The sequence below is a fragment of the Brachionichthys hirsutus genome, chromosome 3, assembly GCF_040956055.1.
Source record: "Brachionichthys hirsutus isolate HB-005 chromosome 3, CSIRO-AGI_Bhir_v1, whole genome shotgun sequence".
NCBI classification, from domain to species: domain Eukaryota; kingdom Metazoa; phylum Chordata; class Actinopteri; order Lophiiformes; family Brachionichthyidae; genus Brachionichthys; species Brachionichthys hirsutus.
The window spans coordinates 8,202,446-8,327,442 of NC_090899.1; the positions used below are offsets into that span (position 1 = coordinate 8,202,446).

Here is a 124,997-nt window from a genome sequence, read left to right on the forward strand (position 1 = left end):
TTTAACTCCCGTTCTATGAGTCTAGACATTTATGTAGTGAAGAGATGGTGGCCTGTTGGAATATTTTATTATTTCATTTTGGCCACCATCCACTTTACCCCCCTCTTGTTTTCTATTATGTGTACTTACATATTACCATTTACTGTAAGGTAATCAATGGTACACAATAGCTCTCCTCCAGAAATGTTTATCTGACTCAAAGGCAACCAAGTGCCACCTGGAGGCCAAAGTAGGCGTAGCAGTGACGTACGCTGCAGCCACGAGCCTCAGCGGACTGTAATAAGATTACAGTAGTGAATCTGTGATTGCTTTTACACAAATTCCTCCCTTCGTTTTCCTTTTTTTGCCATTTGTAATGAAAGCATTCAGATTCTGGCCAAGCAACATTTCTCTCTCTAACCGACCGTATTAAGTGTTTGTGAATTATTGGCCTAGACTTTAAATTAAGATAAAGATAGAGAGAACTTTATTCATCCCTTTAGAAGGCTCCCTCGAGGAAATTAACTTAGTCAGATATGAAACGTTCATTGAAGTGAATGAAAGCGCTTGTCACGCGTGGCTTCAGAAAAAGGTCTTGTACGTATTTGTTTCCATAGTCAGAGAATATATTGCATGACTCTTTCCCTTGTTAGTCTCCTCCAGCCTCTTCTTCCCTGGTCTTGCTCCTTTTATTCTACTCCTCCCAATTAATCACTGCATCTCTTTTCTGATCAAATCTGCCCTGTCCTCTGCTCCTCTCGTCTTTAATCCTCTTTGTTCTATCCATGCATCTATCTGTTTTCTGTGTTTCCCTCATTTCTGCATGAACTTGTACGTCCAGATGTACCCAACACTTCAGATCTCCCATATAGAGGAGTCAAAAACCCCCGTCACCATCTACGCTTGGTGTAAGAAAGGCTGGGGCCGCTGCCAGACACACCCCTTCATAGTCCTGCCCTACCGCTGTCTAGGTAAGAACAAACCATCCATCCATTTTCTTGCCACTTTTCCACTTTGCAGGTCACGAGATTCGCTGGAGCCCGAGTCAGCGTGCATGCTGAATGCGTCGCCAGCGCATGCGCGCACACTCACATACTACGGACAAATTTGAGTGATCAATTAACCTAAGTTGCGTGTTTTTGGAGATGGGAGGAAACCCACGCAGACACGGGGAGAATATACCGAATCAGAATTCAGGATCAGTTTATTCACCATTTTCAGTGAAAAGATTCACAAACTTTCTTGGTTAAAATTAATAAGTTAAGAAAGCACAAAACAGCAGCATCAAGATGAATCAGTAGCAGCAAAAACTAACTCCACACAGATAAGATTCAAGCCCAGTACCTTCTGGCTGTGAGGCGACAGCGCTACCCACTACACCTCTTGTGTTGGCTTCATGAGGTCATTAGTGTCATGAGATAATTACACTACCAAGTTTACCTGGGCTTATAATTCTTGCATGGAAAGTACCTCATAATACTGTTTTGTTTGGCGGGTTTTAGATTTACTGCACATTCATTTTAGGAAATGCGGGTGGAGCGATAAGGGATGATATTTATATAATCCTATTCACTTTCTTGCTGTGAGATTGATTCAGCTCCCGGTGTTTTCCTTTAAACACTCGGCTTTAGGAGCGAGCAGGCCGTTAGCTTTTAGAGAAGCAGCTAGGCAACCGCTCTTCAAAAGGTAAGAAAATCAGCCAACGAGCATTATTCATTAAAAACAAATAAAATAAAAAGAATAAATCACTACTGTTGCATTCAGTGTTAGGGGAAAATAAGCAAATAATAAAATGAAATATCCCGTCTGTGTCGGTGTATCAATCTTTTACGCGACTCTCGAGAAAAATCCAACAAGTATATTTCCCAAGATGGTGGAATATTAATTTTCCTTTTATTGCATGAGGCGCATTCATCTTTCAAAAGTTGACATTGCGGTAAGATTTCATGACTTTTAATTGATAGTCATTCTTTGTAACCACAAACACTTCCTTTAGGAATATGTTTCCTAATTGAATCGGAGGCACTGAAACGCAGCAGGATGTGTCGTTGAACAGAAACATTAAGCGCCTCGACGTTGGCTTTAAAGCGAGGCCATGTGTGCTCCGTGCCACCAGAGGGTACTGCCTATTGCCGGGTTGGACCCCCTCCTTTATGCATTAACAACGTGATGTCGCTGGTTCCGGATGAACAGGCTTAAACTTAATATAAAATGTTGCGTATGACACAATTTTAATTAATTCTGTTGTGTAAAGCAAAACAGTCTCCTTTTTTTTTCTACCTCTGCAATCAATGTTTTATTCTTACTTTGAACGAAGAACCTTTTTACTTAATACCTTTGACTGCTGTTGAAGTGCTTACACAGTTCTCCTACCTGTGTGCCCCCCGGTCTGACTGGTCTGTTGAAATACTGTGTCGTGTTCTCTGTGTCGTGTGCAGATTTAATTCACAGGTTTTACATTTACAATTGAGGCTGCAGGTTTAAATACAGCACTGACTTTCTGAGTTCTAGATCTCCATTTTTTTTGTCCATTGGAAGTTATTTCACGTTGACTTTTCTTCGTTCGTGCTGCAGAGGGCGAGTACGTGAGCGAGGCCCTGCTGGTGCCCGATCGATGCCGTTTCCTCCACCAAGAGCAGATGGATGCTTGCAAGAGTTACGTGTACTGGCACAACATTGCTAAGAAGGTGAGGGGGGGGGGCAGATATATTTTGGTGTTTAAAAGGGTAGAACACAGACACGGAACCTTCCAGCGCATATTTAAAACATTGTTTGTAGTCGGCCTGTATTCATAGGCCTTCTTGAGGTGTATTTTACAGAGGAATTCAGAATTATGTCTGATTATAAGACAAATTGACTGCATTTCTTCCAAATTGTTAAATAGAAATATGAAATTAGGCATTTTCTTAACTGTCTTCCTTTCTTTTATCTCTGTTAGAAGTGCGTGCAATAAAGAGAACATTTGAGAGGTTTAAACATTTCATAAAAACAGTTCAGGTACAAGTTGGTGAGGAAGTCGGCGCTGAGTTCCGGAAGCCATCTCTTGTGTTCGATCCAACATCCGAACAAGGAAAATTCCACAAGGCTTCCCTCGAGTAGTTCCGCTGTGCCCCTCCCTTGATCGCTATTGTGATTTAACGTTAATCAATAAAGATGAGTGTCGTGCACTCCCTTTGTTGTGTAAGCGTAACCTTTGTGGCTCTAATTCCCTCTCAGGAATGTGCTGCAGATAACCTGGAGCTCCACAGCTACGGGATGCTGTTGCCGTGTGGGGACCACTTCCGGGGGGTTGAGTATGTTTGCTGCCCAGGCCGAGTGAGCTCTAACGGTAAAGGAGAGATGGAGGAAAGAGACCCTCAGATACTCGCATCAGAAACCAGTGGGAAGCTCGACTCTCTGTAAGACGATTCGGCTTGGAAACATGCAGATGGTGGAGGGTGACAGATGAAGAGTACCGGTAACGAGCGTTTCCTCTCCTTCAGCACCAAAGCGACAGCCCCCACGCCAAGCCCCACACCTGACACCGACGTGGATGAGGCTGATATGGAAGAGGAGGAGGAAGAAGTGGCGGAGGAAGAAGAGGATGACGATGAAGAAGAGGAAGTTGACGAAGAGGAGGTGGAAGAAGAGGAGGAAGAGGAGGAAGAGGAGGCAATAGCTGTGAAAGATCCAGATGAGTATGAATACCCCATCAACTCGGGTCCCTACCAGACATCAGACTATCTGGACTCCTTCTACTATGAGAAAAGCCACAAGCCAACCACCTCTACTCCTCTGGTTAAGGGAGACAGCTGTGAGTGTCTCTCCTCCTTTCTGCTTGTCCTTTCGTTCAGTGTCAGAAGTCTTAGTCTGTAGTGTTCCGTGCCCAGCTCCTGAAGTTTCGCACTTTTTTCTATCTATCTATCTCAACGCAAATGAGGTAAAACTGGTTTGCATTCACCCAAGCATGTGTGTGTTATTTGAAAGTCTCTGACATGCACACACACGTTTCTTTCTAAATATAGAAAAGCATTGTGTTCTCTGGTGAATTCCTCCACACCCACAGGGAGGTCCAGGCCGCAGCAGAATTTAAGGCACAAATATAAAATATATATGTATGATCTGAAATGTGTCATTAATGTTTTAATACCCGTCACAAGAAAGTACCGTAGTTTGAACTTGAAACTCAAGTCTTTCTGGAAAGAGAAGCTACTATTAAAATGAGAATTGATAGCACCACCACCTTGAAATAATTTTTAATTGAATGTCTGTTTATATTCTTTATTAATTCTTTATTTTGCACAAAATGGTAAAGCTTTGCCTGGTCAAGAGAATGGTCATGAATAATTATCATTTTCCACCCTCGATGACAAAGACTTCATTTTTCATTGTTGCTTGTTTGATTCCTTCCGTTCTCACAAGTGTAGTATAAAATTAGCTTCTTTCTTTCTTGCTACGACTTCATGCCTCACCCTGAGATGTTTTTGTGCCAGGGCCAGGGCTTTTACATTTCAAGAAGATTGTTCTCTTGCTATTACCATCTCTGTGACCATAATAACGTCTGCTCTCTGCCTGGCTCATTTAGTGGCCACCGCTCGGCCCACAGACGGGGTTGATGTATATTTTGAAAAGCCAGTGGACGACACAGAGCATGCAAACTTCCTCCGTGCCAAAACGGATCTGGAGGAGCGCAGAATGAAGCGCATCAATGAGGTAATTTTTAACCGACTGCAGACAAGTTGATTTCGGTTCAGGTGGGTCAGACTTTGCACAGTTAATTTATTAGCCTGAGATTAAACTCCTTCATTTAATTCTCAGAACTACCAGAGCTGCTTTGCTTGTTTTTGAATTATATCAAGCATTCTTGCTCAACAGTTTCAACGGGGATCATTTCTATGTGCACAGTTACAGTCTGCTTTTCTGTAATAAGTATCTAAAGGAAAAGAAACTACAGTATACACAAAGTTGGCAAACATTCCCAGTATGAAATCCTCATTTTACATTTTATGCAGTTATAATGTGTTAATTAGTGACATTTAGAGGGGCTGTATGTACATTTAGTTTCAGAGTCAGATACTACTACTGTACTTTCGGCTTGTCCCGTGAGGAGTCCCCACAGCAAATCAACCTTCTCCACTTCACCCTGTCCTTTGCATCGCCCTCCCCAACACCAGCCACTCTCATGTCCTCCCTCACTACGTCCATGTATCTCCTCCTGGGTCGACCTCTAGCCCTGTTCCCTGGCAGCTCCATCCTCAGCATCCTTCTACCGATATAGTCCCTGTCTCTCCTCTGGACATGTCCAAACTATCGGAGTCTGGTCTCTGACATTATCTCCAAAACGTCTAACCTTCACTGTCCCTCTTATTGTCTCATTTCTAATCCTATCCAACCTGGTCACTCCCAAGGAGAACCTCAGCATCTTCATCTCCTCCACTTCTAGCTCCGCCTCCTGTCTTTTCCTCACATTGAACTATTTTCACAGTCTCCAGCTATACGAATTGAACATTGTGGACGCCCCTTTTTGAGCGCTGTCATTGCTTGTTGTGCCATCACACTATCATATATCCCTCAGATCATGAAGGAATGGGCAGAGGCAGACAACCAATCCCAGAATCTGCCTAAGTCAGAGCGACAGGCCTTAAATGAGGTGAGCAGACATTAGTCACCCTGCTCTATTACCTTGATTCATCTATTGATTCAACTCTCTTCTGCTTTGTAGCACCAGATTTACTCACACGTTTCCTCTTCCTCACCCTTCCAGCACTTCCAGTCTGTGCTTCAAACACTGGAGGAGCAGGTCGCTGGAGAAAGGCAGAGGCTGGTGGAGACTCATCTTGCCAGGGTGGAAGCCATACTGAACAACAACCGCCGTCTGGCCCTGGAGAACTACCTGACCGCTGTGCAGTCCGATCCCCCTCAGGCAAGTCCATCCATTTTGTGCAGAAGAGAGGAGAAACACAGTATTAAAAAGTCGGGTCTACCTCGCAACTTACACAGCTGGGCTTGAGAGTCTTCCTCTGTGATTGGCTGAGACTTTCATCTGTGTGTCTTCCAGCCTGAGCGTGTGCTGCAGGCTCTGAAGCGGTACATGGCAGCAGAGCAGAAGGACCGCAGACACACACTCAGACACTATCAGCATATTGTCGCTGTCGACCCCCAGAAGGCTGAGCAGATGAAATTCCAGGTGTGTGTCTGAAATAGTCTGAGATACTTGCCTCTGAAACGCGTTTTGCACACGCTGACGCATTCGAGATGCTGCCGACCAAAGAAACAGATGGAACAGAGTTAATGCGCACCACATGTAAATGAACTCATGCAGAACAGAGTTTATCCAACTAACAGCTTTGTTTTCATTATACTTCTAAGGCATCTTTGGACATGTGAATGAATTACAATGTGATGAAATGTGCAGGTCTACACGCATCTTCACGTCATTGAGGAGCGGATGAACCAGAGCCTCGCGCTGCTGTACAAAGATCCCTCTTTGGCCGAGGAGCTGCACGATGACATCCGTAAGCCAAGCTGCTATTACCTATCCTTTAATCCGTTCTTCACAGACAACTGATTTGTATTTATTTTTATTTTATCCTGCTTTCCATCACCTGTAGAGGAGCTAGTCAAAGCAGAAAGAGGAGATATCAGTGAGCTCATGACCACCTCCTTCTCTGAGACCCGCACCACCGAGGAGCTCCTGCCAGCGGAGAGCGAGGAGGAAAAGGATGATGAAGAGGAAGAGGAAAGAGAATTTCAGAACAGGCCCTATCCTCCCCGTATTGGTACGTAACTCAAGTCCGTCCTAGACGCTGTGCGTGATGGAGAACATGACGCATCGCTGCTCTCTGCTGTCGTTAATGAAACCTGTCTGCTCCTTTTCCGCCTGAAGAGCTGCAGCCCAATAAGAAAGGTGAGCTTGCACGTCAGCGTTCACAATGATTGTTATATTGCTTACATTTGCTTCCAGTCCAGTACTTGATTCCGTTTCATTATTCGTCTTCAGTTGACGACTATGATTATACTACATCTGAGAGAGGTCCCACTTACGAATATGAGGAGAAGGTAAAACATTTCAGACTCCTAGTTCAATCCTCAGTGGGCTTACAAACAGGAACATGAGCTCCGCGTGTGTATATTGTCTGTTTCATTTCTCTGGGTGTTCTTTCTGGCTCCCCGTACCTCTCTAGATCAACACCTCCGTGGAGCTCAAGCAGGTGGTTAACAAGCCTCCGGAGATTGAGAGAGATGAATTGGTAAACGATGTAGCATTAATTCCAATTCCTCTGATCTTTTCTTCGCTTGTTTGTTTTCTCATTTTCACTGCTCCTTTCTGCCCATAGCAACCTGATGCCCTGGAGACGTTTAACCGAGGCGCCATGGTGGGTTTGCTGGTGGTGGCCGTGGCAATTGCCATGGTGATGGTCATCAGCCTGCTGCTGGTGCGCAGGAAGCCGTACGGCACCATCAGTCACGGCATCGTAGAGGTGCGATCCCAGACGGGCCTTTATCTCACGTGCTATATTAACGTTCCACTTTTAAAATACTGCCGCTTTCTACCACCATAGTAATATCTGTATTTCTTAAAATGTCATACTCCGCATTCCATATCTAATAGACAAACGTTTTGTTTTTTGTTTTTTTTGGGGGGGGGTGTCATTATGGCTTCATCTTTTGTCGTTAATAATTGAAACTGTCGTTTCTCATAGCAGGTCGACCCCATGTTGACGCCAGAAGAACGACAGCTCAACAAAATGCAAAACCATGGCTATGAAAACCCAACCTACAAATTCTTTGAGCAGATGAACTGAGGTTTCGGGGCCATCGACAAGTCATGCCTGACCACTTGTTTTGTGTGTCCCCCCCCCCCCCATTCTTCCTTACAGTTGTGTCCCAGCTACACTTTTTCTTTTGACAGATTTGTGGCATGACTTGACCTATTGCCCTTTACTAAAAGCTCAAACTGAATGGTGAATAATGCTTTATAGTATTTATTTTTCAGTGGTAGTCTCCTTGTTGAAAATGTACCACAGTTAGATATAATGTATCTGTGTAGATGAATGTAACAGCCTATAGTTCAATTATGGTGTAAATTCTCACTTTAAACCCCATTCAGTGGTTCAAATACTAAATACCTAAATTTACCTCTAACAGCCACTGTAATATTGGACAACACCTGTAATATAAAGAGTAAAGGAGGCAGAGTTTGCATCGAATGTGTGACACATCTAAGCTCAAAGGCTGAGCTACTGGGTGCAGGCGGTGCAAGAAAGAAATCACGTTTTTGACTCCGAGAAACAAATTGTTTGCCCAAATATACCAAATATTCCACTTTGCTACTTCGTCAGTGAATTTATTTATTTGATTTCTACTGCTACCTAATGAGCTGTATAACAGAATAATCAGACGTTCATTATTTTTCAATGAAAGCATGACAACTTGGTGTGCGATGACGCTGCTGTGACTATTTGTGTTGTTCCTGTCATTGCTTTTGAAAAGTCCGAAACGACGCCGTTCAAAATGGGCACTGTAAATAAGGTAAGGAAGACATATACGACTATACGTAGACATTTCTATGATTCATTTGCATCGGTGTAATGGAATATTACATGAGATAGTACATTGTGCTGTTAATGAGAATGAGAAACATTTTCCTAACATGGCTGATTGAAAACGGACTGTTGTAAAAACCAGCACAAGACGACGACACAGTAACTTCTTTCTGAATGTATTTAAGGTAAGACGCTGAGGTTCCATCCTCCTTTCAGTAAGGCAGCATCCCACTAGTAGAGCGAGTAGTGAATACATCCAACAGACACACTACATGCCTGATGCCCTTTTCATCATGTCCTGTGCCGCCATTTTCATTTTCACATTTAGCGGGTGCAGAGGAGCTTAAAGCTGAGACGTGGCACGCTGTCATATTAGCATCAAAACATGCTGTATGTCTTTAAATCTGCCAGTCGGACAAATTTGGACTCAAGAACATGGAATAATAGAACATTAAAGATGCTGGAGTTGAGTTACTCTCTTCCTGAATAGTTTTTCACTGAATGACTCGTGGTTTGTCATATTTAAGATCAACATATTACCACGTGTAGGGAAACAAAAAAAAGGGATTGCCCCTTTTTATGGCTCTCAGTTGCTTTGTGTGTCAAGGTTGATTTCCATTCCCCCATTTAAATCTATCAGACCATTGTCACGATGCGGGGCGTTGCTTTTTTCATTGGCTATACTATAAATAATCCATACAAAAATCTGTTCATATTTTATTCATTTCTTACTGGTGGAAATTTCCTCTTAAAACCTTTTTTTATTTGATATTTTTCGCTTTGTAATAAGCCGAACCTTTGATTTGCATTAATCTTCAGTTCCTCTTGATAGGCAGGTTCATTGCAGGTTGCGGTCGTGTTATGACGGGTGAAGAGAAGTCATAGCCATTGTATACTTTGTACAGCTTAGTTAGTGAATGAAAAATGTTGTATGTTCACAATTTAAGTCAGTTGATCTTGTTATGATACTACTGAAACCATAGATGAGAATAAGCTTGCCTGTGTTTCCCAAACCACTGAAGGTTTCCTACCAGCATTTAGCAGACTTAGAGCGGTGTACACTGTAGTTACTCCAATCACATTTGTACGTATGTCCTCTGTCAAATTCTAGACTTCTCTGTTGGTCTGTCCCTTAATTCCTGACAAAATATAGACAATGTTATTGAGATTTTAATTGCTGCATTATTGCCTTTTACAATGCTGTGTTTTGGATGTAATTATTCTGTATTTTTTATTTCTATGTAATAATCAGACAGCAGCACAGTGACAAGTGCACTGTGCTGCTCGGGTCATGTGTTCACCTAAAATGTTAATTCTAGAGGCTCTTGTGAGAAAACAAGTTTGTCCCGTTCAGAAATGTAAAATCGTTTTTGGACATATGGCCACAGTCTAATTGACAAGGAGTCTCACTAAGCACAAGTAGAAGGAAATGACTCAATTTGTGTACAGGTTGCTAAAGCTTGAGCATCGATACTAAATGGCAGATTTCAGTTACGCTGCACAGATTGTAGGAGCGTTGATTGAATCGTTGAGCGATCTGCTATCCATTTTCATTCAGACCTTTAACCAAAGACATGCTCCAGAAATAACTAAAAAGATGTTACAATTTGGCAAAAGAAAAAAGTTTGAATCTGTATGTGCAATCTGAGAAACTGAACCTGGTCGAGCTGATAAATAAAGTAAATGGCCCATGAGCTGCTGTGTCTGTGCTCATTGACTCACTTCTATGCAGATAGACTGACGGGTTAGAGAGCAACACAAGCGGCTTAGATCTGACCGTAACACATAACCTGTGGATGGAACCAATGATGTAAAAGAGACATTCAAGAGGGGGAAAATCATCTTGTAAATAAGTAAAGAAACTCACAGCAACTTCAGCTACAACGTTTGTGGCTTACACCTCTGAGCAAAGGAAAAACGGTTGAGCAATTTAAAGCATTAAACATATTTAGAGCATATGCACAAACTGATCAGATGTGTTGACACATTTTCCAAGCACCGATTTAGCTGACAGTCACCGGCGTGGGAAGGCCTCACACTTCCTTCACCCACAATTTACAAAGAAGTGGCCCTGCAGAGGTTCTCTTCTTCCCAACCACAACACTGACGGGTAGGACCTTCCCCAGATTACTCTGAAAAGGCTCTGTGGCTGTACAGTGACAGTTTGTCATTGGTGCCTCGTCACATTACTCATCATCACACTAGTGGTACGTGAAGACGACTCCTCGCGTCTCGCCTCTGTGGTAAAGACGAGTCATATTAACCCAGACCTTAATCTGGTTGTAGTTTGAGTGTGTATTTAGTTCAGTAACACTTTGATTCATTGAACAAAGCAACAATATGAAACCTCTTAGAACGAAGAGATTAAAATCTTATATAGGAAGATCTAAGGTGTGATCACATGAATGCAAACATCCCCGTGAAAATGCCACGTGTTTGCTGAAGGTCACGAATGCAAAATGTGTTTCTGTGAGAGTTTCATTCAAAGACCCACAGAGTCAGACGCCTCAGTGAGTCAGCACTGATGCAGCGGACAGTGGATGGTGATTGGTAAACCGACTGAGGCTTGAAGTCTTGGTATTACTGGCGTGTGAAGCCTTGTGCATCAGGCTCCTTTCCATATAACACAAGATGACGTTTAAGTGCCAGAGAGGGAGAGATGAGCTCAGACCAGTGGTCCAGTGGTTTGAGCTCGGCTTTACAACAACTGCTCACGGTCAAAAGTACACACAGTGGCCACAAAGGTCAGCAAGGAGCTGCGGACTAACTGAAGCACAAGGATGAAGTTGGCATGAATTAAAAGACGGTTGTATAGGTGGAAAAAAAAACCTGAAACAATCAAAGACAATAACGAGAAGGACATTTTACAAATCAATGTCACTGATGCTCATTTGCAAAGGCGCAGTGGTAAGCGCTGTTGCCTCACAGCAAGAAGGTCACAGGTTCAAATCCAGCCTTTCTCTGAGGAGATTGCATGTTCTCTCCTCGTCTGCGTGTGAGTTCTCTCCGGGATCCCCCTACCACCCAAAAACATGCAAATGATTGGTTAACTAAATTACCCATAAGTGTGAGTGTGTGAATGATTGTCTGTCTGTCCTGCGATGAGCTGGCGGCTTGTCCAGGGAGTGTGTGTGTGTGTGTGTGTGTGTGTGTGTGTGTGTGTGTGTGTGTGTGTGTGTGTGTGTGTCCCCCCGCCGCCTCTCGGCCGTTGACTGCTGGGATAGGCTCCAGCACGACCCGCCACCCGGTTACAGATAAAGCGGTTCAAAAAATGAATGAATAATAGAGCAATAACACAGTGCTTTATAGTCCTCAACATTCACGCAGGGAAAAGTGGAAACGGTGAAGAATCAAACACACATTAGATACCAGCATGCAGGATTATATATAATGTGTAACATTACTGGATTATAATTAAACACACCATCCGTCAGCGACAGGCAACATGCAGACATGAGCTTCAACATGTTCTGAGTATATATTTAAGGCTCTTCTTTTCGTTATTTTTCTACTTTAATGGTTTATTTCTAGTTTGTATTTATTTATTTATTATCTTTCATGTAACTAGTACGTAAAGTTAGAAAATTAATGTCATGGAGTTAATACCCTCTCGAGTACGGTGGAGAAGAGACAAGTTCCTGTTTCCGTGTTCTGTTTCATGTAAATGACCAGAGACTAATTCTCTGCTGTACTCAAATAAATACAAAAAGCAAGCCCACCATACTAGTTAATGATTCAGAGAAGGATCTTTAACGATCGATCACTTTTCATCAATTCAGCATTAATATTGTGACCTTGTTATTGAGCATGATGCTGGCATGACACATGCACAATTTATCAAACGAGAACAAGAAATCTTCTTCTTTCGGCTTGCTCCGTCAGGGGTCGCCGCAGCAAATCAACCTTCTAGTCGATTGCATGCTTAATTCTGGCAAAGTTTTAAGCCGGCTGCTTAATGAAATATATATAATTAATTATTTCTGTGAACTGTGGAGATGGCTTTAATGGTTGAACCAGATGTTGATGTGAACGGCTGCATCTGCATCAGGAGCTGCATGAAAACTGCAGAAATCTATTTCCAGCAGAGTAGAAAATATCTGATAACATCAAGATTCTTTTATCTGGGGTTTATATGTTTCCATTTTTAAACAACTGCTCTCTCTTTTTACTCACACTAGCAGCTCGGCCAACCTGAGTCCAACTTATGGCTTTATATTCTCCTAAGCTACACAGATTCACAGTATCACCCTGTTAAATTTGCTGCTGAATGCCACAAATTAAACACTATCAAGACTGTGAAGAGTATCACCATTAGAGAAACATTGCTTTTCTTGAATAAATAACAACAAAAATCACAAACAGCTCTAACAATGTGATTCCAAATGGATCATGGAGGCATGTTTTCAGGATTAATCTATCATGGATGTTTTTGCTTTAGGCACGATGAGGAAGGTTGTCTTGTTTTTCATATCAAGGTGAAATTTATTTATATTTTCTTAATATGGGACCTTTAAAACATTACAGTATAATGTAAGTACTGTAACCAGACCTAAAACCTAATGTAGTAAAAAGTTACTGCAACAGCAATAACCTCAATAGGGATGACGCAGATGGTTTAAGTCAAACCTTATCAGTCTCTGTCATGTGTACATGTTTCCTGCCATAGATCAATGTATTTGATGCTGGTTCTGTCTCATTGCACAACAGCTTTGTAATGTAAGGATCAGCAAGAGATGGCGGAGGGGAGGAAATCTTGTACAGCATGTTCAGGTATAGCATTTAAAAAAAGGCACAAATGATGAAATTCTTGGAGGATGTTCATTTATTTTGCAGTTAAAAAAAATTAAATTAAATTGGGTAACAGATAAAAAAGGAAGATAGATATGTTTTTTTTTAAGTCAGTCACAACTGTTTTTTTAGATCAAGCAAATGGAAAAAAATATATAGTATCAATACATTTTGAGAAAAGATATGACAGAATCACTCCATAATTTGAACACCTGCATCAGATTAAATCTGCTAATTAGCTTGCAGTTTAAAAAGTGAGTGCTCACAGCTTGAAGACCTGCTGCACCGAGCGGGTTGACATGAATCATGGCTCCAGTATGAGAAATATCAGTTGAATTTAAGCTGTGATAAAAGCCAGACATGATGCAACAAAGTACTGCTGGTATGTTTTTCTCACGATTTCCTAATATTCTCCTCAGTATTGCGTGATTCCATTTTATTTTTTTCCCTCTGCTTGATCTAGAAAAGGAATTGTAACAGACGACAGCAGCTTTCTTAGGTACACGATTGGAGAACATGAAATGGTAAAAATAGCATTAAGGTGCAAAAGAAAAGTAAGTGATAACAGAACTGATTCGGTTTATGTTTGTATTTTATCACAGATATATACAAAATTATTTGCAAACCGTTTAGCCCCGTTATCACTGAGCCAATGACAGATAAGATGAAGAGGAGGGACTGTGAACACAAAAGAGGAAATTACCCTGGCTTTGCCTAAACCTGTACCCAGACAGGCATGTCACTTTACGAGTCCCTCCACAGGATGGCAGGAGGTGCATCATTCACCGGGGAGACTGTTCACTGAACGCGGGGTAAGTGTCTCATGTGTACAGAATGATCGCTGTTTCTTAGTTTGCCGACACCTGAAACTACAAACAGATTCTATGTCGCTCACCTCTGGTCTCTCCAGCACTGTTCTGTGATCATTTATAGTCACAATCTGGTGTGGCACTATTGATTCTCTGTTGCCCGTGGAGGTTTTAGTTCAGGCTTGCTTGCTCTTGTGATTCCACTCTCTTATACGTGACTTGTGGGGAGGCTGATTCTGAGTTCATGTCCTGTCAAAGGATGTGCAGAGCTGACAGATGCATGGTTTTTCCCCTCCTGTGTAAGCAGTGAGGCAGTACCGTGACTGCAAGGAGCTCAGACACTAACTGTGTCACCAGAGTGCCTTCTGAGATCGCATGCTGGATTTGAGCAGCTTCAGAGGAAATGTGATTATTGCACAAGCCGATTATTACAACATCAAGTGCATCCTGGAGAAACAAGCAATTGAGACAAAGCCGAAAAGGACATGAAGTGCTAGTGCAATATACGATACAATAAAATTATTGATTAATAGGCCAGCAGTCTGGCAAACCATAACCACACAATATGAATTACCTCAAGGCAAAATTCAAAATTGAGGAGTATACAGTATTTCAGTTGCATGATATTAATTAAAAATAGAACCCAACAAACAATTTGTTTCTTAAAAATAAGGGTAGTTGAGAAAAGTTAAGAATAAATTTGTGCTCCATTCACTACAGACATTTGTGATAAAACACAAACATAACACACGTCACCATGTTGAAAGTCTCTTCTTTGGATGGCAATAAAAATCCCCAAAAAATAATTTTAGTTTAAGCCTGTGTAATAATTATTTCTTATCTCACAGTATTGAATTGTCCACAAATTCTATGTACCACCACTTCACACATTTGTCTTGGCGTGTGATAGCGATTATGGAGACGTTTTCATGTCATTTTTGTTCAGGCTTTGTTGCCGTTTTCAATAAAGTTTGTAGCAGAAACTTTGTAAATGTAAATATCCTGCAGTAGTAAAGAATCTGGATCTCAGATTGTAATCAGGATTACCACAAAATCTAACTATAAACTTAACTCGTAAAATTTTAGTAACTTACTGGCAACATTTTGAGAAATCCTGCAAACAGCTAGACAAATAGCTGCATAATGCCATATATATTATTCTAATGATTATAATTACAATTTCTATGTAAAAGGAAATGCATTTGCCTTAAGGAAGATGAATGATTAACAATGAAAGATTATGTATTGATCATGTTTGTTTGGAGGCCATTTCAATTGGCAATGAATTATTATTCATTGCCAATTGACTCTGGCTTATGTTGTGTGATACTGTATATTAACTAGGCACGCAACCATTTGGATCAGGCAAAGCATGACCTTTGACAGTTGTAAATGTTGCAGTAACAAAAATAGTTGACCGCTTTAAATTCACACATGCCGAAATTACACCCGGTAACTGATGCATGTTTGATCAGGATCATTTCCCTACACACTCTCCATTCTTTATACTCATTACACGTTTTGTGACTTTAATGATTTATCTTAAATAAAATGATTTGGAATTTTTGAGAATGATTTTTCATATTTGGAAAAAAAAGAACCTCAAATAAATAATTTCCTTTACATCACGCACAGAGATTTTCTGCAGTATATAATTATATATTCACATAAACATGCATGTAAAACAAATTCCATTGAAGAAACAAACATATTTTATTTCTGTTTCAGTTTTACTATGAGATCAAGACTTTAGAAGAGCTATGGTCATGCTAAAACAAATAAACAAAAAAAGCAAAAAAGCAGTCAGGAAAGTGTAGCCACACACACACACACACACACACACACACACACACTGTATCATCATTAAAATCCATTATAAACTTTAAACTGTGAATAATATGAAAGTTTCAACATACAGTTAAAGCATTTTAGCCCATGCATTCTCATTCTGAGATTTAAAACTTAATGTCTCGCTGACATACTTACATATTTATATATTCAACCAAAGAGAACTCGCTATTTGATGTTTACACTTGTATTGTTGTTGTTGAAACTATTTTCATGTTTACTTCTGTGTACAGCCATTAGTCATGGTTTCATACTGTATACAGTGGAGCTTCCTGACTTTAGTTAGAGTGTGTTTGCAAGGGATGAACATCAAAGCTTTCAAATTTACACACAGGAGCCAAACATGCATGCAGAATACCAGACAAGGTTGTGATTGCGTAAAATGTTGTTGTTTTTTGCATATTCCAGACACCGTGCAGGAATCCCTCAGGTTTTAGGAGCAGTACTTGCTCTAAATACCACACAATCTACAAAAATTTCTTCTCTGCAGGGATGGATCAAATGCAGGAAGCAAAGTTTGCTACATTGTACTGTTTGCATAATTGTATGAAACCAATAAGGCTGCTTCTTCTTAACCATTAAAAAAATAAAATCAACCTATTTTGTCACCTCGCCACAATATAAACAAATAAAAAAAAGAATGATATCACTTCGGCTTGTTCTATAATTTCTAGCAGAAATGTCCCGCATCTCTAACTGATGAAAATAATAAGAACAGTGTGGGTTTAATCAAATGGGGTCACCTCATTGATTTATTTGAATTCTTTTGATTGTCTCTTCTCAGATGTAGATTTTATTTCTGCAAACTTCAGAAATGATCCGAATCAACAACCCCCAGTACTTCCACTTCCTGCAGCAGGCGGACGCCCTACGTCACTCAGGAACGCTTTGTGATGCTATAATCTCTGTAAAGAGTCAAACCTTCAGGGCTCATCGGCTAGTACTGTCTTGTGCCAGCAGAAGGCTAGCACAGAGGCTAGCTCTGGGAGACATAGGCAACCCGGTTCACTGCAAGTTGGATTATTTTTCACCACACACCTTCCAGCAGGTTCTGGACTTCACCTACACACAGACTCTGGAGGTGCCGGTGGATGACCTGCATCTGCTACTGAGAGCTGCTCAGCTGTTGGAGATGCAGCCGCTAGAGGACCAGTGCCGGAAGCATCTCGACAATATCCATTGCAAAGTCAGACAGGAGAGCAAAATTAGAGAAATCATAAATATCAAAAAAGAGACAGAAAGTAAAAATCAGAAGACAGAAGAAAAGCAAAAAGAGAGTCGAGCACTGGAGTGGGAGAATTCTCTCACATCGGATGAGGCATGCGACGGCATTGTCATGGAAAGCATTTCACCCACTGGTCCATTGAAGAACCATTTCACCAGTCCACCATCCACAAAAAATAAATCCAGACCCCCTCCTGTTTCAGCAACAGTGTACAACAGAGAAAGTGTTATTACCAGGCCTGTTAGCAGCGGATCGTCCTCTTCTCCCTGGGCTTTCCCCAACATGTGGAACTCTGTGAGCACCCTGAGGCGGATAGCAGAGAACTATTCAAGCTTAGTTGCAGCTCAGCCCGTTCAGCCCCTTCCCCAGTCTGTAGCATACCCATTCCCCCTCGCGTCCTCCCACATGCTGCCCCTACTTGGCTCGCATTTTCAGAGCTCTGTAATAGCCTACTCCGGCTTTCATCCAGGTCATGAACAAAACCTTTATGTTGGATCCACCAGGATGGGGAGTATAATAAATCAAGGCCTGCTAAAAAGAAAAAGAAAAAGTCAGACGCCCTTTAATGAGACTGTTCAGACCAGTGAGCGGAGGTAAGTCAGTCAGACATGAATTTGGAAATGTGCATCTTATTTTCAGTCATTGTCTCCTTATTTTTCCTCACAGACTCATTTAGAGCACTCTAATTCGCTCAGTTGTTCCCTTGCGACAGCTACAGCCACCTGACTCATTGCTGTTGGGGTAAAAGTGTGCGATCAAGCCTCCTGCACTTTCCAATTAGAACATCTATTAACCCTTGCCTGTCAGCGAGAGTCAATCAAACATTCTTTGTTGTTTATAATTAAACTCTTGTTTTCACACCAGATAAAGTATTACTACTAATATACATTTTGCACAAACCACTCGCCTTTGATTTTTGGGTGATTTTCCTCATTTTGTCTTACCTATGCATATTGTAACGTGTTGCTCGTAATGTAGCCTCACAGTGTGTTGAGGGGAGGCCCCTAAATTTATCCCCACCTCCATACAAGTTGTTCAACCCACTGAAATCAAGTTTCAGTCTTTAGAAATCCGTACCACAAACAATTGGGAAAACATGCTGTCAAAATGGAAAGAATTAGCTATTCTTTAGCGTCACTTCAGTATACTGCACCTTCCTTTTTATTTGAAAATGTGCTCAAAAGAAAATCTAAAAAGCACAATAAATGTCTTGTGTTGATAATGGAGAGGAATGAAAGGATGAATGACTGAGATATATATGGGAGCCTTGTTTATTCTATATTTCTCCAGTGAAGTGTAATAATAATCATCATCATCATCATCATCATAAATAGTATTTTCTGCATCAGCCATAACGGACCTGCAGCCAGCATAGCACAACACACCAGTACAAGGCTCCTCGATGATCCAGTGCTGCAGGACTCGGCCTCCACGCCTTCAGGTAATATAATACAACAGACCATGCCTCGCTCCTGTTACTGTTGCTTTACACATTCGACAATAATCATATTACAAGTATACAGTAAGATCAAGGTAGAAGCAGACCCAACATGATGTGACGTGACAGGAAGAAAGTTCTTTGCATGACCTCTAATCTCACCTGACTCTCTGCAGCTATGCAATGGAAAGTGATTAAAAAAAAAGAGTTGTGGTTTTGTGAAAATGGTGCAGCAGGATTAGTACTGTGGTTACTAGATATAGCTATACATGCAGTACAGTATGTACTGTGACATGAATGCAAATTATTGTGTGTGTGTGTGTTAGTTTGCCTTGTAAAAGTTTAGACATATTTTTCTGCTTAGTGGAAGATAAGAGGGTAAATCCACACTGATAACTGTCTGAAAGATGCAGAATACCTTTAATTTGTGAGAATATAGATTTTTTTTAGAACTTAAATGAGTATAAGAGCATTTGGGCATTCATTTAAGGATTTTTTTTTCTGTATAATAAGGAAATGGATATAAAAGCGTTTTGCATTCAGTGTTTTAAAGGAAGACCTGATGATAATTAATGGACAGGAAACATATACAATACCAAGTCTCAGTGGGTAGTATTTGGAGGGGTGAGCACGCAAAAGCTGTGGTTGATTTTTCTTTTCTTTTTTTTCCTGAACAACCAACACCTCTTATTTCAGCATCCTGTCTATACAAAGAAGTTCAAGTTTTCACTGCTGAAAACCTAAAAATGATGAGGTTTTAGACGAGCTGCCTAAACCTCACACATTTGTAAACATGAGGTGAAGTTAAAGACGTGTGACGAGTTTGTAAAACATAAAAACCAGTGCAGACCAAAACATATACTGAAAGGTAATAAGAAGTATGTGTATTTGACTTAGTACAGGTATTCTAAAGCCTGTCAAACAGGTTGTTTGCTTTTATTTACCGGTGAGATGTCAAAAACTGTTAGTGAGTCTCATAATCGGAACGAATACCTTGGTGTTATTATTAATTCCGAATAGTTTCCCAATTCATTTAATATAATACTTTTGTCGATAAAGTGAATTACTGAACTCCATCAAATGTTGTTTTATCCTCACCAAACCAGTGAAAATCCCCAAAATACAATAATATAAAACAGAAAAGCACTAGAAAAGCCAGAACTATGGTCTTCACTGATCAATCTGTCACCAAATAATTTGATGAACACATTTGGTTGGTTTGATTTGATTACCCAGTTAATTAATCACAGCAGCTCAAACGTGATTTTAAGACCCACATTCTGAAAAATTCAAGATTTAACTCATACTTTGCAAATAGCCGAGATCACGATTGAACATGTTTCATATCTTTCTCTGTAACACATTGCCTGTTCCAGGAATTGGACCATGATGTCTTTGAAATGTAAAATGGTATATATTTTTTCTGAACAGTCAGGCCACTCGGCCCACCGCAAGTTCACACCTTCACCTGTTTTTGCATGCATGTTGTTTTGCGCAGGTGAGGCCTGTGCAGGGTGTCAGTTCAGTGGAAGCGATGGCGCACAGCGTAAACCAAAAAGCTATCAGCAAGAACACAGGGGGGGTAAACCCTACCAGTGTCAACACTGTCCAAAGAGGTTCAGTCTGAAACACCAACTGGACACACACCTTCGGGTTCACACAGGTAAGCACGCTACGTCCTGTGAGTCTGCTCCATCGGAGTATTTATGGATTGACAGAAAGAATTCTGAATAGAAATTATTGGTATGTTTTTAAGAACTCTTAGTCGGTAAAGCCACTCACGCCTTGACTCTTCCTGAATCCGTGACTCTAAATAATCCCAAATGGAATTCCAATATTCAATTAAATCAATCTCATTGAAGTCTAAAGTCTGAGACTGCCTCTCAGGTAAGAACAGCTCTTGTGCCCCTCAAATGTCTTCCTTCCTATCTACCCCATCCTCTGTTTCAAGGAGAGAAACCCTTCGAGTGTCGTTTGTGTGGTCAGCGCTCACGGGACTATTCAGCCATGATCAAGCACCTGCGGACTCACGGTGGGGCCTCTCCCTACCAGTGCACACTTTGTCTGGAGTTCTGCAGCAGCCTGGTCGCCATGCAGAGGCACGTCAAGAGCCACGCGTTGCAGGACTTCCCCCAGAACTGGAGCATCAACAGCACCTACTTGTACAAGTCACACGTCTGAGTCAGCCAGAGAGACAGACAGAAAGACACCTCTTTCTTCAATAGAAAAGTTATAAAGTACCTTTTAGCTTGTGTATCTCTTCCTGGATCATGTTTGAAAAGCAGAGATCTTTTACCAACACGTACAACTGTTTTGAAGTTCAGTAATCAGAGGCACATTTTTAAGGGTATATGCTGCAATCATTTCATATTAAAAACTACAGAACAGCACTAATGTCCAATGAAACATGATAGAGATAATATGATATAGATCTATAGCACCATCATGAGGAGAAACACTGTAAAAATGGGATTTGCAGATTGCATAACCCTTTTTTTTTTTTTACAAATATTAATAATGGTATTTATAGTACTAGAACAGCCAATTTTCAGAATCTGTATGGAAATTTTGGATCTATAAATATTGTGATACCTTAATTAACCTTGGTTAAAATGTAAGTGAGTGGCTGGTGTTGGCGAGGACGAAGCAAAGGACACGAGTAGTAGTAGTAAAATCTACATGTCAATTTTATCCTTATAAAGTGACATTTTTGTGGATCACTCTCACCAAGCAAAAGCAGACAGAGGAGTGTGGGAGTTTCACCATCATTAGCTGTCGCAGCCGACCTTGAGCCTCGGCGATGCTTGTAAAATTAATTGCAAAATCCCATGTATTGTATAAATAAAAAGTTAATAAAAGACTGAATTTAGAACTTAACGACATTAAGGAATGATTTTGATCAATGGACATGTTTGTGCACAGGTTATGAATCTTACATTCATTCATTCAAATCCTTCATTACATTTGAATAACACATGAGAATCTATATACTTAAAAGTGGCAAAACAAACATATACGATCATATAAAAAAATAACAAGCACAGAGATACTATAATATAAAATATTCAGAATATACAAATACAATATAGAATAAATATTCTGAATATCACATGTAAAAGCACACTAAAGACAATCTACACTACCGCACTAAGAACAGAAAACACAAGCTAAAACTATGAAACCTAACCTTTCTGGCTTTACTTGATGCAAAATCATCAATAATGTCATCATACAAAATCTGTACCCCTATTTAGTGATTTATTCTGGCGGCATACAGTGGATCACCCCCCCCCCACCCTTGTCTGTTCCATTTTTGGAAACCCAGAGATGAACTGTCCCCCGTGCCCTCCTATGGAGAAAAATGTGTTTATTTTTATGCAATCAAACAAAAAATTGATTCAATAAAAGAAAGACGCAACTGTTCAAACATCTTAACATCTTTATTAAGCAAATAACATTATAAATAAAAAAAAGTGCATAGAAAAATTAAACAGGTTTAGAAATATGTATACAAATATTTACAAACTCAAGGTTTATTTATACATGGTAACAAAGACGTAAATTTAAAGATCACTTATTTCCTCATCTGTATGTCTTTTACACTTACTTTAAAATACCCCTACTATATATATCTATATATATATAAATATATATTTATATATATTTATATATATATATTCATACATGTGTGTATATATAACATACAGCTTTCTTAACAGATTCTGGGAGAGATGGTCTTGATAACTTAAGGTTTTAACTAGTGCTTTGCGTCCTTCATTGCAAACAGACACACACACACACGCGATGACAGAAGCATCCACAAACGCACATACACACCAGCACTGCAGGACATTAAAACCAATCGACACTTAAATTATCATCCTCTCTTTTTGCATCAGTATTCCCAAACATCTGTGTTAACAGCTGAGGTAGAATCCTTGCAAGGAGTTGGGAGTGACTCTGCGCTTGTTGTCAGCTAGTTGGATTGACACAAGTTAACCTGGGCTCCATCCCAGTGATTGGACATGCAAGAAAAAAAAATGTGGATTAAGATCACTGCAAAAAATGAAGAGATTTGCTCTAGCAAATTTGAAGAGAAAGAGGGTTTGGGGAGGCAAACAGTGCTCACGTAACTGCTGTGGCTGATTTTAAGATCGACAGTAATCTGTCATCACAAACAAAACAAAAAGAAAAGTAAAAATTATTCTTTAAAAATATCTACATTGGAGCAATTTTTGTCAAAAATAATTGAATACGAGACCCAAATGCCCCCGAAAGATGATTCAAGTAAATTAGTGAAACAAAGGACATCTGTAAACAAAAATAAAAACAAAGATAAAGTGGGTGGGTGGGGTGGGGGGGGCTTCTACAACGCTATACTGGCCCTATTAATCCACAGCATGATCTTTTACCAATAAAAATATAAATCTCAACAAGAATAAATACAACTACAAATTTGAACAGTGTGTGAATTAGATTAGCCTCGTGAACGACAGCGCTGAACAACGAGCAAGAACGTTAACATTATTTAAAGGTGCTGAATACTCTAGCTGCAATTGAGACTGAATGCTTCCTGCTCTGTTCTCACAAGCCGGAGGCAGGAGCCAAATCTAAAGACAGTCAGTGGCGATGCTTCACGCCAAGAAGTAAGCTCTAGAAGGTTTCACAAAGATTAAGATAATTTGAATGCTTGATGGTTGCTTGTGTAAAACTGTACAGCAGCAAAGTCTTATTGCATTTGGTAATGAGCATCTGCCATTAGTAATAAAATATATATTGTTTAAACTGATATTCACCACATTTCACTTTTGGCTTGGGTAGTGTTTGCTACGTAGGCAGGACAGAAAAAACAAAAAAAAAGTGTCATAAAGACAAATTTCTGTCTTTATAAAAATGATATTGTTATTGACTGAAACGGTTACGTTACAATAACCTATTTTAATGACAAGATGAAAGATGAAAGATGAAAGATGAAAAATTGCGGACCAATGGTTTAAAGGATGAAGAATTTAGCAGACACCTTACAATGAAAATTAGAGTAGAGCTAGAGTGCATAAATTAAAGATAAATGGTCTCAGAATGGCGAATATACAGTTAAACAATTCCTGATTTGCAGGACAACTTAGGTCCAACTAAACTTTGCAGACCTCTGAAAGCTTAGCACCATGTGTGTTCTACTAGTCATGATAACAAATGAGTCTTAAAATATCAATTATTAAAGTAAGAAGTGTAAATGGAAAATAAAAGACAAGTAAAAGTTTGGGTGAATGTATGGCTCAAGGACAGATTTGACCTCTACATGAACGGGGCTGTTCTAATCACGGGGGGGGGGGGGGGGGGGGGGGAGCGCTCATGAATACAAGTGCACTTTTGAGCACATTCCTCCCCACTAAAGAAAAATAATTCAAACAGAAAACAGATAAGGCTTGGTGTGTGTGAATTAAAGACATGTCATCCATACTAACTCAGGAACGCCCTATGTTTCAAAAATCTGGTTAAACTTTATGTTGTCAGGAAAAGCAAAACCACCTCCTCCACAGACAGAAGTACTTTTTGTACATGTATCAGGAGAAAACCTTTTAAACGTTAATTCACTTTCTGAGAGGGCTTTCTCTCAAACGCCAAATATTGTGGAACGGTCTCATAGTGGCTAATTCCCCTGTTGTGCACAGCGGCCCTGGCCTCCCCAAACCCAATCCAGTGCCGTCTCGATTTAAGGCTTGCTACCAAAGCGCGTCCCCTCTCCTGTTTGGATGACGGATGCCTCAGTTGAGGAAACGACGGCAGCGTCGGGCCCCACAGTTGCAGCCAAGTTTGTTCCTGGCGTCTTCAATGGGGAACTTGTAGTCATAGGTGAGTTCCTCTCCTCGGTAGATCTTCCGAAGTGCGAAGATGACAATGTGCTTCCGGCCTTCGACATTGATTACTCTCGAGTAGCAGTTGGGCTCGCAGGAATGGTTGATGAATCTCGCAGCGTTACCATGCATTGTTGCATCCACCACATCGAAGTCATCTATGCGGAACATGTAACAGCCAATGCCCTGCAAAGAAAAAGAGCAAAATGCAAGCTACTGATAAATCACCAAATCACTGGTGATAATTGATTATTATGAAACCAATCAGACGGCAGCCTCACCTTGCCATCATAGAACTTCTCCCTTTTGTCGGTGAGCACTGAGCGAATGACAATGCCTGCGTATTCTACAACCATCTCCCCCGATTCAATGTTCCTCTTACAGAAAAGGCCACGTCCATGGATGGCAGACCTGCAGCAGATAAGACGAGCGTCAGAACTGGTCATTTGGGAGCTCGGATGCCGTGTCAACCCCATCACGGAGTACGAAAGAGCGCAGGCTTGAATCAGATGTGAATTTACAGTGGGCTCCTTTATGTCTCGTAATAACTTCAGACATATTGTCAAACAATGGTAGGAAAAAGGAGAAACTACTATCGGTACTAATAATAATGATCTACCAGTCCAACAAACACAATACCACTGATATGGTAACGAGCGGGTTTAATTTTTGATATACCTGTAAAAAATAAAAAATAAAAAGAATTAGCTCTGGGTCATCTGTTGTTGCCATGCTAAAATGCTCACCTGTGAGAATGCCCGTAGTAAATACATCCAATTAGCATCACCTCGTTTATCTGTAACAGTACTGACTCATTGTACCGATTAGTTGGATTGGTTGCAAACAAGGATGATGAGATAGTGATACAGTGGCAAGGTCTGCTCTCCCTACAGTTAAGAGTCATGTTATTTGATCCTCGGTCACTGCACAGCCTACTTAGACATTCTTTGTTTACATGTATTTATTAAGCAATTTTTGTCACCTAACAATCTTCTGAGCTATTATTGTGACACATTTCTGGATGGTACCCAGAAAGTCAATTATCAATTCTTGCAGGAGTTTGCAGATTTGAAATAAACTGCCACCAATCTTAATATAATCGAAGAGTGAATCTGCTAAATTTAACCGGACTATACCTCCAGATGGCGGTACAGCTACACAGGTCCATTTCAACAGATGCTACTCAGAGGTCACGAGTAATGACTCACTAGAAACGTCAACAGCATGACTAATGTCACGTGTCATCGGCTGCCAACATAGACTCGGGTTTAAACTCGCCTAGTGCTTAAATAAAAAGGGTTTACTCAAAACGTCTTTTACTGAGTTTCTTTTCTATTCAGTTTACTGAGAATTGATACAAATATTCCTTTCCTTTTGTAAGTGATTTTGAAAAATTAGTATCCAAATATGTGGCATGAATATCAACAGGAAAACATTTTGATGTAACCATGGAGATTCAGAAAGACAAAGCTTAAAACTCCTTGTTTGGGTCATTTTGAGCAAAACCGTCATAAAGTGTTTGTTCAAAATTCAGCATTCTTGATCCGCAGTTGTTTTTCCAATAAATGTTTTAAATATGTTTGAAGTAAGAATAGATTTTGCGAATGTAGGCTGACCTGTACACGCCGACAGCCTCCTTGGATGTCCGTTCCAAATGTCTGAAGCGCATGGCCATGGGCAGCTCCAAACTGGTGGCCCGCCTAAGAGGAAGACAACACAATTATTCCAGAAAACATGCAGCCATTTTTAAACAAACATCTTCTACTTTCTGCTTGTCCCATGAGTGGTCCCCAAAGCAAATTAACATTCTCCACTTCACCCTGTCCTTTGCATCGTCCTCCCCAACACCAGACACTCTCATGTCCTCCCTCACTACGTCCATGTATCTCCTCCTGGGTCGTCCTCTAGCTCTGTTCCCTGGCAGCTCCATCCTCAGCATCCTTCTCCCGATATAGTCCCTGTCTCTCCTCTGGACATGTCCAAACCATCTAAGTCTGTCCTCTCTGACATTATCTCCAAAACGTCTGACCTTCACTGTCCCTCTTATTGTCTCATTTCTAATCCTACCCAACCTGTTCACTCCCAAGGAGAACCTCAGCATCTTCATCTCTGCCACTATTTTTTTCTAATGAAACAAAAAGCCATTTCTGAAAGATTGTATCACTAGAAAAATGACTGACCTTGTGGACTTCAAAAGAACCTCATCTTCCTCATCATCATAAGGCCCAATGTCAGGAAGCTGTCTGTGCTGAGAGGCCAGGAAATTGAAGATGTCAAATGTGGACTTTCTGTAAAGAGGAAAAGACAAATCACATTAGGTCTAGACATGTATGGATGCGTCAATCAACTTACCCAACACTACAAATGTCAATTCAGCTATTCTTATCCCTCGACCTAACTCGCTCAACAGTTTGGTTAAAATTGATTGATTTATGTTTGATGATTTTATCTATTGAAAATATTGTGAAAATAAATATACAATCTTGCAATATTTAGGGAAATTATTTAAAAAACTTGGATGCTCCAATTTATTTGGCTGTAATTCCACGATTTAATGGGTTATATCTCCTCGCCCATCCCCCTTTACTCCCACCAAATATTATAAAAATGAGTAATAGATTAGTAAGGTATGAATGATGTGACTAAACAGACTGTCCCGAGCAGAGACAAGTTAACTATTAATCACCAGCAAAACTGAAATGTTAGCCACATTCTGAAGTTAAAGTTTTGTTGCTGTGAGATAATAAAGACACAGTAACAGCCCTACATACCTGAGGTACAGTTCAGAGCGGGCACAGCCGCTGGGATTCACGGGAAGGTCGTCCTCCTGGCTGTACTGTTTGAAGAAACGGAAGATATGCCGTTGACAGCGATGGGCTCCTAGAAGTTGCTCGAGCAAGAACATCACTGTATCATGGACCAGGCCCAGCATTTTGGTTCCAGTCATTCGCTGAAAGGACAGAGGTCTCAGCCTTGCAATAGCTCGTGCCTCCTGCACCCCATCTATTACTGCCTTCCAAGCCACTGAAGGAGTAGTTGAGAATCACATAACAGACAGTCAATACAACTTGTCAGAAACGGCTACAGAATAAGCATCATGAAAATTGTAATTTTCCCTCAGCGGCATGCCGTACCCTCAATGTTGTCTGCCTCGACACTGAAACCATCATCGCTGGTTATTTGAAACGTTAGGTGTGGCTGATCTTTGTTGGTTGGATAATCCTCATCCTTATCTGAAGGCGATGGTTCGTCGTCAGAGGTAGAAGCAGCACCTAATACAACACAATCCATGCTTTCAGTCTTTTGCACTATTATTTAAGGTTGTGGCCACAACAAAGTGAGGAAGCAAAGTCAAAGAGCACAGAGGACAAAAGTTTAATTTCACAGAAAGAAACATTTCTTTTAGGCAGTAAAACTCAAAATTACCCGAGTACTTATTCCAGTCAGTCAGGTTGCTGTGGCCCACTGGCTCCCAAGCATGTTGTTCGCAACGAGACATTAAATCCCCGGGCTCTGGTCTGAGGAAGAGAAGACAGTTTGTCAAACACTCCCTTGTAATGAAAAGCCCTCAATGTGTAGCAGGCGCTGCTGAAATACTTTTTCCAGATCAATAAGTTTACCCATACATTACCCTGACACTAATATTACAGATCTAATGACTAATCGACTGACATATTAGTAATTTCTAAGTTTATAATAACAGGATAATTGTTTATGTTTTTCAGGCTTCTCCGATCAACAGACTGTTGCTTTATTTTGACAGTTTATTGATATAGAAAATTGTTAGCTGCAGCTAATTTAAGATGCGCAAAATCTTACCCAGAGCTGTAAGAATCGTCTATGTGCTCCTCCTTTAACTCGTCCAGATTCAGTACTCCTTTTACTGTTGGTGTCTTGATGCGGACACCCGAAGCCCGGCTGGGGACACTTGGAAGGGTAGGTCTGTGCCACTCCTCGTCCTTGATGATGGGCTCTGGTTGTAGGAAGTCAACTTTGGATTTCTTTGTGACATTGCGGTCAGAAAGAGAAGATACTCTCTTCATGCGGACATGGGTGCGTGGGCGGGGCGGGGGAACTGGTGTTGGGGTTGGCGATGGAGAGCGAGGCACCGCGGAAGCGTCTGGTTCAATCAGAAGGCCCGGTGGCAAAACCAGTGATGTAGGACTTAGTGTTTGAAGGCCGCTCCATTTGGGCGTGTAGTTACTCGCCATTGCTTGATTGATAATTGCTTGAGCACTTTCTGCAGGGGTCATTGGAGGATTCTCAGCTGGCAAAGGAGGCTGCGCTGAGGGCTTCGATTTTTTGGATGCGCTCGACTCCTTTTTCTTGGACTTTTTGGACTCTGGAATACTTTCATCTTTGGACGTTTTTGTACTCTTTCTTGGCTTCTTGTTTACAGAAGCCACTGCGCCGTTGTTATTGTGAGTCAGCAGCTGCGTAATTGTGGTTGGATTCGGAACATTGGGTGGAGCTGATGGAGCTGCTGTTGCTATGTTGGCTACAGCTGGTGGAGCAGTCAAATTACCAGCTGCTGCTAGCGTAGCTGAGAGCGCGTTGCTTTGCAACAGGCTGGCAATCTGAGTGACGCAGTTGTAAGAGGGAGAGTTAGGAGTGGGCAACTGGAAAGTGTTACTTTCTGGGTTCTTTACAAAGATCTGGCCGAGGCGGTTCACCAGCAGGACGTGTGGAGTTGGATCCACATTTGGACCTCCCACCTCCTTCACAGTTAGAATGGCATGTCCAGGTAAAGCCTGGGCAGCCACTGGCTGCTGCGGTTCTAGAGCTTGCCTGGGTGCAGAATAGTTGATGGAAATTGTGTGACCCAATGTCGCGTCCTTCTGAGCAGATGGAGAGCTGTAACCATTTAAGATCAGCGGGGTCGAGGTGGTTTGGGCAGGCGTTTGAGCAACTGAGCACTGAGTCGACAGTCCAGAAAGAGATAATACCGATGCAGAGGAAGAAATGATGGTAACAGCTGTTGAGACTATTGGCTGTGTTTGTGTTGAGAACATGGGTAAAGGAACAGTTCCACAAGTTCCTGCTGGGGAACAAGTACCCAATGTCGCTGATAAGGCATCAATTTGTGGGGAAACATTGATCTGCACTTGTGTCCCGTCTTTGACGGCACCGAGGGCAGTCAATTTAGAGGACAAAGGCTCCATGCCAGGGATGGCCGACGACTCTGGTGAGGATGTCACTGGCTGAAATGTGATACTTGTTAGAGGGAGATGACTGAAACCTCGTAAAGACGAACACATCTGCAGGGGATCGCCAAGGCCTTGAGAAGGGTTTTGTAGCATGGTAGACATCAAAGGGGAGGGCTGAAGGAGATCCAGCAGACTACCTTGACTGCGAGCATCAGAATTAGCAGCGGAGGCCTCCTTTGATTTGGCCATCACGTCGCTCAGTGACACAGTAGAACCCTCATTTGACGATACAAGGTTGTTGCCATTAGGCTCTGAGCTCATGGGTTTACAAGCTTCAGGCTGCTGGGTCTCAAGCAGTGTGCCTCCTTCAAAATGAACCAAGTCAGGTAAGTGTTGACTGATGTTACACGTTTCAAGAACCAGAGGTGCTCCAGCTGTAAATCCTACAGTAGAACCGTGGAATAAGTCCTCTGAATATGAGGCCTCAGGCACGTTTGTGAGTAAGGAAGGGACAGCATCACGAACTGGGGCAGGAAGCACCATTTCCTGATTTACTACAAGAGAGGCAGGACTTTGCTCTTTGAGTACAGATTTTCTGGAATAGTTTGGAGAAGCAAATCCTACATTGTCTTCACTTGAATGACTTGCGTCACAGGATTTAGGTGGATCAAGAGGCGCCTCTGTAGGTCTTTTGCTGGCAACTGAGACGGCACCCGTCGATGGATCAATGAGCTTATCATTGGATGACACTTCAGAGCAAAGATATTGAACAGTCTGTGTGCCCTTCACGATTTCTAATTCATGGATATTTGTATTTAACTTTTTGGGTTGTACTTGAGCCTGACCAGAACCCGCAGGTTTTTGCACATCATTTTTGGTCACTATACTTGCATCACTCTCCGCACCGTCATCTACACCATCCAGCTGAGCCACAGGCCTGGAAGAAGGCGAGGAGGGAGATCTAGAATGATCTTTTGATCCAGGACAACTGACTATTGTACGTGAGAAGTCGAAATAGTGCTCCATGTCATCATCGGAGGACGTGTTATCTAAATCATCCCTGGCTGAGGCTGCAGACCGGGGCAAGTTGGCAACAAGAGGCTTCCTCTTGTGCACCTCTTGGGCTCGTCCCCAAAATTCCTCCTGATCGTCGCCTTCCACTACTATTTGGCCCTCACAGTTCATGGCCACACCTTCATTCAGGAGCGTCTCCTCAATCTCCAACTCCGCCCTCATCTCTTGGCCGACAACAACGCTGGGATCCTTGTGGAATGAGCTGTAGGAAAATTCTTTCTCATCCTTCTGCTGGTCCAAGTCTCCCTGAGGTGATGTGCCATTTGTCGGTGAGATATCTTCAGGCTCTGGCGAAGCTAAGAAGTTGTGAGGCACCTCGACCGAGTCCGATTGGTTCAGATCGAATGACAGGCGAGTTCTCGGTAAATGCGGTAGCGGTGAAGACAAAGACAGATTTTGAGAGGAAAAGCCGCCTGCGCTGTCCTGCCAACTGGACTGAGGAAAGAAGGATGAGGCGCAGTGGGGTACTGATTTCCCAGGGCATCGGACTAAGGAAGCACCTCTACCTCCAGTTGAGCGGGATGATTGAGAATTGATCAGGTTGTCCGCAGCACCTTGTGGGAATAGTGGCGAGGTTGGAAGGGAAGACTTTGCAGCACGAAGAGTGATTGGTCCAGTCAGAGGGCCAAGAGGAGGGGGGGACACATGATTGCGGGGGCCTGTTGTCTGTGAGTGTGGTGTGTGGCGACGAACCCGGCGCGTCTCGTCCAGATCACCGATTGTTAGTATGTGGCGCGGTTTTATTTGGGTCAGTCCTAAGAAAAAACAAAAAAGTTATATTTTTAAAATTGTTCTTTTAAATATATAAATGTGTTTTGTTACTGAAGTTAAATACAATAAAAAGACATTATGAATTTATCCGGACTTAAATTTGTTTGAAGATGTTTCACCTCGCATCCAAGAGGCTTCTTTTTGCACTTTTTGGTTTACCTCAAACCTGCACAGACATGTTATGAATTTATATTTTACCTGGGGATGGAAGAGGTCGAGACAATCCTCCAGCTGGTCTTCTAGTTAAAGAGTAGCTGGGAATCTTTGGCCTTGCCCCATGATCTGACTTAAGCGGCGGTCCTGGGACAACGAGTTCCTCTGTTAGGAGTTGGGGCTCTGTTACGTCAGTCTCTGGTTCAGATGCTAAAGATTCACCAGAACAATTTATGAAAGTTACTTACAGTAACTTGTTTTGTTAGGCACTGTAGTTTTAGAGCAATTAAATACACACCAAGTAGACGACAGGGGCTGTGAGCAATGGTGTGATTGTCTCCGTTGTCGGGCATATCCTCAACAGGCTTCTCGGTGACAACAGGACGCACCTCCCGGACTGTACATCTGTACTTGCACAGACGTAATGGATCAACTGTACTCCAGTACCAACGAGAACACCTGAGGAAGGGAAATAAAAGTTTTAACAGCGGTAGTTCCATTTGCCGTTTTTTTTTTTTTGAAAAGATTAAAGACAACTTACTGAAAACCCACAGGACACAGTTTTCCTTTGATAGATGAAAGTTCCGTCAGCACACCTAGACTTTCTATCAGTAACGAACCTGTATTAGTGACAGTGATGATACCAATAATTAGTTCCATATTAGAAAATGCAAGAGAGGAAATGAAGTCCAGCTACAAGAGAGATGTTTACCAATCATCACATTGATTAATTCTGGTTCCAGTCCAGTCAAGAACTTTCTACGGAGGCTGATTCCTTCGAAATCCACATAAACCCTTCGGCTTACTTCGAATTGTTGACCGCTTATCATCTGTCCAACAAAGTAAAAGAAAAGATAGTAACTCCAAGAATCAAATTCCAAACCTTTGAACTGATATTGCAAGCGATAAGCTGAAGAGCAGAATTTACCGTGCCACTGATGAGATGTCGGTGTTTGTAGCAATAGACCTTCTTATCGTCCTGGAACACGCAGTGACGGAAGCGGGCACACATGAAGTGATAGTTGCTTTGACAAGATGTCAAGCAGCAGCCCACCGTGGCACCTGACCTGTTGCAGCGCTCACACCGCTAACGCAGGGACGGGGGAGACGGAAGCAGCGCATGAAATAAAGAAATCGCTTTTTAAAAGCTTTATTGTCGCACTTGCAAATATCAAGGTATTTAGGCTTCAGGCAGCAATCGTGTATAGGAATATACATTATTAAACAACTACGAAGATCAATTTGTAAGATAGATTAATCCACTAACCATCAAACGGCCCCTTGTGACAGCACTGTGTACATGAAGCAAAGAACCATTGTCTTCTTCAAACACCTCAGCTGACCACAGACAGCAGTTAACATGCGCCCATTCATTCTGGCCCAAGTACAGCAACCTGCCCGCTTCCTACGTGACGACAACACAAAGGAATTTGTGAATCATGTCGAGTCTTCAGCTAATGATTTATGCCCAGTAGTATCAAGCAGTATCCTCGGGTAGATAGTTCTTTACCATGTTCAGTGAATGTTAAATGCATTACTTACATTCGGCTTGAGGTCTCCATATTTTTGGCACAAAGAGCACTGTCTCAAATCATCGTTTGACCATCCTGTGTCTAAATCTGCTTTTGAAAGCCAGTCCCTTTTCCCTAAATAGATGCACACAAAAAAACATTACACAGTGCAGAAATAAAAAACAGACAGTCTCACTATCTTTGTCACGATCTTTTTAAAACTATTACCTTTGGGCCCAATAGACCTGCTAGCTTTAAAGTGATTCAGACTTGTTGGCTCCCCGGACATCAGAGCAACTGTCTCTTCTTCCTTTATGTTGAAGGCTTGTCCATTGTCCTCCTGCAGGAGTCCAAGTGGCACCATGGCCGAGAGCCCCTCCCTCTTCTGCCACTGGGCATAAACATGCTCCGTCGTAGGAGGTTGCACAGCATTGGACAACATCCCCCTAATTAAGAAAGAATTCAGTAGTAAGAAAGTCAACAAATTAAGGTTTATTTTCATGCTATGGAAAAATATAACAGCGTTTGTATCTTGTGTGCATGTGAGCAAGCACAGTACACTAGTAGAGTAACAGAACTGTTGATTGGTAATTCAAAGTAAGACTCTTATTTATTGACCTCTAATTATTTTATATTGACCTGAAGAATGACTCAAGACAAGATACAAAATGAACCGTGAATATTGTGATCCACTGCTCATCCAGTACAATCGTGATGATTGGCCATCTGTAGAGTTTATTGCGTTTACAACATTAAAGTGCATGCAAAGCATTTTTAAAAGCAATGTCCACTTCCATGCAGACAAGTAAAGAGACGCATTCACTCACCTCGGCAAATCTTTGGTACAAGGGCTCCACACTTTTGGATCTTGGCTGTTAAACCAATTAAATACCTCCTCGAGGAGCTAGACAGAAGATAGCATTTCATTAAATGCTCACTCAGCTCAACTACTATGAAACTTGATAAACAATACTCTCTAATGCTGGAAAAATTCAATACAGACCATAACCTCTATCACACCAGAATAACATGAAGATCACACAAGTTTAAATGTTATCGCAGGCATCATGAAGAAAACGATGCCATGCACATCTTTAGATAACCAAGAAAGCCTTTGCTAAATTTGACTGAATTCGAGTCATTGGATTTTGAGGAGAGGTCCGAGCTCCCCTTCCAACCTGTTTCATGAGAGGGCACAAAACTAAAGTGTTCACAGACGATTGTAAAGAATTCTTGCACTGCCGTGTTGGTCATCACCTTTAAATAGTAAGAGCGTGCCAGGGCAGTGGGTCTCTGCTCCTCTGGAAGATCCTCCTCGTGCTCAAGCCTCTTTCTTATCACCTGAACGACGTCTTCATGGAACATTTTCTATCAAGAAAAAAAAAGCAAAAGTGAAATGTTAAATCCCTTATAGCCCCCCCTCCTACTCCATACCGGTAACCATGATGAGACATTCCAAACATTAACCACAATCAACACCACGTTACAATGGCAGAAGGGATTATGCATATTCTTAAAAGTCCTTTTAATAATTAATGAGTGACATGATTGAGTGGATATTATTCTTACAAATCTGTAGTTACCGGTACTAAGATTTGAAACACTGTTCCCATAATGCCATTCCCCCCCTCCATAATCACACAATGGTTATTTCGATAAAGAACAAGAGGCTGACAGCTCACCAATGTGGTATAAAGGCCTTTGTCAAACTTCTTGCCAACAGCTCGGAGGTCACAGGCCGGCCGCCCTTCAACTCCACTGTCAGCATCAACAATCTTCTCACACTGCAGGAGAAAGAGCGTATTAAATACACTGAGAAAAGTGAAACGTAACACATTCGACTAACGGCAGCAAATAAAATATTTTTCAACCACGCTAACAGAAAAACTAAAACACTTCACATGGAGTCTTATTTTTTCACAGTACATTTGATTAAATCAAAAAAAGGTTGAGTGTCTACCTGTGAGCAGGCAACAAGGTGCTGGGTGAGAGTGGAAGAGAGCAAGCAAGCCAGCACCTTTTCCACCCCAGCCCTGAGCTCAATATAGAGCAGCTCTCTCCAGGCGCTGGGCTGGGTCACGCTGCATGGCCGGCATGAATACACCACACTCTCAGGTAAACTGGACAGGATCTCATACAGTTCATCTGAAACAGCAGCATAGAAATTCAGTTTAATGAAATGCACTGCTTTTATCAAAGTTTTCTGCAATTTAAAGAAAATAGCACCAATCAACAAAAGCATTTACACCACTGTGTGTCAGAGAGAAGAAGGGTATTTAGCAACAAGAAAAAAGGTTAGTACTTCCATGCGTTTTCCACCTTCGATCGCATTATTCTTTTCTTTCGTGTAGTTTTAGGCCATGCAAATAAACTGAAGTTCAAATCACGAAGAGCAAAAAAACGAAGAATCAACGGGATGCAGTTGATGCTTTGTTTTTTGCTCTTCGTGATTTACCATGACCTGGATGACTGAGAACTGACACAGGCACGAAGCTCAAATCTTCCACTGTCATCACAGGAAACAGTGATGGCATCACTTCCTACTTTCAGCATCAAAACAATGTAATAAAACACATCACCTGTCAGATCCTCACACTTGGCATGAACCCAGTGGTTGCAGGTGCCACACTGCATCATCTGACTGTCGTAGTCATTATCCTCATAGCACTTGAAGCAGATTGGACAGTAGTTACCTTAAGAGAGAAAGATTTGTTAAGGAGAGATTAGCCAACATTTGATTAAATGGGAGCGGACACCAAAAGCACGGAGAAAAGCTCTGAGGATTTGATCTTCACCCAGTTCAGAGAGTTTTGAACAGTCCGGACAGAGTCCTTTGTCGTGGTTCCAGTCAGTGTCCAAACTCTTCCCTGGTGTGACACCACAACTTTTACACCTGATGCACGCCACACAAACCTGGACAGACAGCATGAAATCAAGGCGGGTAAACACTCCATTCCAGCCTCCTGCTTACAATAATCATGTTTCACAGCTTTTTGAGAACATTGAGCCTACCCATGCTTTCCTCTTCTTGTTTTGTTTTGGGTAGTTGGGTCCAAGACATGAAGCATGATAACAGTTCTGGCATCGTTCACACTCCAACAACGGCTGAGGTAGATATGAAAATTGTTTACTAAACTACATTTATACTGAGGAGAAAAATTGATTAAAAAAAAAAAAACCATTGAGGAAGCTATACCTTTGAGAGCTTGTTTTTCCTACCACACACATGGCAAAACTTGCAACGACGACAGCACCAGTTTTCCTTGTTTTCCTCAGAGGGGCGTTCAGCTGGTTGAAGGCAAAACAGGTGGAAAGGCTCACAGCATACTTGGCAATACATCAGCTGTGAACACAAATTATAAAGATTATTATTTAGATTAGTTCCATTTTAAAACAATACAACAGCAAGTACATTGTCAGTCAAATGATCAACTCTGACCATTTAAATCAGGAAAAATATTTTTTTAGTACTTACCTCATGTTGCCCTTTACTGGCACAAAGGAAGCATACATATGGTGGCATGAGTGGTGCAGATGTTAATACACTTAAACCACCCATATTCCAGACAGTCTCCAAAGTGCAGTCCTCCTAACAGAAAAGACAGGGGGGATATTTAAGATTATTAAACTGATTAGGATATCACCTGAACCAAATCTTACTCAGTGAGGAAAAGTATAAAAATCACTGCTAAGGGGACGTGCACAGCAAAAACAATTCAAAAAAGTATCTTCAGGGCAGAGCTGGAGTTATATAAAGCTAGGGGGGAAAAAAGCTCTTCAAAAGTTACAAATTTACACCACTGAACATCATATCATCAGTTTCAGTGTGATTATTACATATAGTATGTGAGATGCTATAAAAAGTGTCCAACCTTAAAGTCAACCCTGATTTTGTGAGTCGGTTTAGAACATTCCAGATCTCTCTGTTCAAATCCGTGAGCCAGGGCAGCCAGGACACTGGGAGGAGTCTGTTCCAAAGGACCCTGGGAAAAAAACATTCAATGAATATAGCCAGTAATGTGTGATTGCTGTCACCTACAAATGATCAGAGATACCGTGGATACTCTTGTACATGAGTATGTGTGTTACAAGAGAGCTGCATTGGTGTCAGAGTCAGGGAAAAGCAAATGTGAGTAAATATTCACATGCAATTATTCTTTCTGCTCGATGGAGACAAAGATTTGGCATTTTCTGGATTTTGTCAAATAGCAAATAAACATTTTAAATGAATCGGAAATTGCACAGCCCATGGTACAGCATTACGGTTAAGTCATATTTAACATGGAAGATACGTTTCACAACTGTCACTCTGAATCTCCCACCTTCTCAGGTTTACGTCGACCAGGTGTTCCACGATGCGAACTGGACTTTCGCTGCCTTACTTCACCATCTGAAAAATCTCCAAGGAATCCATCCAATGGCACAAAGTCTGAAGACAAGAAAGCAAATAAATCTGAACTTAAGCGGCACAGCTCAAGGCTAGATACATTCCTAATGAAGGACCCTCAAGTTTAAAGACATTTGTGGTCCTAATAAACGTATTAATACCAATACTAAATCACAAGAGTATGGATTGACCTTGACTGAAGCGGGATCCAGCACCCTTCCTCCTGGATGGTGAGAAAGAGCTTTGGAAATCTTTTTCATCTAGATCAGAGTCATAATCCACCAGGTCGAAGTAGACGCGAGGTTTCACGACACGCTTCGGCTGCTTCCTGAGCGAGGGACTGTGGCCGGATGGTGAATCCCCTGGACCGTCATTCCCCTCATCATTACTGGAATGACCCCCACTAAAAGAGGATCGCCGTCGTTTAAAAGAACCTTTTAATAAAGAAAAGGCATGTCAACTGAGGTTCTGAATGTTTGCAAGAGAGCAACATGAACAGTCAATGTAAAAATTACTTTTGGGTGCTGCTCTTCCACTTAGTCTGCGCGCTTTTCTCTCTTCAATTTGGTCACATCTCTTATATCTAAAAAAACATAATAGATTCATTTCCTTCATCATTTCTCAACATTGTGACACATGTAACAAAGAATTACAACAAGCGTGAGCTAACTTACACGCAACACTGCCGTTTGGTATTGGGACCCCCAAACTTTGGTTTGTCAAGGCAGTTGATGCACCTGCCGCAATCGTCCTCGTGGTTGCAGCCTTTGCAAACTCCACACCTGCGGGACCGATAGCCAAATGGCCCGAGACCTTTCCGCTTCATGAAATTGGATGGCTTCTTGACCTTGGTGATCTTCGGATCTGACAGCCCTGGACTGTCTGACTCAGAAAGCGAGCCAACATCTGGAACATCAACAAACATTTATCCAGTAGTCAAGTTCTCATTCAAATATTTTTAAATCAATGTGAAGACTTTTGTAAAATGGTTGAATTTATAATATTGGGTTTAAAAAAATCTCAATAATAAAATCTAAATAAAAGCCTGATGAACGCGTTTTACTGAAGCGTCAGTGTGTAAAGATTCAAATGCTATACAAATTCATTCATCATCCTTTTCATTTTATCCTATTATTCGTATTCGATGCATTTGTTCTGAAAATAAATGATTACATTTCTCTACAATTGTAACCTCTGCCAGCATTAAGAAGATGAAATTAGTATGATCACCACTTCTACTGAAAAATTCTACAAGCATGTCAGTAGTTACAACCAAAAAGCTTTCTTGACGCTTACCTTTAGTGACGTCTGATGGGGAAATTCCAGTTCTTTCATGAAGAGGCAGGGCACTAAGCCGAGGAATATCATCTAGCACCAAGGCTCGAGGCTTCCCCAGCACCACCGATGCAGCGCGACATACGTGCTTGATACGTGGACCTCCTGCTCTGCGGAACTCCTGGCACAGTGGGGAGATGAGCTGTGGCTAAGAAAAATTACAATTATAAAATCCGATCAGGAAACATGCACTGAAGGAAGGGGGCTGGAATCACGGTGAATTGTATTATTAATGGTCACAAATTTCATTCCAATACTCCAAGCACAGGTTTTCTTCTGCTTTGTTTTGACTTGCAAAAGGTTGAGGAAAGCAATTAACGCTGATTAAACCAGTGACAGAAACAGGGTTTACAGGTGGATCAATATTCATCATGGAGGTATTGATTTCTAGCCTTACATGGCCCTGAGCGGATTCGGTCTTGTCTGGAACGTCAGCATCAAGCTGACGCCTCCGCTTTCTCCTTTGTCTCTTGGTCACATCTCGAGACCTGGCGCCAGAAGGGCCAGATAACAGCTACAGAAGAAACAGACATCAGAATAAACGTGACAATAACATCCCCTAAAATCATTTCTATCAGCCAGAACTGTGTGTTTTTATGGCAGCTGCTATTACACCGTTACATCTGACGAACTATTACAATATTAAATGGCAGCATATGTCAATGCGGTGATGGTGCCCATACCCCAGATGACTTGAGATGCTTCTGCTGGTCAATCTTAATGAGCTGAACTTTGGCTTTCCTGAGGAGATTCAACATTCTTTTATTTGCACCAGTGAGACGTCCTCTTTGTGAAGCTCCCCTCTCTCCAGATCCCAGATCACCTGCACGCAAGTTCTGCTCTGAGTGAAGCTCTCCTGGGAATACAGAGTCATACATTCCCATGTTAGCTTAGCATTGACAAATTTGGTGAGCCTTAATAATTAATAGTTACCCGAGTGAAGCCGGACGTCTTCCCCAGCTAAATGCTCCCCTTTATCGAGCTGAAACGCAGGCGACTTGGAGTTCATAGTCGGAACGCACACGGAAACTTTTCTCACCACTCCAGGAGAATCAAGGTCTTCAATCTTCAGCTTGGATTTGTACTTCTCCGTCTTTGTGTTCCTCTGCCTTAGGCTGATGCTCATGGCCTCGTCATCGAGTCCCTCCGCTAAATCAACGGGAGGCTGAGGCGGTTTACTCATACCATCCAGCTCCGTTATGATTCTGCTTTTGGGAAGATTCGAGTGCGCCTTCTTTAGCCTTTGAAATATCTTCAGATGTGCCGTGTGCTTTTTAAACGTAGGGGAAGCTTTCTTTTTCTGGAGATCCAATAGGTCGGTAGCTAGTCCTGTGGGCTTATCAAGCAGGGTTGATAAAAGCAGATCCTCGCATTTCGTCTCTGGAGGTGTGTCCAGTGTATACACTTCGTCACTTGACTCTTCTGGCCCATCCCAATTGAAAGTAGAATTTTTAAAAAGAGAAGACTTCGTCTCGATTTGACCACTACTTCTACCAGAAAATAGGCCATCAGCGATATCGATGCTGTCCTCTAGGTCCTGGGTAGAAAACAGGTCATTATCCAGTTGAGCTTCACTCAATATGTCCTCCTCATCAACTGGCAGGATCGGGGATAATGCTCTGCCTATCCCGTCGTCTCGCCTCTTTCCCGGGCGAATTTGCAAGCCAAGCGGTAAACCCTTCTTTGGAGAGCTTCTTCGAGGCAATACCGACATTCCAGCATCATCCATAAACCTTTGTGGCGTCTTGATCACTCGTGAGGACCTGGCACTTACAACAGGCATGATGAAATGTTTGATGTTTTTCACAAATTTTGATTTAGCAGGATGCTCATTTACAGCATGAGCTTGTTCCCCATCAACTAATGTATCGGTTTCTTCTTGCTTCAAAAGACCTTTCTCAAGCCCCATCTCTATTTCTATCAGCTTAGAAATCATTGTAGCTTGTGGCTTTGACCTTTTAGATCCTAACAATTGAAGACATGACTGTCTCCTTCTGTACTTTGTCTGTAGTCCGATAAGTTTGGAGCTTGGCATCACGGTGGTCGTCGCCAGTGGGGTGGAAATGTCACTTTCCTCTTCTACCATTTCCTGACTTTTTGCCGATAATTTCAGTGGAGCAAACTTCCCGTCTCTGCCCCTGTATCGGTGTTTCGGACGCTGCCCAATCAAACTTTTACGCCGCTTTTTGACATTTTTAAGAAATTTCTTCTGTAGGCACTGTGTGATTGGATCACGCACTTGACTTTCTGATATTGTCGGTTGACTAGTTATCAAATGAATGTCTGTTTCCTCTTTTACTGGTAACCGTAACTGATCTTCCACTGACACGGCATCCCGTTTCGTTTCTGACTCAGCAACTCCAGTTTCTAAAAGATGAGGATCTTCATTCAGCACAGACCCTGTGGTAGTAGCGTCAAAAGAAAAAGATCCCATGCTGACCGCAGATTCCGTGCTCTCTGCCGATCCCGCGTTGTCTACAGATGCAATGTCGTCTGCAGATTCGGTGTCTTCTGCAGATCCCACGTTGACAGCAGATTCCGCGTTTTCTGCAGATCCCTCTTTCACAGCAGATTCGGTGTTTTCTGCAAATCCCTCTTTCACAGCAGATTCCGTGTTTTCTGCAGATCCCTCTTTGACAGCAGATTCCGTGTATTCTGAAGATCCCTCCTTCACAGCAGATTCCGTGTATTCTGAAGAGCCCTCCTTCACAGCAGATTCCGTGTTTTCTGAAGAGCCCTCTTTGACAGCAGATTCCGTGTTTTCTGAAGATCCCTCCTTCACAGCAGATTCCGTGTTTTCTGGAGATCCCTCTTTGACAGCAGATTCCGTGTTTTCTGCAGATCCCTCATTGGCAGCAGATCCCACATCGACAGCAGATCCCACGTCGACAACAGATCCCACGTTCACATCAGCTTCAGGAGAAACGAGAGCCTTCTTCCTTTGAATGGCCCTCCTTTTCCTTGATTTACTGTTCCTATATCTTCTAGGTTTGGAAGGCACAGTCAATGGTTTGACCTCGTCTATCTGTAGTTCCATCGCTCTCTCCACCTTCTGTGGAGAAACTTCACCTGGCAGTGACTGATGATCACCATCAACGTTTAAGGAATAATCAGGAACTTTTGAGGAATTTCCGCCGGTTACCTGCGAGGGCTCCTCAGTCATAACTGGAAGAGGCTTTTCAGGACACCCAGCTGTGCTGGAAGCGTCAGGTGAAGCCTGAGAAGAATCCTCAATGTGGCTCTGTAGAGTATCCTTCTGCCTCGTCCTTAATCTCCGCTTCGGAGTGGTAGCTGGTTTACGACTGACAGATTTTGATCGTGGTGTATCCAAGCTTGATGTCCTTCTCAGTTGCTTTGGCGTTTTCAGTTCAGCATCCAAACATGATGGTTTACACTCAGTTATTTCACTTAGACCAATTAGAACGTCGTCTTTGTTATCAGACATGGGACTAATTTGCTGAATTAAAAAGGCAGGCTTTGAGCTCTTATGCTTCCCAGGAGAGGAGACCTTTTTGATCTGAAGAGGTGGAACAACTTTCCCACAATCTATTTGAGCCATTGTGCCAGGAACCATTTCATTTATGTTTTCCACTTCGATTTCCACCTGTAAAGTAGACTTTTGCTCAAATGACACATTGGCTTTGTTTTTTGAGCCTGTCTCATTATTATCCATGCTTTTACTCCTTTTCGAGCCAGATTTCTCCACTTTAGATTTTTTAGCCATCCCCTTCGAGCTTTTGTTGACGCTGGTTTCACAAGATGTGGACTGAGCCACTTCACTCAGAATCTTTTCTGTTACTTCGACAGCGTTTTCTGAACATTTTGCCTGAATTTCGCTTTCACCCAAGTCCAGAGTCCAGATATACTTTTTTACCTTTTTCTTTCGAGTAGATTTCTTTCCACTGGACTGAGTGTCATATTTTGGGTTTTTGACCTTTTTTAATTGTAGACTTGGGATCCTGGTTTCCTCATTTTTTATCGACAGCTTGTCACCTGATTCTATGGTCTCTGTGGATGATGGACTGTCATTTTCTGGCACTGTGACATCTTTCTTCAGTCTCTTGCTTTTCCTTCTTCTGTCACTTCTCACCAATAACTTGGCCTCAACTGTTCTAGAAACCTCTGATTCTACCAGAATGGCATTACTTTGGCTTTCGGGATTTTTCCCACTGCCCGAGACTCTTTTAGAGGGGGTGGTGAGTGGGATGCTGACTCTGCTACTCCTGCGAACCACTTGTTGATTAACTTCCAAAACTTGCCCTGCTTCCTTGCGTTTAATTTTTTTTACATTTGTTTTTGTCTCCACTGTCCCACAGTCCTCTACAGCATCAACTTGTTCATCTGATTTTCTCTCCTTCAATTTTTTGTCATTAATCACCCCTTTGGTGCTCGTCTGACACACTGATGTTGTCTTTGAGGCAGATCTCCCACGCCTTCTTGCAGGTACCGTCCCACCTTCTTTTATATTTGCCACATACTTATCATCATCTGACTCGGTTTTTAATTTGACATGAGAATTTGAAATTTGGTTGCCTTGACTGTCCTTGGCTTTAGGCTGATCCTGAATTTCTTTCATCTTCAACTTCTTTGCAGATTCTTTATTAGGCTCCTTCATACTTTTCATTTTCTTTTTGGCCACCAACTTTATTGTAATCCTTGGCGTTACTGACGAAGCACCACTCTTGGCGGACTGTCGACCCAAAGCGCTTCTTCCTTTCAAACGTCTCTTGCAATCCTTTGTGGGTTTTGCTTCAGGAGATGAGCTGCGTATTTCCTCCAAAGATTTAACATCTTTTAAAAGATCAGGAATGGGAACAGCTTCCTGCACTTCTGCTGTTTTAAGAAGGAGTTTCTCACTTTGCCGTTTAGATTTTATGTTGAGAGCACCACCTAAAAAAAGAAGCAAATAGATTCACATTTTGGGGATTAATAAAGTATTTATCAATCCACTTATCTCTCTATCCATAGCTCCCTCTAATAAACACAAAACTGTAATAAAAAGATCCCTCTTTTATATTGTGTTGCATAATAATTAAAATAGCATGTTACTTTGTTCATAATAGACCTCAAAAGCAGCATGCATTGTAATATATTTGTCTTCACCTTTGGAGGGTTTTTGTCGCAACGACGCAGTTCCTTTGGAGCCTTTTCGTTCAACTTCAAAACCTCTGAAGTCATCTCCCTAAAAAGTAGAGAAAACATGTTATTAATACTAACACTAATGACACCACCAAAGTATGAGTGCAAACACTTACTAAATCTATGCTTCATGGGATTTATTTTTAATGCATGGGCTAAATTGCAATAAGAACACTGAACATTTCAAATGTTCATCATAACAATCTGATTTGAGCCAATCGTGAAGATTATTTTTATTACAATCCAAACATGAGAATGTACCTGTATTTTAGCATATCTGACAAACAGCCAGGTAATGTCGTAAAAAACAGGTTATTGAGTTAACAATTAAAAAAAGTAATATCAATGATAAACAATGCACAATTGCTTCCAATTTCTGGTCATTCAGATCAAATATTTTCAATCATCTCATCTGAGTTGCATAAATATTTCTAAGGCTTAAACTAATAGTAATAAACTAAAATAAATTGGGGGGGGGGGGGGGGTCTTAAAACTTTTCATTGAACCGTTATACGTAATAAAATATAATCGAAATCATTTGCCGCAACGTAAAAACTCCTAACTCAACATTAAAATAATCAACACATGTCGCGAAAACATTAACGCAGCTGTGATGTAATTTTTTACTACAATGACTATTCCATGTGTACTAGTTGTGAACTTCAAGGTTTCAACTTGCCTTAGCACACTTCATTCAGCACCACAATTTAAGCATGTCGTGCTTAGTGACATGTGCTAGCAGTTAGCCGAAATCTGTCCACAAAAAAAGATACCGAGCTGAATTTCTTACGAAACACTAGAATGCTGGAACGAATAATAAAGACAACTTCGAAGTACATGTAAAATGCTTATGCCGTCTTATTCAAACGAGCTTTGCCGACAACTCTTCCTGTATCTGGACAGCGTATGAAGGCAGAACAGTTAGCAGTTAGCCACAGTGCAGGGCACAGAGTTGCTAGTCCCCCCCGCTCTTTGTGTTCTTTCTAGTTAGCTAGCTGCTACCTTACTCCGGTCCGACACCGAAAGGGCCAGCCGTGAAATAGCGCTACTTCCGAGCCCTGTAAACACAATATTGTACTCAATGGCTTTTTAATAAATGTTATAGTTATATTTCTTCCTCTAATATTTTAAACCGAGATCGATAGAGGGAACAGTGTTAATCAACTTAAACTGATTTACTGCTTTGTGGAAGTGGTGTAGGTTTTTGACTCTTCATTACATGTCACGGAAACCTGCACTATGCTAACATTTGTTAGCACTCAATGTTAGCTTGTCAAGCTTGACGCTAAAGTTATCGTTAGCCTAGCTTAGCAGAGGGATGTTGACATTTCACCCAGGCAGCGACCATTCACACTGCTGAGGACAACACTCATTCTTGCACATTCAACGATCACACAAGTGAAAAATGAAATAAAGATACTAACTCCTGGGTCGGTTTTGGACCTCACCTCTTCACTCCCACTCGAGCTGTATCCAGCCTGGCCAATGATCTTATGACTCGCCTCTATCCCAAGTAAGCGCAAGTGAGACTGGTCTTCGTTTAACGAGAGAACCAGGTTTGCGGGCCTTGGCCCTCCGTTAGTCACATCATCAGCTTCTAAACCTGATCGTCCTAGTTGCCATCGCTTCTCGGAGCGCAAACGACTGCGGGACGACCAAGGCCGACCGGGGAAACGACCTCTGGCCGCAGCGGTTCCACCTTGGCCTCCTACGGCAGCCGCGGTTGCTGATCCGCATCCCGCCGCCGCCATCATTGCTCGAACAACAACACAGACCGACGGCTACTAGCTTGAGCCGAGACAAGAGGGAAGGCGCGAGATGGGAGGGGGAGGCGCAATGTAACACGGGAAAGAGAGTTTTTTCGGTGAAACTCAAGAGGAGCGATTGGGTTGACCTCTGGGGGCGATTGAGCGTTGATATATCCACAAACATTTGTACATAAAGTATGTTGCTTATATTAAAATATTTAGAATATTATCTATTTTTGCTTTCGAAAGTTGTTTACTGTAATGTGTGTTCATCAAGTATCACTGAATACTGCATTTTGTTACGTTGATGAACAGTGAAGTGTTTGTCACGTTTATAAAAAAAACTTGAAATACAAATAATACATTTGTTCTACACAAAAACACTTAATTTAAAAATCGAATTTAATTTGCTTCTTATAATATTATGTTCTGTTCCTGCATCAGTTTGTGTGTTGTAGTTCTGCACTGTTCATACAAACTCTACATATACAGTACATATAATTCAGTATGGTGGGTTGATCTAATATTTCTGTGAGTATCGATTATATGATTAAATGGATCGTGTATCGTACAAATAAGACACTACAGGTACTACTACTGCTACTGCACTTTCAGCTTGTTCTGTCAGGACAGAATCTTAATCGTCCTGAATTAAATTTTATATTCTGTAATTTTATTTGTTTAAGGGTGTCTGGCAGAGGACAGAAAGGAAAGCATTGGTAAATAATAATAAAAAAAATAAAAGAGACGATTCAAAGAAGAGGAATAAGTGGAAATCATATACCTCAGGAATCAAACATAATTCACTTTCATGTGATTTAGGTTAAATAAGTTTCAACCCATGTAACCGAAATGATGGTGGATAAACTGGCAAAATAATCAGTAAAAGAGTGATAATTAATAGATAAGTGCAGACATCACCGTAAAGGAGTAGTTTTTGTTTATTTGTTTGTTTGACTTATTTTCAAGCTTCTGAAGTGCTATGGGGGGGGGGGGGGGGGGGGGGGTTATTCAAAGGCAGGAAGCATAAAATATAATAATCAACTAACAACCAACGCAAAGCTCTTTTAGAGATTCAAGCGAATTCTATTATTTTTTCACACCGACAATAAATATGACAAGATACATACGAATATGGGAAGCAGACAGAAAGGACATCGTCAGGACAAGTGTCATACAATTTGGTCCGAGAGGTGGCAGTATGTAGCGCAACGTAGTATGAGCCTACTATAACAAACAAAGAAGAAGGACAAAGAAGAAGAATGCGCTTCTGAAGAAGAAGTAGGAAGTAGGAAGTGTGAATGTTTTCTTCCTGTAAGGTAGCTTTGAGCCCATCCCTTGATTTTTAGTCTTGAAAAAAATCTGGTAAGCGATTGGGCTATTGTTCAGTGTTATAAACGTTCAGTGAAATAGAAGGCCGTTTCGTCTAGAAGCTACAGACCGATGTGAGTTTCTAATTTTGCAGCAGTCCGAAAAATCTAATGAATGCTAAGCTATCAAAATGGCAATGGTAGCCTGAGGCGTTCGGCGCAGATGGCTGGATAGATTGTACTTTGTTGAGTCCAACCTGAGGAATTCTGTGTCAAAGGAGCATAAATAATATTGAATATAGAGTAAGAGATTTGCCAAAAAAATAGAACAGATACACACACCGGTACAAGTATGCAACTATACATGATGGAAGAATATAAGAAAATAACAATTAAAGTTAGACAGGTGCAATGGAAGAAAGTAAACTGTGCTAATGGTTGATAGTGTAAACAACCTTATTGCAAGGTGCTAGTTAATGTTGCAGTTATCGTCGTCATGTGATTTGGAGTCATATGACAATTCAAACCAAGCCAGCAAGCACCAACAGATACTTTGTTGCTTGGATTGTGTGCCATTTTTATATGATTACTTTGCACAAGTTATGTTCGGGCCAGTTGGCGACTGTGTCCTGACATTATCAGTTGCAGTAACTTTTATTTAGAATTTAATGTGTTGGAGTTACTGACTCGACACCCTATTTTACTTGTGTTTATGTTTTTGTAGTGACGGCAACAACAAAAATCACAATGAACCTGGAACGACTGCCCAACGAGGAGAAACTCGGCCTATGCAGAAAGTATTATTTAGGTGAGGGTGTTTAAGAATTAATTGATACAAAATGATTTTTATAATATCTTGCTTTCTCATATTTGATTTGAAAATTCCAGATGTGTAAAAGAAGTATTGACACCTGCCTAAACAAGTTGTATCTTGAAATGATTGGATCTTTGTTCTGATGCTGCCGTATTGGTGAGAGGGAGAATAGATTTCAAGTGACCACTAATGGTGATTTCTTTTTCTTTTTTCTCATTTTTACCAGGTGGATTTGCATTTCTCCCATTTCTGTGGCTGGTGAATGTTGTCTGGTTTTTTCAAGAGGCCTTTGTTAAACCAGTTTACACGGAGCAGCTCCAGATTAAAAATTGTAAGTATGATTGGATGATAAAGAATCACTTTGTGGGCATAATTTTCAATGGCAGTGTATTTTATCTGTGTGTGCGCACATGAGGAGTACTGGAAGCAAGTGCATTGACTTAAATAATTAAAACACGATTTTGAAGCACTTCCATATTGTGCTATTTTGTATGCTGCTAAATGAAATTATTTTTTGCCATTACATTTTAACAATGATGCATAACTACACTGTTAATACCAGCATTCTGACAAATCATTGCTACATTAAGTTAGTTTTGATAATTAAAATATGTATTCAGAATTATTTTTGTAGTTGAATATTTTAACTTGGTGACAATCAAACTGGAAAGATATAGTTAGGCTTTTTTCTCAGTTCTCTTAAATTCTAGTTCTGATACGACAATTTTAATTAATTCTATTTGCTGAAGAAGAGAATCCTGAATTGTGTCCCACAATGGGGAAATTAATTTTACACTCAGTCACAAACACCACACACAAAAGAGATGGTGGCGTGCTGGGCAGCCATGTGGCGACACCCTGGAGGCGGTAACCCAGGAGGTGAACTGTTACTGGCCACCCTCCACCCCCCAAACCATTTCCCCTACAGACTGGGCTCATTTTACAAGCCTAATCTCCAGAAAAATAAATGAATGCCAAGTTGGAGTATGATTTTATCTGCATATGTCAAATAAGAAATGTCAAATAACTCCATCTTGTGTTTTTCATCTAGATGTGAAGCGGTCAGCACTGGGGTTGTTGCTGTGGGTCGCAGTACTCACCACCTGGATTACTATATACCAGCACTTCAGAGCAAAATGGGGGGAGGTGGGAGATTACCTCTCCTTTACAATTCCACTTGGTATTCCATGATTTTATATACACACACACATACACAGTATGTATAATTGGTCTGAAATTAATTGTTAATCCACTACAATAAACCAAAGTGTTTTCCTTCCTCGATAACAGTGAAACAGTTATCATTTTTCTCATCTCTGGACCTAAGTTTAATGTCTTAATCAAGTAGAAGATGAAAGCTGCAATATTGGACAAGTAATTTATTTATACTTGCCTCGGTATTTCAGAATGTTCTTTGGTATTTATATATTTTATAGTTAACATCTGTTATTACAGTTTAACCATTTGAACCAGGATGTGCATTCATCTCAGTCCAGGATATTGAACATTGACTTTCCTTCCCCTTTACGTAATAATTCTTGCTTATGTCTCATTGTACATGTAAAACAATTTTTACTTAATGTATGAATGACAAAATAAAATACAAGTAAAAAAAATGTTTTTCTCAGTGTGCTGTACTTGAGGAGGAAGAAGATTCAGGTTATAATATATGTAGGAATATCATTAAGGCCCAATAATCTATTAATCCATGCGGGCTTGTTTTGTGACTCGTGTGGGTTATTTTGAGAGACATATTTGCTGATGTTTTGAATCGTAACTGAAGTCTGGAAAATCACTGGCGCCTGTTGTGAAACCCAATATCTTCATCCCTCAAAGTGTCCACATTTCCCTATCATCCTATGTGACTCATAATATAGTCAGAGCCATTTTTAGTCAAGCATAACTGGCAGGATCTGCATTACTAAGAGGGGAAACATGTGCTCACCATTTGATCTGCTGAATTTTACATTGTGCCAAGAAGAAGATAGGAGCATTTGTACAATCAGCACATTTCACAGTGCGGGAAGTCGTAAAGAATCCTTTTCTCAAAATTGCTTCCAAATAGTGTTTTATAGTTGTGTGGGAGAAATGTCTGATATTAATTCAGCTACTGTAAATACAGCTATATGAGTGGCTTTTTGCTTTGTCTGGGTAAACAACCTGATTACTGAGTGAATGATGTGGGGTGGGGGGGTATATTTGGCACGCACACGTGCTCTGACACGTGGCGACGTCTGTCTGGCATCAGGGTCAAGGGTCAACAACAATTTCTTTTGAACTTATTTTTGGATAGGACGTGGGACATGACAGCCGAGCTTTAAGCACGTATACTGCGTAACAGGTCCGTTCCTATCTGCGCCATCATCGCTCGAAATAGACCGTAGGCAGCAATATTGGGACTGTAATTGCCAATAAGTCCTCAACAGCTGCATTACAGCCCTAACAATACTGCCGAGCCAATATAGCTGCCTGAATACCCAAAGGGGAGGCATTAGTCCGGAACACAGGCACGGTGCCAATTCTGAATTCCAGAGTCATTATGCAACTCCAGTATAAAAGACGCACCATGACAGAGTCGCGTCAAGCGAGCGGAGGACGAGGAGGCCAGAAGGCAGACAGACAGACTGGCGCACCAGAACCAGATCACCAGCTCTCATTACAGGACTTCAAACCAGCGGGGAGCGCAGGCGGCTAAATAAGGCTTGTCCCTAACCTGCCGGTCTCGACACTAATTTTGGTCAGGGAATATAAGAAGAGGTAATCAGTGATCAGTGTTAGTCCAGAAACCCTCCAGCCTCAGCTTCTTTTAAAAGACCACTCTGCTTTCAGAAAAACACTTCTGATTATTAGAAATGGATTTCATTCTGCCAGCTGGTGGAATCCCATGGGAGAAGGTTTTACCACCTCTGATTCCTCGGCTGAATGGGACTTATGGAGAATATAAGTGGTCCCCCAAGTTACTGATTCCAGAGACTGAGAATACTAGTTCTGCAGAGGTAGGTCATCTATAGAACACCAATGTAACTTTAAGACGGAAAAATCAGACAGCTATCTGGTAAAAACATTTTTCACTCTGAAATTGTTGCATTTTTCAGTTTCATCGCTGCACTAAAGATTCCACATAATAAACAGTATTCCTGTTGATGTTAGGTGGACTGTGATGACAGCGGTTTCACAGTTAAAGTTGATGTGAAGGACTTCAACCCTCAGGACTTATCAGTCAAGGTGATAGGAGACTTCGTCGAAGTACAAGGAAAGCATGAAGAAAAAAAGGTTCGTATTTTTGGGAAAAGCAGTGTTTTATCTTTTGGTTTATTAGAGATAGTTGTGATTCTTAGCTGGCCTCTAAATTGTCTGTGTTGTTAGAAGGAAGGTCCAGGATTTACAACGCGACAGTTTAACCGCAGATATCGAATCCCAAAGGGAGTGGACAGCATGGCTTTGGAGTCGGCAGTCTCGCCAGACGGAATCCTGATCATATCTGCACCGATGCTGCAAAGTGAAACCTCAACAATCTGGAATGGATCATAATATCAAACACAAAGGCACAAATAGAAATAACTGCTGACACCTCCAGTCAGTGTCACCATGTAACAGAACACTTGTTTGTACTGCCCCCCCCCCCCCAGTTCTAATATTCCCTGCTCCTCGAGGTATGTAAATACTGCTCTGCCATCTCTCATCAACGTAACATGTAAGAACGCATTCTTGTAAATATTCTGCCTTCACGGTACTATCTGCTACTTCCTTGTGCAACTTTTGTAAAATGCTGTATTCTGAGTGATCATACACACAGACACATCTTCAAACTCTTGTGTGGAAATATTTCTTCAAAGATTTTTTTATTTCTTTGTAAATTAAAAGCAAACAAATACATCAAGCGTCTCCCGTCAGTGGAACCGGTTGCTTGTCCAAGAGTTCATCCAACAGAGAGTCCACTTCTCTAAAAGGAAAATAACAGTAGATTATAACTCTGGAATATTGGGCATTATGTGTTATTATGTGCATTATATAGTCCATGAATAACATCAAGTTAGATTTTCAGATAAAAAAAAAAAAACACATTATGGCTAGTATTGTTTTCTATAAATGACACTTAATGAAGCTATTTTAGCAAATTCATGCAACTACTATTTTACCTGATCTGCTCCTTTACCCTCGATCTCTGTTTGCGAAGGACTTGTAACAAAGGGTCATCTCCAAATTCTTCTTCATCTGAATCTGGAAAGTTAAAAAGATCGAGATCTGACAATTGCAACATGAGAAGCATATTTGTGAAGATAAAGCCTGGAAGCTATTTAACATTCTAAAATGTTTTGATTATAGAAGATGTTAAAAGGATAAGAAAATGCTAAGAAATGCAGCTCCACATGCTAACAGCAAGCACAAAAAAATTAGAACGTTCAAGAGGCTTTTGTTCTACAGACATGTGAAATGTAAGGATAATATATCCTCCACAGACGAGAGGGTAAAGGTTGGTGCTCTTCGCTACCACGGACTCACCATCAGCCTCTTTGAGCAGCTGTGAAACGACCTCCATAGAGTTCTGTGCATCGCACGCAGGAGCCGAGGAGGGTAGAGGTGTAGAGCTGGTGAAGTGAGAGGCTGACGAGGTGGAGGCGCTTCGTGCAGGAGACGAATCTACGGCAGCAATCAAAACCTCAGAGACTACCTGTTGAGACCCAAAAACAGTATTCTGATGGTAATGCAGCTTTGTATTAACAATCAGGGCAAAGCACATAATGAAACCTAAGATAAAATCATATTTTAAGCAGCAATACACTTGTACCTCTCAGTTCACATGAACTGCTGTGAGTTACCCAACTAAAGTAATAATACAAACAGCATCCTTGTATTCAGAATGCACCCAAATGACTTTTATAATAAGTAAATGGTTTAGAACTGGTGGCAGGGCTGCTGACCTGTCTTAAGGCACTGTGGACTGGAGAAGCTGGCGGAGCATCCATACTTCTGTCACTGGACCCCTCCCGGCTTTCCTTCTGTTGGTGCCGTTCTGCCTGCAGCAGGTCCGTCCGAGGACCTTTTTGAACAGAATCAGGGATGTTTTCCCTGTTCCCAAAAGAATGTCTGCAAAGAAAATTACATTAGTGAGATCATTTTGCACACCGTCTGCACTGCACACATTTCCATACTTGACCTTTTATGCTTTCTGAAGGACATGGTTGTTTTCTTGGCTCTCTCATTCTTGTTCCTCGCAGGATCCACTCTTCCCAGAGCTCCAGATGAGGCAGGGAGAGGGGGTGGCAAATGTTCACAGCAAGGCTCATCACTGGAGGCATTTCCAGAGTGTGCAGGGACTTGGGTTTTTTTATGGGCAACTTTGACATGAGACTCACTGATATTTTGTGAAATGTTTTGCTGCCTGCCATCATGAGATGACTGAACGGGACAGGGCAAAACATCACAAAGTAAATGCATGTGGGCAGGAACATGACCCATAGCCTGCATTTGAGAAACTGAGGAGCCAGAGACAGGAAAGTCAGAAAAGGGAGGAATGCCTGAAGATGGAGGGCATGATGGGTGAGCTACTTTGGTTTCTGGGTGGGGATGAATATGTGGATGCGTAGCTTTTTGTGAGAATTCAGGAGGTTGAGTGCTCTGCTGTCGCTACAAATGACACAAGAAGAAATTTTCATTATTCCGCAAGTTAACAGTAGACAATAAGTAAAAAACATACACATGTAAATATCGCACATTCCCACCATATAAAACTGTCCATCCATTGTGGGATGGCTAAAGGTGGGGGCCTGCCAGCTAAATGTGGGTCTATTAAAGTTGGAGTGTTGCAGGGGCTGGGGCCACTCCCTGGCCTGCTCAATCTTCCTCTTTAAACGCCACTGGTACAAGATGTCCTCTTCTCGGCGGGTCGGCGTCACCACAGTAGAAATGACAAAAGGCTTTTGGGAGGACACAGCTTGAACTGAGTCTGAGCTGGCCTTCGCTGTAATGGTGACACACGCACACAACCAAACAGTAGAGTTTAAAGAATAATAATAATAGCAGTTGTAATTTACAAGATGCATAAGGAAAGAACTTTGCAGGTTCAAATGTCAAAATACTGCCTCAGACACAAGAATGACGCCGCAGTCTTGCTTACCAGTAGTAAATGTTAACATACTGGGTACCAAAGGTCTCCGCAGTGCCTCATCTACACTGACTTGAGCAGAAAGATCTGAGCATCCCAGGCCCTCTGAGCTGACGCGTATGGATCCGTCACTCTGACTGCATTCACTGTCAGAGATATAGAAAAATTACTTACAACGGAAGCACAATTAAGTCATCGTGAATGCTGCTAGTTGGGCATTGTACTCTCTCAGCAGAAGTCTGTTAGCCTTCTCTTGAAGCGCTAGGATCTCTGCATCATCAAATTCACTCTGGGAGATGTCTGACAGAATCTGAGGAAAAACACACAACATGCACAACAAGGCCCAATTGTGCTCTTGATATCAACCACAGTAAGGTTACATTCGATTAAAAAAACTTTGTTTGCCACATTGAGCCGTATATTTATAATATATATACACAGTACTGAGGTTCTTTTAAAATTTTGTGAGGGCGAGACATTTCACATGATCATCCTGAGCAAGCTATACAAACATGGCTGTAAAAGGACAGCTTCCCAGGCATTTAATAAACAATAATAATGCATTTTATTTATATCGCGCTTTTCTGGAAACTCAAAGACGTTTCCAAATGGGCAGGTGGCGTGGTGATAACATTTGAATATTTATGAGCATACTTAATCAGAACGAGGTGTCTCTGCTGCAGACTGTTCCCAAGACTTTCAAACAAGGACAGGGTGCACAATAAACCATTATAAAAACCTATTCAAAGAACAAAACAAAAAAAAGGTGGAATACCATCTTGTGTTTCTTTTATTTAAAGAAGTACAAGTATTTTGAGGTATGTTTCCCGTGCATATACTATTTGTATTCACTGTAGAAAGACAATAAAAGGCAATGTTGTGGCTCATTCCCACAAACGTCATTAATACACTCACATTAAAGGATTCTCGGTCTGGGGAAAGGGATCTGTCACACCGACGATCAGCTGAACTGAAGACTGCAGGTCCGCGCCCATCTTTTAAAGACTGGATAGTATCTGTTCAGAGAAAGGGATCCCATGGAAGGGCTTTACCGAAAAGGTCGCTTTTCCATATTGCTTTCACTTTAGGAGCTGCAGTTTCTAAAATGTAAAAACTATCTTTAAAAAAAAAACTACACGTTTGAAATAAGAGCGCACCTTTGTTTTTTGCATTAGTTGGTGTTGAACTGGGAGATGTGGGTAAAATCCACCAAAAAGGTAGCTGCGCTTCTCCAGTGGCAGAATCAATCTTTGAGCGCTCCTCTCTACTCTGTGGTGGGGCATGGCGAAAACGCTCAATGTACCTGGGAGAGAAAAGGTGACAGACTCAAAACAGCAACTAAAATTCTACCAACCTGTTTCTCTTTCATCAAAAAAATAGTTATTATTCTGTTGGAAAATACGAACTGGGGGGGTAAAGCATACTTAGACAGCAATGAAGCTTGCTGAACTTCTAACTCAGGGGAAGCTGTGGATTTTCCAGCTCCTGAAGGCTGCTTGTTTGTGCTCATGTCACACGAGTCTGTGGCGCTGGCAGGAGGAGATCCACTGTCGGTGGAAGGCCAGGATTCTGTAAAACCTGGTTGTTCATCTGCTGAGGTAAATTGATTGTGCCGTTTCTCTTCGAGCTGCTGGGTTCTGAGAAATTGTTGACGGGAATGCTGGTTTAAACGAACAGGACTCAACTTCTGAAAAAAAAAAACAAAGAATTGACAGAGTTGCTTGATGACTCTCACTTGTGTGAGAGAGAAAACCAGATCAGGGTGTGTCTCGTAATTTTAGGAGAGCTTTCCTCAGCATCTTACGGTTTTTTTCTCTTTCTTTGACAGGGATTTTTTGTGGGATGGGTGATAGTGTGATTTCTCCACTCTGGATGTTGTCTGGAAGGGATTCTTCTTTGTGAACAGAGGCGTGCTGTAAAAAAAAAGAAAAAGTAAACAGAGACAAACAAAAAAACACCGCTTGAAAAAAAAATATTGGTCAAGATAAAAGTAGGATCTTCGGAGATAATTTTACCTGGATTTCATAACAGCAAGGAAGTCACGGGTGATTCAGTTGCTTCAGTATATGTCTGCTATACGTCTGGTCAAAAGTAATCCCTTTGAAAAATAAATTGTCGGTGGATTTGCATGCAAGACCGACTGGGTTACTTACATATTTCCGTAATACAAGTACAGAGACGAAAAATGCATTCTCTGACAGCCTTTAGCCGTCTTGGCATGTCCACTAACAAATGTTACCATGGAATCCGCAGTTACGTACGTACGAATAAACTAAATTATGCTAAAATGGCGAGCATTCCGATCATCTGTTTATGTAGCCATTCATTCTTTTGAACTGACAACATAATAACTTTCCTCCTCTGAAAGGCACATTTCCGATGGAACCAGAAGTGCTTGTTTAAGAGGATTGTCATTTTCAAGTACCTAAACATACAGCCAATAGCCACCGAGTATTATGCGACGGACATACAATCTACCCAATCACGTAGAGAAACGTCATCGCGCAAGCACCAATCAATTAACGGGAAACTGTCAGCGCGCGGAAGAGGAAAGTCTGTACGTGTTGTCCTTTGGTGATGAGCTAAATTAGCAACAGTAGTTCAAGCTAGTCAATGCGCCGGTACGAGATAAAAGTATGAAGCTACCATCGAAACAACAAGGAGTAACTCTTATGTGCCAAAGTATTACAAGCGATGAACTCGTATAATTCAAAGATCTTACGAAATCGCGTTTTTTATTTCCAGATTGTTGCTCAAACAAACCACGGCTAACCCAATGTTTAACCTAGCTCGCTAACAACAGCAAACTACCAACGCTAGTTATTATTATTAAATGTTGTAAAATACGAGGGGTTACCAACGTAAAGACATTACGTTCCAGCCACCGAGAGTGAACGTGCATGTGCGTTTCGCCGTTGTATTAAATTAGCTGCAAGCTACAGATAATAAAAACAAGAGATTATGCATCACGTCAAGATCAAGACTGAAAAGCCAGGTGAGAAGCGACACCCCCAACACCGTCACGAACACATCCCGTATTAATAAATGTTTTACACCACATGATCAATTCATTTTAAAGTCATCCTTGACTACCATAAATTATTTACAATATAATTGCTGTTTAAAGTAGTATGATAATATCGCTGACACTAATATTAAATCTGCTGACTTGCACTGATGTCACTGAATGACATGGGATCAGAGTGAATCCAACTCACATTTCAGTCTGACGTTACGGTTTATGAACTCACTATTGTGTCTTAACAAAGTAACAGTTGTTAAATTTAAACTCACTGTTGATGACGTGTAGTTTACTGCGTATTAATTGCTGTACTTTGCAGAGCTGGAGGCGAGCGGTGCGCGCAGCAGACTGGATGCCTTGCTGCAGGGGCTGGTCGAGAGGAGTGAAAATGAAAAGTCAGAAAAATTATTGGAAACAACAAAAAGTAATGGAGATGTCGTCATTTGCCAGTTATTAAACTAATTGTGTTTTTGATCAGGGAGCAAAATGAGGCCGATGCAGGTAAAACATCTGCAGACTCTCTAAACAAGTAAGGGTCAGCTATTTGTTCTTCAGACATTTATATGTTGTAGCAGCTGTTGGAAAGCTATTAATTTTTTTTAAATAAGTCTAAAATAAAGTATATGCTTGTGCTTAAATTTTACCCTCTTTGCTATTTCTAGGGATCTCTCTCCATCATCTGCTGGAAAAAGGCAAGCATTGATTTTTCCAAAAAGAAAGTGGAAAACCTTTATCGCATGTTTGTCTCCTATTTTGACAGTCGTCACTTCCTGTCAAAGATTTCATGTTGACAGCCGACTTTGTGGATTTTGTCTACATACTAAGGCTTTATTTCTTTTTGGATTTTTCATCCAGGCCATCAGCACGATTTCCACAGCATCGGCGAAAGCGGCGAAAAGAGATGGATGAAGGATTATCAGACGGCAATCAGCATAAGCAAAGTACGGAGTGAAAGCATAAATAAAATTGTATCGTTTTCATCGCTCAGTTAATTTGTGATCACACTGCGTTGTACTTAATTGTACAATTTCTTGCCATTTCTCTTTTCTGTCTTTCTCCCTTTGCAGATTCTTATATTATCAAGTTGTTTGATCGCAGTGTGGATCTGGCTCAGTTCAACACCAACACCCCACTCTATCCCATCTGTCGTGCCTGGATGAGAAACAATCCTTCTGTCCGTGATACAGTTGTTTTTCCAAGCCCCTCACACAGTATGGCAGAGGAAGAGGTGAGGTCTTACAATGTTGGGTAACTTCGACCTTATTCCAAACAAGTATATTTAAAGAGAACATAATTGGAAGGATGTTGAATGACTTTCCTATCGCACGTCACTTAAAATTGTTCATACACATGCGAAATGGAAATAATATAAAATCTTACCCTGTAAAAGTGAACAGATTGTGTGATAGAAAAGCTGGTGCTGATTAAGTTTACCACAAAAGAAAATAAAACTGAAATAAACTGTTATGATTGATAATTTAGCTGGAATTTGTCTTTGAAATAGTGAAATATGATCTAAAGGAGTATTTTGGATAATTATTTTTTCTTCTTTTGAAAAGATTGTCAGTATACCATGGTATACATCACAATACAATAAATAATTTTGTGTACATGACAGCACCACTGCATTCCTCTTTCCAAACTATTTGTTGTCAGGTTGCAGACATGATCAATGGTAAAGGTCAGAATGTGTACAGACTCCCTCCTCCAAGCTGTTGTCCAGTCAACACATCTGGAGAACCCATCAATCTCAGGATCCCGCAAATTGAAAAACCCACTGTGACCAAGGTATTGTAAAATCCACGAATGAGAATTATTGATGGCATTTCATTTACAAAGGGATACCAAGTGATATGCATGCATCTTGGTATCCTATGATTATTAAAGCCAACTCATGAACTAACTAAATCTCAGTATTTCTCCTTTTCACAGTTAAATGATTCAGTTCCTGTATCCGGTTCTCTCATATGTGACCACATGGAACGTTGGAAAAAGATAAGGCACAAGTATGTTCTTCATGAAGAGTAGCTTGTTTATTTTGGATTGAGAAACAGTAATTTACATACTCATTGGACCGTGTGCAAGTTCGTAATGTCAAATATATGCGCTGTTCTAGTAACATGAATAACAGCTGACATTAAACAAAATTCTTTTCTAATTAAGCTCTCAAATAGAGACATTTGAAAGGTCCTTCTTAATTTTGGCACCGGTTCTAGCCATGAACAAGTCATTTAGCATTACATCACTCCAAGCTAGGCTCAATAATTGGTCTCTTTTTAATGGTCAAATCAATTTTTATTTCCCTTGTATAAGAAAAGAGAAATAATTGTGTACGTTATGTCATGCATGCTAGTGGATGCCAACACGAGCATCAAAGTGAGAATTCTTAAAATTAGATACAGGGGGAAATAGGGCCAACATGTGACTTCGGTATACAGTAAATGTATTCATGGTGAAATACTTAAACCGTTGCTGCAATAAATTCTGTTCATGATAGAGAAATTATATGAATGTTTGCAAGCGTGATTTCTGAAAAAAATACATACGGTATTCAAAATTTGGAGTGAGTTGAACTGATTTGTGTTCTTTTTTTCAGATGGAAAGAGTGCTCTAACAAGAACCAGTTAAGATACAGCGAGAGTATCAAGGTCCTTAAAGAGATGAAGGAGCTCTATGATCACTGACTGGTTAGCTCCAGCTCAGAAAGGATTCTATGCAACTGGAAAGCCGCTACGGTGTGGAAGTCGGAGTTTGAATACACTACACCACCAGCATTGTAGGAACGCTTGAACAGAACTTAGAGCCTTAATTGGATCATAATGTCATGTCTTGCATGAAAAATATTTTTTAATGTTTGTAATGTATGTTTGTTGCAGGTTTTATTTTTAGGATGACACTTGAGATAAATAAATTCACATTCTCACCTCTTGTATTGTTTTTTCAAACATTTGATTTTCACCATTATTAATTCTTCAGACGTGCAGCCGGTAGCATTACAGATCTTTATCAACAGTCAAGCTGTGGGTGTTTGAAAGAAAACATCCTTAAACACTGACAAGCGACCCCCAAATCTGATTGACAGTCTGTTTTTATCAAGTTTTATAGCTGAATTATTAATGTAATTTAACAAAATAAATCACATGCAGTCTGGTGCTACTGTCATACTTATGTGGTTTTCACCTATTTACAAATCAGTGTAAAGAGTGTGTTGTGTCTAGTTCAGAGATTGGCCTTTAAATTACTACTGTTAAATAGATTAGAGCACCAAAAGCATATTAACAGAAGAAAATAGCTTGTAGCAAAAAATAAATAATGAATCCAGAGGGATAATACGTTTTCTAATTGAATTTTCTGCAATTTAAACGAGTAAAATTAGGAGAACACGTATAAACGAATGTAGATGAGCTAATACTGATGAATTAGCAGTTCAAAGCCGCAGCATAATGGAAACTATGGGATAGCTGGAAATCGCGCTCTCTTACCTTCTCTTTATTTACCGTAATGTCTTCAGGAACGGGATGAGGTCCCAAAACCTTGATGCGTGATGGACGTAGAACAACTCCGCAGGTTTAAAAAAAAAAAAAATGTAACTGAATTTGTTATCAGATACCAGAATGTAGTCCAGAGGCCTCATTTATCAGCAGTGCGTAGAAAAGGTTTTAAATTATTTTATACGAATTAAACTTAGAACGTGAGTAAATAGAAAAAGATCCGCATTTATCAAACGTGCGCAAACCGGTTTTACGCACACCTGTAGGTAATCTGTTGATCAATCTCACCTGTTCCACGTTGCTCGTGCACGTTGAGATAATTTGCATTCAGAAACGCCTTCAATTGACCATATATGGAGGTAGCAGTAGTCCCCTTAAAACGTCACGTGAATGGCTTTTTGTCACACCAATTATTCAGTTACTAATTGATCATCCTTATTAATTAGAGGAGACATGGAACATGTGTGAAGATTGCTGAACACTTTCTAGTTTCACTGTTCTACATCCTGTGCGCAAGCATCAAGCTCGGAGTTGTGCTTAAATTTACGCACGTTCCTAAGCACATGCGCAAATTGATAAATGCGCACTGCGTACGCGCAGATGTGTGCCTACGGACGGTTGATAAATGAGGACCCTGGAATATGAAATTAGAAAAAATTATCTAATTCCTTGAAATCTGATTTTCCAAAAAATATTTATTGTTTCTAGATATTTAGGAAATCATTAAGGCAATAAAACTTGTAAATCACCAAATAAAGAAAGCATACAAACTACCATATGTGCACATAGTCAATGAAAGCCCAGTGAATATTTTAGCAGGCTGGAGTTGATATTACATACGGAATTAATGCTTTCTAAAATGGGACACGCTAAATTATAATTTTCCTAAGATGGTAGGATTTCAGTGTTTTGAGAATGGATATAGTTTGAGTGAAGTTGTATTGCATAAAAAGAACAGAACTGCTTATCAACAGTTTTATTCAATGTATTGAAATCCAAAAAGCTCGATTAATAAGATCAGGCATGAGAAAATATTGAACAATTAATGTATTTTATTGACTATCATGGGTACATAGCATCTGGAGTATTAAAAGCTAACAAACAAGCAAATCTGGTATTTTTAATCAAATTAATTATAGGCAATTTCATAGAAGCCTTGGTGTATGCAATCAGATGATAGAAAATGCCTCAAATGTATTTCACTGTTACACAAAGGACTCTATTTTTTTCTGAAAGATGCAACACACCTGCACATGTATTTTCAATCTGTGGTTGATTAGATTTATTGAGAACTATGGAATGTCATATGATGTCGCATGAGGAACACAGGAATCGGCGATGTCTCTTTAGTCGTGTGAATATTTAAATCTAGTAGTGAATATTCTACTAGTTTTTGTCTCTGTATACTGGCCTTGTTTCTCATTTAGCATGTCTGTTTCAGTGCGGATTGTACATTCTCGCTTAAATACAGGGACTGCTTAAAAAAATAGATTTCCTGTACGGTATTTACATCTCCAGATGCAGAGTTCTTAATCAATGCTCAGCATTTCTCTCTGTGATGCTCGCGTTGATTTCAATGAAGGAGGTAGGCTGTCTTTCTTATCCAAAGGTGCAGAGGAGTCAGATTTGCGAGAAATCTGGGAGAATTGTGATGACATGGATCGCGAGGACATAGATGGCAGGTGGTCCTCTGCCAGAGCACTCTCGAGAACATGGAAGATGGACTGTTTGAGCTTCCTTTGGAATTCATCGCACATGAAGACATAGAGAACGGGGTTTATGCAGCTGTTAATAAAAGCCAAACAGCTTGTCAGAGAACCTCCAATCCTCACAATATTCCAGCTTCCACCTTTTAAATCTATGAACTGAAAAACATGAAATGGCAACCAGCAGACGAAGAACGCAAAAATAATTGAGAAAATTAGTCTGTGAGGTTTCTTTCTCTTGGTCCTCTGCAGGCGAGCCGCTCGAACACCGACGGCCACTTGAGAGGCAAATATCACCAGGAACGGGATGAGGAAGCCCAAAACAAAGCGAAAAGTGATGAGAATAATTTTTTGTTTATGTGTCATGGCTGCAGAAGGAGCACAGTAAATTTCATCCCCATTTGTTACAAGGTCACGGAAAGTAACGTAAGGGATGCTGCAGAACCCGGCAGCGACCCAGGCGGCAGCGCTGATGAGCTGAGCTTTGCGGACTGTCCGATTGTTTTGGGCCCAAACCACCAGCCAGATTGACAGGCACCGATCCAGACTTATGGCTGTCAGAAGAAAGATACTGGCAAACATGTTGACAATAATCACAAACGTGTTGAGCTTGCACATGAAGTGTCCAAAATACCATTGGTAATGGTTGCCGAGCGAAAGGATGGTGAAAATCAAGAATGCGGTAAAGAGGAAGTCAGCCAGAGCCAGGTTGAGAAACCAAACTGAGTTTACGGTTCTCTTCATTCTGAAGCCAGTCACATAGATGACGACACCATTGCCTAGAATTCCAGCAATAAAAATTCCAATGTAGATGACCAGGGAGGCTAAATTCACAATTCTGAGAGTCTCCTCCATCCCAGCTGGTTTGGTTACAGTGGAATTGTCATCTAATATGAAGAATAAGCAATTAGAAATTCAAAACATCAAAACATCAATGCATAATACAGTACACAACATAAAACAGAGCAGCTGTTAAATGAGATTTTAACTAAATGTTCTGTGTGTTTGCAGTTTTTTAATCATGTGATTTTTGGAAAACTCTTTAGATCTCACTGCAGTACTGCAGATGAGTTAGTAGAATACCAACTGAGGTTTCCACATATTTCACTCAGTCTTTGTCACACTCATATTACCAAATTGATAAATTGGCATTAACCAAACACAAGGGTTACATGCATTTTAGGTTTTGCAAGAAATAATGGTTGCTGTCCTTTCTGTTAAAATCATTTCAAAGCAATACAGTGACACGTTTGAAGAATCTTACCGGTGCTCATTTTTCTGCTGTGACAAGCGTCTCGGTTGATCTGTTTGTTTCTTCCTTTTATCATTCTCCTGTCTCCAACTCCTCCTCCTCTTTGATTCATGCTGCTACCAGAGAGACGGTGCTTTCTGTTGCATGCTTGTGCAAGAGGCAGGAGTGGACTTTCAATACAATGCAATCCATGCATGCATTAAAATTTACAGGAACCGAAACCCCTGATGTTGCAACAAAAGTTGAAATGAACTTTAGAAGAATTTTAGTTTTTGCTTTTCTGTTATGTTACATGTTTCTTCATATTAAATCTTTTTTTTAAAACACCCTGTGGCTACCTAAATGTATTTTTCACCCCAACCACATGATTGTACGCAGCCATCCAGCAAACAAACACACATGGCAAAGCAAGCCAACATGAATCTAAAACATGAAAACCAATATAAACATTCTGAGGAATATATTTTTTATCTAGAATTGGTCACAAATGTTACATACACAGTACATTGAGCGGTGCCACCAATCAAAATCACATGTGTAGTGTCTTATGACATCTAATACTGATGTTGCATAGAATCAGTTATTGATCACAGTGAGAAGCCGAGATTAAGGGTTGTAAAACATAGCAGATCTTGTTTGCGTTTGCAGATTAGTTGGAAGAAATAGTCTGGTCGATCCAACGCCGCAGGTAGGACACACGGGCGTACACGGCTGGGGTGCGCACGTTACAGTTAGAGGTGCCCCAGGACACAATGCCGATAAGAGACCAGCTTCCACTGCTCTCACAGACCAGAGGGCCACCAGAGTCACCCTAAAAAGGAAAAGAAACACGTTTTCCAACTGACTCTTAAGCGCAGTAATGCAGCGATAGAACAGAAGCTCTTGTCGTTAGTTGATAGAGGTACGTTAAGGACGGCAGTCGTAAAGTACAAAGGCTAAGGGGGAGCCTCCCTTTAGTGTCAAATGAATTTGTGAACAAACCCAAAAGATTATGTGCATTCCTATTTTAGTAAATCTTTAACAATCAATTCATTTAACTTTGTTAAAATGAAGTGTCCATGTGTGATAGTAGTTCTGTAACTTACACAGCAGACTAGGCTGTAGTCTACTCTGTTATATTACCCAGTATAATTTGCATATGAGTATTTATATTTTATCTAAATCTTTAATTAAAAAATGGTTTCTAATCTTTTGCCCCAATAAAGAATACTTAAACCATCATATATTATACCTAAATGTGTCAGCATGTGCACAATGGAATTATTTTCTTGTTAAAAATTATTGTTTTATAACAAAAATACACCTGATTTAAAGAATTTCTTATTTTTCTTACAAATCTCAGCCTTTAAAATATTTACCTGACAGGAAGACACGCCAGAAGCACCCGCACAGATCATGGCATCAGTGATTCTGTTATAACCCCAGTACTGCTTGCACTGAGCAGGGGTGAGCAGCGGCAGGGCAGTCTGCTGGAGGTAGCGGGGGCTTGCTGAGAATGGAGAGAAAATGGTGATGAGGCTAGCTGCACAGAAAATGTTTATCATGGATATTAAGATACCTTAATATCTTGTGTGTGTGTGTGTTTACACCTGCGTATAAATTTACAGGGAACCCACTCACAGGTTTGGCCAGTTCTGCCCCAGCCAGTGGTGACACATTTAGTTCCAGAGGGGATGCTAGTGCTGGAGGAAGCCAGGCACACCGGAGACACGCGGGATGTGATCTGTGCTGGGGACGTCAGCTTCACGAGCGTGATGTCATTGTTGAAGTTTTGGGAATTATAGTAGGGGTGAGTGATGGCCTGAATGAAGAGGTGAGCATGAATCACAATCAGTGATACCCAGAAAAGAACTTCAGGTGGGCTTTTTATATGATGTGTTTTCATGCAGCTTCACCTTTGAAATGGTCTTGACCTGAATATTCTCACCGCTGTAATGGCGATCATGTTCTCCCAGGATAACGCGGTGGTTTCGAGGACTGGAGGGAATAGAACGGACAGAGGAGTGACCGCAGAGACGGAAATGTGGTGATTTTTCTTTCCACTTATAGACATGATATGTCTATAAGTGAAATATCAAACTGACTCACGACACACGGCAGTGAGCGGCGGTGACAACCCAGTACTGGTTGATCAGAGATCCTCCACAGAAATGGAACCCACTGCCATCCTAGAAGGGAGTAGAAGTTACACTGGGTCTATTTCTTACACGTTACACAGTGTGTTGACAGTTTGATGGGAGGGTGCATTGCTATACCTGCAGCGAAACCTGCCAGGGCCACGAGCCGGACACAGCAGTCTCCCCATTTACAATCTTGTTGTATCCACTCACTTGCGGCTTGATAGCAGGTATTCCACAACCTGATTCCCAAGCACACAATCTCAAGTTTATCTACCATATTTAGCAGGAAGTGTTTGGTAAAATAATGTGTTTGAAATCACATAAATGAACAAATAACGCTTAGAATGCTGTCTGCAGTCATTACTGCCCACTCACCCAGTGTGGAGGCCAGAAGAGCAAAACAACAAACAAGCAAGAACATTGTCACGTCTTATGTTGAGATCGACTTCTCTTAGACTGTCTGTCCAGGACAGCGCGTTTTATATTGCACACTGAGTTGCATGTGTCACACACACATGCACACAGGTGCCTGTGATAAATTTGGGCAGAGAACATCTGGTGATAAGCACCTGTGATGATTTGCTGTAAAACTGAAGTGTTAAAACTCTTGGCCCGACGCTTATGTTTATCCTGATCCTGTATAAACAGCTCGCGGCCGTGAGCTAATAAAATGTTGAATTATTCCACTCGTAAGCAGCTGAAACGCTGCTTGTTGTTACTCTGAAGAGGAATTAAGTAATGGCAAAACAGCCATTATGTTAAGATGATTTTGCCCTTGCTTGGAGTTTACGTACTTTTACACCTCATACAAATACTGATAACTATGACACTCCCTTAAAACAGGAAGGAAATATAAGTCTAAAACCTCTTCTGTTCATAGAAAACATTTCACCAGCTGCATGTTGTGTGTCTCAGTGCATTCCTATTTTACACACAGTGTTTAAAAAATATAAACTATAATCATAAGAAAAAAAACCCAGGACAAATCAGAATCCCATTGCTTAACTTTATTGATTCATTTATAGAAATCAGAGAGAGCGAGAGAGCGATAGAGAGAGAGAGAGAGAGAGAGAGAGAGAGAGAGAGAGAGCTAAGAAGAATTTTGGCTAAAAGAGAGCTTTCAGACATTAAGCATATACTGGGATCTGCAAGGCCAGTAGACCCTTCAGTCAACTTCCTCGATAGTTGGACCAGAGGAGGCGCCGCCTCCAGCTCCACCAGGGAAGCCACCAGGCATTCCTCCTGGCATTCCTCCTGGCATTCCTCCTGGCATTCCACCCTGGTATAGCGTTGACATTATAGGGTTGCACACCTTCTCCAGTTCCTTCTGCTGGTGTTCGTACTCTTCCTTCTCTGCCGTCTGGGTAACATACAGAACAAAGACATGATGTTGAGACAGGATTTCTTTCTTTAATGTGAACATAGAAATGTGAAATACGTCTCTGCTTTCCCAATGTGGGCCAAAGAGCCTTTATCATTAATCACTGTTGTTCAATATTCAACTGTTCAATCGCTTCCTACCTGGTTCCTGTCCAGCCAGGCGATGACTTCATTGCATTTGTCTACGATAGTCTTTTTGTCCTCGGGACTGATCTTGTCTTGGAGCTTCTCGTCCTCCACAGTGCTCTTCATGTTGAAGGCCAGGGATTCGAGGGAGTTCTTGGCTGTGACCTTATCTCGCTGCAGCTCATCCTCAGCCCTGAACTGCTCTGCCTCCTGCACCATCTTTTCAATGTCCTCCTTGCTCAGCCGACCTATTGGATGGAAAGCAAAATGCTCTATAACTCCTGTTTAACGTTAAGTTTCACTCTTCTTGTAAAGTGCGGCTCCTGAGCAATGTTAGATTTGTATTGATCTCAATTGAAGAAGTATTTAATGTGGTCATCCACCTTTGTCATTGGTGATGGTGATCTTGTTCTCCTTTCCAGTGCTTTTGTCCACCGCAGATACATTGAGAATGCCATTGGCATCGATGTCAAAGGTAACTTCAATCTGAGGAACTCCTCTGGGAGCAGGTGGGATACCAATCAGCTCAAACTTTCCCAGGATGTTGTTGTCCTTCGTCATGGCTCTCTCGCCTTCAAAAACCTGTACGCAATTGCCAATCAGATTCGATCAATTGCAATAGCAATTAAAATTTTAAAAGCCAATGTTGATGCACCTGCTGTTTGCATAAAACTTTGCTTCAAGGTCATATCACCTGAATGAGCACACCGGGTTGGTTGTCTGAATAGGTGGTAAAGGTCTGGGTTTGCTTGGTGGGAATTGTGGTGTTCCTTTTGATAAGCACAGTCATGACTCCTCCAGCAGTCTCAATTCCCAGGGAAAGGGGGGTGACATCCAGCAGGAGAAGGTCTTGCACATTCTCAGACTTATCACCAGCAAGGATTGCCGCCTGCACAGCTGTGAAGAGTTTCCAGGAGGTGAAACCAAGGCCATGAGCAAAACTCACCATATGCATGGACAACCTATTTGTTTGAAACTGTTGACAGTTTCTAATTAAATTGCAAGATTATTTACAAAGGACTGTAAACCTAAATGGTGCAAAGATACCAACCTGCACCATAGGCCACAGCCTCATCAGGGTTTATGCTCTTGTTGAGGTCACGACCGTTGAAGAAATCCTGCAGCAGTTTTTGTATCTTGGGAATACGTGTGGAACCCCCCACCAGGACAATGTCATGGATCTGGGACTTGTCCATCTTGGCATCCCTAAGGGCTTTCTCCACAGGTTCGAGGGTTCCACGGAACAAGTCTGCATTGAGCTCTTCAAAACGAGCTCTGGTGACAGAAGTGTAGAAATCGATTCCTTCATAGAGGGAGTCGATCTCAATGCTGGCCTGGGTGCTGCTGGAGAGGGTGCGCTTGGCACGCTCGCAGGCCGTGCGTAAACGACGCACGGCCCGCTTGTTGTTGTTGATTTCTTTTTTGAACTTGCGCTTGAACTCAGCAATGAAATGGGTAACCATGCGGTTGTCAAAGTCTTCACCACCCAGGTGAGTGTCACCAGCTGTGGACTTGACTTCAAATATGCCATCCTCAATAGTCAGAATTGACACATCAAAAGTGCCCCCTCCAAGATCAAATATAAGGACGTTACGTTCACCGCCAACCTAAAATAAAGAAGAATTAATAATGTGAATAATTCATTTGCCGGTAAAAAATTTTATAATTTTGTTAATTTTTAACCTTTTTGTCGAGGCCATATGCAATGGCTGCAGCAGTGGGTTCATTGATGATGCGCAACACATTAAGTCCAGAAATAGTTCCAGCATCTTTGGTAGCTTGGCGCTGGGAGTCATTAAAGTAGGCGGGAACTGTGATAACGGCATTGGTCACTTGCTATAAAGAGATTAAGACTTTCAGTTAATAAACAGGATTTGAGGGTTCAAATTATGTTACGAAACGTGCCTTGTCAACACTTTGCAAAACTGAGAAGCTGTGGTTAGCAGTTGCAGGCTTTTCTTGCTATCTTGCAAGAGTGAAAATACAAGAGAATCTTGAAGCTTATCTGCCCTGCCATTTTGCTGCAAAACCACACTCTATCTATTTTCAGCGTTGCGTTAAACACTTTTTTTTTTCTTTTTAGATCTACCTTGCCAAGATACGCCTCAGATATTTCCTTCATCTTGACGAGTACCATCGAGGAAATCTCCTCAGCATAGAATGTCTTGATCTCGCCCTTGTATTCAACCTCCACCTTGGGTTTGGATGAGTCGTTCACCACCTTGAAGGGCCAGTACTTCAGGTCTGACTGCACCACGGCATCCTCAAACTTACGACCAATCAGACGCTTAGCATCTAACAGAGAATTATTAGAAACAGTTTGAGTCATGCACAGTGAAATTAATGGAGTTTTTTTTTTTTCTCGACAGAGTTATCCACACATTGATTAGATTAGGTTGGATGATTGTTGGATGTAGCAGTCTTACCAAATACTGTGTTGGTTGGGTTCATGGCCACCTGGTTCTTGGCCGCATCCCCAATAAGCCTCTCAGTGTCTGTGAAGGCCACATAGCTGGGTGTGGTCCTGTTTCCTTGATCATTGGCAATGATTTCCACTTTGCCATGCTGGAAGATCCCAACACAGGAGTATGTGGTGCCCAGATCAATCCCTACTGCAGGTCCTTTAGACATCTTAGGGAGAAGAAAAATGACTCATAATAACATGTTGGAAATGGCAGCCCTTTTTATTTTTGGACAGATTTATACATGTAATCATCGCTAACCACAGGATTTGTATTCATTCAGTTACAGATATGACATATTTGTCCCAGGTCTTTAGATGAATCCAGATTCGCACAGTCACAAGAGCCTCAGCCGAGTCTCATCGGAGCACCGTCTATTTTCTGACAGCTGACTCTAAATAGTTTACAGCCACTATAAAAAGTATCAGCCTGTGTAAATGGCAATGTATGGTATTAAGGGATCAATTGTCAGTAACCAGTAACAAAAGCACATGTTGCTCATATTAAAGCAGAGGAGGGCAATTAACACAAAGATCGGCACGGCTGAAATGTGGCAGCAAACATCCTTGAATTGTGATGAATTTAGCAAAAGCCTCTTTTGTGTGGCGACACCAGCTGACTGATCCAGGAAATAAACATTTTAGAGGCATAGAAGAGCTCAAGCAATTACATTTTGCAGCACAAAACTGCACTGACAGGATATTGACATGATTTCTGTGTGAAGGCGTTTGCCTATAACCCCAGACCTGTTTCAACAGCAGATCCCTGACTAATCACTTTACACTGTTGTTGTGCTACACTGAGCAGAAAGTGCTGACAAAATGCGACTGCCTCATTGCTTGGCCTACGCTCGTCACAAAAGCGTGGCTTGTTTTAAAGAAAACACGTAGGAAAGTTTCTCTTTGATGCAATCCTGCAGAGACAAGATCACGTTCCACTGCAGTTACATGGAAATGAATCATTAAATAATGTTTTTCAAAGAAATCAAAGAAACATTTTGTTATCCTGACAGTCAATCTGTTGGTCATTCGCTTTGGCCTGTCACAACATTGTTTGACCGAATCAACGCAGACCTCATTTTTTTTTGGGTGGGGGGTAGATCTCAGATATGGAAAGGCTTTTAAAGCAGCAAGCAAGACAGACAATGAGGTAAGGTTTCTAGAAGGCGTTACCTTGTGGCGTCAGACGTTCAACACTTGACGGTTTACTGAGTTCTGAATGGCACTTTTTGCCGAGCGCACCAAGCTCCTCTCCAGCACTCCTTTCCCTCTCACGGCAGGCGGACTAAGAGGACGACTGTCTCTGCTCCCCTGCGTATATAGAGCAGGCAGAGCCCATCAGGGTGTCAAGTGACTCCACTCAGGAAAGTTCGAGACTCGTGTCACTACTCACTGTCTGGATTTCCTTGAAATAAAGTGTTCTGTTGTTTCCCTGTTGCCCTCGATTAGAAGTAAAATTTCAATGTGTACTAATAGGTCTTTGATTTAACCTTAAATCTGTTTTCATGCGGGCATTGCCCTGTCAGGAATATGATGGCTCATGTTCACAGTGTTACAGATTAACTTTTATCAAAGTACTTCATAACTCATCATGATGGCCTTAGATTTCTGAAATCATAGAATAATGTGTGTGTCCTTTACACACATATTGCAAGTCTCTGCCTTTTTTGGTGTAGCAGTAATAATAGATATGCAACATGAGCAGCTCACTTTAGAAATACTAATTGTTAACAGTGATGTGTTTTGGGTAGTGCTGGCACCAGAGGTAAGGCCGGCTATTCATTAACAGCAGAGTTCGATTTGATCTGCAGCTCCTCTTGTCCACATGTTGGAATGCCCTTGAACTAAATCAGTGTGTGTGAGGGTGAAAGCTGGTATTAATGTAGCCTGCTGACTGGTGCCCCGATGGCCTATATAGTATATTAACTAAATGCACGAGTGGAGTGGAGAATAAATGTTGCACATTTTTCAGATACTTTCTTTGTTTTTCTTGTGACTTTCTTCTGTAGTTTTTATTGAGGTACCGTTTTTCAGGACGCTTACATTGTGTTTCATTATCTAAGACACATCTGAACAGGAAGCTGTTCTTTCTTTTACTGCATGATCCCCGGCCAGACCTATAAAAAAACTGGGCCTCTACTCCTGTTGCATAGGCCTCTCTGACACATAGGCCATCTGGCATTAAATATCACTGCAGTTTGCTGCTGACACCACCTGTTGCAACACACTAGATCTTAACGTTCACACACGCCCATCAAGTAGTTGGCTTTTTTTCTACCAGTTGAATATTGCATAATCCAGAAAAAACAATAGTTAGCACTTGTTTGAGCCGGCATGGCCCAAATTCAAGAAAGTGACTGAGGTGAGTCACACACAGATGGTGTTGGGCAAGGTTCATACAATAAACACAACACATTTACGATTAACAGCATCAGTGGATCACATTTAAGGTTATCAGTTATCAGTGCACCAGAGTTTTATCCCCATTAAAACTCCAAACACAGAGCATGATCTCTGTTAAAAATGATATGTCTAGTTTAGTAAGAGTATATGACCTCATGTATTTCAATACTATAGTTATCACTTTAAAACAAGTAACCCACGGAGCTGATAAAGAAAGTCCTCTCCTTTGCTCTTGTGCGTTATGCGGTGCTCATTCACATAGTCCGATACACAGCGCTTGCAGTAGTTGTACAAATGATGCTCAGCATTCTTCAGTATGCTGTTCAGATCCAGCGTTCTCTGCAGACTGCACAGAAGGGAAAGCGGTTAGCCGACACACTCATTTATAAACACAATCCTGTGCTTGTGATGAAATCCTTATGATGCACACTAACCTGCTAGCAAACAGGAGGAGTTGCACGTCATTGCTGCATTGCAGCAGAGCGTTTCTGTTCTCTATCAGGATGGCTGCACAAATGAAGAGCTCGAAGGTGAAGTCAGTGTTAATGCTCTGCAGCTCTGACTCTGAGCTATCCTCTGAAATGATTAGGGGAAAAGAGAAATCTGATATTTATCAGAGGCAACCATCCCTCCATATTTGTTCTTGCTTATTCCTTGAGTGAGGAACTTAACCTGTGTCAGCTGTTCGTGCCAGCCTTTCCATGTAATGGGCATGCTTTACTTGCTGGGAGATAAGCTCCAGGTGGTCACAACTCAGGATCTCAAACAAACGTAATGCTTCACTGTGCTCAAACTCTCTCTGGAAACCCAGCAGCAGCCACCTGAGAGGACAGACACTGGATGTAAAAACACAAACTGTCCATGTGGAATAGAGAGAAAATACACAGGATGGAACCACAGATTTATACTCTTTTACCTGTGACAAAAAGTAAGACTCTCCATGCCATCTGTGACCAAATGAGCACAAAGCTGAGGGTCCAATTCCTTCAGCAGGGCTGCCTCCAACTCTGAAAGGCACGAAACTCTTTCAAATGCGTGTACATCAGTATCAATAATGTAATACATCCTGTGCTTTCTTGCAGCAGTTTTCCGTGGTCCAATTTTATTTGTAGTCATTGTTTTGTCTGCAACCCACTATAATGCAATTTTATTCCACTGGTATATTAAATTAGAACTGATTATATTAATGTTCTGAGATAGGTTTTCAATATCCTTGTCTCACCACTAGATGTCCCACTTCTTTTTTTTGTAATCACATTTGGAAACACATTTCATAACACAAACAGAAACAGAACATGTAGGAAATATGAAGTTGCATTTCTTATTGGCACTCTCACCTATTTTTCTGTGCAGACCGTCTTCCCTGAAGTCTTTGGAGAATTTCTCCATGAAGCAGGAGAAACTCCAGAAAGTGTCAACCTCAGAGTCGAGAACCTCAAGGAACCGACTGCACAGGTCATTCATTCCTTGGGCATAACTAACCTCTGGATCAACAATAAAAGGAAAATGGTGCATAAACAAACAATGCAAAACACAAACCGGGCAGGAGTGTCAGTGGAAAGGGAAACAGCCTCCATTTCTATCTGACCCAATCAATATGAATTCTTCATGTTTACCTGGATGAAAAGCAGCATACGTGATGAGGATATCTCTCAACACCAACAGATTGCCGGAGCCTTCACCTCTGGAGAGACGCAGAAATTATTATTATTGTACATGAAGCAGAATTCCTGAAAACATCTCGAGATTGAATTTTAGAAATGACAAAGACATTTTTGTTATGAGGAAGTTACTCTCATTTCATGTGTGTTGTTTCAGCATAGCAGCATGCTTGTCTTTAAAAAAGCAGCCCGACTGGTTCTGAAGCCCAGAAAGAAAGGAGGCAAATTTCCTGGTGGCTCCAGATCCGGTTTGTTTTGTTTTTCTTCTTCTTCTTTGTTTGAGAAGGAAACTGAAACCCACTTTTTTTCTTCCTTAATAACTCACAGCTACACACTATATTTATAAAATAAAAGTCTTTTTTTATTATTATGTTATTGTCCTGTAAATAGCTGGTATAAATAATCTTAGAACTGAAATTAATATCAACAAATGACAAAGTTCACAGGCTAATCCTTAAAAAAAAAAAAAGCATGAACGACCTGCTTGGGTAAAAAAGTTCACATGCTGTTCAATGCCATGACAGGACTCCTCGTGTCCCGTAAATATTAAAACAATGAAACCATTCATCCATCCAACCATTTTCTTGTAGACATGACGACCTCATTCGTCTCATTTGCAGCCGCTTTATCCGCCTTTCGGGCCACGGGATCTGAGACAGGATACTAGATCTTATCCCAGCTGACTAAGGGGGGGGGGGGGGGTACACCCCAGATGAGACGCCAGGTCATAGTGAGCCAAAACAGTGATGCAATCTTATCAATTAAGCCTCTGAGTTACTGATAACAAAATAAAGCTGACTTTCCACAGGTCCTTTTTGCTTTTCTTACAGGGTCAACTGCGGTATGCGGAAAGAAGAACTTAAAAAGAAATATCTAGATCCTTACTCCCACATTAAATTCAAGGATTAGCAACTGAAAAAATATGTGTTGGCTCACTGGTAATAGTTCAGGTCTCTGTTTGTTCGTGGCACATCCTTGTCAATGATTCGTATGGCTTCTCGCAGCTCCTCTTGATCCAATCTGACCCGCTCAAACAATATCTGATGAAAGAAGAGAAACATATATATTTGTCTACTATTGATTGTACCATACTAATCACCCTGCATTTGTTCACAGTTTAATCTCAATTCAATCTTGCTCTCACAGTAGAAATGGGCATGGTGACAGGAAGGATATTAACCGGATGTAAACGAGTGTAAATAGTCTGCAGAGTGCAATTCTGCAAAATTTGCAAGATAACTATCAGTGTGTGTGTGTGCATGCACACATTTATTGAAAGAACACAACTTCTTGGCAGAAGTGCAAACAGCATAGAGGCGAAATATCTGCATATACATCATTTACACATAATGAGATTCTGTTCTATACGATATTTCACTCTGCCCACTTTAAACAGTTGACCTTTACTTTTCCTCCAAAAAAAGTCAGGCAACATATTTTCAAAAGAAATACAGAAATGTAAAAAGCAGCATTGCATTGAATAGAACAAATAAAGGACACATAATATGGGATCAATTACATTGTTTAAATACATGGATTGGTATTAACATAGATGAAACTTTGTGTCAACCTGTGCCTGAAGCTCCAAAAAAGCCAGTCTCTCCCTGACCTCTTCTGGCTGGTCCTGGGTCTGCTGCTGAACGTCTGCCTGCCTCTGGTCAAAGAATCTGACTGCTGCCACCAACTCAGCTGGAAAGGTCATAGGGTCAAAGGCAAAAGGAGAAAGTGGAGCGAAGGGAACACGACTTGCCTTCATTGCAAATAAGCTGGCGCATGTTTGGGCTTTACCGTCTGTGCCATTGAGCTGGATCCGTACAGAGGAGGGGAGAAACTGCTGCCATTTTCTCTTCATTACCAGGTAACGTACCACCAACTGCTCCAGCAGCAGAGGGCGCTCTAAAGTAGTTGAGCTGCAGGGGTACATGCCAAACAGGAAACGCCATACCATGGCACGCTCAGAGGGGGACACGACACCTGGAGGAATTGAACACTGATGATCATTTCAAAAGAGGATTTTCTAAGGGGTTGATTGTGTTGACACTGATTAAATAATACATCCAAATTCGGTTTACCTTTCTCATGCTTTCAGTGGGATTAGAGGGGATCTGAGGTGTTATGTAATGTTTTGCTCTGCAGGTTCTATAATCTGTATTTGCAATGTTTGCACTGATGGAATGTGCATTAGGGTCCAGGGGCCACCGCCATGAGCGGGAGTTCACATTCCTTTTCATTGTCTGCATAATCAAAGGGAGGTTTCCTTTCAACGCTGTGCTGATTGTTCCAAGTCCAATGTGCCGCTAAAACCTTTCTGATGTTCAACTATAAAAAACATTTTCCTCAGGTTAACATCCTTTATCAAATGTTGTTGTCTGACTGGATGTCAAATGATTTCATTCGACCTTTTGGAAATCTCTAAATGGTATCTGTTCATAAAGGTCATGCTGGAGTTCTTTGCTTGGGGGGGGGGGGGGGTCCTATCATGTGCAAAGGAATGAGTAATTTTAGAGAATAGCCTATCTGTGATGTGTGTCCTAAAGCATAGCATCACTTGACTGAACAGTGCGCATGATCTGATCTGCACAAGGATGATCAGAGCAACCATTCTTGAAGAATTTATCCCGCTGCAAGTCTATGCTGGGCTTTATTTCTCAAGGCATCACGGGCATATTTAATTGATGAAAATATGACGAGAACAAAGTCAGCGAAAACTAATATGTTGTGATCCTTTAAACCTTTAAATGTTTTTGTTCAAAATGATGACGCTTTTCTTTATCGAGACAACATTGTTAAACTATTTCAACTGTTATAACGTGGTAACATAAATTAACATGTTAATCTCACTGGATAAAAAGATTACAGATTGAGATTACATTTCTCATTGGCCATTGGTTGACTCTGAGACTTACTTTGGAATAATCGGTTAAACTGAGTTACTGATTACCAATACCTTTCACCTCATGCTGAAAGCAAACAATTATTGCGTCACGGCAAAGATGACGTATTTAGGGAAACACTCTGCACGCATGGGGGCGCATGTTTATCTGCACGCGGCTCTTTACCGTTTTTGAGTATGTGCATCCTCAGCCTCGACTCGTCGACCCTCCCCTCCGCATCCATGACCCCCGGTAAGGTGAGGCGACCGGCGGGCTGAGCAGGAGCGCTGAGCGCCGTTCCTCTCCTCCGGGAGATCGTTCCTGCTCCCGCTGTCCGCCGTGGACTCCCGTTATCATGCCCTTCCATCTGCGGCAATATATGAAGCGACGCGCCTCAGTGCTGCACGCAATAAACTATACCCTCCCCTCTATAAACGACTAACCCCGAAGCCTCCCAGCTCCTGTGGGGGCTGACCGGGAGTCATGCAGCCGGGAGTGACTCCTTCCAGTGGGACTGAAGAAGTAAAGATTAGCAAATGTTAGAGACGCCAATCCCTTTGATTCTCTCTCGTTATATGGCGGTCACATGACAGCAGCACCTTGAGATCCGAGGCTGGCCTACATTCCAGGTGGAGACCGGAGCGCCAAAGTTCTCATCCAGTTTGCGCGCAGGTTTTACTCCACCTGGTGGTTAACGCTGGACAGCGTCGAGCACCTAAAATACCCCCGGTGGTGGTGGGGGGGGGGGGGGGGGATTGGATCAAGAGGAGCTGCGAGGAAATGAGCCCCAATCCCACCCCACAGAGTCCCATCATTGTATTACACAAGGACACCATTCTCATTCATATATGGGCCATTCTACCGAATTGGTTCAAATTCAGAGTTGGAATTTTTGTGAAATTGTTTATGTTATTTAGGAAAAACTTTTACCGTATTTATGTTGCACAACATCTTAGGGGCACGTATATAATATGTGAACAGTCAACTTTCACATTGTATTTTCTAACTTTTCCAAAATATTTTTCCTTTCCTAAAATTTGTCACGACCGAAACACAAACTTTTATTGGAATAAAAATTATTATATTAACCTATTCATTTTTTCCCATTTCCGACGGTATTTAAAAAAAATATGTGGTTTCTGCATTAAAATTAATTGAAACGAATTCTTAGCAGAATTTAATAATAGAAGTAGAATTATGCATACCAGTACATCACTGTATTCTGATCACCCATGCTGGTTTGTTTGTTCTGTTTCTTTTTTTGCATACTACGTATTTTGAAAGTTGTGAATGAATGAATGAATATATTTATTAGATAGAATGTTAGAGTACAAGTACAGTCACACAGTAGCATGTATTACAGTACAAATAAAGTCAAACATCCTGTCTAAGAGGAGCATTTCAAAAAAGCCCTTGCGGTCTTGTTTCCGTTGAAAGTCCTTCGTACATAAATTGTCTGATATCAATTTCATGATAGGCTGATAGAAAGCGTTGATAAAATGAATGACTAAACTCTCTTTCGGTGTGAAATGTTGCACTTACTGCGTGAGGCTACGTGACATGCAGGTTACAAACATATTGCTGCCGTATCCTGTGATCTCCACAGTTCTAAGATGTTTGTTTTTTTACGAAGAGTTGTGTAGAAATACATGATTCAAATGAATATTACCATGCAGCCTAACTTCATGTTGCAAACATTCATGCATTCATCTCCTTAAACCATTAAAGTCATGGTTTGGTCAAGGATTACTTTCAGCTCAGTTCTCCTTTTCGTCATTTCTCCACAGCAGAGCAACAGGAAACACACCCTAAAGTTTTTTTATGTTCCTTTATGTATTGGTGTAAATTTATAAAGCTCGACAACATCTTCAGGGTTCTTCACAGAGTGAGTATTTACTCTATGCAATAAATGTCAAAACGTCATAGCAGCTTTGCTGTAAATTAAATGAATGCTATTATTGAATGCTGGTTAACAAAATAATGTCTCTTATGATCAGATGAAGTTCCCAGGCCTCTTTCATTTTAGTGTCACATTGATTCTGGCCTCAAATTCAAAAGGTGGGCAACATATTAAGTTGATGTACTTATTGTACTTGCTTTTTGTGACGCGTGGCCTTTAATAGGCATGACTTCTGATTTGGCTTTGACGCAGGTCAACAATGGGATATAAATGTACCCAGAAACCTTTTCACCACACTGGGCTCAGATGTGACCATTCCATGTACTTTTACCTACCCGCCCGAGCATCACACCGAAGACGTTCAAGTGTTTTGGAAAAAGCCTGAGAGGAGCAACTTTCACATCAACGACAATGACAAAAATGCATTCATCTTTCACCCGAATAATACATTTGTGCTCGGAAAGTACAGAGGAAAGACCAAGCTCACAGGAAACGCAGCGGCAGGAAGCTGCTCTCTCATGATCCAAAATATCATGGAGAATGAACCAAATCTGTACATGAGAGTCATTGCCAATGGTGATCAGTACAGCTTCAGAAAGAAATCCGTTTCTATTTCTGTGCTTGGTAAGAGTTTTACTAAAACAATTGTATTCATATTTATACGTCAAAAACAGTATACATGAATGTGTTTCTCTCATATGGCCAGGTGCTACACAAGTTACTATTAAACCAGGTACAATCCATTTCATTATTTATTGTCATTCTAAATCATATCATTTCTATTTCCACAGTACCTGAATGTAATGTACCGGTACTAAATTATTATTGTTTTTCTTAGACAATACAAGTGACCCATCACCCAGCTACGAAACAAGTACAAGTAAGTTTAACATTTATACTGTTTCAGACCTGTGTTGAACTAATCTGTGCTTCAGAGATCGACTCTAACAGCAATCGTGATTTTTCTTCACAGGAACTCTGAGTCAGAGGATTACAACACATACAGTTATCTTTGCACCAGTCGCATCACTTCTGTTGATTGTTTTACTTTTCGTTGGAATTGCCTTTTGTATAAAGAAAAAAAGGTAAGTTCACACTTGGCTCAAATTTTCTGTGTTTCTCGTGAGCAGCAAATGTTACGCTTCTGACTCATGAATCTTGTGCAGATGTTTTTGTAACTCTCTACTCAAAAATGAGCTTTGTTTGTATCTCGAAACTCATTCCAAGACATTTATGCACGATTTTGAAATTTGGAAGCCAATTATGCAATAGAAAAAGAGGGAATTCTATTTTATAGTCACGCTTGTTAACACATCCCAAACTAATAAACGTCTTTGCACAGGTCGAAGTCTTCTGCCAGGAAGGAATCTGGATATTATGCAAATTTTAGCAGGGGGTCATCAAACCAAGTCAAGAGGTTTGTGTCACGATGATGCTCCATGTCTGCATCAGATTGGAATTCAGATATGATTATTAAGGCAGCACAGTGGTTTAGTAGGTATAGTGCTTTAAGTGAATTGGGCACACCGAAATTGCCCATAGCTATGAGTGGTTGTTTTTCCTTTGTGTGGCCCTGTGATGCACTGGCGACGCTTCCGGGGTGTACCCCACCTCTGGCCTGTAGAAAAGCTGGGACAGCAACACCCATGACCTGCATGAAGGATACAGCGGACATGAAGATGAATAAATATTATTACCAAATACAGTCATATATGTATATATGAGAAAAGTTAAAAATACAGTTAAAATTCTAATAGCTCAGTATTTAATAATAATAGACACTTGAAGACTAAAGAGGGATGCTTTGACTCTGGACTAGAAGATAACTGCAGACCACTTGCTGAAATAAGGACGTTTCTGATCTGCTGTTCATTATGTCTGATTCCAAACGGGTCTTCTTTGTTTTGTTTTTTCAGAGAAGCGTGTTTTGCACAACAGGGCAACAAGAAACTTTGTGAGCTGAAGGAAATTGATGAGCCTGTTTACATCAACTTAGAGGTGCAATACTGAGTAGTACCCTAATCAAAAGTGCTCTGTGGCGTTTGATAATAAAAGAAACACATTCTTTCTTGCACCGTTCAAAACATTTGTAAGGTTGATTTTGAAGTTTGGAAGCTGTAATGTTGTAATCATGCAACAGAGAAGCAATAAGCAAACAAACCAACTGCTCCACAGTGTTATTAAAGGTCTTAAACTCTGCTTGAACATTAAATGTGACAAAAATTGTCTCTCTGCAGGCTTCTTCAATTTGGACAGACCAAAGGATGCATCAGGCCGACCATATATATGCAAATATGGATCATCCAGAACAGGAAAGAAACTAGATCCAAAGTTCAATTTGGCTGGATTAAATGCTATGTTTTTGTGCAGCATTGCTTTTTACTTTCTATTATTACCATAGAGGTGATCACAACAATTATTCTATAATGGTAAGTCTTCTATAATGGTAAGTCTGTTAGGATTTTCAATGTCAAATTTCAACTTTAACTTTAGTCATTTTAAAAGTATTAGTATGTTATGCTGTTGAATTGCATTGTTATACTGAGAAGTGTGTCATTAAATTAAAAAGAACTGCATTAGCAAACATTTTATATTAAATCTTATTGTAAAAAAGTATTTGGAGTCACATATATGTACAAAACAAACTGGTTTGAGACCTTTTTGCTGTACTGTTACTAATGGATGGCATTTCAAACACACACTAAATTTGTGCAGTGTATTTTTATTGGATTGCTGATTTTCCATTGACAAGCATACTTTCAAGTATATGGATTTTAAGTTGATTTATTCAGTATTATTTTTAATTTAACCAAGATTTTAAAACAATCAGAGAAGCAAACATGAAACAAATGGATGTAAGCACAAGTTCATTGATACATGAAATTACAGGAGATGATAATCATAAAAATAAAAGCGTAATAAAAAAAGATCAAACCAAGGAAAATGTTAGAAATTAAGATGTAGAGGGACTGCATCTGCTCCTCCAGCAAATTCATCGATGTGGAATATTGGAATATATTGCATCATCCCAGTCAGACTGTGTAGAAGACAAGATCAGCACGTTACAAAATTTGATGCGATTTGACATAAAATATAATTACAGACTATTTTACATACCTCCATATTACCATATGCAGGATAATTAGCATAAATGCGGTCACAATTCTTATCTTCATAGCGCTTGTCTTTTCTAAGGACATAAAATCAGAAGAAAACATGGTGGGGGGGTGCTTTCTTTTTCACCACGCTGACCCACAGCATTATGCATCTTTGACAAGCAAACATAAATTTACAATGGTGTAAATAAGTGATACCTTTTTTGAGCATGATGAGGGAGCTCTGGATGTATGTTTCCACGAGTGGTGCTCATGTGAGATGTCGGTGGGGCTCCAGATCTCCTCCTACTGGCAGAATAATGCTATTTAAATTGAGGATGCTATTAACATCACGGACACTCACTCTCTAAACCGCAAACCTGAGCATTATGTACATGTTATGACACAAAATGAACAAAATATAAAAAGAAATATCAGGATGAATTATCTAGTCAATTCCATGTGCTTTTACTATTAGACATATTGCTGCTCTACACAAGGAAATAACTTTTTACTGCTCAAAAGATTTTTTCAAATTAATCACAGAGCTCAGATTTGCAGCAACTTACCATTTTTGAACAATTCCCATTACTATTAAAAGCATTAAAATCAGACCCGCTCCACCCGTGATGATGATAATATAAAGGCTCGGCATCTTACCTGTACAAACAGAAAACATGCTCTTTACCAATATACAATTTGTGCCAGCAGTCTTCAGGTGTATGTTATGTACGTCATGCATTTTGGAGATTTAAAAATCGTGCTTACTGTTAATAGGTAAAAAGAGAGTGAGGTTGGTTTTGCCCTGTGTGTTGTTAGCGACGCAGAGGACGAACTCATAGGATCCCAGCTCTACCTTGATTGTCCCCATGGTAACAGAGTCACGTTTCTCTACCTTGGTGCTTAGCAGGACTTTGCCATAAAGCATAAAGTGGACAGTGCTGGGAGGGTTGGATTCCACAATACAAACACATTCAGTTATATTTGCTTTTGTGGAGCAGGAAGATGCAGCTTTAATCTCAGGAGCATCTGAAAGGACAATGGATGGTTGCAGCATGATTACATCATTTAAATCTTAGATTTTACTTTAAGTATATATTTAGGGCCTGAGCATCCAAATACTGGTGGCCGACATGCAAATAATATTTTATTATGTGCAAACAAATATGCTGAAAACTTGTTGTTTTAATGAAATTAAATAACAGTGTCTAGCTTAGTTGAAAGGTGAAAGGAAAATCAAAATGTTTTCAGCACGTTGTTTCTGTGGTGAAAAATAAGATGAACAAAAGCAAGACAGAATTTTCTGTCTCAAAAGCAACCAGGTCAAACAGAGTCACTATGAATGAGGCTGTTTTTCCGCTGCAGATGAGTAAACCATGACTGTAAATCCCCTGATAGTGTCTGGAATCTGTTTGGAGAAGTTTTGAAAGCTGTGTTTGAATGTGTGTTGGCTAAAAAAAAAACCCCAAGCGTCACTATGTGACACGTGAATTCATGCTTATCTCGTTTATGTTTGAGCAAATCAAACATTATATTTTGACCACAAATTTCAATCATTGTATTTTACATTGTGAAGCAGTGTAAAATGAATCGTAAAGTGTTATCTGGAAGACTGATGAACATATTCTAAGTATCTGCAGTATCACCACCAGCCGTGCACACATACATTTGACTTTGACGACCTTGAATGCCTTTTGGTTCCATCCTCCCTTGTACGTTACGGTGCATTGCAGGGCCTTGCTGTCGTCAGCTCTTGTCGGGTGAAAGTTGAGGACAGACATCGTTCGCCACTGGCCACCTTCAAGCTGCTGTGACTGGGAATGCGTCTCACCCGAGAGACTCCACGTGATGGCAGGAGGAGAGGTGGGGCAGGTGTGAGACACAGAGCAGGATGCAGACGCACGTTGACCCTCTATTACGTCTTTCAAAGTGAAAGTGATGGGCCTTAGTTCACCTGTAACAACACATGGACACAGCATGAAAGTCAGTCGCAAAGATCACAAGGTTATCGTATTGCAAGTAATTGAGGGCGCATTTTTGGGTGGTTCAGAGAGCAATAAATCGTGAAACGCTTATTTTTATTTTTAAAACAATTTGAAAGCACTTGAATTGAAATTGTGTCTAAGGACAAGCAGCCAAAACACAGCACAGGAAGATGTACATAGCGATGTGAGAAAAGATCACTTCCTTTCGGTGCAACAACTTAACTTACTTGCTTTCCACAAAGGATTCACCACTAATCCAATTTAAATTTGAAATATAGTGACATCACAAATTCTAAGATTTTCACTCTCATTTCAAATCTGCATAACAATGGATTGAACACGTATAGGATTTGTGCAAATTGGTTGAAAATGAATTTATATTCAAAGCTATTTAAACTTTTTAAACAAACTTCATGTAAAGAAGAGAATTCCAAGAAAACATAGGCATTAACGTCAACTGCTGAAGTTATTTATATCACTTACTTTTCAGTATGATATAGATTGCCTTCTCATTGTAAGAATAGTTGTCGTAACCCGGTATTTCCACCCTGAAGTGAAACGGTCCTCCATCCCTCGGTTGAAGGGGATCGATCTTCAGTGAGCAGCTCTTCTGCCTGACGTCGCCCAGCAGACCTGTCCGATTCCGATACTGCTGCAAAATCTTAGTCTCAACTGGATGATATACGAGGTGGTGTTTCACATCGATCCACAAACCAGTGAACTGGGCGTTTCTGTCCGAATGGGGAAAATCAAACGAGCAGGGGATCACCACGCAAGATCCCAGAAGACCTTCAACTGAGGACGGCATTTCAATTGTCCAAGAAGAAGCTTCAGCTTGAGTCACTGTAGAGAGAAAACATAGAGGAAATGTGCATTTACGTCATGATCTACTGTATAGTGGGAATAACTCGACATACCTTTCAGGCTAAAGCACAGAAAACAAAGGATCAACTTTGAAGAGTTCATCTCGTCGTCTCGTTGTCAGACCTGACAGAATAAAGTTAGGACTTTAGGTGCTGCTGATGGGGCTCATCCATCAACGTTTCCAGGCTTGCACCGTGCAGCTGTCACTTCCTACTAGTGTGAAATGACTTATCGAGTTTCCACTTCACTTTAAATACGGTATACATCCACAATGTTGCACACAGAATACGAGCTTTGCCTCATAAGGCAAATAGTTTTAGATTAATTGTGTATATGTGGTTTGTGCTCTCCATTTCAACCATGATATTTTAATTAAGCCATTGTCCCCCACCCTGCAATTTGTTTCTCTAGGTTTTACTGTCATGAACAAAATATAATTTAGAGTGAAAAATGTCAGCTGTTGGATTTACTACGTTCTTCTGACTTCCTTCTTTGTCAATCATTGGAATCATTTAACAACTGTGACTTGGAATGGGTTTCAGTATTTGTTCATGTTGAACCATTTCATGAAACATGCACTCCCTCATCTCATCGATACTGACAAACAGCCGCCCTTACATATTTATAGCTGAAGACACGAATTAGTTCGAGGTGGAGGAAGTGGCGGTGACTAAACCCACAATTAAAACCACAGATCCCTTGCAAAGAATCAAAACCCAAAAACAGTGCGTGCTGGAAGGGCAAATGTATTTGTACAGCGAGACTGTTTACATCATAGTTACAAATCATATTTGCATCAAAGAGAGGACTTTAAAACACATTGTCAGCATCATTTCACAGAAGATTATTTCTGCTTTGACGCTAACAGCTGTTGAAGCTCTTGTGTGTGAGTTTTGCATGCTTGTTAATATAATATAAACAATAATATAAAAATATGCATGTTTAATCCTGTTTGACCAGATCACACCGGCAAAAAAAAGAAAAAGAATAAGAGAAGCAAGCGACCTTTGACACCTTCAGTTCACTTCCTCTTGGTGAATTCACGCAAACGGCAGCGTGCAGCGAGCAGAGGCGCTCTCTGACAGACCTCTCATGTTGCAGCGAAACAGGAAATGTTTCCAGTTCTGCAAATGTCACAATTGTTGTGCTCCTTTCATTGAGGTCCTGAATTGACCTCAGTAAATTCACGGTCCTTGATCTGCAACAAAAGCAGGGTTCAGCATTGCTCCGTTGCATGGGTGAAGTTTCTTGCTCGTCTGCGTGGTTAGGTCGATGTAACGGATCCTGCGATGGATGCGGACCTTTTTCACAGATGCATTTTGCTTTACTTTAACTCCCCAGGTATCCTCTTCGTACTTAGACAAATTGTCCTCCAGCTGGACAGTGTCCTCTTTCTGGTGACCCCAACAGAGTTTCTTGGGAAGAGGAGTGATGAAGCTGGTGGATGCTGAGTTACCCATCACAGGAAATGTGCTTGAATTGGAAGTTTGCAAATCTGTGAATCAGACATCAAGACATCTAAACATGTAACAAAAAGAAAAGCCTGCTGATCTGTAAACACAAGACGCAGAAAGAATCCATTTTTTTTACCTGGTTATTGTTATACATCAGAATGATGTTCTGGCTCGCTGCTGGTTCCAACCTCAAATGAGAGGATCCCTCACTTTTCAGCACGGGACAGGGCAGATTGCAGGCCTGCCCTATTCTGCCATCAATAGGGCAATTAATCTGAGGATGAGATTAAAGACAGGAACAATGCAGGCTTACCACTGCTGATTGGTGGATCTTACAGTGATTCTGTGTTCTCAGTTAGTTAATCACTCACCGGGAAATTCCTTCAATCCTAATTACACATCAACTCTAAGAAAGCCAGAATTTGATCTATGTTTCCTCCCTCACACTCAGAATAATATAAAGCATGAGTAAAAAGTATTTAATATTAAATTGTTGCAGAATCTGGGATCAATAAAAGTATTCTGATTCGAAGAGATTTGATTACAATCTCATGAATCAGGCGAGCCACACCAGTAAAACATTCAGACTCTCCTATTTACATTTATATTAAGACGCTTCAGGTCCTGATAAGGCAGCGTGTTGGTGCTTCTGCCTCACAGCAAGAAGGTTCTGGGTTTGACTCTGCCTCAGGATGTGGGACATTTGAACTTTGTTGCTTTATGAAAAGCATCTTTGTAACGTACAATAAGGATATATACAGTGTAACTTCTTTATTGTGTCTTATTTCATGTTGACAGTTTGTGAGAGTAATATACACTATCTGACAGAACATGTCCCTCATTAAACTCTGATGGATTATAATTGTAGATTTTGATGCTCATAGATTTATCAGTGCAGTTTTCTGTTGTTCTGTGTGAAGGCATGCGTTTCTGGAGTTAGTTCTTGATGACCGTCTGATGTTTGTGTCTTTTCTCTTCTGATCCTGTGAATGTCTTGGTGAGCAGATTAAAACGCCACAACACCAAACATAGTGCTGTATTTCCCACAAGAGCCTCAGTATGCATATTAGGCGCAGCTCATTAACACAATCACACGTCATCTAAGGGAGGAGGTCACAACCTTTGACCACACCTCCTGCTGATTTACACTGCACTAATGTCACAAGGACAAAGTCAGAGAAATTCTACATCGTGACTGTTTTCTCAAGCAGGTTTTATTATTCATGTATAAATTCTCATACCTGAATTTGCATTTATGTTGTTTTTCATCAGTTAAATCAAAATATTTCAAATTAATAAAAAAAAAACAAGTTATGACATTCATAACAAAAACATTGTTTTCCATTCTCCCTATTTTACTTCAGAGAAGTAGATAGCGCTCTTCCTGTATATAAAATCATTACTCTTATCTATCATTTAACGTGGAAAAAAGGCAACAAGAAATTGCATGGAACAAGACGCAAAGGCGAATATTACTAGCCTATTGGCTACACGTTCTTATTGATTACTCCAGCGATGCCGTCGTCTCCACCAGTTAAGAGAGGATGGCTGCAGAGACCAGCGGTGCCACAAGGAGCAGAAGGCGAGTTCTTGTGATGCTGGCACTGTTGCAGAAGTTACCCTGACAGCAGATCACTTGTCCTTCAAAGGCTGGTATGATGTCTCCAGCGCTCACATTTGGGCACATCTGGCTCGATGCACAGCCCTTCATTATCTTATTTTCACCTCCTGCAGAGACTGAGATGAGAAACAACATTTTTGTTATATATGCTCAATAAAAATACTCTGCACCGAGGATATATGTGGCACATTTGAATGTTTAATGCCTGAGGACCGCTACCTATTGCTGAGATGCAGTGGTCCTCATCACCCTCGCAGTTTAGCGTTTCAGTGCATGTTTTTCCATTGCAGTTATAGCACTTCCTACCATTGGGAATGGGGTTGTTAGGCTCTGTAACACAGAACATTGTTCATACTGTGAGAACAGAAAGAGAAGAAGGTTAAACCTGGAGCTTATCACTTTTCTATTACTATTACACACACACACACACACACACACACACACACACACACACGCCTGCATCAATACTCTATTTCATTTGTTTGATTAAATGTTTCATTGTTTGGTTCATTACCTGGTTAGCAGGATCATGCAAAACATTCTAGAATATGGATTTTAAGAATTCTTGGTTGAAAGATTGGATATGAAAAAAAACATTACATTTTTTGGGGCGATCCAGATTTTTTTAATTTTACTTACACTCCGAGATCAATCACATTAATTGTACAAAAGCTACAGAACAAATTTGTAGATACAAGAGATATGCTCTCTGTGGGGATCAATAGATTTGCTTGCACAAGTAAAGGCAACAAAAACAACTAGTGTAAACAGCTCTCTAGATACCAAAATGAATTGTATGTTACCAGGGGCCGGTTGAATGTTGCAGAGATCCGCGGTGCAACATTTGCTGGTAATTGCAGTTTTTGTAATTCCAAAGTTGACTGTGCCCTCAGTGCACTGCTCAGCCCCAACACATGATCTCATGTGTCGATCAGCAACTTTTGCACCAACTGGAATAAAAGGAAAAATTTGCAAATTGGGATAGTTCCATTGTTTTTGTATTTAAAATTAGAACAACGCGCCTCAAAATGTCATACCTTCGTATGAAGCGATTCTCATTACTGCACACTGAAAACCCTTTGAAGGGCATTCTTTCTCTGTGCCTGTGCAGCTTTCTGAGCCGACACACTCATAACATTTCAGGGTGGTAGCTAGTAAAACATAAAACTCAAGATAAGTTAACAATACAGTTTTTCTGTGCTAAGATTTGACAGAATATATGATCTTAAGTAACAGTATAGAAGCACTAATATGGTTAACTATAGGCAAAGGTATAAAAATGCTTTATTATGTATGAGACTCTTATTTAGGATTATTTGTTTTAACTATAACCAAAGAGAAACTGGCAAAATAATCTGTGCACCAACTTCAGGTGAATAAACAAAGCGCAACAGCAGTAACAAAAGTAAATTAACAAATTAGCATGTCAGATGTGGATGCGTTATGTCTGCAGCACTTTAAATCCCTCTTTCCAGACAAATAATGAAATAAGAACTTGCCTTTAGGAAGAAGCACAATTCCAAAGATCAAAATGAGGAGATGCATTTTGTGATAGCAGGACAAGCGGGTTTTGTTCCGATCTGTTTCTGTCTTCTGCTGTGCAGGAGTTATCTTCATCCACAGGCCACACCTTCATTCTTCTTTTGATGGCATGTGACCGTTTGTGTAGATGAATGGGGCTAGCTGGCAAGAAGACCTGGAATAGGTCTGTGCGGCAATATCATACAAACAGGAAAATAGGCTGATCTATCTGCAACAAACTGTTGCTGATGAGAGTTGCGGTTGTGGATACCAGTTAATCACAGGCGTAACATCTACTGACAAACATTCACATGCAACACTTAGAGTCACCAATTAATTTAAACGGCATGTGGGAGGAGGTTGCAGACACTGATGGGGAGCCCATGTTAGTTGTGCACTCCAATTTTTTTCCTTAGTATTAAAATATTCACAGAAAAAAATACATTGACAGAGGAAAATAAAGCAGAAATAATCCATTTTGCTGAAGATCTTTCTCCCTGAAGAAAATCCAAACATGAATGAAAACCACACATAAGAATTCTCACTAGAAGCCTTTAATTTCTGTTGAAATGACACTCCTTCCACTGATATGTTAAAGAAATGAAGTTTTAAACTATGTTTTTGTCTGAGAAAATATGTACACCACCACAAACCGAAACTGTGGTTCCAAAAGCCCACAGCCGACTAGAGCAGTTAAATAAGCTCGTCACACTTCCTTCTTGCTCACTGGCATTCTGCAGGTGTGGTTGCCGGGCGTTACGATTCCTGACAACAGGCGTTGTCAAATGATTGTCTGTGGACAGGAGGGTGGCGTTATTTCCTATCCAAAGTCAGTCATCACCTCTGGATAGGCCTCCATTTCCACTTGCTCCTCCTTGAGCTTGAAACCATCTGCAGTTTCAGAGCCATCTCTCTCGATGCGTGAGACGTTGAACGTTAGGAGAGGAGGCGGCTGTATTCAGAGAGGGCAGAGGACTTTTTTACCCCATCCCAGATCCGTGCTGCATAGTGAAACCTAGGGGGGGGGGATAATCATGTAAATCACAAACTGCAATCTACATCAAACCAGTTAGCATTTAACCCAAACTCCAGAAGACTTACTGATTAAATGCTAAATTGGGGCAGCCAAAAATCATCTCCATGATTTTTTCAGTTTTCTTTGAAAACGTGTGGAAGGAGAAAGCAAAAAAGTGCTGACTCAGCACATTTTGTCCGCTACTTTGAAAAGAAAAAAAAAGTGGTGACTTGCAGTAATTCTACCTTGAAAACTCACAAAGACTACAACTAAAAATACTACAAAGAAAACTGGAAAACAGAAAATGTGTGTGTTGTAATTTCATCACTTCTCGATAATGTTTTGTTGAGATGGGCCAACTTTTGTTTCTCTGTAATATGATCTCAGTTCTCTCACAGAAGAGTTTTTTTTTCAGCCCTGCTGGCAATAACCTCAATATCTCTGTCTGTTTCCTGTCTGTCTCTGGGTAATAAAATGATGAATAAACCTTAAATGTTCCCCCATCCCTGGTGGAATGCAGTCAAAGAAGGATGTTTACCAGTTCTTCTCAGTGAGGATGGTGTGTGACAGCTGACAGCGAGGCATGGCCAGAATTTGGCTGCGGAGCTTTGAAACCATGGTGGAGAAAGCAGGATGTCCTCTGTACCCCGGGAGCAGAGAGAAGAAGGGGTACGTTCCCGCGCCTTAACACAGCACAAGAGAATATTCTCATCCAACACAATTAAATGGAGGACATTTTGCATTTCTCCACCTGTGAGGATAAATTCTCTATAACCTGCTTTAGTCAGATTATCCTCCGCTTCATTCTCCTGCACAGGAAGGAGAAACATGTTGACTTCAGTAGCCAGATAGTCCTGTCCCAGGCCAGGGAAGATATTGCAATCCAACATGGACAATGTTCCTATAAACAGATTGTGTGTTATTTAAGCTCAGCTTCAAACATGAACATATTTATGTATTTAGAGAAAATCTGTGTATTTGTTTTTACCTTTGTATTTGAGATGAGAGTGGGCCATTAATTTATCCGTGACCATGTGCATATTTTTCACATTGCTGGGGCAGAAATCGTCCCGTCTGGCCTTATTCTGAATGAACACTGGGGAGGAGAGGCTAAGATTTCAATATTATTGTACCCGTTTGAAGTCTAGGTTGTGTATAACTGTATAACAAAAAGCCCTCACCTATATGAGGGTAGTACTCTGCACCATCCTCACTGCCTGAGGTCCCAGTGCTGTCATGGCTTGCAGAAGGAGTGGAGGGTTTACACATCTCTGCAGTCTGAAGAAACCTATCCACAAACACGACGTGAACCTTTAACATGGTACTAGCATCCACATCAATGAAAAGCAGCTGCAGACGTCGGGTCACCGCCTATGGTTTCAAAGCAGCAATGATAATACCATGGTGTATATATATATACCGTATATATATTAGCAGTGAGGTATTTAGTAAAATCTACTCTTCAATATTCCCCTGAGTGCATAGTAGTGCTTTTATTAAAAGTGTATTTACTGAGGATATTACATTCTCCCCACATGCCTTATGGTCATAGAGGTACTGTGTAGTCGTGAGTACTTTGAACGCGATGGATAAATACTTTTATGAGTGGTTCTCATTAAGTTTGGTCAGGGGTCGGGGAAGAAGATTACATTTTGGAGTGGATTTGGAAAAAGGGGCAGATCAAGGTATTTTTTCTTCATTATCTAACATTGTGAAATGAAGGCGCAGTTGGAGGAGATATACTACATGCTAGTTCCTGCTAGTTCCTGCTAGCTTTAAGTTATTAAAGTTTTTAACATGCGCTTCATATTATTGTCCAGAACAAATAATGGTGTAGATGACTGGCTCAGCATATTATACGAGTACAAATCTATGTCCAACGTGTACAATTATTGCCAACAAGGCCAAAGGAAATAAAAACATAACAGAGCTTATGAAATAACAGACAAATATCCTCTCGAGATACAAGACGGAATGCTCGACATTCCTGCAGCAAATGATCGTCACAGCGTAACTGGGAGCTACTCGCTTCTTTTATTCTGTGAATCTAGGCAGCAAGTGTACCGCGGATTCACCATGAGTAAGAACCAACCTGTAAAGGTTTAGGTCGGTGAACCAGTCTTGGACCACAATGACCACATGGCACACAGTAAAGAGGAACGCAGCGATCTGAAGAGACTGTGGGCGGATGACATACACAGGTTACATGTGAAACATCGATATGTCCTCTAAACTTCCATTAAATAATATTCACCACTGGATCAATAAAATGAGATACACTTTATCCTATTTTGTGAAATTATTCTTTGTTAAATTGAACCCATAAAACGTTGGTTGATATTAAAGCAGGCTACTAACCTGCATCTCAACATAAAAATGAGGAAGGTTGTACTCTGGAGGTAACTTCCGATCATTGTTGATGAGGTGATCAAGAATAGATGGGCTGAGAATTGGCTGAAAAAGAATCAAGACATTTTCAACTTTTCAGTATAATTCCAACTTTTTCTATTCCAGTGTGACATTTACATTCAAAACTCACAATTTGCTTATGTTCTGACAAAACTCTTTTTTTTTTTTAATACTCCAGAAAATAAAGCAAAACAATTGCATGTCTGTAAAACTCAATTCCAACCTGTGTGTCCAGGAAGATGACTCTCTCCTGTGTGATAAAGAAATCAATGCCGGAGCTCTGGTTTCCTCCTCTTTCCTGGATTTCTTGAGTCTGGGCTCGGAATACATAACACCTGTGCAAACAAACAGAATAGAAGAGAGTTGTTATTGTTTTTTAGCATGTTTACAGGTACTTAGCATACAGGTCAAATGGAATCCTGGTGCAGCTCTTAGAAATCTTTGGAAAACGTAAAAAGCTCAAGCTTCACATCATGAAAGTAGAAGCCTGCAATGGTGATCTCCTCTCCTCAAACAATGTCTTGACTTTAAGGCCTCCTGACCTCTGATCTTCCTCGGGGGTATTGGCAGATAATAATGACATGATTGTAGATTTCCCAGCTCCCTGTAGACCAATGACGCCCACCACCAGCATATCTGTCTGGTCCCTGAGATACTGCAACACAAAACAACAAAACACTTCTCTTAAAATGCACATGCACTATATTTAAAACATCAAAACCCTAACTTTCATGCAAAAGCTCCACACTCAACTTATAATTAACATCAGCTCACCTCCATGGCGCTGTCACACCAATTCATCTGATCGTCCACGAGTTTTATGCTGTGCTTCATCTTCTCCGGAGGAAGTAGTTTAGACTGGCCAACCATGGCTGGAAGTTACATTAAAAAAAAAAAAAGTATTGAAATGTTTCATTTGGCCACATTCAGTCCATCTAAATGGAACATCTCTCAATAATATCGTTACTGACATTTACAGTAGAACAAAACGTCTCTTTTTAAGGTAAACTGTGAAAACTAACGGTCCACATTGCTGCTGGATGCAGAAGCACTCATCCCCCTGTTCTGGATCTGGTAAACGGGCTGAGTCGGACGCTGCCCTTCCTTCTCCATCTTGGATGATGCGGGACCGGAGGGCTGAGACGCCACATCTGGAGGTGTCCCCGGCTTTCCCCCATCGTCTCGTGCCTTCATTAGCATAATGGGCTTTTCCAGAACTGCAACTCCACTGCCATGTGGATTCTGTGAGGGCTTGGCCTTGAAAAGGATTTAGCAGATCAAGTCTATTGATCAAATGAGCTGAGCGGTAGAGGAGCGTAACGGAGGCAGAAACACACCTCAGGTATCGAATGGATTGTACTTGCATTTGCAAACATTAAACACAGAAATCTAGTCGAGCAGGCCAACATACTCTCTCTCCCGGGGGTTTTGCTAGAATGATGGGGGTCTTTTGAATGACTGGACCAGGTGGATCTTCACTCCCATCCTGAGCAACCAGAAGTAAAGAGGGGGTTACAGAAGGAAGGTTAGATGATGAAACGAGCCCGACCTCCTCGGTGTTTGCATTACCCTTCGTTCTCTCGGTTGGTATTCTCGATCCCGACTTGGTCCAGAAAGGTTCTGACCTGGAAGCCCGACATCTCCTCGGCGTCGCCTTCTCCTGCGTCCTTGGCCGTACATTCCCGGCTGGCTGTGGCCGGACTCCGACATGTCGCTGACGCTGCTCGGCTAAAACGGTACCGGTGATGCCAAAGGAAAGCACAGTAACGAGAGCACGCCCCTCCGAGCAGGACTAAGTTACGGTAACGATACTTTCCGTAGATTACATTCAGCTATGAACTTTGTGGCCTTTCTTTCACGTTTTTGTTACATCGTTACTTCGTTACTGCTGAAGCAAATACGATGATAAATCGGACTAAAGCGTTTCGTCTCTACAGGCTGTGCTTTCCTCGAGTGCGCTTGTTTGTGTAATCCGGAGTGAACGTTAACGCGGAACATTGAAGCGGTGGAGACATTTTCACGCGCTGAATATAACTCCACCCGCTTAGAACTGCCCCTGCATATAATCAAACGTATCTAGTACACCAGGTAAAAGAAGTCGATGAGAAACATTATGATGATATTTCTAGTTCCGCCACTGAAATATCATTCCGACTTTCAACCTCGCCAATGTCTATATTTCCCAGCCTGATTCATAAAGAAGAACCAATTATTGATTAGCTATGTTCTCTATTTTATTTGCCGGCACAATAACATACAATATTACTGTCTGGAACCTATTTACAATATGACGTCTGACGCAGTCCGACGCAGCAGAACACACCGTGTCACGTGACTGTCACGTCGATACAAATGCATTCTGGGAGATACATATCTTTGTCTTCCGGTTCGGAAGCGGAAAAGGAATAGCTATGGGCGGAGCAGGGTGCGGGGACGCCATCAACAATGCGTCGGAATCTACAAATATAACATTTGAGAGTTTTTCGCTGTAAAATGGGCCCGATCATGTCTGTATCGTTGCCCTGTTTACGTTTACTTCCTCCACGAATCTGGACGGAATATTATCATTAGGGGCTGTTATGATTTCCGAAAGCTGTTATATTGATGCTATCGGTAGTAAGTGATCGTATTAGCATCTGTTTTGGAGGCGTTAGATTATTCCCGTGTGATCTGAGCTGGAGGCGATCGCTTGAGTTCTCTGCTTCTGATCAGAGGTGAGTACATTTCCGTTGTGAACGTGAAAACATCGTTTCCTTTCATCGCTTAGACCCAACCTTCCGTCACAGATGACAGTGTGGGCTGTAGGAGCTGCAGTCTCCCGAACGTGGACGTAATGTTAAACTTACTAGAGCTAGAATTATCTCATTTTGTCTAAAAGTAGCCAATAAAAATAAAAAAAGCTACTAAATTATACTAAAATGTGTCTGTTTTAAGGCTGTGTCCATTTGTCAATATGCTAACATGTTATTTTTTTTACTTTGTGTGTGTGTAATAGCAATGCTTACATTTTCTAATTTATGAATAAATCTTATTTTTGTAGGTGTTGAGTTTTAAACAATAGTGAAAGTATTGGAGGTGCTACACAGAGTCAGATCACTAAAGTTCTGAAATTATGTATTTATGTAATTATGTATGAATCTTCATTTTAAGACTAAATTGTTGTATTGCTGTGATGCCTGTATTAAATCTTTATTATGGAATTATTCCCAAACACCTTTTGAAGTCATTCTACCCCGTGTGCTTTACTGCAGGCCAGCCGGAGATCGTCTTGCCCAGGTTCTTATGTCTGAAGACTCCATCGCGGAGGATGATTGGCGTGTATCCACAAAGCGGAAATATTGGGAATGTGGCAAACGTTTGATTTTGCACCACAAAATCCATAATATCAACACGACTTGCCACATTTGCTTCATCACAAGTTACTCTCCGATGCTCGACGTCTCTCTCCAAGTACCTGGATAATACGCACTCATCACTCTTGCTGGAATGTGTGGGAATTGAACAAGTATGCAGAGACACTTCGCATTGGCTTAGCATCAATTCAAGAGGCACCTACTTTAATTCTTACTGTCAAATACCAGAGTCAGAACCCGTGACATGCTTCCGCATCAGAAGACTTTAGGAGAAAGTACGCATTCAAAGCCAAGACCTCAAGGGATTGAGATGAAGCCCGGGACGTCTCAGAACAGCATGGAGTGTGGAGTGGGTGAAGATGGTAAGGCTAAGGTGGAACGTGATTGTGAGAAGGCAGACGATTCAACAAGCTCTGAATCCGAGGACAAGAAAAAAACTGGAGATTTGAGTCCCGATGATCCAGAATCGGACGGTGGCTCGAACTCAAGTTCCACCGATTGTTCCAGTGACTCATCTTATTCTCTGCGCTCTAAGAAAAAGAGAGTAGTCCATCGATTTGCTAAGAGTTTAATGTGTGCTAGGTGTGGGAAAGGGCCCTTTAGGTCGATGAAGCTCCATTTGCTGCACTGCAGTGGCGTAAGGGTGAAATATCAGTGTACGCTGTGCAAGGAGTTCTTCCAGACTGAGAAGTCTCTCAATGAGCACTACATGCCTCTGTACACTTGTGATGTCTGCGGCCAGATTTTCTCAAACGAGAACTCGTACAAACACCACCAGTGTCCGAAAGGAAACAAGTCGCCTTTGGTGCTCTTTTGTTCCAACTCGATGCCGCAAGCGTGTAACGTGTGCAAGACATTTTTCACCTCCGAAAAAAATTTGCTAAACCATTTCACCAAAGCGCACACCTCAGTGGTCAGCACGAAGGTGTGCATCATCACCAACCCGTCGGTATTAACTGACAGGAAGGTTCCGCCTGGTGTCCTCGGCACCGCGGTCCAGTCGGCAGCCAGCAGTCCAAATGTAGTCAACCAGATCGTTAACGGCAAGCTTCATGTTGGTCTCGACGGCAACGGCGGGTCGCTGCCCACCGTCGTGAAAGCCAGCCCCTCCTCTCACATGGCCACCTCCCCCGACCCGAGCAAACCTGTCCCGATGTATTTGGTGTCCGCCACTACATCAGGGAAAGACGGCACCAAAGGTGATCCGGCCAACCAGCCCGTAAGCCATCGTTCACCTGCAGACCCTGAGGTCTCTGGCCCCGCCCCCCCACCAATGCCCACTATCATGGCCATGTTTGAGAACGCTAGTCACGATCTGGCTTTGGTGAAACGCATGAGCACGGGATGGCGCTCAAAGGCGCCTCACCCTTGCAGGCAGTGCGGCGCCATTTTACGGCAGCCTTCCTTCATCATCAGTCACCGGTACCTCCACAGAGGCCCCCGCTCGCACCGTTGCCACTGCGGCCGAGCGTTCAGGCACCGGCTGCATCTCCTGCGGCATTGTGTTCAGCATGCAGAGACCATTACCTACATCTGTGTCGGCTGCGGAGAGACTTTCACAGGCGCAAAGCTCCTGGCTGAACACATGAGGGGCAAGTCACGCAAGAAGTCCTGTTCTGGGCAGAAGTATAAAGGCAAAGTTAAGAGAAAATGCAAAACGCCCTTTATATGTGACTGTGGACAACTTTTTTTCAGGCCTTCCGCTTACATATGGCATCAACTTAGAAACAGGGCAACGTTGCTGCAGTTGAAGAAGCCCTTGAAATGATGGCAGAAACAGAGGAGATGTATTTCCATGTGCTCCCTGCTTAGTGTTGAATCACAAAAGATCTTTCACAAGTATCAAAAATTGTCTTTTTTCTTTATATATTATAGATATAATCAAATCATACTCGTATTCATTTTAATGGTTATTAATTGTAAGTACAGATTGTTGCTCTTGTTTTCACTGTGTGCAAATAATATGTAAGGAACACTGAGTTCCTTTGAAAACATGCCAGAGTCCACAGATAACTTTTTTCTGTATTGGATTATTTGACACCCCCCCCCCCCCCCCCCCAAGTGCATCCTTAATTGTGAGTACTCTTGGATTTTGACTTTGTTTTCTGTTAAGACTTTTTACAGCTGATATAAATGTGTTGCTCTGAGACATTATTGGTGTCTCCGGATTTAATCTGTAAATCACATGACTTTAAAAAAAAGTTTGTTCATATAAATAAACATTTTAATGTAGTTTACTTCATGGGTGTCACTAGAGGGCGCTGTTGGGTTGATAAAAGATGAGCCGAACAATCTTAAATGTCAACAGTTATATCCATTTCATTTGATACACTCTCAGACTTCAACAGTTAAATAAATGTTTCTTCTCACGAGGCTTGTATCGAGGTTTAGTTTCTGTCGGTTGAGCGTTTGAACAGCATTTCATTCATAAATTTACTCAGACAACAGAAAAGCAGCACATTGAGGAATTAGTAGATGCTGAGTTACACTGAATATGCCTGATTTCAATCAATTGAGTCGGTAACTTAAATTAGTGACAAAAAAGAACTAAAACAATGCAAGGAATAAAATGTCAAAGTTCATAACTTGGTCCACATGAATAAGGCAGTAATGGTAATGGAATCCCTCAATGAAACCTCAGCGCCTCCCCCCGACAGTAAGGGTTAAAAGGCCTTCCACAACCTGGAGATAAATGTTCCTCGTCTGGCATTACAAATATAACTGCTGAAAAATAAGACAGATTTTCCAGAAGTCACTGATACTCTGACAGTGAATGTAAGTCTTTACAGCTCTGAGCCAGTGCGTTACACTCAGCACCGGGCCAGGAGATGAGATCCCAGTTTGGTACGCCAGTCCTCCGAGTGGTTCAGCATGTTAGGAGTCTGGAGCAGCTCAGTGGAGAGGATTTATCGTCTCTCTTTCAGGGACGCTGCAGGTGAACAACGCTGAAGGCACATTCGCTCATGGATGCAGCCATGTCACCTGCAAAGAATAAAACAAAGTTCTCCTCAGCAGACGTGTTCCGACTCAGTTTTGGATGTGCCGCGCTGTGCTCTCGGTACATTGTTCCATCGCAGCCGCAGTCCGCGAGTGCTGCTTACCTGATCTCTGGGCTGCGCCGGTGCAACACCTGAGCCATCAGCTCGGAGGTCTGGTGGAAGCAGCGACTCAGCTCATCCAGCTTCTGCTCCATGGAGTGGATCCGCTGCTCCAGCTCCCGATAGGAGTTATTCCAGTTGGCACTGAGGTCGTACATGATCATCTGCATCTGGTGACATCAGCCACACAATGCCACATGCAGAATGTATTTACATGGAAAACACCAAAACTAAGCTATTATTACTGGAACTTGACAGACATTTTAAATAATAGACCTTTCTCAACAAGCATTTAATGTGGGCACTGTACTGAGCAATGAAATAGCCTATGAAGTGCTGTGTTTCATCTGTGTACGTAAAGAAAGTGTTTTTCCAGAAGTCCATTTGAACAAAAATATTCCACTTTACCTTAGGAAGGTCCACCATCTCACTGACATAATCTCTCAATTTTCTTTGTTTCAGACGTAAATGTCGAAATCTGTGCAAAAACAAAGTGTTTGAAAATGGTTATTAAGTATTTCAACATAAGTCCTTATGAGACACATGCAGAGGGAAAATCCACTTCATGAATATTTCTGTAGAATTTAGGATTTCAAGTACTGTGTTTGTTAAATAGTTATAAAACTTTGATTTGCTGTAATAGGTTAAAGAGACCCAAATTTAGTGCTGCCTCTTGAACACCACCAAAAAAAAAGAGAGACAAATGGAAACTACAGCAATACGGCAGCCAGCTTCTTAAGACATTAGAGCACTGAAGCGATGGCCTCATTACAGAACACTTGTTTATTCCAAGGTGTGGACGTCCTTCCTGTTCCGACTTTCCACAGTTTGTTTTTTAACAGTGGCCCTTGTCTGGTGTAAAGCAGTAAGTTCAACACTTCCATCCAGACTAACACGCACTCACAAACCTAATCCTGCTTTTAGGACGAGACCTATGCAAGCACGGCTTGACTTCCTGTTTTGTGCAATCTACTTGCTCTTTGAAGACGATCACAGACTCAGAAACAAGATAACGCAAATGGAAAATGTGATGCTTCCATTTTCATTTCCGTGATGAGTGATTCAGAAGATTCACACATTTTTCTGTAAACGGCATCTAATTTGCTTTGAATTATGTATAACAAAAGGGTGGCTCCTTGTTCACACTAGCCCTGATAAACGTAAAATAAACTAATTAATAATGTAAATAAACCAGTAAAAACTGCAGCTCTTTGGTGAAGTTAATGACCCAAATCTACATGTAAGGCACACAAAGCACCGCCCACCTACATCCCTCACCTGGTCACAAACAGACGTGCCTGAATCATTGTGTAACTCACACTCTGATGGCTTCCAGAAGGCATCTCTGGTGTCTTCGGTGTTCACCGCGGTTGCCCTTGGTCAGCCTTGTACGGTGCAGAAGCCAGCACTCCCTTAGCACATTAGCAGCAGCATGGCGGATCTGGAGACAAGGCCATCAGGACTGATTAAAGACAAATATTGAGGTATTCGGGGAGGAACAATGGTAAAACACCATCAAGTCAATCAGGCTGTAAGCTTGATTGAGAAAAATGCTTTCATCCAAACCAGCTCGTTAAATTAAAATAGCCTCGTGGATTTTGGATGAAACACAGAGTTGACAAGAATCTGAAGGACAGGCCGTTCAGATTACAATTCCTGACTTCATGTCAGAGAATTCCTCTCATCTTTTTTTCCACTTTTCGCTTTGATTCTATTCATATCTCTTTGTCTTCTTGCGTTAACCAAGGTAACTGCCCTGTGATGATGTCACTCTGGCCCCGTAGTGAGGGCTATTATTAGAGGATGTCAACGTCTATGTCCAGATGTCTTCCCTTGTTCCCATCAGTGTAAACTGTACCAGATAGGACAGAAGAACACACACACACACACACTCACACACACACCAGAAGCACCCCAAGCAATGCATAAATCTGCACAGAGTCACAGGATGCAGCCACCAGGAGAAAGGAAATGGTTGCATCCTCCGAAGCAGAGCACCTACCACAGTTAAATGAGAACCTGAAGCAATACATATAAAGCAAAAATTAATTAATTAATAATTGTCTTAGCAAAACATTTCAGCTTTTATTCATCAGACGCCTTCCGCCCATCAATAAGCAGCCGTTTGAATCCAGTTTCCTGTCACTCACAGCACCGTCCTGAACACAAGCTTCTTTCCTGGCAAAGACGAGATGATTTCCTGTTTGACGCCTTGAAAGTGCTGCACACGATCCCGTCGCTTGATGTCTTCATATTTATGGAAAAATCTAATTATAATCAGACTGAAAAACCAAAACACGGACGCGATATGGAAAATAGTGATGCACGCATCCTGATAGCGCCGGCCGCTCTATTATACGCCTTGCTGCACTGGAGTAAACTCTGATGAAAGAAAAGGTGGTTTATGAAAGTTTATATAATCACATGACACTTTACTTAAAATGCAAAGATTGTGAAGTCAAGCTCATTAATTTTGTATATCTCAAAATCACACGTCACACATATCACATAACTATGCTGAACTGCTATTGAGAGTCTTTGGTACTTTTGGTATCATATTTCAATCAACTATTGATCATTTTCTGAAGATTGCTGTTTTATGACGCCAAAGCATTGTAGGTTTTTGAAATGTTCAAATTCCTAATTGTACAAAATACACATAAAGTACAGTAATACAATTGGAAACGGCCAATAGGAAAAAAAAGGAAATTGTCATTTTATTTTTGACTAACCAATTATTTTCCTTCTTACCCTTTTAGAGATCTGAATGTCCAGCATGAAAAAGTGGACATGCTTCTCTCCTTTGTTCAGGGCCAACGTCTTGGTAACGACTGCAACCAGCAATGCGGTGCAGGCCACGCCCTAAAACCCAACACACACAAACATGTTGCCACGGTTACTATAATGTATTTGTCATCTGGTTGTCTACTCAGTTTCTCAGAAATCATTTAGGAGATTGATTGAACACTGCAGTGGTGTCAGCAGGGCAGAACTGATTTTGTGCCGGAATTTGTCCAAATCCTTGAATATTTATTTCGTTTTTTACAGGATTCCCCTCAAGAGAGGTCACTTGTTTAAAAACCAAATGTTGATCTGCAAACCTCATATGGTTTAGTCCAATAAATCAAAGCTATATTTACAGAGAGAGTTCAATGGTTAAACACAGGACTTTTGGCACTGTTATAGTGCCGTTTCCCTCAGAGAATAGTTTTGGGCTATTGCTGGACAAGGGATGTACAGAATGAAGGCTGGGAGGCAGAAGGAGCCACACAGTCACAAAAGACACATTTTCAGAAACACAGATGAAACACTGCACTTCAGTCAAAGATAATCAGTCTTTACCTGTTGTTCCTCTTTTCAGCGTGCAATGTTAATAAAAAAAAGAAAGAGAGATCAAGCAAGAGCATAAGAACACACAGATGTCACTGCAATGGTTGAAAAATATCTATATCGCTGTGAAACCTGAGAAATAGTCTTTCCTTGCATCCAGCTCCTCAGAGTGATGGAGGCAAAGAGCGTTGTCAACCGCGGACGCCGCTGCAAACTGAGTTCTGACCGCAGAGGCTTTCAGCCATACTACAGGTGTCAGCGCCGCAGTGACTGGCTCCCAGAAGTGCCCCGATGGGAGAGGGAAATTTATTTTCTCCTAAATCACTGGTACAGGTTGGCACCCCCTCCTGTTGTAATAATGCCAAAGACAATAAACCACCTAAAAATGGATATGGTGGAAAGTTTTCCGTTATAAGGGAGAGATCTTATAAAAACAAGGCAGACGGAGAAATCGAGAGGGATTATTTTCCACTCTGTCACGGAGGTGTCTGAACCGGACTCACACCCGCCACCAGAACCTCGGCCACGACTCTTATCGGCTTTGAGCAGATCAGAGGCGAGGTGTTAGCTAAAGTTCCATGCTCTTTCAGACACACAGCCACGCCTCGCTCCCATTGACTTACTGTTTGTTTTAGTTCATCGTAGCTCTTTGTGTTTAATGTCTAATTAATTCATAATAACTATTACTCCATACCTTTGACACTCCATCAACCCTACTTTCCACCTTCTTTACCTTATCACTCCTTTGCAGTGTAATAAAAAGCAACACCACCTTCCTGTAAAAGGAAAAAAGCATCGCCTTTTAATAATGCAGGACATGTTGACTGGACTTCATTGCTGGGAAATAACTAAGCAATGAAAAATTGAACCTTCATGTGAGGTATGAAAAAGGAAAACGTCAGTGAGCGCATCATGCTCTTTGTCTTTTCATGTGAAAGCCTGGTGCAACCGAGGTCCTCACTTTAAATCACACACTGGGAATTATGGCAATAATTGTTAAATAGGACAAAATCTGGGATAAAATGCAAAATGTGCAGGAGGGAAATGAATCAAGCCGAACTGATGCAATACTAAAAAAAATAGAAAAATGGAGGAAGTGTTGTTGTGATGGAACAAGGAAGAAAAATAAGGAAATAAACCAAACCAAACCAGGGGGATTAGCTGGAACAACGCCAGGCAGGACAGAGCAGGAATATAAAGTAGAACAGAGGAGACATTAATCTCGAGCCTAAGAATGGACAGAGACATTTGAGTGTATGTGAGGTAAAAATGGACAGAAAAAGCAAAGCAAAATGAAATGAAAAGTAAAGTAGCTGTTTTTTATTGTCCTTTTATGCCATTATTATTATTATTATAAACAAAGATCTAGTGTCTCATTCTTTGTGTTTATTTTTTTTAACTTGTATGTCTCTACAGGATATTGTGTTGTCTGACAAGAGGCCAAATTGACCACTTCAAATGATATTAAATGGGTTAGGGTTAGTTATTTCCTCAACAATTATTGTAAGAACGTGTGTTTCTGCACCTATTTGAATGTGTTTTGTTTTGCACTTGCACATAACTTTAATTTAATGTGAAGTATTCTCTGGCTGTGTGTCTCGAGAAATGTCCCTCTGATCTACTTCAAGCTTGAAATGCGAGCTGCTGAGGGCTAAGAGCTAAGTGCAGCGTCAAGTTTGGTACAGCCTGCATTTACTTTCCACGGCTTACCACAGTTTACTTTTCATGTGGGATGCTGGAAATGATGTCACTAACGTTACAACGTCATGACAGGTGTTCTGTTGAGAACCCAAAGGTAGCGAGAAATATGCGTCTCTCAAGAAAGCTAGAAACCAGCAATACCAATGAAACGGCCTCGACGGGCGTGTTCGGGAAAGCCTCTGCAAAAGCTCAAGTGTTGCATTCTATCGACAAGCAACCTCGTTACCATGACTCCGGTGAAGAGGCACACCGCCTTGCCACAGGTGGTGTTGGGCGACACGTCGCCATAGCCCACAGTGAGGAAGGTGATGGCCACAAGCCACAGAGCGGTGCCCATGTTACCTGTCGTTTCTTGGGTTTTTCTGCAGGAAGGAAAAGCATGATTGAGACGGGGGGTCATGGCAAAACATGGATATTGGACAAACAAACACTTTCGCGTGTGTGTGTGTGTGAGAGAGAGAGAGATTTGAAGTGTACACATTGATTAATTCTTGTTCTCAACGACAATCCAATAATACCCAAACCCAACCCATTGGTGTGTGGTGTGAGTTTAACAAAGGTGTTGTCTGTTAATCAAACCGTTTTATCAGTGGGGAGGAAAGGTTGTGGTTTCCAGTGTAAACTTGTAAAACACAAGTCCAGTGACCACAAGCAGAAACCACACAAAGAGTTCCTTCAGTGTGTGAGAGTTCGTATGCTTCTAGGCTGAGGCATTCAAATAATATAGAGCATGGGTGGTGTGTAGCAGCTAAATGTCCAAATGTATGGTCGTCTTATCGCCCATCAATCACAAGCTGTTATAACACTTCCGACAAAGAATCTCATATTAGACTGAGAATAGTGAAACGGAAGGCAAATCCTTCCAGTAGGTTCCAGATGAACAAACGACCTCATTCACTTCAGAGAATACGGGTGGAGTTCGAGGAGAAAAATAGAATATCACAATTATCATAACAGTTATTAAAAATCCATTCCAAACAGGAAAGTCAAATTGACCATCAAGGTTTAAGGAGGAATGCCAAACGACAAAGCTTTTTTTTGAATGCACAGATGTGTGACGGCGACAGGAAGTAGGAGGAAAGATCGTGTAGGCTGTAGTGTGTGCGTGTGTGTGTGTGTGTGCGTGTGTGTGTGCATCTACCTCAGAGAATAAAATTCTGGATTTAACAGAGAAAGCAATCATCATAATCTTTGGCACAAACATCTCAATTATGTGAAATCCTGACAAAGTCTTGAAGTGAAAGAACTGAACACGTGTGTCGTTTAAAATTCACAGGAAAATGTTTGCTGGGTAGCCAGTTAAATACACGTGTACACATTATGTTGGAAAACAAACAAATGATACTTAGAACTACTAGCACTCAAACAAAGAACAGCAACAAGAGCCATTTCCATTCCTATTCCTATTTTCATTCCTATTTTAGATGGTTGTCCCTCATCACAAATATAATTCACCTCAGTGACTAAGTTTGATGCAAATGCTAAATGTGTCTTGTTTGACAATATCCACTAATCATGATGTGTAGCATGCACACAGATCATACTCGAAGCAATGTCTTTGCTTTGTTAAAGTAAAGGTTTAAATTCCATACCTATTCTTCTTCCCTACCTCTCGCACAGAGTAAGCATCCAGGATGCGGTGAGCCAGAAGATGAGGATGAAGACCAGCAATGTGCGCCCTGGATATTTGTTCATCAGTATCTTAAGAACAAAGCGGAAGGTGAAGTTGATGCGGTTGAGCGAGCCGATGCTCCTGTAGGAGGCGCTGAGCAGCACTTTGCTGTGCAGCAGGATGGTTCTGCGCACCAAGTACAAGCGGAGGAACATCAGCATTGACAAGAGCAGCTCCACGTTCATCAGGGCCTGACCATGGTGGTTAGAAACGCAGGCTGGTGCTAAGGAGGAGGAGTTGACATGGAGGCCCACTTCCCAGTATGTGCCAACAGGATGGACGATACAGACCAGCAACTCCAGAGTGATGGCAATCACCCTGTGGCTGGTCATAGCTATACGCCAATCCAAGTGGTTGTGGTCGATGATGAACAACTGAAAGATGGAAGATAGCAAAAATAAAAAGCTGAGACAGGAAAAAGTACGTACATTATTACGTATGCAAATAGAAACACGTTCATTCATTGAATGGGTGTTTCCTATCCCAGTTCTTCTATGGGGGAGAGGTGGGGTACACCACGGAAGTGTCGCCAGCACGGCACGGGGATAAACGTTTTTTACCAAACAAAATGTTGTGTGTCCTGTCAGAACATGGTCCTGTTAAATTGTACACTTTGTGATATAAATGTCTGATTAAATATTGGAGTAAACAGATTCTCTCTGAATATCTATGGTAAAATTACAGAACACTGATAGTAAAACTAATACTTGCTTACTGCTGTGGTAATAATATGCTCTGTTCATAAAAGAAAACAATATTCAGAAGGTAAATATCTTTCTGCTCTTGTTGCATGACTTTTTGATGATGGAGATGTGTTTTTTTTTGTAACAATTTAGCCACATCACACGTTGCGAACGCTGCCTGTATTCTTGTCTCCACCCAAAACCTGCCCTCCCTTATCTGTTCCTCACACTTTCACCGCCCCGACTTGTATCAGATACAAACGTGTGCATGAAATGCATGAAAGTTCTGGAAATGAGAGCATGATGCCAGCAGACTAGCAAAGCCGTAAAAAAGTCCCGAGACGTAATGGAGCATTTATTTCCACTGTGTATAAACATATACGTGGTTAATGCACTTGTTTTTTACTGCACTTTATCGAATACATATGTTGCGTGCGTGTGAGGTTTACTCTGTACACTTTCTTGTTTATTGAATTCACACGCAAGGAGAGTGGGCCCAGTGGATTGGGAAAATGCTGCAGCTGCAGCATCGTGCATGACTATGTGGGCTGAGGTTTTCATTCAGGACTTTCATACATACAGCAAATATAACACCGATAATCAGTGTTGAGACTACCATCAGTGGAGCAAGAGCTTCTTCTGAAACTACTCCCCTCAAGTATCTCTGAGAAAGCAGCATTCTGACCACACTAATTCGGAAAAGAAAAAGAAAGGGCAATTAAAAGTGCACGCACACTTGGAAACAAAGGGCAAAGGTCAAACTCACCCTGATGTCCTTATAATGGAAAGCTATAATAAGGACCAGGAGACACCCAGTGGACAGGCTGATGGAACAGTTCATTACTAAGGCAATGCTTGAGCACTGCAAAGGAAAGAAAGACACATTTACATGAGGTATAAAAGTATCTGTAACATCTGACATTTCTTTTATCTCCATTAATGTTCTTCATGATCAGGAGTTTTTGAAATAGCTTATGAACTGGATGTTTTCCTCCATCTGCTGAGCAGCAGGAGAGCAGAATACCAAAATGCTAACAGAAATTCCAGCGTTTGTTTATTGTCTGTTTAAAATCAGTTATACTCAGCTTCCACATTATGAGGATTTGCTGCTGTTCTATTTAAAGTAATAGTAATTCAGTTCACTTTGGCTTTGTTATCGTGTGAGATATGCTAATTCTTCATCATGTATTTTATGAGGCATTGATAGACTAATTGTGACTAATTAGTAAAAAAAAAAAAAAGGAAAAAGAAATTTTCATTACATAAAAATGTTTTGAATGTTCAGTACTCATGTAGGAATTATTATTTGTATGTTGAAAAATACACCTGAAGAATTAGGAAAGATACAACTTTATTAGTCTTGCAATGGGGAAACTGTAGAAAAGGCAATTAAACACTCTTAATTCATTGGTTCAAATAAAGTAAATAAAACCGATTCAAGTACTGTTCCTTCATTCCTCTTCCAAACCACCTTGCCCATTACCGGGTCGTGCTGGAGACTATCCCAGCAGTCAACGGGCGAGAGGAGGGGTACACCCTTCATCACAGGGCCACACACACATGCAAGTTGGATTCGAGTTCTGTAATGAGCATCATTTTAATTACAAACATGATACCTAAAAAGTTGTGACTCGAACTTTTATTAAATTGAAGGAGTAAATTCTTTCCATTCTACTGAACTGACATCTGGGGACGATGATTTGGTTTGGCCCTAATGATCTAAATTAAGAACTAAGGATAGACCGGTGTCACGCAACCTTGATTTCATTCATGAATCTCAGGACAATTGAATGCCAATGGAGGTTTTTAACACGAAGGACCGTTTAATGTGGCTTGCAGTAAAAAAGATAATTACAAACCTTCAAACTTGGGGAAACTTGAGTGTGTAGGTAGTATGATGTGATGCATTTGGCTAGGTAGGCTATTTTCCAAAGATTTTCCGTAGCATCCACATCATGCCTGTATTTCATCCAGGGCTAATTATAATACCCCTCAAAAACTCAACATTTTGCCATAACAGAAAGTTCAACAAGAAGTTTCTTGCAGTGTGTCTGAACTTATTTTTGTCATTTCGGGCCCAGTGAACCTGATTTGGATTAGAGTTACCACAGACTGCTCATCAAAATGTTGGCAGGATGGACAGTGAGCCACTGCAATCATGACAGGCCAGCCAATGTATCGCAAAGAACAACAACGGTAGTAATAATAATAATAACTCAGAGCGGAAACCTCTGCCAAGCAGCTCATTCCACTCATAATAGGATTTACACCGTCCACATGGTGATCTGGATCATCACCAAAAGGTTCTAGATTGTTCTTGGTATCTTTATACACCAACCATGAAAAGTAAAAGTGAATCAGAGCTGATGTGTATTTTTAACTGATTTTTGAATCCATAAATGGAGTTTTCAATGTTAAAAAATTTAACATTTTCTCACGACCTCATTCTGGATCAGATCCAGAAGAAACTTTGCATGATAGTGCAAATCAGACCCCTTTATGACAGTGATTTTTGGTAAGTGAATTGAATGCATATTTTACAAGACTTTTTGAAATTAAATGAAATGTATTATGTTCAATTAAGCGTGGATCGTTTCATGTGGGCTGACCCTTGACCAATACATATCAGAGCAGTTCATGGCCATGTCACCCTATTATAAAATGCAGAGTGTGCCGTTTTTAGGAAGGTATCATTATGTCCTACATTCAGACAGCTACAACAGACAGAGCACGCTTATGGGTGTGCTTGTTAATGCAAGGCCACAAGCCAGATTTAGAGTAACAACCCCACTGCACAATCCTGGTCAACAGAGACTGTTAACTTCCTGGTTAACACTGCACACACGAAGACGAGCCACTGTGAGCCTCGTCATTTGACGAGACACAAGCTCCAAACAATCACGTCTAAGAAGAGAGACACACAGTTAATTAACCACGAGTGTATTTTAATAACAGGACTTAAGAGGTGCAGAACGAAATACACAGCAACCAAAAGCACCCTGTGGAATCTGGTGGAACCAGCCATTCAGGAAGTAGCGAGGGAACGCCATGCCTTATAGTGAAGGCCACAGGTGTAGCCAATCTCCCCGACAAGATGCAGAACCCGTGAAGGGAGGAACACAGACCACCAACACGGGCAAACACAAAATGCCTGAGGGCCATCACACCCCCAGAAGGACAAGACCCCCATTACAGGGTCTTATGCAGAACCAGCAGGATGCACATCAGACAGTTGATTATGAGCTGATCCAACACACAAAATTTCAAGACCCCACTCACCAACGTCCTCAATAGCAAGCCATTATTATAGAGGCTGGGGGCCTCTATCTCACCACGGAATTTCATCAGATCCAGAGTGAGGTTAGGAAGAAATATGAAATTTTATCATTGAAAACTCCATTTATAGATTCAAAAATCTGTTAAAAATCCACGTAAACTCCGATTCACTTTTACTTTTCATGGTTGGTGTCTAAAGATACCAAGAACAATTTATAACCTTTTGATGATGATTTTATAAATATGAGCGGAGGTCTGCGCTCTCCGGGTGCTTTTCTAGCTAACTATAAACTTGTTTTAATAACAGAACTTAAGAGCAACCAAAAGTACGCTGCGGAATCTAGAGGAACCAGCCATTCAGGAAGCAGCCAGAGAGCGCCAGCTTGGAAAGGCCTTGCAGTAAAGGCCACAGGTGTAGCCAATCTCCCTGACGAGATGGGAGGAAGACCAAAGCACCAGCAAAATACAAACAGGCCGGGGGCCATCCCCCCCCCCCCCCCCCATCAGTGAAAACTGATGTTAAAACATGGCATATAATCTAAGCAAAAGACAAAGAGAGCTTTAAGAGAAATAGAGAAAAAATACAAAGGGCACAATCTGCCAAGTACAGATGGAAAGAAAAGTCAATCAATGGTTATTATCTCCGTTATTACATAATATATTTAATGCTTTCAGATTCAATTTGGTGTTATTTGGGATGGAATAATTGTTTTCATATTGACAGCCGACAATCACAAACTGAGGATGGTCATCATTTACAAAGATTTATAGTATAGGATATACAAAAAAGTTGTTTTTCTTGTGTGATATATAAACATGCATACTTCGATGATAGCGGTCTGTGTGTATTCTTGCAATGTTTAAAATACCAGACATCGCGGGATCAACGTATGGATCAGTATTCCTGTGGATACCGTTTTCAAGGACATTTAAAATGAGCTACATAATAGAGGATACGAGTAAGTGTCCAGGTCAAAGGGCACTCCTGACTCTAATAAAGCCAAACTCAAGACTTAGTGACTGTTGGGCCAGCCACGCAAACACCCTAATTATACGTTAAATGATGTGGAAAGATAGCCTGAAGTACTTTGAGAAAGCTTGCTACATGGGAAGAGGTGAAACGTGGAAAAGTGTTCCATTAATAGCTTTGTTTTTCATGCATATCCATGGAAAGGTGGTCGTAAAATATAACTTTGAAAAGAATTAAAATATCCTGCATAACAAAGCGACTAAACCTTTTTAGTCGCTTTGTTTAGAAAGCCATGTTTTCTGTCTACAAGGAAGGAAGATGCCACGGCTCACACCACATGAAGCTTAAAGGTGAAATGTGTTACATAAGTTATGGTTAAAATCACCAATGCAGCTTCCCCAAAATCATTTAACTCTGGAACAGAACTTTTTTTTTCCAGTGCATCAGCATTTCTGCTACAGCGAAGTTGATGCACATTGTTAGGAACAGACAAACACCTGTTCTCGGTTCCTACTTGTAAACTGGAATGGTAATGTTATATTGGTGCCAGCAGCATTCGTTTTCTCCAGGTCTAATTATTTCAACAGATCTGCCATATTTCCACTGATTTCTCTAAAGAGTGTAGCTGATCCGAGGGGGGGGGGGGCTCTGACACTGTAATCAATCTCTGACCTCACAGCATGGTGGTGGTCTGACGCTTCGCAGCATGCATGAGGACTTTTTTCCACATGCAGAACTGGCCTGCGCTCCATAGAAGAAGTCAGCAAGAGTTAATAATTTGTTGATTGTGTGGCCTGGCATCGCTATCCAGTGAGATCTGCACGTTAAAGCCATGAGGCTGTGTGTCTGGAGATGGGAAAACTAACCAGGAGGTCAGGGAGGCTCAACGCGCGTGTTGCCTGGCATATGAGGTGAAAAGGTGCATTAGGAGAACATATCGGGTCACTGGGATGGGGTTCAGCACCAGCTATGAGATATTGTGCGTAAAATTACAAATATTTAGAAGAAAGGCTTCTAACATGTATTATGTCTGTTGGGAAAATTATTTTATGCTATTTCACTTTCAGAATCAAGAGACTTTATTGATCCCAAAGGGAAATGAAGTGCCTTAGTAAATAGAAGTTCTATAAATTTGACGATATCTTTTAAGACCATTTGGTGAGACAAAGTGAATTTAGATTTGGGTTTTTTTGGTTTTTTATGTGAAAGATTTGGCTGCATGACAACGTCCTATCAAGGTTCTAACGATGCACATCAAAGCGATGCTGAAAGCAGACACGGAGACGGAAATATGTCATTTAAAGCAACTTTCCATCGAGTGAAGTGACTCAAACCTACCGGCTCATAAACGAAGGAACACGCCTCGGTGTGGATTATCATGAGGAGGATCCCGAACACAGCGGTGGCCAAAGCCAGCGCGCAAAGACGCCTTTTATCCTCCAGTAAAAACTTCCTGTCCCGCAGCTTGTGGAGGTTTCCTCCCTCCGCGCCGGCGGGTCGAGGTGTCAGCGGCGCGGACGCTTCGGCAGCCTCCCCGCCGCTTCGACCGGCCGGACCGTCGCAGCTGGAGTCGCCCAGCCGGCTGCAGCTCGTCATCTCCATCTCCAGAGCGCAGGCGAGCGGTCCCGGTCCGTCTGCCCCCGGCGCCCCGCCGTCGCCCTCCGACGGCTCCTTTCGGTTCTTTAGGGTTGAACACGGCATCGTCAGACCAAGCGCGCTGCCGAGCAGACTTTCTCCTCCGGGGCTTTATCGTGCCAACAGCATGAGTGGCGTGCTTACGCGTAAACTGATGCTGTTTGCGCACGACCGTGCCCACGTACTCCTGTTTTGTATGCGTTAGTACTTAGTGCGTCAGTCAGCCTCAAATTAAAAACTTTGTTTGTGCATGGATCTGTCTGTGTGCACGATTTTTGTTTGTTTTTGTTTGTTAATCATCCGGAAACAAAACATTGTTATTTGTCTTGCTTTACTGGAGTAAACTAATGAATAATAGGGACATAAATAAGAATAAAACCACAAGGAACGTCAGGTTGCGTCTCTTTTACAGGGATGCAATTCCACTGCAGCTGCAGAGCGACATCTCGTGGTGAAACCTCCTCATTTACATGCGGTGACTCAAATCCGCCCCAGCTTTCAAACATTTTCAGATAAATTATATATAAAATAAATATTTCAAATGTTTTATTTGTTGAATAACTGTACATATAAATATAACAAGTTAATATAACGGTGAAAATAGTTTTTAATTTTTTGCATTTGCATGATATCCCATCATGCAGCGCATCCCATATTAATTACAATCATTTTTTCAGAGCAAAGAATATTGTGACCAAAGATCATTTCATAGCTTAAATCAAGAAGTTTAAATTAAATGTACAGAAACAATCTAAAAGGGGAAAAAAAGTACTCCAGTGCAGTCTTCAAAAGTCTTCATGAAGTGTCTTTATGTCCAATGTTCCCTCAGTTTGAGCCACTCATTCAGATTTTAATAAGACAGTCTGGTTACTGGTTTCATGTTCTCTTATAAGATTGGTCTGTCCCAAGAGAAAAGCCAAGGTTGAGCATAGGCTGTACTCTGCTGCAGACTCAACAACCAGACAAAGCCAGTTCCATTCTCTACTCGCAACACGACCCAAATTATGTCGTCCAAGGTTTGGCTCAAGTCCCTGCGCATATATGAACGCTAGAGTGGGACAGTTGATATTTGGAGTTGTAACTTGTTGATACTTCTGTTGTTCATCTTTTATTCAGCAATAAATACTTTGCTGAAGACACGACTGTCTCTTGAGACCCTGTTGCCTCTGCTCACTGCATTTCCTTCACATCAAACACAAAATTCAAACGTGATATGTTCTTGTTCTGAAAACAAAAATTATCTGTCATAGATTACCAAAACATCCTGCGCAATTGACTTTTAAAAACTAAAATTTGAGTTCTCCCGGTAAATGGATTTGCAATAGCACCAGGTTTAGTGTCAAATGTATATTTTATACTGCAAGTACCCTATGCAACAAACTTGCAGAAATAAACACTCCCCTTGCCCTTCTTAGCAGGACATTTACGGGAGGAACAGCGTCACACGAGTCCATCGTCTGCTGCAGCATCCTGCTGAGGGTAATGAATGGCCTTTAGCGATCTTCAATGCTCTAATTGGCAGGATGGATTTAAGTACAATGTTCGGACTGACAGGTCAAAATAACAGACGGCGTCACGCAGAACTAAACACACTGACTCAGCAGCCCTGATTGAAGTACGATGCAATAGAAGTGACCCGTCGGGTGTGAGATCAGCAGCTAAACTACGAGCGTAAATGTAAAAACATATATATATAAAATCAAAATACTCGTTGAAACATATTCAGGATTTATATAGCTGTAGCTGATTTCCCAGTACAAGAAAATCACAATACAAACTTTAAAAAAAAAACACACACGTCTTTAAGCAGGCCATAAAATATTGGATAGTTCAGACAGCAGAGTCCAAAATACTTCAAACCATGTTTGAATTCTACGAGTTACATTTGCAATATACAGCAGTCAATGCCATTAAAAACAGATCATTACATGTCTTTGTTGTGACCAGAGCGCCAACCAGTGGTGGCCAAATAAATTACAACAATAAAAGTGAGGTTAGAAAGTGTGCGTATATCTATGGTACCTAAGTTCCGTTATTTACAAGGAGTTTAGCAAAAGAAAATGTCACCATAATGTAGCTATAATAGATTAAAACCCTGAATCACATCTTACATTGATTTGCTGTGACTGTTACACTGAAGTATTTGGAGGGTGCCGACAGAGAGATTGTCATCAAAACACACTGAACACCTGAAACTTTGGTATTAAAAGATATTGCTGCGAGTTCCTGAGCTAGAGCTAGCACCCACCGACTCAAGTCATTCTTCACACAAACGGTACAGAGTAAAACAATTAGCAACGCAGACCTGACAGATAATAAAAAGATTTCATTCATTCAAGCTCGGTGTCATCTCTGTGCCGAGTCGAGCCCAGACATGGAGGGGAAATGATCAGAAACTGAAAGACTTGATAACACGTGGCTCATTTGAAGGGACGCTCTCAGCACCTTCTCCACACGCTCTGTGGACGATCTAGCCCTTCACCGCTGTCCATGGCTTCAGAGCGGCCTGAGGCAGAATGAACTGTGGTGGCGGCTGCGGTAGGATGTAGTAGCCAAACACCTGCTGGGGCAGAGGAGGCGCTGGTGCTGGGGGCACGCACACGGTGCTCAGGAACACTGGGGCACCCTTCTTGTACTGTGGCCAAGCTGGTGCAGGTTGGTAGACGTACTGGAATCCAGCAGGCATCTGGAAAGAGAGAAAGAGAAAGAAATGAGTGCGAGACTAGAAAGAGATGGTTCCCATCTTTGTCCATGAGGGAGGAATCATCGGTACTTTCATTTCTAAAATACACTGAAACGTCATCACATGATAAGAAATCCCACAGAAAGACCAACACTTTGGTCGTCACGGCGCTTTCAGACGATCCCACCCCGTCTGTAAGAACCGAGACAAACGCCCGTTCATCGCTACAGAAGCAAATGTTCAGACAGGATCGTGTGAACATTTGTTGGGAATGACTTCTCCTGGGCAGCAATGAAACTGCGGCACAGAGAAACGTCATTTTTCTAAATTGGATTTCTTGACTGTGGAAAAACTAGAGAATATCACCAGAAAACAATAGATGGTCTACAAAATAAAATAAAATAAAAATGTACCAAATTCCTGCCGTATTTGGCCCCGTCTGCCGCTCTTCCTTGCCTCTTCCGAATCCTGGGCACCATCACTATGTTGTAGGCGTTCCCTCCCGATTCTGCCTTCTTGGCGACCTCTCTCTCATCTTTGGCCTCCTCCTCGGTGTCACTTGATGCTGTGGAGCCGCAATCCGAGGAGGACGCAGAGTGGTAGTCGGACGTGTCCAGGTTGACCGACTCCACAGTAGCGTCGTCCCGTTCCACCGCTGCGTCCTCCTCGTCTTCTTCAAAACGAGCTATTGTGAAGGGCCTGCTCTTCTCCCCAGATCTGTGAAGAGGGCAGGCAACTATTTAAATTAAACGTCCAATCATATTCAAAGCACCGACCTCTCACAGTCATCCCCTCCGTGGCCTTTCTGAACTCACAAACCTCGTTTCCGAAGCTCGCCTATCAACGCCATCCCGAGCCCACCGACGGACTCACCTTGCACACACCTCCAGCGGGTCGATCCACAGAGTGAAATCAGGCGGAAGGCCGAGGTCGCTGGGTGCGAGCATGCTCTCCTCGCAGGCCTTCAGGACCACTTCATCACCGAGTACTCCATTATTGACTTGGATACACCTGCAGGGGCGTCAAAGGATGTGTAAACGTCAGCCAGGAGGAATAATAGCTGATCTCTGAGGGAGGAGAGAGGGAGACGGTAAATACCTGTACGCCTGTCCTTTGCTGGGGGAGTCTGGGTACCAGTGGCCATCGTATCTGTCACGCAAAAGTTTCCGCAGCTTCTCCGCAAACGATTCTGCCTTGGCTTCATCGAGCTTACCCCGAGCCACAGCGAGGCGTTTGAGGAAGTCGACGCCAGCCTTCAGCTCTCTTTCCATGATGTCTGTAAAAAGCGTGAGAGGGGGAAAAAAAACCACACGATACATCACTGCTTGTGTTTTTATTCCAGTCTGAGCCTCTGCTATCATTTCTCATGACAACAAGAAGCAGCTTTATCAGAGTATTTAGTTAAAATCATTTGAGGCATTTACGAGCAGCTCTTCCCTGAGCTATCCGTTATCAGAACCTCCACGTGAGCACTGCGTTCAGCGCATGTAAAAGAGTGTACTATTTTTATTTTATTGTTATTTTGCATCAATTGAGTAATTTAAGATTCATTTTATTTTTATCGTTAAATGTCGATGATTTATGTACTAAGGACTTTCAACGGAAACAAGACCGCAAGGGCTTTTTTGAAATGCTCCTCTTAGACAGGATGTTTGACTGTATTTGTACTGTAATACATGCTAACGTTTGACTGTACTTGTACTGTAACATTTCTATCTAATAAATATATTCATCATTCATCAGGCTCTGTACGGCTGCATGCATCACTGATCAGCTGCTCGAGTGTTCAAACAGTACTGAAGCCGACACTCCTGTTTTGACTGGTGTATTCCAATCTTGACATCACTTGAGGTTTTCCCCCGACGATAACATGTTTGTTTGGGCTGCGTGCCAAATGTCAGCCTGACCAGAGAGGAACGCACGTTGAATAAAAGGCCAAGGTTATTCCAACTTTGTAGCCAAGCTGACTTAACGATCAGCGTGCAAACGTCCTGCTGACACGCCACTGCCACTTTAGCATACGCGTGTGTGTGTGTGTGTGAGAACATTATTATTTTGTCCCAGTAGACGCAGCCTCTTCAGAACACGAGCAAAACAAGCACATTTAAATCCCTGACTAATACTTCAGCCGTTCGCCGGGCAGCCTTGATATTCCAGGGTGTGATGCGAGGCTGGGTGAAACAGCTTCATCTTCAGGTTGTTGTTGCTTCTTCTCTCCTTTTCCTAGCCATCATTCGGAAGCCGAACGTTCACTCCAACCAGTAAAACGTTACTCGTCTTCATCGTCACTTTTTCAGACCCATACACCCAGAGAGGAACAACTCCCGCCACCTGGCGAGTAAATCACGGCGGTTATCCGCCACACCGGGTAAACGTCTCTGCTAAGACAACCTCGGCATGCAGAGTCGTGTTGGGCGTGTCGCCAGCACGGCGAGGAAAACACAACTTGTTTATCATTGGAAATAAAACCACTGAGAAGAAGAGGGTGAAGACCGCCCGTGGTCGGGAGCGAGGAGGATGTCGATTAAATAATGAAGCATCTCATGTTCTGTTCATGGACTCTATTGGGCCGCGTTGTTTCTGGTTTATTTATCTTTTATAGAGATTAATCCCAGTTGAATTCTACTCAGCCATTCATCAATATATGAAAAATTATTCTGCTTCAACTTGGCTCTGGACTCTTCCAAGTCTGTAATCAACATAATACTCAACAAAATGCAGATATTAAAGTATATGGAACACAAAAAGGCCATTGACTATCTTGGCTGATGGATTACTTCATCTACCGGTAACGCTCGGCTGGCGAGTCAAAAAGGTAACTTTTGGACGCTGCACAGACACATTTTGCAGTGTCAGATTTCTGCTCCTGGCCCTGAGGAAGGTTAGAGCGGCCTCGTGTTGCGCTGCCCTCTGGAGGTCACACAGATAAACGGCGCTTTAACCGACGGGGCAAACATCTCATCCTCGTCTTTCATAATCACCGACTGTCTCTGCAAACAAATTCAGTTTCTGTTGGAAGAACAAACATTACGACAGCATTCTGAAATATATACTGATAATCAATACTCAAATTTGGTTTCAGACATGCTGAAACGGAGCTCTCCTACTGCGTCTTGGATAGCCCGTTGATCCATTGGTGCATTGATGGGTAGTTTAGATCCAGACTGACACGCATCAAGCTTTAAAATACTTGTGAAACTCGGTGAAAACTTAAAGTAACAGAGTGAATGCTTCAGTAATACGCTTAAAATGTAGCCATTTATTTTAGCTGAGGGTTATTTGGTTGGTTGCCATCGACAACCACACCTTTAGATGCCATAAAATCCTGCACGATGATGTCATTATCAGCCAGCTGTTTAAATATGAACCTTGACTGTTTGAGAAACTTCTACGTTGTGAATATACAAACTGGATATTCCCTTTCCTGAGTACGCGCAGGAAGCCGAGACCGGGCTGTTGGGCTTTTTGACGACAGGTGGCTTTGACGGGACTCTATTAGAATAACTGCTTCAGATGTTTATTTGGCCCAGGGGCAATTGTTCAACTGACAACAGGCACCATCCCAAATCACTGGATTACCTGCGGCGTGTTCCATTCAAGACCGAGCAGGTGAGTCATGTTTGTAACTAAACCTGCATCAGACGAGCGTAAATTGTTCTCTTGTTCTCGACACCAGAGGAACTTGCACACTCTGTTTTGTTGATATTGCTTCACACCCATTGTGTCATTTCTGTCCTAATCGGTTTCCTCAAATGCCCCCCCCCCCGCCGCTGCGACAAGGACCGGATTTGATGTCGGCGAATCGTTGTTCTGTTAGAAGTTTTGATGAAACTTGTTTTCGTGTCAGTGCGACATGAAAGAACAAATACAGAAACGCAGCAGCGGCGAGTGGAAGGAGAGGACGCGTGTTTGTGTCTGTCGGAGGGAGAATTCGGGCTAGATGAAGATCAGCTTCGGTTTTTCGTCTTCCTGTCGTGACAAAGGAAACTTTTTGCCTGGGTTTCCAGACGGCACGGAAACCCCCCCAGTGGAAGTATTAAATACATTTCAGAATTACACTGCACACAAGTACAGAGGTGATTATCCCATATTCTATTTTGTGATGACAGATCCAATCTATACATCTAATAGATCTATATACACTAAAAAAAATACAATAAACCAGTCAGAAAGAAAAAATATATAATTCACACAGAACTTCAAATTTGTGAAGCGAAACAACCTAAAACGAACAAAATGACAGAGGAAAACAAAGTAATCAGTCTGTTACGCACACGCACGCACACGCACACGCACACGCACGCACACGCACGACACCAACAACGTGGCTTCACTAAGGGCGTCACAATAAACTAAATTATAACAGTTTATTAGAATAAAAATTAACAGTACTCACAATAAGAACTTAAACTGCAACAGTACTCACGGTGAACAGCGTCCCGCAGCGCGCGCGCGTCTGTTGTCTCGCGCCGATGCGTTAATTATTATGATCATTGATCAGCACATGTTGCTTCCTTGTTCTCTCTGTTCCGTCTCGGCGCTGCTGCAACGTAGACGCAACATGACCGTCAGCGTGACTCACTTCCTGTTTACTCACACCGTGAGCAAGCGCTGACTGGCTGCCTGCGCCAGCGACGCCCCGCCCACTCCAAATAAGGGCAGCCAGGGAGAACCGGGACTTCACGCTGTTCTGCTGCAACAATCTGCTTCTCACTAGAAAGTTATTGTGAAAGTTATGGCGAAGGTTTGTTTGGTAGTCATTGTATGTATTTATTTATCTTTTTTTATTTGATCATAGATCCATGTGTCTTTACTATGGAATAGATTATTAATAAAGTCTTAGTTTAACTTGCTTGATTAAATCTTATTTAAATTATATCACCAGTGGAATAACCTCTTTAACTGGTTAAACATATTGTTTAATCTGTCACAAAATATTTTTGACATAACACAAAAGAGCAGAAACACAACATGTAATACTTAATTATACAATTATCCAATTCAGTATATAATACAGCACAGTGGAACCTCAGACGTCGAATCTCTAAATAGAAGAGGGATCTAAGGCATCATCTCTCAGCCCAATACAGTCTGTCTCTTTCAATAAAGTTTCACAACCGTTCACACTGTGAGTCAAGTGAAACTGATCATGATACTTGTGACGCCCCATTAGGAAAAGAAACCGCTTGTGTCTTCAATGACCTTTAGGACACATAAGAGTACCTTTGACTAAATTATCAAGGGGTCACCTTAATGGCTGCCGTTATATTAGCAACCGCAGAAGATTTTAAGATTCTGTTCTCCCTATCATTTAGAAATGAAGGAGTTTCTCGGCTGAGAGTCTGAAATCTTCAAATCCTAAATTAACATCAGAATTAGCCTGCAGGGATTATTGCTGTACATTTTGGTATCACCACTTTTTCTGGAGGACAGGTAATCATCAATAAACAACAGTGGGACTCTTTAACAATAATAGCTTAATAACATGATGTGGATAAAACAGTTATATTTATTGGTCATATACACAATACAGTATATATACAGTAACTGCAGTTTTAAAAATGAATGCATATGAAGCATTATGAGAAACGCTCTTGTGCAGAACTGTGCTTGCTGTTTGTGACCACTGGAGGGCAGCCTGTTGCGCCTTCTCTTTTCATCCCGTCCGACATGTTGGTAGTTCTCCACGTGTTCATAGCACAGTGCACTCGATTCTAGAATTAATCAGTCATGATCGTCTCTTACTGTCTTTTATTAACATACCAGGCCAAACTTCCATTTTCAATACTCTTTATTATATTATTATTATTATTATTATTATTATTATTATTTAGCAGAGTAGCTGCTTCAGGCTGTGGTATAAAGAATAATAAATAATTATAATGACCATTCACAGATTCAGATCTCTGTATTTTTCTTGCTGCCTGGATCTTTGTCCCGCTTGCCAACTGAAAAGTAAATTATTGCCACCATATGAAATTTCTACTTTTATGAAGCTCATTATTAATAGTTTATTTACATTTCTAAGCACAAAGCCAACGTTTATTATATAACAACTGCAGCAGCAACAAGGAATGCATAATTAGCTTTTTTTTTGATGGCCAATGGAAAACTAAATTGCGTTCTCATTATTTGTTCATATATTTTTCTCTTTCACCTCCTCTGCTGTTGCTGACCTCCTTCCCACACGACTAGCGGTGAAACACTGCAGGCCATTCACATTGCTAACTATAAGACTGACTGCATTACCAAGACTTTAAACAAACTATTACTTCTCTCAAACAGTTACAAGAAATTCTGCTTCTTTTTTCTCCTGACTTTCTAATCCTGATATAGACCTTGCAGATTCGACACAACTTTATCTGAAAAATATTGATTTTCCTTGTCAGTTTGTCGGTTTTGCTTCTCAAACGTTGCTGCTGTCAAACAAAAACACTTTAAATGTGGATATTTCTCACAAGTATTGGAAATGAAAGCACTTGACCTTGAAATTTGACCGTTCTTTTTTCACAGTAGCTTCTCTCTGAGCACGTCTGGCGGTTGTCAGGGAGGCCCACACGCATACGCCGCATGCAGCCTGCTTCGCCTTTAAAGACGTATTGATTTCTCTCTCTCACAGGGAGCTTAATGTGATCGACCGGCCAGGCCTTTCAACATCAGCGCCAGTATCAGCATCTCTTCCCCTCACACACATGCTGCTTCTTTTCCCTCTAGGAATGACTGTCCTCGGGTTGGGCCAATAGCTGACCTGCATTAACACAGAGGTGTTTGTCCCAGCATCCAGTCCCTCTTCATCTCTGATCCTCACCAAAGTGGTTAAGTATGGAATGTGTAGTTTCCCCTTTGATAAAGGATATGAGCGAATGCAGCAGATGCTCCTTTAACCTTTATAATCTACCATCTCCCTCCTCCTCCTCCTCCTCCCCTCCACCTCTCACTGGGTCGATAGCTATTTGTGTTGGTAATGCATTATAGACAAGTGCCTTGTTTTTAGATTGAAAAAAGTTTTGTTTTTATTTGCTGCCTTGCAAACAGATTTATTTTTTAGGATTATGTCTCAATATTTTCTTACCCTTTTTTAAAGCACAGAAATAAAGACTTATTCTAATAATTATGAATATAAAGAAAATAATGATAAAGTTAATTATTAATTCATTCTGTCCCAACAGCAGTAAATATCCTATACTTAAGTGGGCAGCTTGGTGGCACAATGGGTAGCTCTGTTGCCTCACAGTAAAGGTCACAGGTTCAAAACCAACTCGCAGCCTTTCTATGAGGAGTTTGCATGTTCTCCCCGTGTCTGCATGGGTTCTCTCCGGGTTCTCCGGCTTCCTCCTACCACCAAAAACATGCAAATTAGGTGACTTGGTTACACTAAATTGTCCATAGGTGTGAGTGTGTGAGTGCGTGAATGAATGTCTGTCTATGTGTGGCCCTGTGCTGAGCTCCAGTAGATTCTGGATCCAGGATTAAGCGGTTAAGAAAATGATTGAATGAATGTTTTCTTAAATCAGTAGAGACAAGCAAATGAAGTAAAGATTATTACAGCAGATGATAATTACCGGTAATCTGTCAGACAGTCTTTGTTTCTGTCTTTAAACGTTCTGCCCTGAGCAGAGGCAAGGTGCAGATGACTATTATTATGTGCAGTACCATTGAAGATACACAATTGCATGGTTGTGGTGAGATTGAGTTGAGTCAAAAAATAACAGCCTGAGAGAGCCATCGATCCCAGTTGTTTTTTGTCCTGCCCTTAACTGCTAGGGTTTAAGTGCTGCATGTGAACATGACGTTTCCTCGTGTTTTTTCTGCAGATAAGACATTTTCACATCGACCCTTATGTCTTGCTGATCCAAGGATTTGACAGGATTAAGTCAGCAGGAAAGTAACGTTTCACTAGATTTAATATGCTGGTGACCTTTATTCACGTGGCTGCAGTCTAAACACAGCATACATTACAACTCCAAGTGCCTTGGGAATGAACAGTAGAAGCATAAACTGTAGTTAAAGCATTGAATAAATCAATAATTGCTAAATAGCTATTAATTCAACCAATTATAACCCCTTTCAAGTGTTTTTCTGCTTAAACCACACTTTTGCTTCTCATGTTATTTTTCCTCCCTTTTAAGGATGATTTTAATGATACCGATTTTAAATTCCCCAGATTTCATCACTGCTGTAATAAACGTGAACGTGGAAGTGTAATTTGGAACATAATTGAGGGAAACTGCTGTGATCTTGTGGATAATTTGTGTAATTTATTCGAAAAATCATGCAGAACTGTTTCATTTCATTTCACATAAACATCTAAACTCAATTAAATACTCATTCTTCATTTACTTATTGTGTAAAACTTTACTGTCCTTTACTGTCAATTGTTTTTCTTAGAAGAAAATAAATAATAATATAAAATGGCCACTGGTTCCAAGAGATTTTAACATGAGACCCGTTTATGAATCTATAAGGTGCATTATGCAAACGCTGTACTGCATACATGCTCAGAGCAGTTACAGTCTGCCCTATGAGAGGCATCGGCTGGTTCACTATACCACGTGCTTCTGCTGGCCTACGATCAAATCTTCCCAGAGCTCCTGCCCCCCCCCCCCCCCACACACACACACACGTCTCAACAATTAAATGAGTTAAGGTGAGTGAACTGCACCCACTATTTTCTTTTAATTAAAAACAGACCGATAGGTAAAAGCAGAAGCTGCTATTATTGTCCACTTTGAGACCAACAACAGAAACGGGCGTTCTTATGAAACATTTCGCCTGTATCTCAGCAGTTGCCATGGAGATTTTGTGAAGACATGCGAGGCTCTGCCTAATGGTCTGACCTTAACCTTGCACTTTCTTGACTGCACGCTTTCATGATGTCACAAATACATGGGCATAATTTATACCGCAAATCAATAGTCCAGCATTCTCACCTTCATCACATGCATTCCATTAATATTGATTCAACCCTCAGCAATATGAAAACTTCTGTCTTGAGTTGATCTCCAAGTCTTACAAAGCCTTGAGGGACCGTTTACAAACCTCAACCCTCCCCCATCTACATTTCTCTCTGCCCCCTTTTGCCTCTCTCTCTCTCTCCCTCTCTCACACTGTGTCTCTTTCTCACTTGTTCCTGAAAGTCGTGTCTCTTTCCTGTGTGCTCGGGGGCCAGCAGAGGGGACGTACACAGAGAAGGAAAAGGGCTCTCCGAGTTCAAGTGCACGGCTTTAAAGACACAGCTGGCTCAACAAAGAGGATACCGCAAGAGGGAAGCAGTGGTGAAGGCAGAATAATTAACTATTGACAAGGTTGTTGTGTACACTGAGACAGCAGAGGAATGATTTTCATGGGGGGGGGGGGGGGGGGGGGGGGGGGGGGGGGTATGCAGTTATGGGGGGGTCAAAAATGTGAACAGGAAAATGTAGAAAAAGTGTCTCCTCCCCTTTCCCTCTCTCCACGTATACTCCGATTCCCTCCCAACCTTCCTTTCTTTTCAATCTCTGTCCCTCCCGCTCTCCTCTCCTTCATTCCTACCCTGCTTGCTTGCATGCACACACACACACACACACACACACACACACACACACAATGACTGATGCCTTCTCCTTCCTTCTCATGCATTCTACGTTCTCTCAGCTCTCCCCACACTGCTGAGACTTTTGTGCTTGTCCTCTTTGTACAGCGTACGGTGGAACCGGTTCTGCACAGCTTCAGCGCAGCACCACGAGGAACAAAAGTACTCGTCCTGTACTCCCCCCCCCGTGCAACTCATATCTTTTCTCCATGAGGCATGTTTCCTTTCAAAGTCCTGCGCGTGGCCGGGTGAAGATGAAAGCCATGTCTGAGGAAGAGATGAGGCAACAGCGGATAAAATGTGACGAGACCGGAGTGAAATAGAGATGCGTGGCTGCAAGTCAAGAGGGAAGGCACTAACTCGAGAGTGAGGAAGAGGGGACAGAGAGGAGGGATCAAGTTTGGATTCGAGAAAGAAACAGGAAAAGGTAAAATAAAAGGGGCTGACCTTTGCAGCAAAAGCTTTATTCTCTTCTATTTGATGGTTTAAAAGTAATCGTGTACATCAACTATTCTTTTTTTCTTTGGCTATCTCTTCTCCTCTGATTCGGGGTCTGCTGTGTTTCAGTTGGTCTGTATTTGTTAGTCGTTTTCTTCCTTCCTTCCTCCCAGTCCAGCTGCAACATTTCTGCCTGTGTCCGCGATGCTCACATGATCGTTCCATGCCTTCCACCTCCTGTGTTTGTTCCCTTTAATATGCATGTC

The 124,997-nt window shown here is 41.4% G+C and overlaps 16 protein-coding genes across 19 annotated transcripts in view; 5 read left to right on the forward strand and 11 right to left on the reverse strand.

Moving 5' to 3' along the window:
• The window catches only part of aplp1 (amyloid beta (A4) precursor-like protein 1), a 25,439-nt gene extending 15,250 nt beyond the window's left edge, over positions 1 to 10,189 (forward strand). Inside the window, exons 3-17 of the mRNA XM_068756091.1 lie at positions 821 to 950; positions 2,554 to 2,666; positions 3,196 to 3,377; positions 3,462 to 3,772; positions 4,544 to 4,671; positions 5,534 to 5,608; positions 5,723 to 5,881; positions 6,017 to 6,145; positions 6,374 to 6,473; positions 6,570 to 6,737; positions 6,845 to 6,865; positions 6,959 to 7,017; positions 7,143 to 7,208; positions 7,296 to 7,439; positions 7,665 to 10,189. Of these exons, the coding sequence (XP_068612192.1) occupies positions 821 to 950; positions 2,554 to 2,666; positions 3,196 to 3,377; positions 3,462 to 3,772; positions 4,544 to 4,671; positions 5,534 to 5,608; positions 5,723 to 5,881; positions 6,017 to 6,145; positions 6,374 to 6,473; positions 6,570 to 6,737; positions 6,845 to 6,865; positions 6,959 to 7,017; positions 7,143 to 7,208; positions 7,296 to 7,439; positions 7,665 to 7,763 (1,884 nt within the window). The 3' untranslated portion in view covers positions 7,764 to 10,189. The remainder of the gene's footprint in view (positions 1 to 820; positions 951 to 2,553; positions 2,667 to 3,195; positions 3,378 to 3,461; positions 3,773 to 4,543; positions 4,672 to 5,533; positions 5,609 to 5,722; positions 5,882 to 6,016; positions 6,146 to 6,373; positions 6,474 to 6,569; positions 6,738 to 6,844; positions 6,866 to 6,958; positions 7,018 to 7,142; positions 7,209 to 7,295; positions 7,440 to 7,664) is intronic.
• Positions 10,190 to 16,763: 6,574 nt separating this feature from the next.
• On the forward strand, positions 16,764 to 20,793 carry zbtb32 (zinc finger and BTB domain containing 32). The gene is made up of 4 exons (XM_068756125.1): positions 16,764 to 17,767; positions 18,524 to 18,615; positions 20,111 to 20,275; positions 20,564 to 20,793. The coding sequence occupies exons 1-4, from the start codon at positions 16,764 to 16,766 to the stop codon at positions 20,791 to 20,793; spliced, it is 1,491 nt and encodes a 496-aa protein (XP_068612226.1).
• A 3,183-nt stretch (positions 20,794 to 23,976) lies between these two features.
• On the reverse strand, positions 23,977 to 45,738 carry kmt2bb (lysine (K)-specific methyltransferase 2Bb). The gene is made up of 36 exons (XM_068758356.1): positions 45,409 to 45,738; positions 43,949 to 44,027; positions 39,779 to 43,735; positions 39,529 to 39,734; positions 39,282 to 39,359; positions 38,784 to 38,993; positions 38,185 to 38,396; positions 38,026 to 38,093; positions 37,702 to 37,944; positions 37,446 to 37,552; positions 36,996 to 37,106; positions 36,599 to 36,712; positions 36,320 to 36,466; positions 36,136 to 36,228; positions 35,919 to 36,036; positions 35,703 to 35,816; positions 35,084 to 35,268; positions 34,806 to 34,907; positions 34,381 to 34,491; positions 33,951 to 34,027; positions 33,346 to 33,569; positions 33,155 to 33,258; positions 32,880 to 33,017; positions 32,541 to 32,699; positions 32,325 to 32,442; positions 32,154 to 32,232; positions 31,911 to 32,071; positions 31,658 to 31,822; positions 28,287 to 31,443; positions 27,894 to 27,985; positions 27,602 to 27,739; positions 27,239 to 27,491; positions 26,648 to 26,755; positions 26,084 to 26,167; positions 24,749 to 24,878; positions 23,977 to 24,653 (listed from the first exon to the last, which is right to left on the reverse strand). The coding sequence occupies exons 1-36, from the start codon at positions 45,736 to 45,738 to the stop codon at positions 24,378 to 24,380; spliced, it is 12,048 nt and encodes a 4,015-aa protein (XP_068614457.1). The 3' UTR covers positions 23,977 to 24,377.
• A 4,703-nt stretch (positions 45,739 to 50,441) lies between these two features.
• On the forward strand, positions 50,442 to 51,732 carry hspb6 (heat shock protein, alpha-crystallin-related, b6). 3 transcript variants are annotated; one of them, XM_068756199.1, is made up of 4 exons: positions 50,442 to 50,613; positions 50,686 to 50,852; positions 51,007 to 51,129; positions 51,223 to 51,732. In XM_068756199.1, exons 2-4 carry the CDS (start codon positions 50,709 to 50,711, stop codon positions 51,385 to 51,387), a joined length of 432 nt encoding a protein of 143 aa, XP_068612300.1. In that variant the 5' UTR covers positions 50,442 to 50,613; positions 50,686 to 50,708; the 3' UTR covers positions 51,388 to 51,732. The 3 variants fall into 3 exon arrangements, with proteins under 3 accessions (XP_068612300.1, XP_068612297.1, XP_068612308.1); XM_068756196.1 differs by having other exon boundaries at positions 50,442 to 50,852; XM_068756207.1 differs by having other exon boundaries at positions 50,442 to 50,852; positions 51,226 to 51,732.
• On the reverse strand, positions 51,730 to 56,183 carry proser3 (proline and serine rich 3). The gene is made up of 13 exons (XM_068756114.1): positions 55,978 to 56,183; positions 55,767 to 55,875; positions 55,387 to 55,649; positions 55,120 to 55,265; positions 54,878 to 54,978; positions 54,187 to 54,272; positions 53,975 to 54,108; positions 53,580 to 53,818; positions 53,015 to 53,478; positions 52,779 to 52,944; positions 52,360 to 52,528; positions 51,996 to 52,077; positions 51,730 to 51,799 (listed from the first exon to the last, which is right to left on the reverse strand). The coding sequence occupies exons 1-13, from the start codon at positions 55,986 to 55,988 to the stop codon at positions 51,733 to 51,735; spliced, it is 2,037 nt and encodes a 678-aa protein (XP_068612215.1). The 5' UTR covers positions 55,989 to 56,183; the 3' UTR covers positions 51,730 to 51,732.
• Positions 56,184 to 56,868: 685 nt separating this feature from the next.
• lin37 (lin-37 DREAM MuvB core complex component) lies at positions 56,869 to 59,882 on the forward strand. Its single transcript, XM_068756185.1, has 9 exons — positions 56,869 to 56,957; positions 57,304 to 57,379; positions 57,463 to 57,513; positions 57,647 to 57,676; positions 57,840 to 57,925; positions 58,052 to 58,212; positions 58,641 to 58,772; positions 58,917 to 58,990; positions 59,581 to 59,882. The coding sequence occupies exons 1-9, from the start codon at positions 56,924 to 56,926 to the stop codon at positions 59,666 to 59,668; spliced, it is 732 nt and encodes a 243-aa protein (XP_068612286.1). The 5' UTR covers positions 56,869 to 56,923; the 3' UTR covers positions 59,669 to 59,882.
• Positions 59,883 to 62,004: 2,122 nt separating this feature from the next.
• On the reverse strand, positions 62,005 to 63,545 carry LOC137914868 (chemerin-like receptor 1). Its single transcript, XM_068758367.1, has 2 exons — positions 63,446 to 63,545; positions 62,005 to 63,068 (listed from the first exon to the last, which is right to left on the reverse strand). Exons 1-2 carry the CDS (start codon positions 63,543 to 63,545, stop codon positions 62,005 to 62,007), a joined length of 1,164 nt encoding a protein of 387 aa, XP_068614468.1.
• A 537-nt stretch (positions 63,546 to 64,082) lies between these two features.
• Positions 64,083 to 65,974, reverse strand: LOC137911810 (chymotrypsin-like protease CTRL-1). The gene is made up of 7 exons (XM_068756193.1): positions 65,929 to 65,974; positions 65,689 to 65,792; positions 65,522 to 65,601; positions 65,329 to 65,410; positions 65,054 to 65,234; positions 64,792 to 64,922; positions 64,083 to 64,244 (listed from the first exon to the last, which is right to left on the reverse strand). The coding sequence occupies exons 1-7, from the start codon at positions 65,972 to 65,974 to the stop codon at positions 64,083 to 64,085; spliced, it is 786 nt and encodes a 261-aa protein (XP_068612294.1).
• Positions 65,975 to 66,545: 571 nt separating this feature from the next.
• On the reverse strand, positions 66,546 to 70,825 carry LOC137911719 (heat shock cognate 71 kDa protein-like). The gene is made up of 9 exons (XM_068756103.1): positions 70,694 to 70,825; positions 69,486 to 69,690; positions 69,149 to 69,354; positions 68,743 to 68,895; positions 68,111 to 68,666; positions 67,754 to 67,956; positions 67,443 to 67,641; positions 67,075 to 67,307; positions 66,546 to 66,913 (listed from the first exon to the last, which is right to left on the reverse strand). The coding sequence occupies exons 2-9, from the start codon at positions 69,688 to 69,690 to the stop codon at positions 66,719 to 66,721; spliced, it is 1,950 nt and encodes a 649-aa protein (XP_068612204.1). The 5' UTR covers positions 70,694 to 70,825; the 3' UTR covers positions 66,546 to 66,718.
• A 695-nt stretch (positions 70,826 to 71,520) lies between these two features.
• Positions 71,521 to 75,436, reverse strand: si:dkey-238d18.4 (TBC1 domain family member 15). Its single transcript, XM_068758375.1, has 9 exons — positions 75,373 to 75,436; positions 75,155 to 75,273; positions 74,521 to 74,624; positions 73,540 to 73,607; positions 73,261 to 73,407; positions 72,840 to 72,930; positions 72,596 to 72,744; positions 72,358 to 72,499; positions 71,521 to 72,269 (listed from the first exon to the last, which is right to left on the reverse strand). Exons 1-9 carry the CDS (start codon positions 75,434 to 75,436, stop codon positions 72,101 to 72,103), a joined length of 1,053 nt encoding a protein of 350 aa, XP_068614476.1. The 3' UTR covers positions 71,521 to 72,100.
• Positions 75,437 to 81,389: 5,953 nt separating this feature from the next.
• Positions 81,390 to 84,403, reverse strand: LOC137914923 (myelin-associated glycoprotein-like). The gene is made up of 4 exons (XM_068758414.1): positions 84,355 to 84,403; positions 83,921 to 84,280; positions 83,284 to 83,406; positions 81,390 to 81,394 (listed from the first exon to the last, which is right to left on the reverse strand). Exons 1-4 carry the CDS (start codon positions 84,401 to 84,403, stop codon positions 81,390 to 81,392), a joined length of 537 nt encoding a protein of 178 aa, XP_068614515.1.
• Positions 84,404 to 87,289: 2,886 nt separating this feature from the next.
• LOC137911826 (urokinase plasminogen activator surface receptor-like) lies at positions 87,290 to 88,921 on the reverse strand. The gene is made up of 5 exons (XM_068756194.1): positions 88,876 to 88,921; positions 88,414 to 88,527; positions 88,180 to 88,326; positions 87,596 to 87,706; positions 87,290 to 87,492 (listed from the first exon to the last, which is right to left on the reverse strand). The coding sequence occupies exons 1-5, from the start codon at positions 88,919 to 88,921 to the stop codon at positions 87,290 to 87,292; spliced, it is 621 nt and encodes a 206-aa protein (XP_068612295.1).
• A 523-nt stretch (positions 88,922 to 89,444) lies between these two features.
• smg9 (SMG9 nonsense mediated mRNA decay factor) lies at positions 89,445 to 94,031 on the reverse strand. The gene is made up of 13 exons (XM_068756135.1): positions 93,891 to 94,031; positions 93,733 to 93,807; positions 93,344 to 93,578; positions 93,096 to 93,193; positions 92,864 to 92,976; positions 92,545 to 92,656; positions 92,271 to 92,366; positions 92,005 to 92,090; positions 91,094 to 91,200; positions 90,901 to 91,008; positions 90,688 to 90,813; positions 90,451 to 90,595; positions 89,445 to 89,912 (listed from the first exon to the last, which is right to left on the reverse strand). The coding sequence occupies exons 1-13, from the start codon at positions 94,029 to 94,031 to the stop codon at positions 89,834 to 89,836; spliced, it is 1,521 nt and encodes a 506-aa protein (XP_068612236.1). The 3' UTR covers positions 89,445 to 89,833.
• Positions 94,032 to 96,281: 2,250 nt separating this feature from the next.
• Positions 96,282 to 97,442, forward strand: si:dkey-79d12.4 (zinc finger protein 836). Its single transcript, XM_068758424.1, has one exon. The coding sequence runs from the start codon at positions 96,282 to 96,284 to the stop codon at positions 97,440 to 97,442; it is 1,161 nt and encodes a 386-aa protein (XP_068614525.1).
• A 1,329-nt stretch (positions 97,443 to 98,771) lies between these two features.
• On the reverse strand, positions 98,772 to 112,105 carry kcnn4 (potassium intermediate/small conductance calcium-activated channel, subfamily N, member 4). Its single transcript, XM_068758435.1, has 7 exons — positions 111,743 to 112,105; positions 106,925 to 107,020; positions 105,413 to 105,849; positions 104,030 to 104,165; positions 101,524 to 101,634; positions 100,094 to 100,213; positions 98,772 to 98,942 (listed from the first exon to the last, which is right to left on the reverse strand). The coding sequence occupies exons 1-7, from the start codon at positions 112,103 to 112,105 to the stop codon at positions 98,772 to 98,774; spliced, it is 1,434 nt and encodes a 477-aa protein (XP_068614536.1).
• Positions 112,106 to 113,747: 1,642 nt separating this feature from the next.
• On the reverse strand, positions 113,748 to 119,259 carry si:dkey-79d12.5 (maternal B9.15 protein). Of its 2 annotated transcripts, none has more exons than XM_068756157.1 (5): positions 119,119 to 119,259; positions 115,821 to 115,998; positions 115,596 to 115,733; positions 115,136 to 115,439; positions 113,748 to 114,725 (listed from the first exon to the last, which is right to left on the reverse strand). In XM_068756157.1, exons 2-5 carry the CDS (start codon positions 115,991 to 115,993, stop codon positions 114,510 to 114,512), a joined length of 831 nt encoding a protein of 276 aa, XP_068612258.1. In that variant the 5' UTR covers positions 115,994 to 115,998; positions 119,119 to 119,259; the 3' UTR covers positions 113,748 to 114,509. The 2 variants fall into 2 exon arrangements, with proteins under 2 accessions (XP_068612258.1, XP_068612266.1); XM_068756165.1 differs by having other exon boundaries at positions 119,149 to 119,248.
• Between the last annotated feature and the right edge of the window lie 5,738 nt (positions 119,260 to 124,997).

Excerpts from the sequence above, each read along its gene's own strand:
- kcnn4 (XM_068758435.1), bottom strand. The coding sequence starts at position 112,105 with ATGCCGTGTTCAACCCTAAAGAACCGAAAGGAGCCGTCGGAGGGCGAC. Across the intron at positions 104,166-105,412 it reads ATGCTTACTCTGTGCGAGAG|AAAAACCCAAGAAACGACAG; the intron begins GTAGGGAAGAAG and ends TCCTTCCTGCAG. Across the intron at positions 100,214-101,523 it reads ACATTCAGATCTCTAAAAGG|ATCCGCCATGCTGCTGCTAA; the intron begins GTAAGAAGGAAA and ends CCTTGTCTCCAG.
- LOC137914923 (XM_068758414.1), bottom strand. The coding sequence starts at position 84,403 with ATGAACTCTTCAAAGTTGATCCTTTGTTTTCTGTGCTTTAGCCTGAAA. Across the intron at positions 84,281-84,354 it reads TCTGTGCTTTAGCCTGAAAG|TGACTCAAGCTGAAGCTTCT; the intron begins GTATGTCGAGTT and ends TTCTCTCTACAG. Across the intron at positions 83,407-83,920 it reads AATCTATATCATACTGAAAA|GTGAACTAAGGCCCATCACT; the intron begins GTAAGTGATATA and ends GTGTTGTTACAG.
- si:dkey-238d18.4 (XM_068758375.1), bottom strand. The coding sequence starts at position 75,436 with ATGAAGAGAAAATGGCAGCAGTTTCTCCCCTCCTCTGTACGGATCCAG. Across the intron at positions 72,745-72,839 it reads AGTCTTACTTTTTGTCACAG|GTGGCTGCTGCTGGGTTTCC; the intron begins GTAAAAGAGTAT and ends CTGTCCTCTCAG. Across the intron at positions 72,500-72,595 it reads GGCACGAACAGCTGACACAG|AGGATAGCTCAGAGTCAGAG; the intron begins GTTAAGTTCCTC and ends TAATCATTTCAG.
- smg9 (XM_068756135.1), bottom strand. The coding sequence starts at position 94,031 with ATGTCGGAGTCCGGCCACAGCCAGCCGGGAATGTACGGCCAAGGACGC. Across the intron at positions 92,657-92,863 it reads ACCCCCGAGGAAGATCAGAG|GTGTTATGTATTCCGAGCCC; the intron begins GTCAGGAGGCCT and ends TTGTTTGCACAG. Across the intron at positions 90,596-90,687 it reads GGATAATCTGACTAAAGCAG|GCGCGGGAACGTACCCCTTC; the intron begins GTTATAGAGAAT and ends TGCTGTGTTAAG.
- LOC137911719 (XM_068756103.1), bottom strand. The coding sequence starts at position 69,690 with ATGTCTAAAGGACCTGCAGTAGGGATTGATCTGGGCACCACATACTCC. Across the intron at positions 67,642-67,753 it reads AACCCGGTGTGCTCATTCAG|GTTTTTGAAGGCGAGAGAGC; the intron begins GTGATATGACCT and ends AATTGCGTACAG. Across the intron at positions 67,308-67,442 it reads CACCATCACCAATGACAAAG|GTCGGCTGAGCAAGGAGGAC; the intron begins GTGGATGACCAC and ends TCCATCCAATAG.
- lin37 (XM_068756185.1), top strand. The coding sequence starts at position 56,924 with ATGCATCACGTCAAGATCAAGACTGAAAAGCCAG. Across the intron at positions 58,213-58,640 it reads ACAGTATGGCAGAGGAAGAG|GTTGCAGACATGATCAATGG; the intron begins GTGAGGTCTTAC and ends ATTTGTTGTCAG. Across the intron at positions 58,773-58,916 it reads AAAAACCCACTGTGACCAAG|TTAAATGATTCAGTTCCTGT; the intron begins GTATTGTAAAAT and ends TCCTTTTCACAG.
- hspb6 (XM_068756196.1), top strand. The coding sequence starts at position 50,709 with ATGGATTTCATTCTGCCAGCTGGTGGAATCCCATGGGAGAAGGTTTTA. Across the intron at positions 50,853-51,006 it reads AGAATACTAGTTCTGCAGAG|GTGGACTGTGATGACAGCGG; the intron begins GTAGGTCATCTA and ends TGTTGATGTTAG. Across the intron at positions 51,130-51,222 it reads GAAAGCATGAAGAAAAAAAG|AAGGAAGGTCCAGGATTTAC; the intron begins GTTCGTATTTTT and ends CTGTGTTGTTAG.
- si:dkey-79d12.4 (XM_068758424.1), top strand. The coding sequence starts at position 96,282 with ATGAAGCTCCATTTGCTGCACTGCAGTGGCGTAAGGGTGAAATATCAG.
- kmt2bb (XM_068758356.1), bottom strand. The coding sequence starts at position 45,738 with ATGATGGCGGCGGCGGGATGCGGATCAGCAACCGCGGCTGCCGTAGGA. Across the intron at positions 39,735-39,778 it reads AGACGTCCGGCTTCACTCGG|CTAACATGGGAATGTATGAC; the intron begins GTAACTATTAAT and ends GTCAATGCTAAG. Across the intron at positions 37,553-37,701 it reads TGGATCCCGCTTCAGTCAAG|ACTTTGTGCCATTGGATGGA; the intron begins GTCAATCCATAC and ends TCTTGTCTTCAG.
- zbtb32 (XM_068756125.1), top strand. The coding sequence starts at position 16,764 with ATGATCCGAATCAACAACCCCCAGTACTTCCACTTCCTGCAGCAGGCG. Across the intron at positions 17,768-18,523 it reads GTTCAGACCAGTGAGCGGAG|CCATAACGGACCTGCAGCCA; the intron begins GTAAGTCAGTCA and ends TTTCTGCATCAG. Across the intron at positions 20,276-20,563 it reads ACACCTTCGGGTTCACACAG|GAGAGAAACCCTTCGAGTGT; the intron begins GTAAGCACGCTA and ends CTCTGTTTCAAG.
- LOC137911826 (XM_068756194.1), bottom strand. The coding sequence starts at position 88,921 with ATGCATCTCCTCATTTTGATCTTTGGAATTGTGCTTCTTCCTAAAG. Across the intron at positions 88,528-88,875 it reads AATTGTGCTTCTTCCTAAAG|CTACCACCCTGAAATGTTAT; the intron begins GCAAGTTCTTAT and ends ATGTTTTACTAG. Across the intron at positions 88,327-88,413 it reads GAGAATCGCTTCATACGAAG|TTGGTGCAAAAGTTGCTGAT; the intron begins GTATGACATTTT and ends CTTTTATTCCAG.
- si:dkey-79d12.5 (XM_068756157.1), bottom strand. The coding sequence starts at position 115,993 with ATGGAAAGAGAGCTGAAGGCTGGCGTCGACTTCCTCAAACGCCTCGCT. Across the intron at positions 115,734-115,820 it reads AGCAAAGGACAGGCGTACAG|GTGTATCCAAGTCAATAATG; the intron begins GTATTTACCGTC and ends ACGCCCCTGCAG. Across the intron at positions 114,726-115,135 it reads CCAAATACGGCAGGAATTTG|ATGCCTGCTGGATTCCAGTA; the intron begins GTACATTTTTAT and ends CTCTCTTTCCAG.
- LOC137914868 (XM_068758367.1), bottom strand. The coding sequence starts at position 63,545 with ATGAATCAAAGAGGAGGAGGAGTTGGAGACAGGAGAATGATAAAAGGA. Across the intron at positions 63,069-63,445 it reads CAGCAGAAAAATGAGCACCG|ATGACAATTCCACTGTAACC; the intron begins GTAAGATTCTTC and ends TCTTCATATTAG.
- LOC137911810 (XM_068756193.1), bottom strand. The coding sequence starts at position 65,974 with ATGTTCTTGCTTGTTTGTTGTTTTGCTCTTCTGGCCTCCACACTGG. Across the intron at positions 65,793-65,928 it reads TCTTCTGGCCTCCACACTGG|GTTGTGGAATACCTGCTATC; the intron begins GTGAGTGGGCAG and ends CTTGGGAATCAG. Across the intron at positions 64,923-65,053 it reads GGGCAGAACTGGCCAAACCT|CAAGCCCCCGCTACCTCCAG; the intron begins GTGAGTGGGTTC and ends CTCCATTCTCAG.
- proser3 (XM_068756114.1), bottom strand. Across the intron at positions 55,650-55,766 it reads CAAAGAAAGAGAAAAAAACC|AAGTTGAGTCCTGTTCGTTT; the intron begins GTAAGATGCTGA and ends TTTTTTTTTCAG. Across the intron at positions 51,800-51,995 it reads AGGGTAAAGGAGCAGATCAG|AGAAGTGGACTCTCTGTTGG; the intron begins GTAAAATAGTAG and ends TTTTCCTTTTAG.